The sequence below is a fragment of the Acomys russatus genome, chromosome 17 (assembly GCF_903995435.1).
Source record: "Acomys russatus chromosome 17, mAcoRus1.1, whole genome shotgun sequence".
NCBI classification, from domain to species: domain Eukaryota; kingdom Metazoa; phylum Chordata; class Mammalia; order Rodentia; family Muridae; genus Acomys; species Acomys russatus.
The window spans coordinates 3,578,547-3,721,333 of record NC_067153.1 but is presented as its reverse complement, the minus strand read 5'-3'; the positions used below and the strand labels follow the sequence as shown (position 1 = coordinate 3,721,333).

At 47.2% G+C, this 142,787-nt stretch overlaps 2 protein-coding genes across 2 annotated transcripts; both read left to right on the top strand.

Moving 5' to 3' along the window:
• The first annotated feature begins 18,131 nt into the window (after window positions 1–18,131).
• On the top strand, window positions 18,132–31,295 carry Pabpc1 (poly(A) binding protein cytoplasmic 1). The gene is made up of 15 exons (XM_051159478.1): window positions 18,132–18,792; window positions 21,083–21,276; window positions 21,412–21,527; window positions 23,164–23,303; window positions 25,389–25,483; window positions 25,764–25,901; window positions 26,074–26,169; window positions 27,506–27,778; window positions 27,908–27,998; window positions 28,608–28,718; window positions 28,975–29,129; window positions 29,690–29,774; window positions 30,074–30,204; window positions 30,435–30,527; window positions 30,854–31,295. Exons 1-11 carry the CDS (start codon window positions 18,600–18,602, stop codon window positions 29,064–29,066), a joined length of 1,539 nt encoding a protein of 512 aa, XP_051015435.1. The 5' UTR covers window positions 18,132–18,599; the 3' UTR covers window positions 29,067–29,129; window positions 29,690–29,774; window positions 30,074–30,204; window positions 30,435–30,527; window positions 30,854–31,295.
• Window positions 31,296–59,515: 28,220 nt separating this feature from the next.
• On the top strand, window positions 59,516–116,721 carry Snx31 (sorting nexin 31). Its single transcript, XM_051160508.1, has 14 exons — window positions 59,516–59,523; window positions 66,179–66,308; window positions 74,861–74,975; window positions 77,958–78,022; window positions 84,980–85,090; window positions 86,813–86,903; window positions 89,299–89,386; window positions 92,272–92,341; window positions 95,448–95,540; window positions 97,591–97,794; window positions 101,858–101,971; window positions 107,366–107,443; window positions 114,081–114,137; window positions 116,582–116,721. The coding sequence occupies exons 1-14, from the start codon at window positions 59,516–59,518 to the stop codon at window positions 116,672–116,674; spliced, it is 1,317 nt and encodes a 438-aa protein (XP_051016465.1). The 3' UTR covers window positions 116,675–116,721.
• The last annotated feature ends 26,066 nt before the right edge of the window (window positions 116,722–142,787 follow it).

Sequence of the window (142,787 nt, the reverse complement as noted above, 5' to 3'; positions counted from 1 at the left end):
CCTTATTTCTTGGAACAGGATCTCTCACCAAACCTGGGTTCAGCTAGACTGGTCAGCCACTAAGTTCCTGTCTGGAATTACAGATATGCATGACTGTAAATGGCTTTATGTAGGTTTATGTAGGTGTTGGGGATCCAAATTTAGGCCATGTTTGCACAGCAAGCACGTTATAAACTGAGCTATCTCCCCAGGCTGTGTAATAGTCTTGATGTTTCTCTAGCTGTACGTCATCAGACTTTGTTTCTATGTTTTTTTGTTTTTTTTGGGGGGGGGGCCGGGTCTTACTGTGTAGCTCAGACTAGAGTTGAACTCACATGATCCTCCTCCCTCATTCCTCCAAGTGCAGGGATTATAGGTGTGTGTGTGTCATCCTGATATATATATATATGTGTGTGTGTGTGTGTGTGTGTGTGTGTGTGTGTGTGTGTATTAGTTTTTTGACACAGGGTTTCTCTGTGTAGCCTTGGCTGCCCTAGATTTTCTTTGTAGACTAGGCTGGCGTTGAACTCACGGAGATCTGACTGCCTCTGCCTCCCAAGTGCCGGGCTTAAAGGCGTGCGCTACCACGCCTGGCTCAGCTTCTAATATTCCTATGATCTCTGGCATTTTATTTGCCTCCTACTGTAGGTTTTTGTGCCTTCTACTGTAGGTCAAACAAAACTTAAGCTCTTGGCACTACCTAGGAGCACACCTCCTTCAGGGTCCGCTCCTCTCTTTCCCTCCCAGTGCTGCCCTCTCTTGCTGTCCAGCTAATTTAGTGCCCACAGTCTCCATCCACACAGTGCTGGGCCACGGCATGTGTCTCTTCGTGGCCCATTTCCCTCTATCTAAAAAGACTCTGACCCCTTTTTGCCTTTGACCCCTCAAATCTGGATTCTTAACCCCCCCCCCCCAAATCTTGGGAAACACTGACCTCTTTCTGGACTTTGCCAGAGACTTCTTTGGCCATCTGCACGTCGCAGCCACAGCCTCTTCCGGCGTCCGTACACACTTGTGTAATTAACTCTGCCTTGTTGACATTACCCACTCAATAACAGTGTCTTCGCTCTTGTGTGTATCTCTTCTTAAAGAGAAGGCATAAATATTTTTAGGAAAGGATTTTTCCTGCCTTGCCAACCGCAGGATTGTTAAAAGGATCAAAGGAGATGGTGTGTATGAAAGTGCCCTTGTAAGCTGTAAAGTTTTAATCAACTACAGTGTAAGAGGGGTCATGACGCGCCTGGAAATGTTGAGGACTAGGACATGGGAGAGTGAGCTCATTACTAGCTCTCTCCTCCTCCTCCTCCTTTTTTTTTTTTTTTTTTTTTTTTTTCTCTTGAGACATAGACTTACATAGCCAGGCTAGCCTCCAACTCCTTATGTAGCTAAAGCCGGCCTTGAACTTCCAACCTTTCTGTTGTTTCCCAAGTGCTGAAGAGCAGATGTGCGCCAGCAGGCTGGCTACTAATCCTCTCTTATCCATAAGCCTCCCCGGTGGAATGGCCATCAGAGGCTTCACAGAGCAGAGGGGTGGGGGAAGATCAAGTAAGTGAACACCAATAAAAAACCTTTAACAAACATCAGGGCTCTCATAAATGGGGGTATTTCAGGAAGGATGAGGCAAGCAGTCGACTAATAAGCGCTGGGTGCAAATACCAGCACTCGTTGGCTTCCTGACTCAGAGGAAAAGCACATTCCACGATGGCATAAGCCGCAGCCCTTCCTGAAAGGCAAGTCACAGCCAAAATAGGAGCACGGGTGACACTCCTCACGTTTCTCACCTACCAAAGGCATGAGCCTGTCCAGAGTGGAATAGAAGGAATCGTTCGGTTATAAGGGACTCTTCAGTGCATTTTTGTTTATTGGGTTTGTGTCCGTGTGCGTATGCTTGTGGAGGTCCGAGAACAATTTGCAGAAGTCAGTTCTCCCCCATCGTGTTGGTCTCTGGGGTAGTCGGTCCCACGTCAGATTGTCAGAGCCGTGAGGGACTCTGTCTGCAAGGCACGGCAGTTCCTCACTTCATTGCATCGAGTTCTAGGTCCTATGTTGGACCTAGAATATTTATTTACTCACAAGCAGTTTTTGTTGCAGCAAATGTTAATCATGTACACACTATTTGCCAAAAACACAAGTCTTAGGCCCTGGAGACACCCCAGTCACAGTGACTCAAGCTGCAGTTCTTAGCCCTCTCATATTCCAACAGCACAGACATCTCGTGTAAATAAGCATGAAGCACCAGAAAGAAAGTGGCAGCACGCAGGTGGAATGTGGCGTGGGTAGGAGGCACCTGGGGAACACACGAAGGAGGGGGTGACATTTAGATTTAGATGGTAGGGTGCAGACGAGAGCCACGGGAAAGCTGCAGGGGGGGAGCAGGACCAACTGAGGGAAAGGACGAATACAGTCCTGTGGCTGAGATGCCTACCTGGGTGACGCCTGATGACTAAGCCCACAGCCACCCAGTCCCAATGGATACTTCTACAAAACAGCCCCACACCCAAGGCTCGGGGAACTGAACCCAAATGTGAGCTCAATGAGGAAGACACCAACAGACATGCCAAACTGGATGTGGAAAAGCCGGAGAGGCCTCAACCCTACACAAGGAGCTGCAGGCCCCGGAGGAAGGCTGGGAGTGGGGAGGTGGTCCTCCTCACGGAAAAGCACAATAATTGGTTGTCCAAGGCCAAATGGTCAGCCCTGAAAACCCCACCAAACAAACAAACAGAAAAAGTCCACAGGAAGATCATGAAAAGCCTGGCAGGCCGAGGTGAGGAGTCTGGGTTTTATTTTGTATACAACATAAAAATCTATCAAGGAGGATCACATATTACTGAAATTAAAATTGTGTCCTTTTCCTAAGGAAAAAAAAAAAAAAGATTATGCCGGGAGTGGTGGTGCACGCCTTTAATCCCAGCACTCGGGAGGCAGAGGCAGGCGGATCGCTGTGAGTTCGAGGCTAGCCTGGTCTACAAAGTGAGTCCAGGACAGCCAAGGCTACACAGAAAAACCCTGTCTCGAAAAAACCAAAAAAAAAAAAAAAAAAAGATTATATGCAGCTGGAGGGGGTAGGCGAGGATGCAGCTGGGGGGGTGGGCGAGGTGGCTTACCGATGAGAGCTCTTTCTCTTTGGTGTGAGATGTGTTCAGATACCAGCTCCCACATAAAAAAAAACTGGGTGTGGTTCAGGGCTGTAGGGAGCAGAGACTGGAGAATCACCAAGGCTTGCGAGCCACCAGCCTGGCTTCAGGTCCAGTGAAGGGAGTAAGGCAGAGAGCAATAGAGCAGGAACACTGACGTCCTCCTATGGCACACTGGCACACCCCACACACACCCCACAGGCACACACACACACACACACCACACATATACCACACACACCAAAGGCACACACACACACCAAAGGCACACACACACATATACCACATACACACCACACACATACACACCACACACACATTTTCAATGTTATAACAGCTTTTGTCACTTCACAAAAAGTAGCCAGATTTTATTCAGATATGTTTTAAAGAAAGGACTAAGCCTAAAATTTCTGGTTACAGGCTGCCGTGGGTTGAACCTGCTGTTGTCATTACTGGCTTATGAAAATAGGATTCCTAACATTACAAATGCAAGCCATCTCATTAATTGCCCAGATGGCAGAAATGCCACCTTTCAGCACACCTGTAATCTCAGCACTTAGGGAGGCAGAAACAGGTGGATCTTTGTGAGTTCAAGGCCAGCCTGGTCCACAAAGCGAGTCCAGGACAGCCAAGGCTACACAGAGAAACTTTGTCTCAAAAACAAACAAACAAACAAACAAACAAAATAATAATAATAAATTCTTAGGCCTGGTCTACAATGAGGGTTACTGTTGTTTTTAAAAAAAAAAAAATGAAAATCCCAGTCGTTTGATTTTATCAATAAAGACTCAGGAGCCAGACACTGGTGTGAAGACCTGCTAGCTCAGAGAGGCAGAGAAAGCACCCAGCTAACCTTCCTAATCAGCTCACGTCTCAGGAGGAAAAGCCCAAAAAACTCACTAACTCAGCTGACCAACCAGGAGGAAAAGGCCCAAAACTCCATGGCCAAAGGCTTGCTAGCTCAAAACTCATAAATCCCCTTTCTCTTATCCACAATGTCTTAAATACCCTTCGACTCAAAGTCTCTCCTACTCTTTAATCCCCGTCCAATGGTTTCTTGCTCCGCCTCTTGACCTAGGGTTAACTTTATTAAATCCTGTGTACAGAAAGCTCTCGGATTAAAGGCGTGTTTAGGGCTCAACTCTGCCAAACAAGAAACAGATTTTTATAGTTCACAATCTTGGGGTTTACAATGGGATCAAATATCCTGGAACAAGTTCCAGGATAGCCAGGGCTGTTACACAGAGAAACCCTGTCTCAAAAATAAAAAATAAAAAATAAAAATGACACAAACAAACAAACAAACAAAAATCAGAAACCCCAAACTAAAAGCTATGAAAAGACGTGGACTGGTGAACTGATATGGCAACTCCTCAAAGAATGTCAACAGAAAAAAAAAAAAAGCATCATGTCCAACAATGTTGGCTCGTATCTATGGTGAAGACTCCTGGGTAGCTGGCAAGTAGGACAAAGCAGAATTCTTTTTTGTTTTTTGTTTTTTGTTTTTTGTTTTTTTGAGACAGGGTTTCGCTGTGTAGTCTTGGCTGTCCTAGACTCTCTTTGTAGACCAGGCTGGCCTCGAACTCACAACGATCCACCTCCCTATGCCTCCCGAGTGCTGGGATTAAAGGTGTGGGCCACCAAGCCTGGCTACAGAGCAGGATTCTTGTGTTTATCTTCTTGTCATTTTAATGTGTATTCTTATTGCTTTGTTTTAAATGTTCACTGTTTGGGGTTTGCTTTGGAGGACAAGTAGCCACACTCAGTTCTCAAGGTCCACCTAATGATACGGGCTCTAACTAGGGTTGGCCTTGAACCTGCAGTGATCCTCCTCCTGCAGTTTCTGAGTGCATGACTATAGGTGTGAGTTACCGCACCTGGCTCTCCTTCTTACTGTAGACATGAATGTGATGAAAGTGCAGGTCCAGCACTCGGGAGGCAGAGGCAGGTGGAGATCTCTTTGTAGGTTAGCCTGGTCTACAAAGCAAGTCCTGGACAGCCAAAGCTACACAGAGAAACCCTGTCTTAAAAAACCAAAAAAAAAAAAAAAATAAATAAATAATAATAATAATAAAAATTTAAAAGTCCAGGTCCACAGCCAGGCTTGGTGGTGCACACCTTTAATTCCAGCACTCAGGAGGCAGAGGCAGACAGATCGCTGTGAGTTCAAGGCCAGCCTGGTCTACAACACAGTGAAACCTTGCCTCAGGAAAAAAAAAAAAAAAGTCCAGATCCATTGTTACAGTGCCACATTTCCAGGTCCATCCAGCCCTGGGTTCACATGACTAATGGCTACGTTTTAGCACAGGCTTAGGACATGGCCAACGTCATATGAGCTTATTAGATAGCCTGTTGTCAAGTTAGCTAATTAGTGCCTAGGAACTCAGGAGTCAAACAATTTAAATATGTTCTAGTACTAATTTTCCTAAGGTGACTCACTAGGACATTGTGAGAGGCAATACAAACACGCAGGATTCTGAGCAGACGCCTACACAAACACTTTTCCCTGATCAGTTTGCTCCACAGCAGTCATGGCAGCTATGGCTTAAGAGCTAGGGATTTTTTTTTCCTAAATGTAAACTTCCGAGTAAATACAACTAACACACTTGGTGTGCAGAGAACTATGTATTCTGTGCTGAAACATAATGTGGCCAGCAGCATTAACAGAATGGCAGAGTGCGAGATGGATCCAATGGCCCTCAGTTCTCCACAAGTTAATGCTTTTTGATTAACCATAGTCACCATCTTCCTATCGGCATTCAGACTGACAGAATTCAGTCATGCCATTGTAATTTAAGGCATTCTTGACTGGGCCCCAGCGAAAGTTCCAAGTTCATCCATATGTCCTCAAATCCAAATATAACTATCTTCCCAAGGCATATTAGTGTAGTTAAGTGCAAAGTGACATAAAACCCCCAAATTTGAGTAGCCGGGTGTGGTGGCACACGCCTTTAATCCCAGCACTCGGGAGGCAGAGGCAGGAGGATCGCTGTGAGTTCAAGGCCATCCTGGTGTACAAGGCGTGTCCAGGACAGCCAAGGCTAACACAGAGAGGCTCTGTCTCGAAAAACAAAAACAAAAAACAAAACCCCCAAATTTGAACAGTACCAGTCCATAGACTCAGGCCCATGACCATTGTACTGAACAGAATTAGAATAGACATAGTTTACCGACTACTAGTTTATATCAATTATAAAATATTAGTTTATTATATATAAAATAAATAAGTACATATTTACATATAAAATATTAACTATTTGTTTATATTAATTTTCCCAATTGTGTCTCACAGCATAGCACAACTACCTCAATTTTTTTTTTGTTTTTTTTTTGTTTTTGTTTTTCAAGACAGGGTCTCTCTGTGTTAGCCTTGGCTGTCCTGGACTCGCTTTGTAGACCAGGCTGTCCTTGAACTCACAGCGATCCGCCTGCCTTTACCTCTCGAGTGCTGGGATTAAAGGCGTACATCACCACGCCCAGCTCAATTATTATTCTTCTAAATTATGTTATTTCCTTTCTTTATAATTGAGTGAAAACACTCACTTGTCACTCTAAGAAAAAAGATTCCTAAATTAACATGAGTAATGTTTCTTTTGTCTGAAAATATATTTTAAAAAAAGCATCAAATATTAGGACAAATATTAAACTGCTGGAGAATATTCGATGTTTTCTCTGCTATTCTTTTGGCTTGACGCTCACTGGGCATCACCAGACCAACCATGGTCCATTTATAACAAGTCACTCTTCTTTCTGTGCATCTTCTACTTACAGGTGTGTGGTCCAGGCTTCTGAGCTTAGCTTATATTGGAGCCCATTGACACTGAGGGGTGACTGTAGAAGTGACCTTCACTCACATTGTATTAAGGTATGTCCCTGTATATTTGGTTGTTAACTGTTGAATTGGCAGAGAACTGAGTGCTAACTGATTCTGGTATTGCTGTTGCTATTTAGGAATCTTCGCTCCTAGGAAGCGAGAAAAGAGGAAGAAGGAGAAGAAGAAGAGGAGGAGGAGGAGGAGCTGGAGGAGGAGAAGGTTGCTGGCCCATGAGGATGGGCTATGAGAAAAAGGTTGCTGGGCCATGAGGATGGGATCTCCATGGAGACAAGGATGGAGCAGAAGCAACCAAAGTGAGACTAGAGGACACGTAACAGGGCATGTGGCTGGGAAGTAGGCTAGGATAGCACAAATGGGTTAGAATAGATCACTATCTGCCCAGTTTTGGTGCTTGAAGCTTATTAATAAATGTCATAGGTCTCTGACTCATTATTTGGGACCTAGAGCAGATATAGAAAAAAAAACGTTGATACCACAGGTGACAGCTTCTAGCTTCTCAGATTTGCCTCTTGAAAAACTAATTGTTTTCAAATGTGAAATGTCTTATTGAAGCCAGGTGTGATGACACACATCTTCGATCCCAGTACTTGGGAAGCAGAGGCAGGTGGATTGCTGTGAGTTCAAGGCTAGCCTGGTCTACAAAGTGAGTCCAGGACTGCCAAGGCTACACCGAGAAACCTTGCTTCAAAAAAACAAAAAACAAATCTATTGAAAGATTGTAGCTAAGCTGTCTTTGCATTATCTTTTTTAAAGAAGGATATATATATATATATATATTTGAGACAGGGTTTCCCTATGTGGCCTTGGCTGTCCTCAGGAGGCTATGGAGGTTTCAAAAGCCCCAAAACAGGGCCAGAGCCTCTCTGTCTCTGTCTCTGACTCTGTCTCTCTCTCTTTCTCTCTCTCTCTGTCTTCCTCCCTCCCTCCGTCCCTCTCTCCCTCCTTCCCTGTGGACCATGTGCTGTTGCTCCTAGCATGATGACAATGGACTAAGTTCTAAAACTGTAAGCAAGTTCCCAATTAAATGCTCCCTTTTATAAGAATTCCTTGGCCATGGTGCCTCTTCACAGCAACAGAACAGTGACTAATTCAGAGGCAAAGCAAGAGGAAAATTACAGTAAGTTCCTGGTTAGCCAGGGCTATGTAGTGAGACTCTGCCTCAAAACAAGCAAACAAACAAACAAAACAAAAACAAACAAATAAAGCAAAAACCCAAAAAACTTTTTTTTTCCGAGACAGGTTTCTCTGTGACAGCCCTAACTGTCCCAGTCTCATTTTGTAGACTAGGCTGGCCTTGAACTCACAGCATCTGCCTGCCTTTTCCTCTCAAGTGCTGCAGACATGTGCCACCTCGGCTCAAAAAAAATTTTTTTATATAAAAAAATCAATGAATACTATTTCTTTGTGTGTGTGTGTCACCTGGAAATAGTATCACCAAGTTACTAAAATTGTTAAAATAATTTTGGGGGCTGGTCAGTGGCTATGGAAAGTTTGGGAAGTTGCTGATCAGCTAGCACAGTTATCATTTTTGAGGGGGGCCCCTTTTAGCTTCTTAAAGAGCCTTTGACCACCTGTTATCAGACCTGACCGGAATAAACGACTGAAAACCTTAGAATGTATTAACTTAAAGAAACCCCATTCTCTTCTGGTGGAAAAGCTAAGGACGCCATAAGATAGCATCTGAGGCCTGTGGTAGAGACCTATGAGCGATGGACCTCTGAAGTTTCCAGCGACGTTTTTTAATTGCCTTGATTTATAACTGTCTTTGTTCTGCTACTATAAAAAGTCCTTGAAACATTAGCTTTGAGGAGATTGAAATATATATCCCCAGGTCATGGTCACTCACATTTTGCTTTAGTATAAATGACGTCCTTTATTCCTTTGAAGTGTGCACTGTTTCTTGGCATGGGAGTTCCATTTACTGCATTTGTGGCAATCGTGTCTGTCGGCCCATCAGACCATGACAGCCTCATGTAATACTGCGCCGTCATAAGCATCTCTCAAGTCCACACTTCAGTGAGGAGTCATAGATCCTTGTTACATCACACTTGATGCTAGACACAAGCACCTCACAAAATTCAGATTGCTCGCACCTGAGAGCGCTGTCATTCTAGGTTTGTCCTGGAGAGCTACAGACAGAAACTATGTCTCTAAGGAAGTTTAGGTCATTACATTTTCTAAAGAATTTTGGAATGTGTTATTAAAGTGTTTAAAATTCCACTCAGATGAGGGCTTATACCGAAGTAGAGGAATTTTAATTCGGCAGCATGGATACCCTGGCTGGAACACTGACACACCCTTAACCTTTGATCCCAAGCAATAAACAGAAAGTTAGTTTGTAGAAAGAAGGACCTAGAACGCTGGGCGTGGTGGCTAGAAAGAAGCGCCAATAATGCTGGGCGTGGTGGTGCACACCTGTAATCCCAGCACTCGGGAGGCAGAGGCAGGTGGATTGCTGTGAGTTTGAGGCTAGCCTGGTCTACAAAGTGAGTCTAGGACAGCCAAGGCTACACAGAGAGACCCTGTCTCGGGGAGAAAAAAAAAAAAGAAGAAGAAGAAGCACCTATGTTTCAAAGTGATCTCTAGTTGAGAGGCAGACAAAGTGACGAATCAGAGAAAGATTTGACAGGACAGAATATACCCAACTCTGACGAGAATACAGAGGAAGGCGATACTATTTGAGAGAGTGGTGTGGAGGAAGAGAAGCAGTTTTACCTGGACAGTTGTACAGAGCCGGGCTGCTGAGAGAGAACAAACTAGACACAGGTGAAGATAGAGTGAGCCAGAGAGTGAGGGGGCAGAGATTAGAACAGATTGCCCAAGTTAGTTTGAGGCAAAGTAGAGCATTTCAGTCAGAGGCCAAGAGAGAAGTCAGATTGAATCAGTCAGCTAGGAGAGGAGTTTGAGCCAGAACAGCTGGCTTGAACCAGCCAGCCAGAAATCAGAAAGAGCTAGAAAGGGTGAGCTTATTCATCAGTAAGTCTCAGAGGCTGAAAACATTCTAGGTCTAGGTTAGATTGTATGAAGGCTAGAAGCTTCTAGAACTAGGCTTAGGTTAGCAGACAGAGGCAACAAGCCTCTAAGAAGGTTTCATCAGGTGAATAAAAATTACTTTACATACTTACGATCCCAGACTTAAGGAGACTGAGGCAGGAAGATCGCTGTCAGATAAAGGCTAGCCTGGGCTATATAGTGAGTTTCAGGACAGCCTGGGCTACACAGTAAGACCTTGTCTCAAACTACAAAAGACAAGGGGGCAGGGAAGGATCAAACCAGAAGACCTAGCTTGTTTGTCAAGTTCCAGGCCAGTGAAAGACTGAAAACAAAAGGCAGATGGTGCCTAAGGAACTACACACACCCGAGGCTTCCACACACATGTGCATACACCCTTGCACATTCACACACACACACACACACACACACATAATTCATACGGTTAAAGAAAAAGACAGGTCAATTCTATAATGCTGATATCATGTCACTATTTTACTTTTTTGTTGTTTGCTTTGTTTTGTTTTTGTTTTTGTCTTCCTGAGACAGGGTTTCTCTGTGTGATCCCTTTGGCTGCCCTGTACTCACTTTGTAGACTAAGTTGGCTTTGAACTCACACCAATCCTTCCGAGTGCTGGGATTGAAGGCCTGTGCCACCACGCCTGGCTCAGTTAACGTAGGGATTAGTTAACGTAGTTAACTAACATTAGTTAACAGGGATTATCTTGCTTCGGATATGTTTGAAGGCTTTAGTCACCCTACCTGAGCTTCAATTTCAAAGTGGCTTTAATCCAGCTCAGGGGAAGCCACTACCAACTGAGTCACAGAGCCTCAAGGCCTCCCCACTCTGTGTCCAGGGATCTGGGGCCCCAGCTCTCCGTCACACAGAGCATGCCTTTACCGAAGTCTCACCAGCAGTGACTGAGAGCTAACTTAAGGACAGACATACCCAGGAAAGTGACTCTTTCATTTGAACACAGCAACAACAAAAATCACCACTTAAAACCACTGCTCAAATTGGCACGCCGCGGTAGTACTTGCCTATAACCCAGCATTTGACAGGCTGAGGCAGGAGGATTACACTGCATCCGAGGCCAGTGTGGGCTACATGTGAAACTTTGTCTCAGAAGAATGAAACAAAAACACAAAAAGCAGTAGGAAAGGCACTCTTGCCTGGTTCTTCTTTTGTTTTGGTTTGTTCTGGTTTGGTTTGGTTTTCCAGACAGGGTTTCTCTATGTTAGCCTTGGCTGTCCTGGACACATTTTGTAGACCAGGCTGGCCTCGAACTCAAGCCATCTGCCTGCCTCTGCCTCCACAGTGCTGAGATTAAAGATGTGCGCCACCACCGCCTGGCTCTTGCCTGATTCTTTACAAAATAAGCTTTCAGGAGACAGAGAGGCTGTGGGTTTTTTCACTGTATAGGTGGTGCTGTAACAGCCCACAATTCTTTTCTTTTTTTCTTTTTTTTAAAATTAATTTATTCTTGTTACATCTCAATGGTTATCCCATCCCTTGTATCCTCCCATTCTTCCCTCCCTCCCATTTTCCCATTATTCCCCTCCCCTATGACTGTTCCTGAGGGGGATTTCCTCCCCCTGTATATGCTCATAGGGTATCAAGTCTCTTCTTGGCAACCTGCTGTCCTTCCTCTGAGTGCCACCAGGTCTCCCCCTCCAGGGGACATGGTCAAATGTGAGGCACCAGAGTACGTGAGAAAGTCATATCCCACTCTCCACTCAACTGTGGAGAATGTTCTGTCCATTGGCTAGATCTGGGTAGGGGTTTAAAGTTTACCGCCTGTATTGTCCTTGGCTGGCAACACACAATTCTTAGGTGTAATGACCGCAAGGGTCACAGTGTTAGTATTGTTTTGTTTGTTTTTTGTTTGTTGTTGTTTTTTGGTTTTGTTTTTGTTTTTGTAGCTCTGGCTGTCCTGCAACTCACTATGTAGAGCAGGCTGGCCTTGAACTCACAGAGATCCACCTTCCTTTGTCTCTTGAGTGCTGGGTCAAAATCTTCTTTTTCTTCTCCTCCTCCTCCTTCTTCTCCTTCCTTTTGGTGTGGGTTTTTGGTTTTTCAAGACACTGTTTCTCTGTGTAGCCATGCCTGTCCTAGCTTCGTAGAATGGGCTGGCCCTGAACTCACAGAGATCTGTGTGCCTCTGCCTACAGAGTGCTGGGATTACAGACGTGCGCCACAATGCCCAGCCCAAAATCTTCTTAATAAAGAGCTATACACATCAGTGTTTCTAGTTTTAAACCAGGAAAAAGAAGTTGTCTTTCTGAATTAAACCTAGAATGGCCCACTCCATCCCCACCCCTCCCCCAGCCCCAGGAAGATCTTGTGGGCTGTTTTTTTTTTTTTTTCCCTTCACTACCAGGAACAGGGAAGTAACACCTTTCCAGGAATGTTTTAATTGGTCTTCTTTTGTCTCTCATTTCTCAAATCCAGCACTTTAACATTTCTACCAGAATAACCTATGGAAAAAAACCACCAGGACAGAATCTTACACCGTGGGCTTCCTCTTGTCCAAGCTGCAGTGCGTTCCTTCCATTTCCAAGCCTTGCCTTCTTCGCTGCCGATCCCCGTTCACCCAGTCTTGGGGCACCATGCTTCCCCGTGCCCTCCCTCAGCAACCCAAGGCTTGCTTCCGCCTTCAGGACATTCCGGGGAGTCCTCCTCCTCCTCCTCCTCCTCCTCCTCCTCCTCCTCCTCCTCCTCCTCCTCCTCCTCCTCCTCCAGGCCCCTTCTTCTCATTATTCCCAACACAGTCTCTTTTCAGTTCCCACATCAAAGACTTCATCCTTTGAAACTTGGGCATCAAAGTGTTTCTACTTGTTAAGCCTCAGTTTATTTACTGGCAATTTCGGGTCGTTTCCTGTCTGATAAAGAGCTGTAAAGAGGCAATAAAACTGCCCAAGTTCAATCCATTGCCCTGCTCAGTAAATGCTAATACTAATAACATTTCCTCAGTGGGCCGGCATGGAGTTCTGTAGCTCTTCCCATCTACCCCATGCCTTTGTAGGGGTAGGAGCAGTGAGTGACCCCATCATCACCCAGGGGGCATTCCCACACTGCTTGTGGCATGCAGCTGCTATTGGAGCCTGTCTCCAGGAGGCCATGGCACCCCTTTCTGCTGGCCACACTGCACCCACTAAGGCCTGCAGGCGGTTCTGGGGCCCAACAGGTGTTGACTGCTTCTGTCTCATGGCTCTGACACACGTTTGAATTTGGAAGCTGTCAACTCAGCCGGTGTGCTAATATTTGAAGAGATGGGAGGCACACAATAAGGGGCCGCATTATACACGGCTCTGTCATACAGCGACTCTGCCAAGGAGACAGTAGTAACCCAGTCATGTTAAGCAGTAGAGCAGAACACTGATCCAACATTGAAAGCTACGCCCTAGGAAGAGTGTTACAGGTGTGCTCCATTGCCCTGACTTCTTGCAAGTTTCTTCGTCTCCTCTACTGCAAGCCACGGTCACCTCTCTCGGCAGTATTGTTACTGTGTTTCTGAGTCCGTATGGAAGAGTCTCCCTTGGTCTGTTTCAGGGTCTAGGTCTTCTTGCTTGACAGCCACTTTGTAAGAACTAAGGTCAGGTTATATCATTTGATGCCCATTCCAGGGAAACACGCGCATGTGTATGTGTGTACCTATACGTATTTGCACTTTCCTTTCTGCATTCTAATTTGTGCCATATATATTGTATGTGAAAAGAAAATCTGAATTGAATCAATAGGAAATACTGATCGCGGACACGACAGTTTATAAATTGGGAGTAAATGCAATTTTCTGAAACATTATGTAACATTTTTCTATTTAATATACTGTTTTTATATTTCAAGAATCAACAAAAAGTATAGCCCTTAAGTAGAGAGAGGGCTACTATCTTCATTTATTGTCCGTTTCCCATTTGTTACTCAGTGTTATCTAAAGGTGTTGTAAGTCCAGCCAACTTCTACTTTTGTTGCGTGACACAAGACACTGGGCATTAGTGTGCATGTTCTCTGGGTAAGCCTGGAAATCATGTCCATGGTTCTAGCGAATTGGTTCTCTCGAGAGCCTTAGCATTTATTCATGACATAAAACAGGTTAATTGAATGGCGCTGATGTCCTTAGACATCCTCAGGCACCCATAGTGAGATCTTACACATATAAAGATATTACTCCATTCCGCAGCATTAGGTATCACAGGGAAGCCAGATAACACAGGCAGCATGGGGGGGGGGGGGGCGGATTAGAGAAGTACATTAAGAAGGCAGCAGAAGGAATTAGCAAACATTCTGTCTACTGTCTTCTACATATAGCCTTAATTTCCTGTCCGATCGCCCCTGAAGTGAGTCAGATCACAGTAGGATCACTATTGTACAGTGTCCTCAGTTGTTAAGGTCCAGAAACTCTTTTTTTTTTTTTTTTTCTTTTCTTTATTGGGGGTGGGGTGGGGTCCAGACAGGGTTCCTCTGTGTAGCCTTGGCTGTTCTGGACTCACTTTGTAGACCAGGCTGGCCTTGAACTCACCACCTGCCTCTGCCTCCTGAGCGCTAGGATTAAAGGTGTGCCCCACCACGCCCTGCTCAGAAAATCTTTTCCTTCAGGAGTCCTTACTTGCCTCTGCTTGCTTGGCTATGTATTAAAAGTGGTGGTGCACGCCTTTAACCTCAGCACTTGGGAGGCAGAGGCAGGTGGATCCCTGTGAGTTGAGGCCAGCCTGGTCTACCAAGTCAGTTCAGGATAGCCAGTGCTACACAGAGAAACCCTGTCCCAGAAAACAAAAATAAATAAATAAAAGAAAAAAAGAAAAGAAAAGAAAGAAAGAAAGGAAAAGTCTATTTATGCTGGGCAGTGGTGGGGCACACCTTTCCTAGAGCCAGAACCAATAGCCAAGCCAGCGTGTTAGGTTGTGCCTCTTATAACAGCTAGTGGCTAATAGAATTGGGATGGGCAGGCAGGCCAGGGGCTCTGGTGTGCACACAGCCCTAGGGTAACAAGTTGAGGAGACCTCCCTACTAATGTATTTTGCATGATTAAATAATGCCTGGCTGGTCTTCTTGAGGTTAGGTAAATTAAAACAAAACACCAAATCCATAACTTTGGATTTGCCAGCTTCATGTTGGGATGTAGAGAGACAGACATGTGGCATACACTCCCTCGGAGCATATTAGAATTTTATTTCAAGAGGCAACCAGGGAGCAAAACAATTTAATGTAACCTAGGAAATGTAATGTCAGGGGCCACGAGAATAAATCACAAAGGAAGGGCAGCAGGCCAAGCTGGTGGTCAGAGGGAGCTGCGAGAGGGCAGCTGCGCTGTGGGGCGTCTAGGACCAGGATGTGCGACAGAGGCCAAGAAAATGTTTACGAAGGGAGAAGAGAGCAGACAGCTTCAGCGAGCGCAACTCAAACGGACCTGAAAACACAAACACAAACAAAACCGAAAACAGCACAGTAGTGGATTTGTCAGCCCACAGTGGGCCCATTACCAACTGTTGACAGGGCACTTTGAGTGGTGGTGAAGAAAGCCAGACCGGTCAAAGGGAGATCTGCAAAGTTTATGGCTTAGCCTGGAAAGGTGCTTACCGCTAAGCCTCTCAGGGCCCACATGGTGGAAGGAGAGAAGTGACACATACAAGGTTGTCCTCTGATTTCCACATACTAGCGCGCGCGCGCACACACACACACACACACACACACACACACACACACAAAGTGATTTTAAAATCTGAGGAGGTCAGCAATGAGCAGAAAGTGAATGGACCATGAAGGGCATTAAAGGAAAGAAGACACTAAACTGTGTCATATCAGCTGGTTGGAGGTGAGAAGTAAGTGGTCGATGGATCAAAGGCCTCAGCCTACCAAACACAGGGATAAGCAGCATTTGTCAACATCTCTGGCTCAAAAGAATGTTCTTGATTGTGGTCCAAATCCTTCCCATTTTCCACGGGGTGGAATCCACTTCGCCCTCCCCCCACCCTGTCCTCCGACTCTCCCTTTTTCAGTGCAGTCTCCGTTTCTAGATTCCTTTGCACAGTCTTTTTTTTTTTTTTTTTTTTTTTTCTGTGACAGGGATCCTCTATGCAGCCCTGGCTGTCCTGGACTTGCTTTGTAGACCAGGCTGGCCTCGAACTCACAGCGATCTGCCTGCCTCTGCCTCCTGAGTGCTGGGATTAAAGGCGTGCGCCACCACGCCTGGCTAGTCTTTATATTTATGATGACCAGAAAACCCATTATTATTTTTTTTATTAATTTATTCTTGTTACATCTCAATGTTTATCCCATCCCTTGTATCCTCCCATTCCTCCCCCCCCCCATTTTCCCATTATTCCCCTCCCCTATGACTGTTCCTGAGGGGGATTATATCCCCCTGTATATTCTCATAGGGTATCACGTCTCTTCTTGGCAAGAAAACCCATTATTAACCTCCTAAGAACTTGGCTTTGCCATCTTTACTTTAGGGTACCCAGCATGTGATCAGCATTCAGTGACTGTACTAATGGATTGATTTTAACTATAATCTTAGTAGACTGACTGGTGGTGTTTTGTTTTGTTTAAATGAACTATTTTAACTAGAACCTTAATACAGAGATTTATTTAGTTAGTTTTTGTTTGTTTGTTTGTTTGTTTGTTTGTTTTCTGAGACAGGGTTTCTCTGTGTAGCACTGGTTGTCCTAGACTCCGCACTCCGGAGGCAGAGGCAGGCGGATCTCGGAGTTCGATGCCAGTTGGTCTTACAAAGCGAATCCAGGATAGCCAAGGCCACAGAGAAACCCTGTCTCAAAACAAAACTATTATCTTCTACCAATATGGGGGGGGGGGCGGAAATAGCACCTGTGTAGGACTCTGCGGACTTAAATTCTATCAATAAGAACAGCTATAACTAATCTTCACTAGGCAATATGCTAAGTAGGAACTAATGAGCACTGAATTAAAGAGCCAAGCGGCCATTTAACATTTTAGACCGTTAACGGTAAAATTAGTGCCATTTGCTTCACTCCCCACACATCAGTCAAAGGATGTTTAGGTAGGAATTAAAAAACTGTAAAAACTTACTAAAGTGGAATTTGTTGTGTTGATGTAATGCCATTTCTACGAGTCGATATATTTGTGGCTATCAATCATTTTATCGCGTTGCCCTAGCTGGCCTGAACCCGCTGTGTAGACTAGGGTGGCCCTGAACGCGAGATCTGCCTGCCCCTGGCCCCACGAGCGGGGGTTAAAGGCGTGGCCACGGCGCAGGCTTAAGCAGGCTACTCCGGACACTCCCGAGTCTATCAGGTTTATTTGGTCAGGAGTGACAGATACAGAGTAATTGTGAGCAACGCACACTTTAAAGGAAAAATCGTTTTTCTCGAGTCCTGTTTCCACCGCAAAGTCTCGTAGGAAGCGGCTCAGCGACCCTAACCGAACGTCTCCGGCGCCACACTGCCAACAGCCGCCTCCCCCTCCCCCACCCCGTGGGCGCCGCGGACGCGTGCCGGGTCACGCCCGGGACGGTTGGGGTCCGGTTGAGGTCAGCGAGTCCGCGGCCGTTGACAAGAACTCCAGCTCCCGGCAGGCACCGCTTCCGCGGCCCACGAGCGTGGCGGCGCTGCCCGCTGGGACTCGTAGTGCGGTCCGGGTAGGAGACCGGGGCAGCTACCCTGCCTCCCTCCGCGTACAACTCGGAAACACGGTCTGCGGAGGCTCACGCTCGCCCACCCGTGTCCGGCGCCGTTCGGGGCGGGGAGGGAGCGGGGGGCGGGTGTACTAGCGATACGGAACCCGGGACGCGGCGGCGGCGGCGGCGGGAAAAGCCGCGACCGGCGCACGTGGGGGGCGGTTGGCGCCGAGAAACCCGGAAGCCCCGCGCACCGCCCACCCGCGGCGCGGACGGGTAAACGCTCCTCCGGGCGGGGACGGGGCGTGCGCACGAGGGGGCGTGGCCGGCGGCCACTCCGGGACCGCCCACCGCTCGCCCCGCCCGCCCCCGGCCCTGCGCAGCAAGAACCCGGCTCGCGGCGCGTGCGCAGAAGCCCCGCCCCGCCCCCCACCCCCACGCCCGCAGCCGCCGCGGCCGCCGCCACCTTTCCCTTCCTCTGCTCTTTCCTCCGCCTCCTCCGGCGCCGACGCTCGCGTAGGGCCCTGGCGTCAGACGCGCGTGGGCGGGGCGAGTGCGGCGGGGGGTATAAGTAGAAGGTGCAGGAGGCGGTGCTTCCCCTTCTCCCCGGCGGTTAGTGCTGAGAGTGCGGAGTGTGTGCTCCGGGCTCGGAACACACATTTATTATTAAAAAATCCAAAAAAAATCTAAAAAATCCTTTGAAAAAACCCAAAAAAAATTTACAAAAAATCCGCGTCTCCCCCGCCGGAGACTTTATTTTTTTTTCTTCCTCTTTTATAAAATAACCCGGTGAAGCAGCCGAGACCGACCCGCCCGCCCGCGGCCCCGCAGCTCCAAGCAGGAACCCAGAGACCGAGGCCTTCCTGCCGCCCGGACCCAGCACCGCCAGCCTCGCTCCCCCGGTTCCACGGCCGTTGAGTACGCGTCGATTCCGGTTGAATTTTGTCCCTCTGCGCTCGCCCCCGCTCCCCTCCCCCCGGCTCCGTACCCCGGCCCCGCACTCGCTCTCCTCCTCTCACGGGAAAGGTCGCGGCCTGCGGCCCCGCGGGCAGCTGTGCCGAGATGAACCCCAGCGCCCCCAGCTACCCCATGGCCTCTCTGTACGTGGGGGACCTGCACCCCGACGTGACCGAGGCGATGCTCTACGAGAAGTTCAGCCCGGCCGGGCCCATCCTCTCCATCCGGGTCTGCAGGGACATGATCACCCGCCGCTCCTTGGGCTATGCGTACGTGAACTTCCAGCAGCCGGCGGACGGTGAGCGGCAGGCCGGAGGGGGGCGGGCGGGCGAGCGGCCATGCGGCCGGGGCGGCGGGCCTAGCGGGCCGGGCGGGAGGGCACGGCGCGGCAGCCCCTGGCGGGCCGGCACTTCCTCCTCTGCGACCATTTTCTCGCCATCTCAAACTTTAGGGCGATGACGCGCCGGGAGGGTGGGTGAGATCGCCTTCCCCTCGCTGCCCGCACAAGCTGCGAGATTCGGGGGTTTCGAGCCCCCTCCTGGCGCCGTGGGTGGAGGCGCCCCTCCGTCTCCTGCCCTGGCCCGGCACTGGGGCCGAGGAGGAAGTACGATTCAGTGTTGGGGAAAATACCACGTGTTGAACCCAGTAACCTCAGGCCCAAGGCCTGTTCCTGCTGGTGGCCCAGTCGCTGGGAGGAGCCCAAAGCTTGAGAAGAAAGTTGATAGGGTGGTGCCTGGTGGTGGTCCTTAGGGTCGTGAGCCCATTCCTAATAGCACATCACTGGCCTGAGGACCCGGATAGGCACCTTGTGCCATGTGCACTTGCCTGGGGTTTTCCCTAGAGGAAGTATTTTCTGTCTTTAGCCGCGCAGTGAGTGGAGGAGGAGGGATGTGGAAGACTGGGCATTAGACGCCTTGGCTCATTTCAACCAAATTTGTTAGGTTATCAGAAGTTATTATTTAATGTGTATATATACCTTTTTCAAAAAAAGCACCGGTGGTTGTGAATTTTAAGAAGCATGTTGAGTAGTTTAGGGTTGTAAATGATCAAAGCATAACCTGGACCAAATGATGTTGAGTTAATAGCATTCAGCTGATGAAAGCGGCTTTGGTTTTTAAAAGTGGTTCAGTATATCCACGAATCTTGGAACAACTGAGCACAAAGTAAAAGGTTGAGTCAGATAAAGGTTTGTGGCCTGATGAGTAGTTAGGTTTTTAAATCTAGACCAGTTGGCGTCCAGAAGTCAGTTTGAGTTGTTTAACTAGGAAGACTGGCGTTAGTGGCTGATTTGGGTAAGCAGCATCTTGAGTGACTGACTGGAGTCGGAAGTTTAGGTTGCGCTGCAGGTCTCCTGCCCTTTTGCTGTGGGGGCCACTTTACCATCACTTGATCACACTCCGGCCCTGGTAGATGTAAGATGAGGGAAGGTAACCTGGGAGCAAGCAGCCAAAGGGACCTTACTATGAAAAGGGAACTTGGCAGATGCAAACCTAGTGATATTTCTTTTTATCAAGAAAAACCTTGTTTTTAACACCTGGGATTTGAAAAGTTGAACTTCAAATTGCCATGGTTATAGTCCGCTTTATAACACTTATGCCAGTGGACCAGCATTACAAGTGCTCAGAATCTTGACTCTTCATTCTTGTATTTAATGTCTTATGTTCAGCTTTACAAGTAGTTTTTCTTTAACCAGCTTTTTCCATTTTATAGTATCTTATGTATTGCCTTAATGGACTAGGGTTTTTTGCAAATGACCAGTATTCAGTTTGATTGGAAGATGTGACTCATTAAAAAAAAACCAACCCTGTCAAGCTCGAGCAAAGTCAGCATGACAGAGGAGCTCAGGAGGTGTGGCCAATTGATAATGAGCTGGCTGCTGGTTATCACTACATTCTAGGAACTGTAGGAACTGGAACTTTCTTGTACAAAAACCGGCTAGAGGGCTGGGGCATGGTGGTTTCTGCAGTTAGTCCCAGCACCGGGGTTGTCTCTTAAGAGTGGGTGGACAGCCTGGGCTACATACTGAGAGGAGACTTTATGAGAGGAGTGGCTGGAAATTTGTACTGTCAGTAACTTTACTACTGTTAAGGAAAAATTAGAAATTTGGTTCAGGGTTTCAAGTGGACTGTTCCCTCTGGTGGTCTGGTGTTTTTACTTAAGGCAATATTTTTTTCATTTAAGACTGTGTAATGGTATACACTTTGGAGGCAGAGGTGGGTGATCTCTTGAGTTCCAGGCCAGCTTGGGCTTCATAAAGAGACCCTGTCTGGAAGAAAGTTTCCAGCATTTTTTTGACAATGCAAATATACATGATTCAATCTTTGTATGGAATTCAGGATAGTTTTTTTTTTTTTTTTTACGTGAAGCATAACTATCTAAAAAAAATAACCTGAATAAATGATTAGTTCATTAAAATAGTTTCGGTCCTATTTTTGCAGTATACAGTGTAGTAATAGGCCTAGGCTTTAGAGGAAGTTCAGCTGGGGCCACATGGTTGTCACTTTACTTACTGTCGCTGGTAACTTTATTTGAAGTGGCTCAAGAAAATGTTAGAAGTGACACTTACCCTGAATATGTCTTCCTTGTAGCGGAGCGTGCTTTGGACACCATGAATTTTGATGTTATAAAGGGCAAGCCAGTGCGCATCATGTGGTCTCAGCGTGATCCATCACTTCGTAAAAGTGGAGTAGGCAACATATTCATTAAAAATTTGGACAAATCCATTGATAACAAAGCACTGTATGATACGTTTTCTGCGTTTGGTAACATCCTTTCCTGTAAGGTAAGCAAAGGTGATATAGGTCAGTGTGTGCAGTGTTGGAGGTGCTGTCTGCGTTGTTAGTGCCGGGGACAGGGCGCTGGGGCTTCTTCCAGTATAGAGAAGCAGTAGCAGTAACAAGAGCGCTCTTTTCCCTAGGTGGTTTGTGATGAAAATGGCTCCAAGGGCTATGGATTTGTGCATTTTGAAACACAGGAAGCAGCTGAAAGAGCTATTGAAAAAATGAATGGGATGCTTCTAAATGACCGTAAGGTGTAAGTGTCTCCGTTTTTAACAGAATTTTTTAATCTTCCTGATTCCTAAAACAAACTTGCTTAAACAGTTACAAACTTTTACAAACGAAAACCAAGCTAAAATGCTGTTGGTACAGTTCTCTCACTCCCTACCCCCCCACCCCCACCCCCGCAGACAGAGTTTCTCTGGAAGCCCTGGCTTTCCTGGAACTCGCCGTAGACCAGGATGGTGGATCTCACAGAGATCTGCCTGCTTCCTGAGTGCTGAGATTAAAGGTGTGCACCACAGCCTGGCTTGCCAGTAAATTTCTCTTAATCTGGGGAGCATTCAGCTATTAATAAGCTTATGTAGGGGCTGGGTGTGGTGACACACGCCTTAATCCCAGCACTTGGGAAACAGGCAGTTAGATCTGCCTGGTCGACAAAATAGACCAGCACAGCCAGGGATCCACAGAGAAACCCTGTCTCAAAAAGCCAAAAAGCATTCATTTTCATGACAAATGGTGGGAATAGATGAACCTGGTGTGGTACCATGTGCTCATAATCCCTGCTCCTTAGAAGCTGAGGCAGAAAGATGTGGGTTGAAGACCAGAAGAGACACCCTCCCCTCGTTCCAGAGTTTTTCTGTAGCCCTGACTGTCCCTAGAACTCACTCTGTAGAGTCTGGCTTGAATTCAGATCACCTCCTAAGTGCTGGGATCAAAGGTACAGGCCATCACCGTGACGCTGTAATACACATTTATAAAGTGAAGGCAATGGCTGATCCCAAATGTAGACCTCTCAAGTCCAGGGCGTTCTTTGCAGTCTGCTCATTTTGAAGTATCAGCATGACAAGTCAGACTTTGGCATGGACTTTGGGGTAGAGGTGCTCAGTAAAGCCTACAGAGTCCTCTGAAGCCCAGGGCCCAAGAGGCTACTCCGCTTGTGGTCACTCACAGTGGAAAGCTTGGTGGGCTGCAGTGCTTTAGTAAGAGTTAAAACAGCATCCGTGCCCTACGGGCACAACTGTTGGTGCTGGTGGTTTAAGTGTGTAGTGAGGCGCCATTCCAGAAAGCGGGCTGATTGTGCATGTAAATTGTTTCTCTTCCTTTGAGCAAAGATTTTAGCGACTATCCTAAGACATAGTGAAAGCATCACTTAGGGGAGTAGAAAGTTGTATCTACAATGAAATACTCACCCAGTGAGGCTCTTTCCCACCCATGTGGAGAAAGCCCATGGTTTTGAGGATAAAAGTAAATCTCTCGTGTTTTCAGGTGTTGAACAGAGAGAAAGCTTGAAGTCATTTGTGTACAGTTTTTAATATTAGGCAACAGTTCTTGTCTATGTTCATAATAATGCAGTTAGGCCAGGTTGTAGTGTTAGAGAATTGAGAATGTCTGGTTAAGGAGATGGCACAATGTTAGAACCGCTCTGAAATAATGAAAGCATTTGTACAGGTCTCTCGGCTGACACCGAGAACTGTTTATTTTGTTTACAGGTTTGTTGACGGGGTGAGCCCTTTAACTATGGACTAATAGTTGCTTTCCTAAAAATACATTGTTGTGTTTTAAATTATTTTCAAGTGAAGACGTTTCCATTTTGTTGTACGCTTTGTAAACTAACAGCCTTAATCTGAGTTATGAAATGACCTAATGTTAAAGTACTGACATTTTACTAGGTTTGTTGGACGATTTAAGTCTCGGAAGGAGCGGGAAGCAGAACTTGGCGCAAGGGCAAAGGAGTTCACCAACGTCTACATCAAGAACTTTGGAGAAGACATGGATGACGAGCGCCTTAAGGATCTCTTCGGCAAGTTTGGTAATGTGTCCAAGTTCAGTCTTTACACCTAAAGTTGCTTGAGGTTCAGTGACCGAGAGTTGACTGGAAAGTATTTGAAATGCTTGGTTGGAGTTAAGCTATGGACTACACACCACAGTAATATGCAGGTGGACTGACACAAGGTGTGGCTGGCTAAGTAGAGTTTCTTAAGGTTTAGTCGCATTGGACATTAGTGTTAAGAGGCAGGTGGACAGATCTCTGAGTTCCAGGCCAGACTGACGGATGTCTCTAGTTCTAGGAGACATGGTAAGACTATCTAGAGTAAGGTGTAATCTCTAGCGGGTCGGTGGTGGCACTGCACGCCTTTAATCCCAGCACTCAGGGAGTTCAAGGCCATCTGGTCTATAAAGTGAGTCCAGGGCAGCCAAAACTACACAGAGAAACCCTGTCTTGAAAACAAAACAAACAAAAATCTCTAATCCACAATGGGATTAGCCCCCTTTAGGTTTAATGGTTAGTGTCTGTAACATGTTCGAGCAACTTGAAAGTTTTTCGAAGACTAGATTCTCCAATCACAACATATCAAAATCATTTCAGAGTAAATTTGTCCAGACGAGGATGGTATGCACCTTTAATACCAACTTAAGGGAGATGGGGAGTTCAAGGTGTGTTGTCATCTAGAGTTTCATGAAACTCTGAAATTTCGAGTAAGAACGATGAAACTTAGTGAAGGTGCCTCACATTTCAGGATTGGTGTAAAAGATCAGGAACAACAAGACTTGTTGGATGGTTGCCGCTTCCTTTGTGTTAAGCTTATTTTAGGAGGAATGGGCTTTCATTTTGTTTTTAGTCAGTTCTTTAATAAATCATAAGGTTAGGCTAGCATTGCCATACTGATGCCTTTTTGATTTTTTTAAAGACAGGGTCTCACATTTCTAGCTCTGCCTGGTCTGCAGCTCACAGGAGATCCACCTACTTGAGTGATGGGATTAAAGGTGTTAGACGTGCACCAGCACACTGAATTCTCTCTCTCTCTTTTTTTTTTTTTTTTTTTTTTTGAGCAAAAACTTGTCATTTTCCACATAGATTAGTCATGTGAGATGAGGATATAACTGACAGTCTTGTTTTGCACCATAATAAGTTTCTCCATTCCAGAAGTATTACATCTACCTTGTATCTGAAAGATTGGTTGGTTTTTGGTTTTGGTTTTGGTCCCCCCCCCCCCCCCCCCCCCCTTTTGAGACAGGGTTTCTCTTTGTAGCCAGGCTGGCCTCGAACTCACATTGATCCACCTGCTTCTGCCTCTGAGTGCCACATCTGAAAGCTATTTTCTTTTTTCTGGTTTTTTGCTTGCTTGCTTTGTTTCCCCCTCTTCCTAAGGGTCTCTGTAGCCCTAGCACTCACTTTGTCGATCAGGTTGGCCTTTAACTTGCAGGTATCCACCAGCTTCTGCCTCACAAGTGTTGAAATTAGGCTATTTCTTTTTCTTTTTTTTTAAATCAGTTTATTTTCAAGACAAGGTTCTCTGTATCCTTTGGATTCACTCTGTAGATCACAGGGATCTTCTACCTTTGCCTCTGAGATGTGTGTTAACACGCCCGGCTACTTATTTTTGGATTGCATCACTCCTACAGCCGGAGCAGACCGTTGTCTTAGTTGCTATTCTAGAGTGTGCTAAGACACGAGAACCAAGGGTTTCATCTTTAAAAAAGAATTGAACTGGAAAGGTATGGGCCTTTTGAAACCTCAGCCCATCCCCAGCAACACACCTTTGAAACAGTTCTGTCAACTAGGTGACCAAGTATTCAAATATGAGCCTGTGAGAACTCTCAGCTCAAGCTGCCACTCCCAGGTCTTTGTGTACTTGGGAAGTTTCATACCTGAGGGTCAGCACCTGCTTATGGTGTCCTCCACATAATGAGTGGCAAGGGAAGCCTGTCTTCAGACAGTCCTCTTCCAGGTCAATCAAGTTGTTTTCTGTCTTAGAAGCTACCCGTATATTTCCTCTACTTACTGTTCAGAAGCAGGTGGACTGGAGAAGGCGGCCTGGGGCTTTGTTTTTATGTTAAGATACAAAATATGTATATTGTGTACTGGTTTTGAGTTATTTAAAAACTTTTTTAGGGCCTGCCTTAAGTGTGAAAGTAATGACTGATGAAAGTGGAAAATCCAAAGGATTTGGATTTGTAAGCTTTGAGAGGCATGAAGATGCACAAAAAGTAAGTTTGCATAACTGTTATATCAGTACTCTGGTACTGAAGTTGGTGTGTGTGTTTATATGCCAACATTAATGGAAGCTTTACATACTGAAGCATAGTATTTGCATTTTATGGTTAGGGAGTTGGGAGCTTGTACTGCCCTTAATTAAACCTGAAGATTTGGGGATGGGTCTATCTTTAATATTAGTAACTGGGTAAGGTTTTGTTTTCGTTTTCTTTTTTTGTTTGTTTTGTTAACCAGTAAGTACCCTGACGAGTAACTGAGCTTTTTCTGTTTAAGGCTGTGGATGAGATGAATGGAAAGGAGCTCAATGGAAAGCAGATTTACGTTGGCCGAGCTCAGAAGAAAGTGGAACGGCAGACAGAGCTTAAGCGCAAATTTGAGCAGATGAAGCAAGATCGGATCACCAGATACCAGGTTTCCTTCTGCTTGAGCAAGGGAAAAACACAGGGACGAGGGAGCCTCTTACAGTCACGCAGTTACCCACCGCCAGCTGAAGAGAAGAACACGGGCTGAAGTAGTGGGTGTACTTAGGTGCCACGGCGGGCTTGCTGCCACCCTCTCCTCACATAGCGTCTTGTCTTTTCAGGGTGTTAACCTTTACGTGAAAAATCTTGATGATGGTATTGATGATGAGCGTCTCCGGAAAGAGTTTTCTCCTTTTGGTACAATCACCAGTGCAAAAGTAAGGGTGTACTCTGTACTTACTTGAGATAATGTAGATCAGTTTTTAAGCGGGCTGATCTTAAAAGTAGCTCTGCTACAGGGTGGTGGTGGCGGCGGCGGCGCACGCCTTTAATCCCAGCACTCAGGAGGCAGAGGCAGGTGTATCTTTTGAGTTCCAGCCCAGCCAGGTCTACAAAGTGAGTCCAGCATAGTCAAGGTTACACAGAAACCCTGTCTGTGTAACCAAAAAAAAAAAAAAAAAAAGATTAATAAAATAGCCCTGCCACTGATAGCTGACAGCATTTTACTGAGGCACCATTTTCTGTTACTTACATATTTTATTCTGGGTAGCCACCCTCCCCATAGTAGAAAGGATCCCATTTCCCTTTAATGTGAAATCAGATTACAAAGCAGTAGCATTCTAACCTAAATTCCAAGATTTGGATTAAAAACGTAAGCTGCAAGTACTTGCCTAAGAGTCCGTGATCTGAGACTAGTGGACATGTTTTGCTGAGTTAGGAGGAGTGTACGCAGAAGAACAGCTCTGCTCCCTGAATGACCCCCTCAGCTGGCCTTGATTCCAGTTTTCCAGACACTCCCGTTGACTAAGATTTTTGTTAGAAACATAGTGGGTAAATACAAATAAATGCAGTAGCTGTTGCTTTGTGTTTCAGCATGTATTTATCTAGTATTTTTGTTCTGATAGATGTTTTGAGGGTCTCAGTGTGGTGCCTGAAAGTTGGTTTGAACTGGATTGTGTATATGGCTATGTGGGAGGGACATAAAAAGTAAGGCTGGCAGGTTAAACTACAGGACATCATTTGTTGATTAATATTTACTTAAACATTGCCAAGCAACACAAAGGGATGAATAAAATGGCAAATAAAAGGTCTTTTGTGTTCTGGTCACAAAATGAGCCAGCTATAGACTAGGCATTTTCTGCCTTCGACTGGAATTGCTGGTGGGGATGTATTTTCAGATGGAGACAATTCTGGGTATCTCCTGGTCTTATAATAAGTAGTCTTTTGTCTTTTGGATGCAGTTTATTATTTACTGGCGTGCCTGTGTATTTGTGTAGCATTGTTGTCTTCTGTTTTGGGTTGTCTTTAAGGAACATTTTGTACAAACTTGTTTTATGGTGCAACTCAGTTCTCAGAGTTAGCACAGATAATAATAGATCTAGTTCCACCATGTTTGTGCCTTGGAGGGCTGCTGTTGTGTAGATTGCTCTGCTGGTTCTGTTGCTTGCCTTTGAGTGTAAGGAAGATTTTAGAAGTAGAAGATGGTTCTAGCACTAATAGGATTGACTGAGTCCTTTTCTTTATTCTACCATCTCCTTCGCTTTGTCTTCATAGGTTATGATGGAGGGTGGTCGCAGCAAGGGGTTTGGTTTTGTGTGTTTCTCATCCCCTGAAGAAGCCACGAAAGCAGTTACAGAAATGAATGGGAGAATTGTGGCCACGAAGCCACTGTATGTAGCTTTAGCTCAGCGCAAAGAAGAGCGCCAGGCTCACCTCACTAACCAGTATATGCAGAGGATGGCAAGTGTGCGAGCTGTGCCCAACCCCGTGATCAACCCCTACCAGCCAGCACCTCCTTCAGGTTACTTCATGGCAGCTATCCCACAGGTAAGTAGAAGAGCAGCCTTGTGTCTGTTTCATAGTCATGGCTAATGGTTTTGGGGATTGGGAAAAACAAATTGCAAGTGTGTGTGGTGGAGGGACCCACCCGTGCTGATGTACTTGTTTTCTCTCCAGACTCAGAACCGTGCTGCATACTATCCTCCTAGCCAAATTGCTCAACTAAGACCAAGTCCTCGCTGGACTGCTCAGGGTGCCAGACCTCATCGTAAGCCTCACTCACTCACTGGGTTATGACTGGGAATTGGAAACTTGGGGTATAGCTTAGAGAGACAATACTTCCCCTACCGTGTGCTGGGCTGTGGGTTCAGTTCCCTAGTAGTCCCATAGAGGAGGCAAATTTGTCTATTACAGTGTTAATTGTTCTTGATAATTTATGGTTGGGGTAGAATCTGGCCTTTTCTTTTTTTTAAATGTATATAACCTTGGTATTGTATGGATACATAGCCTAGCTATCAATAAAAAAGAAAGGGAAAGAAAGATAAATACCATTATCTTCAGTTAGTGGTCTGATAGGGGTTTGTTCCCAAGTCTTGATTTGCTTGGTAGCTGTATCTTCAGAGTTCTCATTCTGTAGGACTTTAAAGTTGTAGCATTGTGGTCCTTGCCCATGACATAGTAGGCTGGATTCAGGAGCACTTGGTGTTTTTCTCTTTAATCCTGTTTCTTCTCAGTAAATCAGAAATACTTGTCATGGTATGATTTTAATGTAAGTTTGAAACTCACTTTATATTAGGCTCCCAACCTCAAGCCTAGAAAAGCTTTAGCTTTCACTCAGTGAGGTTCCCCGTTGATGTGTTTTTGTCTTTACATGCAGCATTCCAGAATATGCCCGGTGCTATCCGCCCAGCTGCTCCTAGACCACCATTTAGTACTATGAGACCAGCTTCTTCCCAGGTTCCACGAGTCATGTCAACACAGCGTGTGGGTGAGTCTTCACTTTTTCTGTAAATACTAATCCCCTTGGGCTGGTTAAGAGCACTGGCTGCTCTTCCAGAGATCCCGAGTTCAGTTTCCAGCACCCACATGGTGGTTCATAACGATCTATAATGGGATCTGATGGCCTTCTGGGTGTGTGTGAAGACATTACTTAAATACATTAAAGTAAATGAACATATATATTTTTTTTTAAGAAAAAGATTGATTCCCAATTTAAAATGACAATACAAATATTCTTTCTTTAGCTAACACATCAACACAGACAATGGGCCCACATCCTACAGCTGCTGCTGCTGCAGCTACTCCTGCTGTTTGCACAGTCCCACAGTATAAGTAAGCTGCAGGAGTCCGCAACCCCCTGCAACACCTTACTGTACAGCCACAAGTTACCATGCAGCAGGTATGGCTTGCCCGTTGAGTTGTGGGAATTGATGCTGCATGGTCTGCGGAGCTGAAAGCTGTCTGGGCCGTCTTTATATCATTAGCTGATGATGGAGCAGGTGCCGGGCTGCGGAGGGCAGTTAGTGGTTAAGGTAGTTTATGAAATAGAAGGACCTCGGAGTTTGGAGGCTAGCCTGGTCGACAACCTGCGTCTAGGACAGCCAGGGCTATTAAACAGAGAAACGCTGTCTTCAGAAAAGCAAGCGAAAGACAGGCAACCAGCAGTTTCCCTGTGTGGTGTACTTCGTTTGACATGGGTGTAAGGAAGTTCAGTTAAACTGGCATTAGACTTAACCTTTTTCCTAATCCCGGGACTAAACATGACGTGATTCTAAAGACTAACGTATCTCAGGTGCAGTTGTGTCACATGTGATTATCTGTACTTAGATCTTTAGCCAATGTTCCTCTCAGCTTTGTCAAGTTGAGATAGCACTCTCATCCTTGTGAGTGTCCATTGACAGCTGGCTGGTTTGTGTTTCGTTACTTTGGTACCTAAGAGGTTTCCTGTTCTATGTCTAGCCTGCTGTTCACGTGCAAGGTCAAGAGCCTTTAACTGCTTCCATGTTGGCATCTGCCCCTCCACAAGAGCAAAAGCAAATGTTGGGTAAGGAGTGTTGTTTTCTTGGCCTTTCGGTTAGAGTCTACAAAAACAAGGATCACTTAGCACCTACGAAGTGACAGCAGTAGTGTGAAGGAATTCCAAGTGGAGGCTGGCGGGGGCGAGGGGTGGGGGGGGTGGCACCTCATACCTAGCAATACTAACATTCGAGAAGCAGACACCACAGGAAGTGACTACCTTGTGGCTGACTGCTGTTGCAACAGGTGCTGTGTGTTAAGTAAGGTCCTCAGGGCCAGGGTGGATGACGGCCATTACTACTTGCTCAGAGTGCCCTTTGTTCCTAGGTGAAAGGCTGTTTCCTCTTATTCAAGCCATGCACCCCACTCTTGATGGGAAAATCACTGGCATGCTGTTGGAGATTGATAATTCATAATTACTTTACATGCTTGAGTCTCCAGAGTCTCTCCGCTCAAAGGTACTTTGTCCTTCAGCCTGCCTTGTTCTGGAGGGCTAGAGCGCTTGGCGCGGAGCAGGGTGCCCAGGAGCGGACAGCTGTAGTGCTTGTGCTCTGTTGACAGCTCACGCTGCTCAGCTCCTGCAGTCAGCCCGACACTGCTGCTGCTTGGAACTCTTGACTCTCGGCTGAGTGTTTGTTCCCGTGAAAATTACTTTTCTCTGTCCTGAGCCATCATGCCCGCCTTTCAGGTTGATGAAGCTGTAGCTGTACTGCAAGCCCACCAAGCGAAGGAGGCTGCCCAGAAGGCCGTGAGCAGTGCCGCCGGCGTCCCCGCTGTTTAAGTGAGTGCTCCCAGGCTTCAGGAACCTTTCCATCTGCCAGTAACCAGCTTCTTTAAGCCAGCACTTTGAAGCAGAGTTAGCACAGTAATTTGCATGAAGTGGCCTGTAACAGAGGGTGGTGCTCATAATTAATGCTTTTTTTATTGGTCTTGGTGAGTTCAGTGAGGCCAAGAGTAGGGTTTGCCTGACCCTTTTAAAACTGACTACAATCCCGGTTTTGTATGTGATATTTATAGCTGTGAATCTTAGAGGGAATGGGTATGGCTGTGTGCCAACAAAAACAGGCAGATTGATTGACTTATTATGTCTTTTTCTAACATTTACAGATTGATCAGGGACCACAACAGAAACTCGTGCTTCACCGAAGAAAAATATCTAAACATCGAAAATTTTAAATATTATGAAAAAAAAAACATTGAAAAAATATAAAATAAATAAAAAAAGGAAAGGAAACTTTGAACCTTATGTACCGAGCAAATGCCAGGTCTAGCAAACAGTGCTAGTCCTAGATTACTTGATTTAAAACAACAAAAAATACAAAAAAAAATAGTAAAATATAAAAACAAATTAATGTTTTATAGACCCTGGGAAAAGAATTTTCAGCAAAGTACAAAAATTTAAAGCATTCCTTTCTTTAATTTTGTAATTCTTTACTGTGGAATAGCTTGGGATGTCAGTTCTGTTTTAAGTAACAGAACTGATGACTAAGCAAGGAAACGTAATTTGGATTATAAAATTCTTGCTTTAATAAAAATTCCTTAAACAGTGGATGGCTATGCTTTTGTTCATTTTATTGCTTCTTGGCAGTTGGCCTGTGTAATACCAGGTGCAGCTACCAGTCATGTAACAAGCTGTTGGTGTTGGGTAGGAAGGTTGTATAACTCTGGCCAGCCTTAGCTTCCCAGGTTCTGGGTTTGTAGGTATATGTTACCATTTTGACAATTATTCTAATGCATTTTATTAATTTACTACCGCTTATATCAGTTTATCGCTTTCATATTGTTTTTGTGTTATAAAATGGCTGCTTTAAGCCCTTACTTTGGTAAGGTGTGACAGTAGCCAGAGTAGGAAACGAGGTACTTTGGGCACTGTGACTAACCCAGTGCTGTGCCTAGCCCAGTTCTTGAAAGGACTTGGAATAGTTGAGGGTTTGACCTAGTTTCAGGCCTTGTAAACCCAGGCCACTTGCAAATTAAGGCATGTATGTTGGGTCTTACAGGGATTGGTATGTGACCTTGACATAAAGTTCATGCCCAAGCTATTGTGCTTTTGAAATAAAGCTTCGTTTATTTTTCGAGGGAGGATCTCAGCATGCAATCTTGGCTGCCTTTCAGATTGCCCTGTCTTTACCTCCCAAGTGGTGGGATTAAAAGCCTGTACCTCTACACACGGCCAGAGTTCAACTTTTTAAAAAAATTGTAAGCAGCAGGGCAGTGGTAGCCTTAAATTCCAGCATTCATGAGGCAGAGGCAGGCATATCTCTGAGTTCAAGGCCAGCCTGGACAACAGAGCGAGTTCCAGGACAGCCAGAGCTATTACACAGAGAACCCCTGTCTTGAAAAACACAAGATTGGAGGCGTTGTAGTGACGGACATGTAGCTAGCCTATTGTTATTGAGGGTTATGTTGGATTCAGTTTTGGCAGTTTAGCTGAGTGTCAGGATTATGGGCATATCCTGCCACCACACAGCCAGATTAAGCTTGACAAACTATGTCATTTCATGACCATGCTAGAACTGGGCTCAAATACAACGTGAGTGAACGTAGGACACTGTCTTGTGTGGCATCTGTACCTGGAATGCCTTATTTTAAAGTTTAGAATTCAAATCTTCACCCTCCATCTTTCCTACGTTGCACTCGGGGAGTCCTGACTTGGTTTGTCAGCTCTAGTCTGCAGTTGATTGTAACCAACCTGAAACGTGGCCATCCTGACACAGTGCTGGCATTGCAGAATGCTTGGCTGCTAGAGGTGCTTAGGGAAGGCAGAGAAACAGTGCACGTCTTTCTCAACTCTACTACAGAATGTTCTAGGTTTTGATGTGACACGGTTCCTAGATACGGTTTACATGCACTTTTTGTTGGATAGTTGGGGTTAATTTCTTCATTAAATAAGAATAGATCCCACACCAGCACTTGGGGAGGCAGAGGCAGGTGAATCCCTGTGAGCTCGAGGCCAGCCTGGTCTACAAAGTAAATCTAGTAGAGTCAAAAAAAAAAAATCCCACTCACCTGTTTTTAAAAAAAAATTTTTTTTGATGTATGACTTGGGCCGAAGCAGTAAATCTGCAATACCTATATGTACTACAGAAATTGTTAACAGATGTTTACAGTGTTATTAGCAGATTTGATGTTAGTTTTTGAGACCAGGGTCTCTCTAGTCCTGGCTGTCCTGAACTAAGCTCTGTAAGGCTGGCCTCAAACTCAGATCTGGCTGCCCTGCCTCCTGAGTGTGAGTGCTGCTTTTAAAGGCGTCACCACTGCCTGGTTTAGATTTACCTATTTGAATCCAGACGGGTGCTTAACATTAGCTCGGGGATGTGCTGAACAAGGATTTGAGTAACCCAGCAGTTGAGACCCGTGGTTTCTTAGCGCCATGAGGGTGTTCGGTGAGCTTTTCCTGGGCAGGGGTGACGTCAGTTGCGGTGCTGTCGGTGATGAGTTCTATGTCAATAAATGGTTATGATGCCTTAAACTAACCAGTTACCACATTCGCACTTGGAGCAGTTTTTTTTTTCCCATTCAGAATTGATGGTGACTTGGCAGTAACCATCAAGAGTACTGACTGGTTATATTTGGTAGCTAGCATTTTTATCTATAACTTATGTTTTTGTTTAAAATGTACTTAATTTGAGCTGGACAGCAGAGGAGACAGCTGGTGTTTAGACCACCATGGTGCCGTGCTGATGCATACGTAAAATTGGCACAAACCAGGTAGTTATTGGTGCACTGTACGGGAACTAGAGCAAGAGTTCTTCGTTTCAGCACGTATACGCAGGCATGCACACAGATTGGGTGGAATGTGCTCTGTTCACAGGATGCAACCTGGCTGCACTCCTTTCCCTCCTGCTCGCTAAGCTGTGAAATACTATGGGGAGCACTTTGAAGTTTTCTTAATCTGGAGGTAGGATGAGGGCGCAGGCTATGAACTTTGTGTGAGCTTTAGCTTTGCTCAGGCTCAGTGAGCACATTGGTCCAGTGCTGATGGAGCCTTGCTATTCTGATGCTCATCTGCCAGCCTAGGCCAGTCACACAGACCCTGCAGTAGTGAGCAGGTCTGCACACCTTAGGACAATGGCAGCCGTCACTGGCCCTGACGGTTGACGCCACAGGCTGCAAATAGGACCTGTCCCCATATAAGCAACCTGCGGCTGCTGCGTGTCTCACTCCAGTCACTTGGATACCTTTCAGATGTAGCTGTGACTTTACCTGGTTTCAAGTGCTGTGTGGTGATGCAGCAGAAAGCTGTAGTGGCCTTGTGTGCTGTAGACTCTATTTACATCTGGGCAAGATTGTTTCCTCTACAAGGGTAGAAAAACCACCCAAGTTACTTAGTTACAGATAAATATCCAGGAAAACTAGAGGTAGCATGGAGTATTACCTCATGTTGCCATTCTGTCATCAAGTATGGTTGTATTTTCAGGAAGATTATATAAAAACACAACCATTGATACAGCATATATTAGATGAATGTATGGTTGCTGATAGAATTCTGAGTAAAGCATGGGTTTTTTTTTTTGTTTTGTTGTTCCATTTTGTTTTTTCTGATTTCAAATCTGCCATTAGGTATGTTAAGACTGCTCTTCCAAAAGACCTGGATTCAATGCCCAGCACCTGCATCTCAGCTCATAGCTAACTCCCAAGATTGGACACTCTCATACATACATGCAGGCAAAACACCAATGCACATTAAGTAAAAATAAATTATGACTGACATTCAGAAAGTTCTCAGCATTTAAGTCAACAGGAGATCCTTTAGACTTTTAAGCTAATTTTAATATGCATGGAACTAGTATCACTGTGTAGACCAGGTTGGCCTCAAATTCAGAGACTTGCCTGAGATTAAAGGTATGCACCACTCTGCTCGTTAATTTTTTTTAAACCACCGTTTGAGACTGGTTCTGTGAGTACTGTGTATGGAGGCCCAAAGTGCCTGGAAATGGAGCTGAAGTCGTCACACAAGAAGCACCATTCCAGAAATGCCAGGAACTTGGGCTGCCTTTTCCCTGGAGAAGGCAGACAAAATAGCACGTTTTAAGGTTTATCAAAACCATTCTGGTGAACATTTGGAAATAGGCAAGAGAAGTGAGTCTCCAAATTTGGTTGGCCTCAAACTCACAGTGATCTGCCTGCCTCCGCCTCCCGATTAAAGGTGTGGGCCGCCATGCCTGGCTTTTTTTCTTTTCTTTTCTTTCTTTTTTTTTTATCCTGTGGAGGTGTGGTTAAATGCCAGTTGGCAGAAATTGGCAAACAAATGGAGACTGAGATGACCAACACTTGTAGCTGACTGGTCATTAAGTGCCAAGACCCTCTCCCCACTCTCCCTTGACACACCTCATGTAACCACAGCAAGAAGCCGTGGCACCACACAGACCACACAGCAGAGCCTCGGTCTAGGGAGACCTTAGATCATTGCCAATGTAGGAACACCACCCATTCTTTAGCTTTGCTTTATTTTTGCATAATTTTTAAAATCTGTATTGTATAAAATCAAAGAGTACATTTAGAGTCTATTTGAGACCAGGGTATCGGTAGCTCTGGCTTGCAGCGTAGACCAAGCTGGCCTCGAACTTCCGGGAGCCCTGCTGTTGCAGCTTCCAGAGGGGTAGGACTGTAGGCATGTGCCACCACGTGGGTAGCCATGATTTCTGACCAGTGCGTATACCCACAGTCAGCTGGAAAGAAATAGAAAATATTCCTAGCACCTTGAAAGGTTCCCTTGTGTCCCCCACACATGCCCCAAATGGAAGCACTCCTTTTGTGCATTTGTGTCTGTATGGTAGTTCTTGAACTTTAAGTGAGCTTGTAAGTTTGTGTGCTTGGCTTCTGTGGGCTAGCCTGGTGTCTGTGCTCTACCCACATGTATAACAATGGCTTCTGTGGGCTAGCCTGGTGTCTGTGCATCATGTATAGCAGTAGTTAGTACTTGCTGCTGTGTTGAGACCTACGTGAATAGATCAGTTTCTCCATCAGAGAAACTTGGGATTTTAGTTCTTGGCTGTAAAGAAAAGATAAGCTGTGCTGCAGTGACCACTGCTGTGGCTGCTAGCAAACCACACTGTGATTTATTGCACTCAGGGTCCAGTACTGCTCCTGGGCGATGTACCACTGGGCACTGCAGGACAATTAGTGTTTTCATACTGATTTCCAAAGAAAAAAATGATTTCTGAATGTCTGCAAAGTCAGTCTTAAAATGTAGGCTCTTGCCTTGTGGTGGCACATGCCTTTAATCCTAGCACCTGGGAGGCAAAGACAGGTGGATCTCTGTGAGTTTGAGACCAGCGAGGGCTAAAACAAAAAATCCTGTTTCGAAAAGCCAAAAATAAAATAAAATAAAAAAATCAAAACCAAAAAACCAATAACCCAAAAAACAAACAACAAAAAAACTAGGCTCTTAAAGGATTATAAAGTTAGATGTCATAAAATGTATCTTATTAGTTTGTGAATTTAAAGTAAGCCTGCACTTAACTTTTTCCTTTAAATTTTTTAATTTATTTTTTAACTGTGTGAATGCTTTGTCTACATGCATTCTGCACTGCGTTCATTTCCGTCTGGTACCCCTGGAGGCCAGAGGTATCCGAGCTCCTCTCCAGCCCTAAAAACTTAGTTTTTAAAATAATGTTTTTTGATTCTTTGAAAGTTCCATATAGATGTTATGTGTATCAGTCCATCCCTTCACTACCGCAGTAGCTCCCTTGGCTTTTCATCTCGGTCAGTGGAGGGTACTTGCCACTGAAAGAGGAGGCAAGCCAGGGCTCCGCAGTGCAGTCTGTCCTGAGTGCTGGACACAGGACATCCACCCAGTAGGGACCACGGTAGAGGCTGGAAATAGCAGCCATTTATCGTAGCTACAAGTTTTGCTTAAATGTACAGAAAGTTGCAGGATTGTGTTGGTTTTCCACAAGCTCACAGATGCTTAGGATTTTGCTACATGTGCTGTTTAGTTTCCATCTTTCCCTTTCTGGTTTTGAGGAACTAATATTGATTCTAGGCTGCCGTGCTATTTACTCTGAGACACTGGCTGAGTTAGCCAGGTTGGCCTCACACAGATAATCACCCAGCAGGTCTGAAGCATTGTAAAGCGGCTGGGCTAAGCCACGCCCTTCACCCTCACACCTGTGTTTCCTGATGAGCTCTCTTAAACAGGCAGCGTGGGTCGGGGAGACAGATGCACGTCGGTACTACAGGCAGCAGTTTGGTCAGTCACTCCATGCTCTTTACGCTGCTTTTTCCTTGCCAATCTAGGACTATTTTGTGTTTCTTACTGTTCCTTGGCTTTCTGTGCAATTGACATTGTATAACTTTAATTCAATTTGAGTTCATTGTTAGGTTTTTAAAATTACATTTAGGCAATGTATTCTCAATCTACACAGTGGTTGTGTCCTCACCTGAACAGTAATTTACGAAATTAACTTCTTTCCCCCTAATCAGCAGTTTGTGAAGAAACAAGAAATGTGAAGAATTCCCAAACTCTCCCTATCATTCCAAGCTTCCTCCAGCAAAACAAAAAGCCAGCACTTGATTCTTGCTAGAGTCAGCTGTCTGGGCACAGTGACTTTTTCAGTCTTTACACTGGTTGCTGTAAGGAAAGGTATCTCCACAGTTGCTGATTAATTACACACAATTTCCACTCTTAAACTCAGCTTACAATAACATTGTTTTGATGCCCTCATTTTCTCAGATCTGGTCCATAGATGCCCTGGTGTCCTGTGTGTGCATAGTGATCCCACTAGTGAGTTTGACTTTTAATTTCTTTCTTTTTTTTTTTTTCTTCTCTTCAAGACACGGTTTTTCTGTGTTCTTGACTGTCCTGGACTTGCATTGTAGACCAGACCAGGCTGGCCTCCAACACATAGTGAACCGCCTGCCTCTGCCTCTCAAGTGCTGGGATTAAAGGCGTGTCCCACCATGCCCAGTGACCTTGAAACTCTTAATAAACTAAGAAATGCTGGGCGGTGGTGGATGGAGCACGCCTTTGATCCCAGCACTTGGGAGGCAGAGGCAGGCAGATCACTGAGTTTGAGGCCAGCCACACTCAGAAGGCAGAGGCAGGTACACTAAGTATTCTGTCCGCATGTGTGCCTGCAGGCCAGAAGAGGGAACCAGATCTCATAGATGGTTATGAGCCACCATGTAGTTTCTGGGAACTTAACTCAGGACTTTAGGAAGAGCCGCCAGTGTGCTTAACCTCTGAGCCATCTCTCCAACCCCTTCTGTTGACTTTCAAGTTTTTATTTTTTTAGTGGCCCCATGAGTTTCATTGGGATTCCTTCTAGGAGCATGAATGGGCTTGTTTTCAGGCGTGTGGATGCTGTCTCAGCATGCCAAGGCTCCATGATGCCTCCTGAATTCTGCGGTGGTTACTTATTCTAGTTACTCTTTTTTTTTTTTTTTCTAGTTACTCTTAATTCTAATGTACTTAATCTTCTCGTTCTTGTCCTTCATCTCTTAATGTGTATGTGTGTGTGTGTGTTCTTAACTACCGAGCCACTTCTGTAGCTGCTTCCTCCTTCTTTGAATTTTTATTTTCATTGTTTCTTCCTTTTGATATTTGCAAATACCCAAAAGTTTAGTGAGCTCTATAATTCTTTGGAATTTCTGTTAGCCACTTTCAATACAGTTTTCTTACATCTACACCCCACAACCTACATGTGCCTAGATGATCAGAAAGCAGTTTCAAACCTTGTGTCTCTAACCTCGTATGGTGGTGCACATTTTAATCCCGTCTCTTCAGAGGTAGAAGCAAGTGTGAGTTTGAAGCCAGCCTGGTCTACAGAGTGAGTTCCAGGACAACCAGAAGCTACATAGAAAAACCTTGTCTCAAAAAAAACCAAAGGAAAAAAAATTAGATTCTGGGGGCTGGAGAGATGGCTCAGAGGTTAAGAGCACTGACTGACTGCTCTTCCAGAGGTCCTGAGTTCAATTCCCAGCAACCACATGGTGGCTCACAACCATCTATAGTGAGATCTAGCGCCCTCTTCTGGCCTGCAGGTGTACAGGCAGAGCAATGTGTACATAATAAAAAATAAATCTTTAAAAAAAAAAATTAGATTCTATTTCTTTGTATTTGTTTGTTGTTGTTAGTTTTATACGATGGAGTCTCACCATGTATCCCAGGCTGGCATTGAACTTGTGGAAATCTTCCTACTTCATTCTCCCAAATGTTGAGATAGTACGCGTGTGCCACCATGCCTGACTAGACACATATTTTTTAATACTAAATTATCCAGTCAGCACCCATTCTTTCCAAGTTGTCTATGTGTCTTGTTCTGTGTAGTGTGTTAGGACTTGCCTTTTTTTTTTTTTTCTTTCCCCTAACCTGGGCTTGTGAAGCAAGTGATTTGCTACTGAGTTACCTCTACAGCTCGCTTAACATTTTTACTTTGAGGATGGGGTGATGGCGCACACCTTTAATTGCAGCTCTCAGGGAGCAGGGGCAGATGGATCTCTGATTTTGGGCCTGCAGAGCGAGTTCCAGGGCAGCCAGGCCTAAGCAGAAAAACCCTGTTTCAAAAACCAAACAAAAATGTACTTGGAGAAAGAGTCTTCTTCTGGCAGCCTTCCAAGCAGCTGAGATTTAACATGTATGCCACCATCCCAGGTTCCAACCTCTCAAACTTGGGTTGACTCTTTACTGGTGAGACGGAGACGTTGTGTATGTGTCCAGGATGCAAGCCCAGGTCACATTTGTGCTGTGGGTCTCCTCCTCTGTTCTGTGCTGGGCCTGTCCCCTAAGTCATGGCTTCAGACCCCACATGGGGTGACTATGAAGATTCTGGAAAATCTGGCAATAGTGAAAGGGCTAAAATGCAGCAATCAAAAAATCAGTTTAAAAAAAGCAAATACATGGGTGGAACTGAGGCCTTTCTGTCATGTATACCCAGACTGCACTGCAAGGCTTCACTGGAGCCCTGACACACTTCACACTATGCATGCTGTCACACTCGACCCACAGTTTCTGCCAGAAACAACTCGGCTCAGGTTTGAATAGTATTATAGGTTATGAATAGTAGTATTTTTGCTGTGCAAATAAAGGTTTCTGCACCTGTAGAAACATGATTTAATTATAGAAAACAGAGGCCTTGATTATTTTCCTACTGCCATTCCTATGCTTATCAGATACGTACAGTTTTAAATCATGTTGTATCAGGATGTTAAGTATTAATTTGTTTATTTTTAGTCATTTGAGATAGGGTCTCACTATGTAGCTCTGGCTGTCCTGCAACTCCGTGTAGAACAGGCTGGCCTTGAACTCTCTGTCCTAAGTACTGGGTTTAAAGGCATGCACCGCCATGCCTGGTTTATGTTTAGCTTTTTTTTTTTTTTTTTTTTTTTTTTTTTTGGTTTTTCGAGACAGGATCTCTCTGTGTAGCCTTGGCTGTCCTGGACTTGCTTTGTAGTCCAGGCTGGCCTCGAACTCACAGTGATCTGCCTGCCTCTGCCTCCTGGGTGCTAGGATTAAAGGCGTGCGCCACCACGCCCGGCTTATGTTTAGCTTTTTAAGCTGCCATTTGAAGCCGGGCGAAGTGGCGCACGCCTTTAGTCCCGAGCGCTTGGGAGACAGAGGCAGGTGGATCTCTGTGAGTTCAAGGCCAGCCTGGTCTATAGGGCAAGTTCCAGGACAACAAGGGCTACAAAGAGAAACCCTGTCTCAAAAAAACAAAACAAAAATCACTTCCTTAAGTTTCATTAGAAAAACAAAAACAAAAATTAAGGCGTGATGGTGCACGCCTTTAATCCTAGCACCCAGGAGGCAGAGGCAGGAGGATTGCTGTGAGTTCCAGGCCAGCCTGGTCTACAAAGTGAGTCCAGGACAGCCAAGACTACACAGAGAAACCCTGTCTTGAAAAACCAAAAAACAGCCGAGCGTGGTGGCGCACGCCTTTAATCCCAGCACTTGGGAGGCAGAGGCAGGCGGATCGCTGTGAGTTCGAGGCCAGCCTGGTCTACAAAGTGAGTCCAGGATGGCCAAGGCTACACAGAGAAACCCTGTCTCGAAAAAACCAAAAAAAAAAGAAAAACCAAAAAACAAAACAAAACAAAAAAACAAACAAAAAAAACCAAAAAAAAAGAAAGAAAGAAAGAAAAAGAAAAGAGAGAAAAGAAAAAACAAACCCCTAAAAACTGTCAAGTGAATTTTGGCCCAAGATTAGGATTTCTAACACTTTCTGAAATGGCCTGAAGCACTCTGCGACCTTATACTGCATATTTATATGTAGTGGCTTTCTCAGCTCTGATGACAATAAAACAAAATATGATCCACTTTGTGAACACTGCAGATGTTCTAGAGCCCAAGGTATCAAATATTTAGCCACGCTTTAGCTTGGTCTCACTTTTATTACATATTCTGAACTTACGTCTAGCACGTAAATATTTTAGAATAAGCTTATGATTTACCATAAAGGTATTTACCAGCAAATGTTGGTTTATTTAATTGTTTTATACACCTGTACACCCAGGACCAGGCAGGTATTCTTCAGGTGGAAAAGGTCATGAGTGGAACAGGTTTTTTCCAAGATAGGGTCTCTGTCTCTGTCTGTCTTTGTGTCTCTGTCTCTGTGTCTCTGTCTGTCTGTCTGTCTGTCTGTCTGTCTGTCTGTCTGTCTCTCTCTCTCTCTCTCTCTCTGTTTTTCCAGACAGGGTTTTTCTGTGCAGCTTTGGCTGTCCTGGACTCGCTTTGTAGACCAGGCTGGCCTCGAACTCACAGAGATCCACCTGCCTCTGTCTCCCAAGTGCTCGGGATTAAAGGTGTGCGCCACTGTGCCGGGCCTTGGAACAAGTTTTAAGAAGTTCTGCTCTAAATGGTGTCCTTTAATGAGCAAAAGACTTGCATTTGAAGTGTGTTGATTTTTGTGCACGACTCATGGTTTAGCTGCCAGTACTTAATGAAGTAGACATACGTTATATGTTATATGTTACATGTTACATGTTATGGTGGGTGGCAAGCAGCCCGGCCTGGTGCTAGCCCAGTCACAGGCATAAAGTCTCTTTGCTTTGTCCCTTTCCAACAAGTAAAAGTTCTTCCTAAAAATCAATCCAGTCTAAGTAGGAAGTCTCTCATAACTGGAGTTGGGGGTAAGAACAAGGAGTTAGAAAGTAAAATGTAAACATGTTGAGGCCTGGAGAGATGGCTCAGTGGTTAAGAGCATTGTCTGGTCTTCCAGAGGTCCTGAGTTCAATTCCCAGAAACTACATGGTGGCTCACAACCATCTATATGTTCTAATGCCTTCCTTTGGCCTGCAGCTATACATGTAGATAGAGCACGCATATACATAAATAAAATCTTAAAACAAACATCTCTTGTATCCTGAAGAGTGATTGAAACTTTTTTTTTTTTTTTACCAATTTTTTTGTTTGTTTTGTTTTTCTAGACAGAGTTTTAAAGTATTATGTGTAATAGTGTTTTGCTTGCATATAGTATTATGCACCACATGTGTGCCTGGTACAGATTCCCCTGGGCCTGGAGTTACAGATGGTTGTGAGCCACCATGTAGGGGCTGGGAATTGAACTTAGGACCTCTTGGAAGAGCAGACCATGTTCTTAACCACTGAGTCATCTCTTCAGCCCCCCAGGCCAGTTTTGGCACAGTCAGACCCAAACAACCATGCCCACATCCAAACCTCCTACCCCTGTGACAGAATCAAATGCTCTAGCGCTAAGCAGTGGTTTGGTTTTGTTTTGTGTTTTGTTTTTCTGTGTAGCCCTGGCTGTCCTGGACTCACTCTGCAGACCAGGCTGGCCTCAGACGCAGAGGTCCACCTGCCTCTGCCTCCTGGTGCTGGGATTAAAGGTGTGTGCCACCATGCCCAGCTTGATCAATGACTTTTTAAAAATTGAATTTAACTTTTTATTTGAAACTATCACAGAAGGAGTAAAGGATATTTAGGAATATATTTGAGAGTGGGTCGCCAGCCTGATGCCTCATGGCCGGGACACTGAGCAAGGGCAGACTTCCAGGCAACTGTGGCCACTCTGGGCTCTGACCCCTGAATGTCCCCAGTTGTCCTGGGAATGTCCTGTACAGTGAGAGACCTAATTCAGAACTGAGAGGCACTGGTTGTTATGGCTGTCGGTCTCATTTAGTTTGGGACAATTCTTCAATCTCTCCTGACACTTGAACGTAAAGGGCCGGTCATGCAGTGGGATGGCCCCCACTTCTGGTGGCCCTGGTGTTTTCTTATTGTTACACTGAGTTTATAGATATTTTAGGAGGGACATCACAAGTTTTATGCTGAATTCTCCTTATTGGGTCATCAGTTTCTCTCATGATTTTATTTTATTCCATTGCTGAGGAAATACATTTTGAATAACCAAAGTTGCCATCTGCCAAGGTAACACTGGTTTTTTTCTGTGACCAATGGATGCTTCTAGGAAAGCAATTTTAAACAAGGCAAATATGCAGTTCAAATAACCTTTTTTCCCCCCATTGGCATAGCTGTGAAGAGTCATGGTTCCCTGTTTTAGTTTTTAAATTTTTTTCTCCATGAGTTATCATCTGTTACTGCCATTTAAAAGTGCCAAGACTCCTTCTTTCAGTGCAAAATGTCATTTAGAAGGCCAGGCCTGACTGTCCTGTACTCATGTGCCATCACGGGGCCTATACTAAGCCCTGCCAGGGAGCAGAGTAAGTATGTCTGGTACCTCCTGAATGTGGCCACAGTTTAACCAGTTTCCAGGTGAGTCGCAGGCACTTTAAAGCCTGGGAAGCCAGGCTCCCTACTGAGTGGCCTTCAGCATCCAAACAGCTATGGGAGTCCCAGCCTTTGCAGCTGATTGCAGGTACCAAAGAAAAAATGGGAGCTGGGACCACCTTCCTCAGGGCTTCCTTTTAGCCCTGAAGTCTTAGAACAGGTCTCCTGGTCGCCCGTTGCTGAGAATTTAGTCACATGACTAATGCAGGGAGGGCAGGGAATCTAGGTCTGTCTGCTCTGTAGCCCAGGGTGGCCCGGAACTCACTATATAGCCTAGGCTGGCTTTGAACATCTAGTGAGGCTGCCTCAGCCAGATTCTGGGAGTGCAGGCAGGCCTGAGGGCTTGATGACAATCTGATTTCTTGGCCAGGCTCACTGCCCTGTGGTCTGTCTCTAAGGACAAGGTGGATTCTAGCGGCTGAGTGCTTTACACGGATCTCTGGCCTTATTTGGTGGCAGCCCATAAATCTTCTCAGGAGACTGGCAACCTGCTGGTAGCAGCAGCCAGCTCTGGGCCAGGAGAACATCAGAATTTAGGAGAAAAATCCCTGATCAAAGGCTGCTTCTCAGGAACCACACCTTCTGCCTGGCCCCAACGTGGAGCCAGCACCACAGAATAGACAACTTGGAAGCACAGTAGAGCATCATAGCTGGGTCCCAGCAGCAACCGTGGCTTTGAGCAGGAAGTCCTGTCTCCTCTCCAATGCTCTGTGCCAGGCAACCATCTAGAGTGGCCTCCTAGGTTGTCACCAGGAGTAATAGAAATAACTATGAGTCCCACTGAGCACCAACTCCTCAGTAGAGCAGGGCCCCAGCAGCAGGGGCAGACTCTCCTCCTGGAGCCAACAGGAAGTGTGACCACCACCACCTGAAGCGTCTTTAGTGGAACACTTTTAAGTTCAATGTTTCTTCAGCTTAGCAAAGAGCCGCCTTAGCAAAGAGCCCGGCGACTCTGTTGCCTATTCCCAAGATGGTGGTGGTTCTTCTTCTTCTTCTTCTTCTTCTTCTTCTTCTTCTTCTTCTTCTTCTTCTTCTTCTTCTTCTTCTTCTTCTTCTCCTCCTCCTCCTCCTCCTCCTCCTCCTCCTCTTCCTCCTCCTCCTCCTTCTTCTTCAACCAGGCTGGCCTCAAACTCACATCAATCCGCCTGCCTCTGCCTCCCGAGTGCTGGGATTGAAGGCGTGCACTACCATGCCCGGCTCCCAAGGCTCTTCTGATCCGATGTGGTTTTGTGGCTGCAACTTTCCTTTGCCGCTGCTTCTTGAATGACTGAATTCTTATTTTTATTTTTAGAACAGAGAAAAACCAACAAAAAAACCAAAATCAAAACCACACAAAAAGCAAACTAACCCAACCCCAAAGCCATGAAGCAAACAAACCCAGCACTCACCTTTTGTTCACATCCTTGCTGAGATAAAAACCTGCAGCCAGCACAGCCCATTGACTAGGCACATGACACTGGCCGTGCAAAACCAAACCAAAACAAAGCAAGCACAAAACGCTATGTACAAACATCTGGGTAATTTGGCTGCTTTTACTGGTTTGAACACAACCAGTTTGCCTGAGTGCCCAGGGGATCCTGAAAGACCGGTTCTTGTTATATTCACTTCCTCCCTGGCTTAGCACTTGACTCTAAAATACTAATATGTCTGCCCAAGGTACCATTGGGGGGAAATGTCTAAGGTACATGAAGCTTTCTTTTTCTTCTTAAGATCCAGGACTCTATGACCCCAGGGTGAAACTCCTTAAAGGATGCCGGGAGTGTGTGCATGTTTGTGTCTTTGTGTTTATTCAAAATGGAAACAAAATGCTCCAAACTGCCCCACTTTAGTTCCTTTGCCACTTGCCAGCTTGGCTGATGCTGCTGGCACCAATCCCTCTACCTTTTCAATTCTGTTTTAACTGGAGCCAAGATGTGACATGATACGCTATCTCGGGGACCAGGCTGAGGATCCTGACAGTGCCTGTGTAGCTGTGTACCCACAGCAGCAAACTCGACCACGGAACACCTCACGGAGGGTCTCTGGAAGCAGCAGAATTGTGTCTTGGCATCCTGCCTGATGACACTCAAGCTTGTGGGAAATGGGGTCTTGTTGGTCTCCTTAGGGGCTAAAGACTGGTCCCCTCTGTACTATCTCTGCAGTGGACTGTGGTAACCGCAGCTCCTCTTCTTTTTAGGAAAATCTCCCCAACTTCAAGAGAATCTTCTGACTTTGATAAGTCACAGTGACTGATCATTCTCAGAGGGCGACAATGTGGCCCGTCCAGGTGACTTTAGTCCTCCATCCCTCTGGGAGGCATGAAGCAGGCTGGAGAGTTTGAGATGGTCCCTGATGACAGCTTCTCCCTTACTACCCATCCATTCTAGACTTCTTGCTCTGTCTGCCTCCCCATCACCCTGGGCCCAGGCACTGACTTTTTTTCCCTCCTGAACAGCTGTGTAGTCTCATGTCTGTTCAGTGTCCTCAGCTAGAGTTTAAGGGACAAGTGTAATTGTGTCATCCTATTGTCTCCCATGGCTTAGGAGAAAGACAAGCCCGGTAGACCCCTCTCTCTCCACTTCCACTGCTTTGCTTTGTCCTACCTTTGAATGATTCTTTCCGTTCACCCCCTCCACAGCCCCAGGCTGCCGAACTGCTTTACCCACACGTCTCCCTCCTCCTATCAGAGAACCTTCCCCAGCGCTTTGCCTGGGGACTTTTTGTGATGTTAGCGCTCATATCCCTGACTCCTAAATCCAGTCTGTCACAGGGCAGTTCTTACTTGCTGGCTAGTTGACTCCATAAGGCTAGACACATGTCGCTGTGACAAAACACCGTGGCCAGGTAAACTTATAAAAGAAAGCATTTCATTGGACTTACAGTTATGGAGGATCAGAGACCATGATGGTGGCCTTGCAGCAGGAACAGCTGAGTGCTCATGTCTCTATCCACACGTAGGAGGCAGAGAGGGCACACTGGGAATGGCTGAGTCTTTTGAAACCTCAGAGCCTGGCCCCAGGACACAACTCCCTCAACAAGGCCATGCCTTCTAATCCTTCCCAAACGATTCCACCACTAGGGACTAAGTATTTAAGCATAAGAACCTATGGGGACTGTTCTCACTCAAACCACCACAATGCGGTATCATTTTTGTCCACAATACACGTTTAAACATGCTGGAGAGATGGTTCAGCTGTTAAGGGCTATAAAATATGTGCTGGATGATGGGCAGTGAGTGACGTGGTCCAGGCAGTGAACACGGACCCAGCTAACTGAATTGTCTCATTTCCTAAATGTAAGGTGGAAGAGAAACCATCTCTTCTTCCGCCTGCCGTGCTTCTGGCGCTTACCCTCTGCACAGTGAAACCTGGACAATGCAAAGAAGTCCGTGGGGTGGGGTCCCTCACTTCATGAGCAGCCGTGGCCCTTCCTTCAGTTCTCAAAGCTCTTATCCCCCCACCCCATGTTTTGTAAGATGCAACATAAAACTCAGCTGAGGCAATTAACCCAGTGACCCTGATCTGGAGACCGGTGATTGGAGAGGCATTAGGTTAGGCCACTAAAACAAGTGCAATTGCTGTCTCTACAGGAAGTCTTTGTGTTGGTTACCTGCTGGTAGGCATAGCAGATATGGGTAAAGACTTTACTAGGATGCTAAGCACACTCCTCACAATCGGTTCCACTTTTAGCCAGCATCCCATGTACCTAACATGCGCCATGCACCTGCTGTGAGCAACACTCCCACTACAGGGGCTGGGTTGAGTGAGTCAGACCCCTTAGAAAGTCTGCTGGATACTCTGCTGGGAAGTGTGGAGAGGACATAAACAGGACACGGAGTGCTCAGAGCTGCTGGCGCTATAGACAAGGCTCGAGGCAGCAAGAGGACAGGTGCGCTGGCTTGGGACAAAAGACCTGAGCGTGAACTCTGGCCCCGTTGCTCACTCCACTCAGCCCTACTTAGTGTTCTCCACTGCAAAATAAGGATACTAATACCCTTGTGGGTTGTTGGGAAGACTTGTGGAGATAAAATATATAAACTGCCCCGTAGAGAGGTATTCAACAAATTGAACTTAAATGTTGTTACATGCCCAGGCGGTACCATGAGGGCTGCCTGGGAGATCTTTTGCCTGAAACCACAGTCTCTCACCTCCTTGGAAGCCACTGTACTTGAATGACCAAATCTAGGAACTGGTTTTAGGATTTATGTTTTGACCCACGTTAAAGGGCAATTGCAGCACTCGAAAGTGCAGCGATTATAGAGATCTATTAAAAACTAACCCAATCAAAGTGCCCCGGTGGCGCAAGGCTGCGTCCCAGACACTTAGGACCCAGGGGCAAATCACAAGTCAAAGGCCTGCTTGAGCAACCTGTCGAACCCCGTCTCAAAGAAGTAAGTTTTTAAAGGGAGTGGGGCTCGAGTGGCTGGGGAGGTGGCTCAGATGTAGTGTTTCTTGTGCATGCATGGGGACCTGAGCTTGGGTCCCAGCACCAATGTGGTGTGCTGGTGTGTGTTCTTTAATCCTATTCGTGGGCAAGCTGAGATAGTAGGACCCCTGGGGGCTTCTGGCACAGCTGTTCTAGCCATTCAGTGCCCCCCCCGGACCCAGTAGAAGACCCCCTTCTCTGTAGAGGAAGGTGCCTGGTGATAAACTTTGTCCTACGCATGTGCACATGTGCGTGCACATGCACACGCCACACCAGACATACACACACAAACACATACACATGGAAACACACACACACACACACACACACACGGATACACACACACACACACACCCTGGCGATTTGCTCACTGGTACAGCATTTGCCTTGGTCCTGGGTTTAATCCTCAATACTGGAAGAAAAAAAAAAAATTAGTCTAATTGATCCGCAAAGACTGGGCTTGGAGAAAAAGGCAAATGATAGTGTGGCCAGCTACTGCTGCACCTGTGACATGTGCCTTTTATAGTCACTTGACCATGGCCAGCTGACCGAAGCCCTTGGTGGCTCAGAGTCCCCTCCCCATAAAGTCTTTCCCTTGGAAGTGTTTGGGCAGTTAGCAAAGGCAGCACACGCAGAGGACAATGACCTAGGCAAGCTGGGGTCAGGGCTGAGGCTTGTCTGGCTGCTGGCTAGGGCCCAAAGCAGAGGGAGAGGGCCCTCAGGTGTGCCTTCCAATGGAGCAGGTGAGCTGCTCTAAGCCACTTTCAGCTGGGTGCCCTGCAGTGGCATGTAAGGGAAGAGGTCGGTTCCAGACCTCACTCAATCTGAAGAAGCCTGCTCAGAATGTCCCCCAGTTATGCGAAAGCCCCCACCCCCCTTAAGATATGTTCTCTCCTGTGTTTCCCAAGGCCTCTGATGTGCTGAAATTAAAGCACAGGCTGCAAAGCCTGAAAGCAGTGTCAACACTGAGCCTTCAGCAGTAGTCCACAAGGGGGCATTGTGTGCCAGTCTGTTCTCAGAAGGCAGAAGTGCACAGGCAACCGCTGCCTCTGCTTGCTGCAGTAGGGAGCCAGGCCAGCTTTTTCTTTCTTTCTTTCTTTCTTTTTGCGGGGGGGGGGGGGATATTAAATTTATTATTATTATTGTTATTTATTTATTTTGGTTTTTCGAGACAGGGTTTCTCTGTGTATCCTTGGCTGTCCTGGACTCACTTTGTAGACCAAGCTGGCCTCGAACTCACAGCTATCCACTTGCCTCTGCCTCCCTAGTGCTTGGATTAAAGGTGTGCACCACCACCGCCTGGCTTATTTTTTTTTCTTTTTAATATTTTATTTATTGTAATTTACTCACGTTTGCTATGCCTTCCCACCTCCTTCCCTCTTCTGTCCTATTCCCCTCTCTTAGACCTCTGATGAGGGGGGCCCTTCTCTGCTTCTCTCTGGCCACAGCCTGTCAGGGCTCACCAGGATGCCTGTATCTCCTTCCTCTGTGTGCATGCAAGGCCGTCCTGCCAAGGGGTAGTGATCAAAACCTGGGCACCAGAGTGCAGTCAGAGGTTCAGGGGCAGTGCCCCTCCTACACCCCAGCCCCCCTGCCCCCCCCGCTTACATGGGGAATGAGCTGTCTATCAGCTACCTCTAAGCAGGGGGGCTAGGTGCTCTGCATGCATTCTCCCTGGCCGGTACATCAGTTTGTGCAGCCCCCTGTGTCCAGATCCACCGGCCTTGATGGTTTCCCTGTGGGGCTCCTAACCTTTCCCAGTCCTTCCATCCCCCACTCTTCCATACAGCTCTCAGCACTCCACCCAGAGTCTGGCTTCCAGTCCCAGTATGGGGCTCCCTGCTGGGTGGAGTCTCTCAGAGGACATCTATGTTGGGCTAATATCTGCTTATGAGTGAATATATACCATGTGTGTCTTTTTGGGTCTGGGTTACCTCACTCAGGATGATCATTTCTAGTTCCATCTGTCCACCTGCAAATTTCAAGATTTCCTTGTTTTTTTAATAGCTGAGCAGTATTCCATCATGTAAAGGTACCCCAGTTTCTTTATCTATTCTTTGGTTGAGGGACATCTAGGTTGTCTCCAGGTTCTGGCTATTACGAATAAGGCTGCTATGAACATAGTTGAGCAAATGTCCTTGTTGTGTGGTGGAGCATCTTTCGGGTATATGCCCAGTAGCAGTAGCATAGCTGGGACTTGAGGTAGAACTATTCCCAACGTTGTAAGAAAGCACCAGATTGATTTCCAAAGTGACTATAGTTTGCATTCCCACCAGCAATGGAGGAGTATTTTCCTTTCTCCACATCCTTGCCAGCATGTGCTGTCATTTGAGTTTTTGATCTTAGCCATTTGGGTAGGTGTAAGATGAAATCTCAGAGTGATTTTTGATTTGCATTTCCCTGATGACTAAGGATGTTGAGCATTTCTTTAAGTGTTTCATGGCCATTCAATATTCCTCTATTGAGAATTCTCTGTTTAGCTCTGTGCCCCATTTTTAATTGGGTTATTTGTTTGGTGGTGTTTAATTTCTTGAGTTCTTTATATATTTTGGATAATAGCCCTTTTGTCGGATGTAGGGTTGGTGAGATCTTTTCTCAGTCTGTAGGCTGTCCTTTGCCTTACAGAAGCATTTTAGCTCGTAAGGTCCCATTTATTAATTGGTATCTTAGAGCCTGAGCTGTTGGTGTTCTGTTCAGGAAGTTGTCTCCTGTGCCAATGAGTTCAAGGCCCTTCTCCACTTTTTCTTCTAACAGATTTAGTGTGTATGATTTTATGCTGAGGTCTTTGATCCACATGGACTTGAGTTTTGTGCAGGGTGATAAATATGGATCTATTTGCATTTTCCTACATGTAGACATCCAGTTAGACCAGCATTATTTTTTGAAGACATTGTCTTTTTTTTCCCATTGTATGGTTTTGGCTTCTTTGTTAAAAATCAAGTGTCCATAGGTGTGTGGATTTGTTTCTGGTTCTTCAATTTGATTCCATTGATCAACCAGCCTATTTCTATGGCAGTGCCATGCCCTTTTTATTACTGCTGCTCAGCTTGAGATCAGGGATGGAGATTCCTCCAGAAGATCTTTTATTGTACAGGATTGTTTTAGCTAATCTGGTTTTTTTGTTTTTCCATATGGAGTTGAGAATTGATCTCTCTAGGTCTGTTAAAAATTGTGCAGGTATTTTGGTAGGGATTGCATTGACTATCTAGATTGCTTTTGGTAAGATGGGCATTTTTACTATGTTGATTCTCCTGATCCATGAGCATAGGCAATCTTTCTATCTTCTGATATCTTCTTCGATTTCCTTTTTCAGAGACTTGAAATTTTTTCATATGTCTTTCACTTGCTTGGTTAGAGTTACACGAAGATACTTTATATTGTTTGTGGCTATTGTGAAGAGTGTAATTTCCATAATTTCTTTCTTAGCCCGTTTGTCATTTGTATACAACAGGACTACTGGCTTTTTTGAGTTGATTTTGTATCCAGACACTTTTCTGAAGGTTTTTATCAGCTGTAGGAGTTCCTTGGTAGAATTTTTGGTGTCACTTATGTATACAATCTTCTCTGTGAATAGTGATACTTTGACTTCTTCCTTTCCAATTTGTATCCTCTTGGTCTCCTATAGTTGTCTTATTGTTCTAGTTGGGACTTCAAGTACTATATTGAGCAGAGCGAGTGGACAGCCTTGTCTTGTCCCCGGTTTCAGTGGAATTGACTTAAGTTTCTCTCCATCTAGTTTGATGTTGGCTACAGGATTGCTTTATATTGCCTTTACTATGTTTAGGTATGTGCCTTGTATCCCAATCTCTCCAACATACCCAAACCTATGGGACACAATAAAAGCAGTGCTAAGGGGAAAGTTCATAGCACTAAGTATCTTCATAAAGAAATTGGAAACATCTCATACAAGCAACGTAACCCTAGGAAAAAAAAAGAAGCAGACCCATCCAAGAAGAGTAGATGGCTGGAACAATCAAACTCAGGGCTGAAATAAATAAGTTAATAAGAAAGAAAACAATCCGAAGAATCAACGAAACCTAGAGCTGGTTCTTCGAGAAAATCAACAAGATAGACAAACCTTTAGTCAAAATAACAAAAAAGCAAATGGATAGTATCCAAATCAACAAAAGCAGAAATGAAAAGGGAGACAGATACCGAGGAAATCCAAAGAATCATTAGGTCTTACTTCAAAAGCCTATATGCCACAAATTTGAAAATCTAAATGATATGGACAATATTCTAGATAAATTCCACTTACCAAAGTTGAATCAAGATCAGGCAAACAAAGCCGGGTGTGGTGGCACACATCTTTAATCCCAGCACTCGGGAGGCAGAGGCAGGAGGATCTCTGTGAGTTCGAGGCCAGCCTGGTCTACAAAGTGAGTCCAGGACAACCAAGGCTACACAGAGAAACCGTGTCTTGAAAAACAAAAACAAAACAAAACAAAACAAAAAATTCTCCCACCCAAAAAAGCCCAGGGCCAGAGGGATTCAGCACAGAATTCTACCAGACCTTCAAAGAAGAAGTAATACCAACACTCCTCAAAGTATTCCACAAAATAGAAACAGAGGAATCACTACCAAACTCATTCTATGAAGCCACACTCACCTTAATCCCTAGGCCACACGAAGACCAAACAAAGGGAATTTCAGACCAATTTCCCTTATGAACATTGATGCAAAAATATTCAATAAAATACTCACAAGCCAAATCCAAGAACACATCAAAAATATCATTCACCATGACCAAGTAGGCTTCATCCCAGACATGCAGGGATGGTTCAACATACTAAAATCCATCAATGTAATCTACCATATAAATAGACCAAAAGGAAAAAAAAAAAAAAAGAAAGAAAAACAAAAAGTCACATGATCATCTACTTAGATGCAGAAAAAGCATTTGACAAAATCCAACACCTATTCACATTAAAACCCTTGGAGAGATCAGGCTGGCTTTCTGACCCCTGCTCTCTCCTGGTCGGAAAGTGAGGTTCAGTCTTTTAGTCTGAGCTGTGTCCACCGAAGCTTCGACACCTGCCCAGTGCTCAGGGCCTGCCCCTTGGAGGACCTGGCTCAGAGGCCTGGAGTAGGGGCAGGGTCATTGCCCCTGACTGATTCCTTCCTCTTTGATGACAGTTTGATTGGGCTGCTGTTTACAGATGCTATAAGTCACCCATGGGAAGGGGACAGACAGCTCAATGGGGTCTGCGGCACATATGCACAGCTGTGTAACCACCACCCCAAGCATGTTCTGAACATTCCAGCATGCCTCAAAAAAACCTCTGGGGCTGCGACTTCACCTCCCAAAACCCACCTCAGGCCACAGGGTTCTTATTTCTGAGTCTACAGAGTCACCTACTCTGGAGATTTATGTAAATAAGGTAGTGAATTTTTGTGCCTTCGTTTCTTGCTTGTCACCCCGTCTGCAAGCTTTATTCCAATAGCATATGTTAGCAATACTTACTCCAGTTTTTTAAATGGGAGGATACTATTTCACTATTGGTCACCAACGTTTTGTTTATTGGCTCATTATTTGATGGGTCTTGGGTTTTTTTGTTTTTTGGCTTTTTTGAGGGGGGTCTTGGGTTTTTCTGTGTTCTAACCTATTATGAAGGATGCTGGTTTGACTATTCTTTTGAGAAATGACTTTATTTATTCTTCTATGTAGGTGTGGCGGTCACCCAGAATTGAACTCAGGTCACCAAACTTGTACAAGTCCTGTTACTCACTGACTGATCACTTTTTATATACATGTTCTTGTAGAAACAATATTTAATTATTGCACATGTGTATATGGTGTGCTTGGGTGTGCATGTGTGTGTGCACAAGTGTGCGTGGTGTATGAGCTTGTTAGTGTGGATATGTGCCAATGGGTGTGCAAGTATGTGTGTGTATAAACCAAAGATGACTGCCCAGTATCTTTCCTTGATCACTTTTAGCTTTTGAGCCAGTCTCTTGGTGAACCTGAAGCTCACGGCTTCCTCCACACTGGCTGGCGTGAGCTTTCGATGCTGCCTGTCTCTGCACCCACAGTGCTGGGGTCACAGGAATGTGTCTTGCCATGCTTTTCCTATGGAATCTGGCGATCATAACTTAGAACCTTGTATTTGCAAGGCAGGTGCATTACTGACACAGTGACTGCCCCAGCACAGCAAGATTTATTTATTTGTTTATTTATTTATTTATTTATTTTGGTTTTTCAAGACAGGGTTTCTCTATGTAGTTTTGTCTGTTCTAGACTCAGTTTGTAGACCAGGCTGGCTTCAAACTCACAGTGATCTGCCTGCTTCCTGAGTGCTGGGATTAAAGGCATGCATATCTATTATTATTACTTTTTGACACAGGTTTCCTCTGTGTAGCCTTGGCTGTCCTGGACTTGCTTTGTAGACCAGGCTGGCTTCAAATTCACAGTGATTCACCTGCCTCTGCCTCCCAAGTGCTGGGATTAAAGGTGTTCACCACCATGCCCAGCTGCAAGATTTATTTTTCTTTTCTTTTCTTTTCTTTTCTTTTTTTTTTTTTTTTTTGAGACAGGGTTTCTCTGTGTAGCCTTGGCTGTCCTAGATTCACTTTGTAGACCAGGCTGGCCTCGAACTCACAGCGATCCTCCTGCCTCTGCCTCCCAAGTGCTGGGATTAAAGGTGTGCGCCACCACCGCCCGGCTAAAGAACTCTTTTTTTTTTTTTAATTATTATTATTATTATTATTTCTTTCTTTTTTTTTTTTTTTTTTTTTGGTTTTTCGAGACAGGGTTTCTCTGTGTAGCCTTGGCCATCCTGGACTCATTTTGTAGACCAGGCTGGTCTCGAACTCACAGCAACCTGCCTGCCTCTGCCTCCTGAGTGCTGGGATTAAAGGCGTGCGCATTATTATTATTATGTATACAGTGCTCTGCCTGCATACACATCTGCAGGCCAGAAGAGGGCATCAAATCACATTATAGGTGGTTGTGAGTCACCATGTGGTTGCTGGGAATTGAACTCAGGACCTCTGGAAAAGCAGGCAGTACTCTTAACCTCTGAGCCATCTCTCCAGCCCAAGATTTATTTTTCAAGTGTTCTCCTAAGTGAGTGGCTGTCACCAAGGGTGTTGTCGTTGTTTTGCCTCTAATAAACATTTGGGAGACTTTCTGGTTCTCAGTTCCGGAGGACAGAAGCTTCTGGTAGCATCAGGTCCAGTCTGGGGAAGCTGCTAAATGTCAGAAAGTGTGTGAGGAAAGCCAGCCCTCTCCTGTGCACATAGCTAACATGCCAAGAATAAATAAAAATTGTTTAAAGTTCAGCCGGGCAGTGGTGGTGCACGCCTTTAATCCCAGCATTCGGAGGCATAGGCAGGCAGATCAAGGTGAGCCTGGTTTACAAAATGAGTCCAGGACAGCCAAGGCTACACAGAGAAACCCTGTCTGGAAAAACAGAACAAAACAAAACAAAAGCAAAAACAAGAAAGAAAGAAAGGAGGGAAGGAAGGAAGGAAGGAAGGAAGGAAGGAAGGAAAGAAGAAAATTGTTTAAAGTTAAACTACATAGAAAGTCCAAGGCCAGCTTGAACAACTTAGGGACACTTCCTCAAAACCAAGAGCTGGAGAGATGGCTCAGTGGTCCAGAGCACTGGCTGCTCTCCCAGAGGACCTGGGGTTAGGTGGAGCACCCACAAGGCAGCTCACAACCTCCTTTTCCTCGCCCCGGTGGTTACCAGCCACACAAACGGTGCACAGACTGGGAGGCAGACAAAACACCCATGCACACAAAATATGAAATAAGTATAATATTTTATTTTAAAAAGCAAACAAAATCTTAAAGGGCTGGGTTTATAGCTCAGTGATAAAATGTTTGCTGGGCATGGGCAAGTCCTGAGTTCAAGCCCCACTACCACAGGAAGAAAACAGAAGTCAGCCAGCTTGGTGGAGAGAGTGGAGGTTGTACATGCCTACAGCTGACCATCAGCCTGTGGTCACAACGCTTTTGTTACTTGTTACTTATTCTTCATTTCTCAGCACAGAAATAATGTTAAAAAAAAAAAAAAGCCTCAACACTGAGGTCATTCTAAATGGAGGGTCGTTCTTAGTGGCATGTCAGTGTGACATGTTTTGGTACCTTTGGAGGCAGTTTTGTGCGGACTATTTGGAAAACAGATCAACCCACTATTGATTCTGTAATCTGGTGTGGGGGTGAATAGGGCAGGAGCCTAGGGTAGGAGGAAGGCATGAAGGGCTGCACCGCAGACATCTTTAAGAAGGTGGCATTTGTTTAGATGTGGGCTGCAGGTATAGCCGGTTGGTGGAATGTTGTCCTCGAGTGCACGGAGCCCTGGGTTTGCATCCCAGAACCATACAGACTGAAATAGTGGCACCCGCCTACAGTCCCAGCATTTGGGAGACAGACGTAGGAGAATCAGAAGTGCAAGGACATCCTTGGCTACGTAGTGCATTTGAGGAGAGCTTCAGCTATGCGAGACCCTGTTTTAAAAGAAATTAGGTAAGGAGTGGGTCATGTGACCATCACAGGAAAGATTATTCTGGGGAGGAGAAGGCAGGAGCATAGGCAGGTGGTACTTGGGTCAGCTGTGGGTCCAGAGCGGGCTCGAGAGAAAGTGAGGTCAGAAAAGCAAGTATGAGGCCTGGGAGCGGGAACAGGAGCATGGCCTGCTTTAAGGGGAAGATGAGGCTAAGAGCAGAGAGCCAGTCTAGAGGGTGCTGATGCAGGGACAGGGCAGCGGTGGGCAGGTCGGTGTGGAGGGAGGTGGGGAAGGCTTGCTCTCTGGGCACACAAAGGAAGGGCCAGTCGGCTGTGTTGGTGGGTTAGACCCAGGAAGGGAGAGCAACAGAGTCCAAGCTATCCCCAAAGTAAATGCCACAATTTTCACAACTCAGTCAAGACTTATCAACACCTTAAGCTGTGTTTATAATCAAGTGTGCTTGATTTTAAGCACCTCTAATGCTAAAGTAATGAATACAGCCTTCCCCTGACACTTAAACACCCAACAAATCAAGAAATGACAGTGGCTTGCCAGTTACCCGGATGTTACATCTTCACTAATAACCTATAATATGTCCTGTTTTATCTTTCAGCCTATGTCTGATGTCCACAAGTGACTACTGCATTACACACCTGACACTGGAACCACAAATGTAGTATGTTATGCACTAGCTTTACCATGTCCTTTTTTGTGTCATCATAGATATCAATTGATAACTATTTCATAGACCAATTCTAAATTTAACACTACATATTAACACAGTGGGCAGAGCTCTGGACTCTGAGACCGGGAAGTTTCCTAGGTAGAGTCGTATCCTTCGGGCGTGTGGTGTCACGACCTGGGCCAATGGAGCGGGGGCATTGGTGTGTGAAAGGTGCCTTATATTGCATGAGTTGATGCTGGACCAATCAGACAGTCTTGTTGGGGAAGGGCTGAGGCTGGAGAGATGGCCCAATAGCTAAGAGCACACACTGCATTTTCAGAGGACCCAGGTTCAATTCCAGCACCTATGTGGTGGCTCACAGCTCTGTGTAACACCAGTTCCAGGGACATCTGATGTCCTTTTCTGGCCTTCTGAGACACCAGCACGGATACAGTGCACTTAAATGCATGGCACACATGAAAATAAATAAATACAATTATTTAAAGACACGAGAATTCTGGAAGAATGACTTTCTCTTTTTAGAGTGCTGGACATATAGACTGGACAGTTTTTAGCACAACGAGAAACATTTTTAAGTCTAAGAAAACAACCAAAGGAAATTTAAAATCTTGACTTTGTGACTATGATAACAGTAGCCAGCGGTTCCCAGGGCTAGATTAACAGCTTATCAGAACTCTATTGATTAGTGTTAAAACTCTGAACTTTTTTGTTATTTTTGTTTTTTGAGACAGGGCTTCTCTGTATAGCCTTGGCTGTCCTGGACTTACTTTGAAGACCTGGCTGGCCTCGAACTCACAGTGACCCACCTGCCTCTACCTCCCGAGTGCTGGGATTAAAGGCGTGTGGCACCACCACCCAGCTAAAAAACTCTGAACTTTTGAAGTTGGTTTTGTTTTTGTTTTTTTCGAGACAGGGTTTCTCTGTGTAGCTTTGACTGTCCTGGATTTGCTTTGTAAACCAGGCTGTCCTCGGAACTCACAGAGATCTTCTTGCCTCTGCCTCCCAGAGTGCTGGGATTACAGGCATGCGCCACCGTGCCTGGCTTGAAGTCTTAGCATAACAATAGCAGAGTCAGGAAACCATTTTTTCATTTTTTATATACCTTAAAACACTTTCTTAGACATTTATCACTTGCATTTACTCCCCCCTCCGCGCCCCCCCCCCCCCGCCCAACCCTTTTTCAAGAAAGGGTTTCTCTGTATAACAGAGCTCTGGTTGTCCTGGACTTGCTTTGTAGATGAGGCTGGCCTCGAACTCACAAAGATACGCCTGCCTCTGTCCCCCTGAGTGCTGGGATTAAAGGCAGGAGCCAGCACGCCTGGTGTGCATTTGTATATCTTTAAACCCCTTTTAAGGCCCTTACATCTTACTTAAGCTTTCATATCCTCAGACTTTACGTAGCAAACTTTACCCTTTTTTTCTACTTATTTACCATGAGACACCATGGTTGATTACTGACAGCAGCCATTGTAAAGCAGGTTGCTGTAGCCAGCACTTGCTACTTTGTGGGTTCCTTACTCTCTTCCACCCTTCCAACCCCCCAACACCAGGTAGGAGAGAAAGAAGGCTCGAGGGGAAAGGGGCGTCATTACGGTTAGACTACTTCCTGATGCTTAGGGGCGTCGAGCTCCTTGGGACAAGTTTTATCTTTGCTGGGAGGATATTCAGTCTCTTCTTGTCTCTTTGCACATTAACACTTGACAAAACACAACAACCCACAGCAGCAGCAGCAGCCACAGCCACAGCCACTCAAGGCTCTCGTGGGGAATCTCACATTTATAGACCCTCTCAAGAGTCCCCCCACTGAATTCCAAATGCTATACATTTGTAGAAACTGTCTGCAGCTGGCAGAATGACACCCCTGCTGGAGTACCAGGGAAATCAGCCAGCTCCTGTGGACAGTCTGAAGCAGCCCCATAGCCCACACCTGGGATTGAAATGGAAACATGTTCCCATAACGATTTTGTGTTTTTAAAGAAACCAAAAATGCTCACTACAAGTTCCTTTAAATAAAGGAATAGTTAAAAAAAAAAAAGTTGCTTTGAGACCTGCTTTGTGAGTTTATGTCTTTTCAGATACTAGTAGCAAGGTAAGTGGTACATTTCTCCTGGAGACCCAAGAGCAGCTCTCCAGTGAGGCCTGAGGCCTGAGCTTTACAGATGTACAGAACTGAGGACTGAGAAGGTGGCTAAAGCCTTGCTTGCTGCTGTTAAACTGGCAAAGGGATCACTAGCCTAGTTGTCAACGCATCAGAGATCTGAGAAGGATACATTTCACTAGAGTAAGCAGGAAGCACAGGCCAAGTAGTTCCTGAATCTACCATAAATAACAGAGGCTTAGCAGCTACCTGGACCCTATGTTCCTCCATGATCGCTGTAGGCAGAGGTCTCAGGGAGGTATCAGTCCTTGGCTGCCAGGCCCAGAAGACCCAGCAGACTTTTCTGGGCACAGGAACTTGGGGGACAGGCCTACCTTGTCTACGCAAAGCAGGGCAACACGTCCCCAGTGTCCGGCTTGTGTACAGTTTGGTCAGCGCCATGGCGGCGTAAGACAGTTTTTGGCCCAGTGGCCAACTTTGCCACATGTAAATCAAGCTCCAGGTGGGAGTTCTCGTGTGCCCACCATCTTCTTTAGGGGAGACCTTAGGGCTGCTGCCAGGAGCTGGCACTTCTCCCTATTATGGGATGCATTTTCTGTCTTTTCCTCCCTCTCCCTTCTAGTTTCAGGATTTAAGGCCATCCTGGTCTACAGATCAAGTTCTGGGCCAGCCTGAGCTACATAAATGAAAGTGTCTCTCTCTCACACACACACACACACACACACACAAATAATTACTGTATAAAATCTTCTGAACAATTTCAGCAAACTAGAAAATACTTAGAAGCTATAGGCATCTTTGCTTCAACTCCAGTCAAAGAGAAACTTCTCTGCTTCTCTGGCTCCCTGGATATGACATCTTGAAGGAAAATGAGTCGGGTTAGGAGACTGGAGAGGTGGAAATGAAAGAGGATGATGAGATGAAGGACAGAAGGACCCATCAAATGTCAGGAGTCAGAAACCATGGAAACAAGGCCCTGAGGTATGCAGTCCACACCCAAGACAAGGGAGGCAGGAGGGCACTGGGCAGGAGCCACAGCAGAGGGCCCACTGTGTCCTCAGCTCCTGAGTGCAGATGCCAGTCTCCCACCAGACCACCTCAAGCTTTGTAGCGCCAGGTCCTGGGGCCAGGTCAGGAAATATTCTCTCCAATGCTTCCTGAATAAAGGGAAACTGATTACTAACTATGTCCACAGCCCAGGAGGAGGAGGACCATCCAGACGGTCCACTGACTGAGAAAAACAAAGCGAGGCCTGTGCTTGGTTGTTTTAAGGGAGTGGGCACTGTTCCCTCTGGCAATGTTCTGACAAGCAACCAGAGCTACCGAAAGAATGCTTGCTGGTGGTTCCAAGGGAGGAGTCAATGCTCGGTCCAGGAGCCTGCTGCCAGTTCTGCTCCCTGGAGTCTGCCCTGAGCATGCTCACCAAGCTGGCATTCCCACCATTCTTTAACAGGAAGCCCTGTGGCTGTGGCTGTGGCAGTGGCCGTGGTTGTGGCTGCAGCTTCCCCGCTGTTCTCTTCTGTGGGCTGTGAGTTTCCTGTGCACTTTTGCATTTTGGCTGTGCATGTATACATGTTTGTGTTTGTACACGTGCATGTTTGAGTATATGTGTCTCTATGCTTGTGTGTGATGACTTGCATGTATGAGACCATGTACATGTACATGTACCTGAATGCATGCACGGATGCGTGCTTTTTGTAGGTGTGCATGTGCATGCTCATGTTCCTGTTTGTGTGAACATGTGCTTGAGTCAGCATGTGTGTGCTTGTATGCACACTCATGAATACTGGTGTGTGTGTGTGTGTGTGCATTTGTGTGCCTGTATATGTGTGTGCACATCTCTCTCTCTCTCTCACTTTACAGAAATAAGCAGCTCAGTTGTTGCATGGTGCAGTGGAACCACAGTGTGAGTGACTAGATGTTAGTTTTGCCACTCGGGCCCAGCAGAAGGGCTCAGTGTAGAGGCCTCCTATGAATCTTATCTGACAACTATTAGCATTGATTTATTTTTAAACTCGGTAATGTAGGAATAGGGAGAAACGGATGCTTAGGTGCTCTGTTCAGTAGGTCCGAGTCTGCACACACTTCAGCAGGCATGTTCGTATGGCATGGCCACATTTTCTGGGTGCTGTTGATAGGACCAGGAATGGACCAGATTCTTCTGCCCAAAAATTTCAGACCAGAAGATAAGGAGCTAGGAGAAGCCAAATTGCAGACATACTAAAAAGAAGAAAGGTTTCAGAACTCTCCTTTCATGGCGGAGCCCTTCTTAAATGCCTGCCCCCAAGCTCAGGGCTGGAAGACCCCACCACTGAGCACGTGTCTCCTCCTGCTTCTGTCTCCAACTGATACCTCATTCCTTTGGTATTCTGAAGACTCTCTTCTCCTCGAATTATGTCACATCAGATCAGATTCGACAAGGCAGCCACTCAGCATGACAGGGTCATCCCTGAAGTCGCCTTCACTAGACTGGGATGTGGGAGTTGACTGGAGGCAGTGTGTAGCTCTTGGCTTTCACTAAAGGTCAACACACAAAGCAAATACTGTCTCATATTTGAACCTGGGCTCTGACCCTCATGATTTGTGTATCTTTGGGTACATTATTTAACTCCCTTGCTCTTTACATATGAGACAGTAGAAATGCACCACGTAGAGTGGGCTCAAGCTTAGCACAGAGTCTGTCAGTTACCTTCCCCCTGGATCCCCTAGGTTCCCCCTTTCTTCTGCCACCTTGTGAGATTTGGAGTGACTGCTGGGGTACTCCCAAGGGGATTAGCACTCTTACCTTTATAATCAGAATTTCTTATATGCACAAAAGTATAGAATTGTGGGGGAAGGGCATTTGAGAGATGATCCAGTACAGGGCTGAATTTTCTCCTTCCATGATCCCCTTTTGACTGAAGGCTTTAGGAACCATACACACACACACACACACACACACACACACACACACACACACAAACCAGACCTTTGCTGATAATAAATCATAAGAAACATGTTTTAAGGGGCTGGAGAGATGGCTCAGCGGTTCAGGACACCACTGTCTGCTCTTCCAGAGGTCCTGAGTTCAATTCCCAGCAACCACATGATGGCTCACAACCATCTATGATGTGATCTGATGCCCCTTTCTGGCCCACAGGTGTACATGCAGACAGAGCATTGTATACATAATAAATAAATCTTAAAAAAAAAAAGACAGAAACATATTTTAAAATAATTATTTAATATGCATACAGTTTTTCATTATTGAAGATGAAAGTGAATTTGTATACTAAGGTGGATGTACTTATTTTTCATAAGGAATTAAACCTTAGTTGAATATTTCACACTGCAGGGTGTAGATCATTAGCATGTTTTGAATTTTGATTGTCCACAGTGAGAACACTAATTAACATAAACATATGGAGGAAGTATGTTTTGGGCTGCTACAGAAATTGTTGGAAATTCTGCTTTAATCCCGAGCCAAATTTATTGAACAACCCTTCGGTTTTGTTTTGAGATAGGATCTCCTGCAATCCAGGCTGGCCTTGAACTTGAGGAATATCCGAGGATGACCTTGACTCTTGGTCTTCCTGTAGTTAGCAACTTACACACAGTATTTCCGTTTTCTTATTCAGTTTTGAGATAGGGTTTTACTGTCTGGCCAGTCTGGCCAGGACCTGGAGTTAAGGAGCCTGCCCCAGCCTCCTAGGCGCTGGAATTACAGGCAGGCTCCATCAGGCCGGGCTCGGCTTAACCTCAAGCCTTGTCTCTGCTTCTCCAAGAGGCTCTTTCACCACCAGCTCTGGTCAGCTAACCTGGCTCCCATTTCAGTACTGAGTTAAGCGTCCTTGCTTTGATGAACTTTCCTGTCCCTGCTCTGTCTGGCTTCCTTGTGAGTCTGTAGTCGTTCAGGGCAGTATCTGGCAGGTGTACCGTGGGGCCCACAGCCCAGGCCAGATTCCAGACACACTGTAGATATTGGCTACATAGATCACCTCTCCCCTCTTGGCTGAAGGCCAGGCCACCTTCCGGGTCCCTCGACAAGGAGCCATCCTTCATCTTACCCTACCATTCCCTGCCGGAAGATGCAGAAAGGCCGGTTGTACCCAGTTCATGTGGACTTAACCCAAATAAAAAATGCCACAGCTGAATGGTAGTACGGGCTCAGCCAGTGGGTTGTGCCAGACAGAAAGACAGTGGGTGGAGTGTGGGGCTGCGGACCTACCGGGCATGGTCCCCCACCTCCACCCTGTCCTAACCCATCCCTGTGCACCTTGCCTGAGGGTTGCAGGTCCTTGTTAGGCCCCTGACCTCCACAATACCTCCGCTCCCCAGCAGAAGAGAACCCGCCTGCAATCATGGGTTTGGCTGGGTGGCACATGACCTAATGTGAAGACTTTTGAAATAGTTCGACCTAACTTTTATTTATTTATTTTTAATTTACAGTGGTGCAAAAGCAATATGCACTCAGTAGAAACACACTGTAATTAAAAAAAAATTTTGATCATTTTTTTGGTGTTTTAGTCCCCCTGCCTTTCCCAACCCCCAATTTACTTCAAGGAAAGCAACTTTAAGGAGACAAGTCAGTGGTCATGGTGGGAAAGTCAAGACAGCAGGATTGTAAAGCAGCTCATCTGGTGGCATCCATTGTTGGGGAAACAGAGATGGCGCACGCGCATGCTGTGCGGCCTGCTCCCAGCATCTTCACAGCCCCATATGTCAGCTAGGGCAGGCAGGTCTTCCCAACGCACCCACAGGCATGCTCAGAGGCCCGTCTCTGCCAGCTTGGCAATGAACACGGACCGTCACAACTGGCTGCCAAGGCATGGTCCAGCCCTCCCATGAGACCGTGGGCGGCAGACACTTGTAGCTAGCTGCTGGATCACGGCCCTCTACTGCACACCATCTAAGTTAGGAGTACACTTTGAATGCATTAACCACTTGCTGTGTAATTTAATTACTGCCCAGCTTACCACCGACTTATGAGGAGTTAATCTCATCATGAATTGAATAGTATACTTCCATAAAGCTGTAAGAAGTTTTTAGCCTAAAATATTTGTAAAATATTATTCATAAGCCCCAAATTGTGTGCAATCCAAGTAAGCATATCAAAGATCTAGATAAAAATTGTGTGGCATAGCTACACAGAGGAATACTACTCAGCAGTGAAAAAGGAGGCGAACTATGAAATGCAACATCACTAAAACAAAAATAAATAAATGAAAATAAAAAGAACTATAAACTCTGCATATAATCTAGAGGAACCTCTACCTAACCATGCTGTGCAGAGGGAGCTGGGCCATACAGTCCATACTGAATGATTTCTCTTATATTCAAAAAGGCAAACTGACCCATAGTGATCAAGCAGATGAGCAGTTGCTTGTGCTGGGGGAGGCAGGAGGGACTTGGCGACCTGAGTCTGGCACTGACTCACAGAGTCTAAGGAAAGAACAGACTTCTGCAAGTCGTTCTGTGACCCCTATACACCCTAATGAGTGCACATACAAATAAGTAAATGTAACTTTAAAAGAATCAAAAGCACCAAAGGCGTGCCTATAAAAGTTACAGTATGAATTTGATTATTTTTAAAAATGATTTTATTATTGCACCTATATGGGCGTCTCGCCTGCATGTACTGTCTGCGCCAGGGTATCAGAGCCCCTGGAACTGGAGTCACAGACAGATGTGAGGTGCCATGTGGGTGCTGGGCATCGAACCCAAGCTCTCTAGCAGCTAGTGCTCTTACACTGAGCCATCTCTCCAGCTTTCCAGCTGTGATCCATGAAGAGGACATCTCGGGGCATTGGCTGGAGCACCGACTGCTTGCTTCTTCTCCTTATGCGAGTCCTGCAGTCAGGGGACAGAGCGCCGCCGCCAAGAACCGCTGGTGCCGAGTTGACTCTTAACGCCCATTCAGAGCAAGGTGCCGCCCGGTCTGTTAACTGACAACCTGGAGGTTTAGCTCTTAGGTGATTTTAGATCCCATCAAGGTGACAATCAATTTTAACTATATTCACAGTTAATATTAAGCAGGATCAACAGTGAAAAAACCAAGGAGTGGTTGAAAGATCCTAGGAACAAAAATTCATATGAGCCAGCTACAGGGAGGGGTATTTAGTCGAGGTCAGGGTCTCCCCAGGTACGACTCAGGCTAACGTCCATGTTTTTGATTTCCTATTAAGGGGGATAAAAGCCTTAAAAACAAAACAAAACAAAAAAACAACCCACCAAAGCAGTGTTACATTTGAGAGGCATACATACCATGATACATTTTAACAAGGTTAAGACAAAAACAAAACCCTGAGCCTAATATAGCAGTGATGGTCACAGGCTACCCTCAAGATGTACCCCTCCCCCCCTTTCTCTTTTCTAATCTTAATCCACAGTACACTGTAGCCAAAGCTGGAGTGATGGGAAACTCCCAAATCATCAAAACTTCCTCTGTAGAAAATGCCAGAAGTTCCCGTGTGAGGCAGGCCTGAATGCTACCTCATGCACCCCTCTCTGCAAGTGGACAAGGATGACTTGGGGCAGGGTAGGGTGGGTCATCTGCTTTCTGGCAACTGTACACAACGTTCATGTGGCTAAAGCTAGGGTTCTTTTGTGGGTTCAAAAGCCCTTTGAAAAAGAATTAGGCACTCTCACTCCCCACTCCACAGAGGCACACTTTCTTCCTAAAAAAGCCTTTAAAATTCTAGCCTCTGCCCTCCAGGGTAACCCTGGTCGGAGAGGCTCTGATGCTCCTCAGGGTCCCTCTCTACCCTGAATGTGTCTCTCTAGTCCAGCCTGGCACCTGGGAACCAGGCTGAAGTCCTTGGAGGAGGCTGCGGAGGGGGTGGGGACAAGTGCCAGAAGGGGGTGGGGCCAAGCACCAGACCCCCGCCCACCGTCAGCCCCAGTGCAGGAACTGGAGCTCAGGACCTAGCACAGACTCTAGACGGCAAGTCCAGCTCTCCACGCTGCACCTGATCATCGCCAGAGCCATGAAGATGCACTTCTGCATTCCGGTGTCCCGGCAGCAGCCAGACGCGCTAGGGGGCCGCTACGTGGTGGGTTGGGGCCGGGGTGGGGGTGGGGGGCAGGCAGAGGGCGGGGACGCTCGGTGACCCTGCACATCCAGGCCCCCATCCTCATCCTCGCCTTGGATAACGGCGGGCGGGTGTCTGTCCTTTCAGCTGTACTCCGTGTACCTGGACGGGTTCTTCTTCTGCAAGGTACGCTATAGCCAGCTGCACCGCTGGAACGAACAGGTGAGCCTGCTCGGGAAAATGTGCCCAAGGGCTTGGTTGTGCTGTGTGACTCGGAAAGACATTATACTGTGTGTGTGTGTGTGTGAGTGTGTGTGTGTGTGTGTGAGTGTGTGTGTGAGTGTGTGTGTGAGTGTGTGTGTGTGAGTGTGTGTGTGAGTGCGTGTGCGTGTGCGTGTGCGTGTGCGTGTGTGTGTGTGTGTGTGTGTGTGTGTGTGTGATGGTGGCGGTAGAGGGCTGGCTACAGGCGGATCTGTGAACTTTTAGGCGCTCTCATTCTTTAAATCCCAGAGCAATCTCCTATACCAACATCTCCAACACCAGGAAGGCCTTGTGATGTGAACAGGACCATCCTGGTCACACACCTTTGGCTTCTTGCACTCACAGCCCTTAAGACCTCCTCAAGGCCTATCTCAGGGCAGTCAAGTGGGACAAGCAGAACTGTAAAGGGTGTCTTTTGTGGGTGTCTATCTCTAAGCTGACCCATCTGGCCCGCCTCTCCAAGTCCCTTTGTCAGCAAACCTAACACTGGGGAGCTAACGGACCACACTTAAAGGAGACTGGGTTGTGGCACCTAAGCAGAAAATGCAAGACTCAAAAGCATCTATGCAATCTACGGGGAGTGAGGGGGTGGGGGTGGAGGATTTCCGGAAGAAGTGGGGCTTGAGAAGGGACCTGTCCAGGGGCAGTCTTTCAAGCAGAGGATGTGACAGTGGCAGAGAGCAGAAAGTGTGAGTAGGGAGAGAGGAAGATAAAAAGCCAGGCAGGGTGGCACATCCCTGTAGTTCTAGTCCATGGGAGACTGAGGCAGGGGGATAGAGAATTCAGAACCAGCCTGGGCTACACACACTTGTTCTAGACCAAAATGAGAAGGGGTGAGCGGTGGGAAAATAAGAGTAGCTCTGAGGACGGGACCAGCTAGGCTGGCACAATTCAGCATCCCCTCCTGCCGATGCACTCTGTGCAGCCCTGGGCTCCCACAAGCTGATCCCACAGTCTTCTTCAGAGCTGGGGACAGCAGCACAGCAAGGGGACAGAGGTGTCCTCAAACTGGGTGTATTTATCTAAAGGCACAAAAAGCCGATCTGGCCAGAGCATTCACAGCAGGCACTACCAGGGCTCAGCGGCAGAGGGTAAGCAAACACCAGCCCTGAGGAAGGTTCGCTGGGGGACAGGACTGCTGCGGACGTGTGTCAGAGGGCACAGGTCACACCTCACAGAGACACCGCCTTCCCTTTCCCAGACCTGGTCTTTTATGAATAACCCTGTCTGACAAGAGCTCAGGTCTTATCACCTGGACAGGAACCCCTTCTTAGTCTTACAGGTCTCCAATATGTGGGATAAAAATTCAGTTCAATTCCTCTTTCTTTCTTTCTTTCTTTCTTTCTTTCTTTCTTTCTTTTCTTTCTTTCTTTCTTTCTTTCTTTTTTTCTTTCCTTTTGAGACAGGGTCTTACTATGTAGCTCTGGCTGTCCTGGAACTCATTGTGAGAGATCCACCTTAAGTGCTGGGATCAAAGGTTTGAGTCATTATGCCTGGCTAAATTCAATTCTTACAGACAAAACCCATTGCTGCTAAAGTTATAGTCTTTATTTGACATAATACACATATAATAAAAGGTTCATGCAGAGCTCTTTTTAAAAAAGATTTATTTATTATGTATACAATGTTTGATCTGCATGTACACCTGCAGGCCAGAAGAGGGCACCAGATCTAATTACAGATGGTTGTGAGCCACCATGTGATTGCAGGGAATTGAACTCAGGACCTTTGGAAGAGCAGGCAGTGCTCTTAACCACTGAGCCATCTCTCCAGCCCCTTGTAGAACTCTTAAGAAAATAAACCGGCAAGGAACTTGTACTCCCCACTTACATGCACACAGCCGTTCTTTTTTTAATGGTGCCGTGTGTCTGGTCAGACTAAGAATTTGGGGCCGGCAAGATGGCTCAGCAGCACCTGCTGCAAAGCATGTTGACCTGAGTTCTGTTCCAGGAACTCACATGGTAGAAGATCACCAGCTCCTGCGAGTTGTCCTCTGACCTCACACACAGGTCCCTTTCCCATGATCAAATAAATGAAAAAACATTAAAAAAAATTTTTTTGAAGCCATTCACATCCAGCACGCCTTTTATCCCAGCACTTGGGAGGCAGAGGCAGGAGGATCACTGTGAGTTTGAGGCCAGCCTGGTCTACAAAATGAGCCCAGGATAGCCAAGGCTACACAGAGAAACCCTGTCTCGAAAAAAAAATTTAAAAAGGAGGAAGCAGGGCTGTGGAAGCACATCTTTAATCTTAACTTTCAGGAGGCAGAGGCAGGCAGGTCTCTGAGTCTAGCCTGGCCTACAGAATGAGTCCCAGGGTGGCCACAGAGAAACCCTCTCTCAAACAAAACAAAACAAAACAAACAAACCCAACAAAGTAAAAAAGAAAAGAAAAATAAAGGAGGAAAAATAAAAAATGGGTAGAGAAGGATCAACTTTTTCCAGACTTGGAGAGGACACACACATGGACGGGGACACACATACACACACACACACACACACACACACACACACACACACACACACACACTCTTACACATTCACCACACCCACACACTCACCATACACACTCACACACTCACACACTCACCACACACAGTCACACACCCACACACTCAGCATATACACACTCACACACCCACACATTCACCATATACACACTTACACACTTACACTCGCAAACACACACCCACATACTCACATACACACTCACCACAACACACTTGCACACTCACATACACACTCAACACACACACACACACACTCACTCACTCACATATTCGGACCTGAGGCTGAGGATGAGGCTCAGTTGGTAGAACGCTTGCCTAGCACATTTGAAGGCCTTGGTTTGGTCCTAGTGTTTTGTAAAACAGGCAGAGTTCAAGACCATCCTCGGTTACATATTGAGTTCAAGGCCTCAAGGCCAGTCTAGGAAACAAAGAAAGAAAGAAAGAAACAGCAAGACCAAAAGGAAAAACCTCAAACTGCAATGCACTGCCTAACAGCCGCAGGAGAGCTGTGTCCCCTTCTGGTGTCTCTCATGGAGGTTTTGACAGAGACTGAGTTGAACTCAGTCTTGTGATGCTGGTGGCTGCAGCAGCCAAACCCTGCTGAAAGCGGTGAGAGGCCTGTGTTGGCAGAATTGGACCGCAGTGGTGATGGTTGACTTTTAGCAGCATTTACTCAGCTCACTGAACAGTTCTTGCCCCCTCCCCCACTCAAAACTGCATTCAACAAAAAATGCCAAAGATTTGTTGAGGAACCTGTCCTTGCGGTAAAACCTGCTGGGAGGTATTTTGCCCTGTGACTGGCCCTAGATTCCTTACCATGTTAAGTTTTCCATCTCCCAGCCCGAGGGCAGGGGCTCCCCTAGATTCAGTCCAGCAGAGGGGTGGTCTGGGCAGTCCTGTTGTCTCAGGGTTGCCCTGACTAGAGCCAATTAGGGAATGTCTGTGACATTTAAGGAGATGTGTCAAAGGGAACCGTTCCCTTTTTTGTCATCACCTAATTAGCTATCAGCTAACCAGGAAGTGATTGCAGGTAAAGAAGGCAAATGTCTGCTTCACTGAGTGAACTGGGCAGAGGCGGAGGGGTCAGAGCGTCCTGGCTGGGGGAGCGGCCCTGGCTGGGGGAGCAGCCCTGGCTGAGGGAGCGGCCCTGGCTGAGGGAGTGGCCCTGGCTGGGGGAGCTGCAGCAGGAACAGTTCCTAGGGCTTAAAGGGAACATAAGTGCCATGAGGACAGATGAGAGCTGTGCCTGCAGGGGTTAGGCAGGGGGCATGATGGGGACTATCAGATCTTCTGATTTCCCAAAAAGAACTCAGAGCATTGGGTTTTCTGGTTTTGTTTTTTAAATAAGCTTAATTTTTGTAGTAACAGTATGTGTGTGTGTGTGTGTGTGTGTGTGTGTGTGTGTGTGTGTGTGTGTATATATGTCAAAAGTTCCCACACACCAGTTTCCTCTATTCTTTTTTTTTTCTTTTCAAAATATTTTAAAGATTTATTTTAAAAAATGTTTTAAGTGCATATGAGTGTTTTTCTTGATGCATGTGTACCATGTGAGTGCCAAACCCTCAGAGTTCAGAAGAGGCTATCAGATCCTCTGGGTATGGAGTTACAGACTGTTGTAAGCTACCGTGTGGGTGTTTGCAATCAAACTCAGGGCCTCTGGACCAACAGCCGGTGCTCCTAACTGCTGAGCCATCTCTGTTAACACCACTTTTAGTGTTCACAGTTGTGACAGCGACCCAGTCAGCAAGGACGTATTTTTGTTAACTGCACCCATAATTTATCAGATTTGGTTAGTTTTTGTCAAATATCCAGCTTTTGTTCAGGACCCCGCAGCATTCTGTTCCACAGCCACGTTTCCTATAGCTCTCTGGTGGTGACAGTTCTCTCAGACTTTTCATGTTTTTAATGTCCCCACACAATGAAGCTATAGGTTTTGAGGGTGGAGGTCCCAGTGGTAAAACACGTTCTACACATGTTGTCTCAGACGCCTGCTGTGAGCATGGCCCCTCACCGACGATGTTGCCCTTCTCTTGGGTGAGGGGGTGTCCGTCTGGTTTTCCCACAGCAAGGCGCCCCCACCACCAGCTCCCCATAGAGATCTCTTGGAAGGACATCTCTGTGCACCTCTCATTCTTAAGGAATGGGGACTTATGTTTCCTGTTCTTATAAAGTACCTGCAATTCTTCTACACAAGAGCCCCAGCCTGTTTTCCCCTATTCACTTATTCAGTGATTTAGTCAGATCATCATGGAAGGATGGGTATTTATGCTTTTTTAAAAAAAAAGATGTATTTATTTATTATTATGTATACAGTGTTCTGCCCGCCTGTACACCTGCAGGCCAGAAGAGGGCATCAGATCACATTACACATGGTACACATGGTGGCTGCTGGGAATTGAACTCAGGACCTCTGGAAGAAGAGTCAGTGCTCTTAACCTCTGAGCCATTTCTCCAGCCCCGGGTATTTATGCTTTGGACTATGTATCAAAGCCGCTTTGTTTTATCAGTCCGGTTGTCTGGGCTTTGGCCACAGGAGCGCTTCATTTGGCTCCCTTGTCTCTTTTACATTCAGCCATTGAACACTTCCATAGTTTCTGGGGCTCCGAGCTGCTCCAGACTCTGTCTTCAAATGGGCAGTTTCTCCGTGGATCCGTGGTGGCTTTCACTGAGGGAGGACACCAAGATCTGAGTGTAGGGGTGTACTCACTGCTCCTACAGCGTCTAGGCCTCCACCTGTAGGGCTAGGACGTGTACGCCATGCACAGTAGCCCAGGCTTACCTACACAGACCTCCAGGCGTGTCCGTTGGTATTCGTTACTTTTCTTATCTTCGTGATGAAAGTTCTGACAGAAACATCTTAAGTGAGGAAGGGCTTATTTTGGCTCACAGTTTCAGAGGGCACAATCAATGGCATGGCAGGATTCATGCAGCAGAAGTCGGTTACAGGAGAGATGACAGACCTGAGCCACAGTGCATCTAACCTTAAGTGTCTGTTCCTAGTGACCTATTGCTGCCAGCTAGACCCTATATCCCAAGTGGCCTCATAAAAATTACCTCCAGCTGGGGACCAAGTTCTCAAACGCAGGTGCCAGCGGGGGACATTGCACATCCAATCACGTACTGTCTGTGTCCTTATTCCACTAAACAGGAATTCATAGTGGATCCTATGGATAAATTCACTATGGCAGATCCAAACTGCCTGCCACTAACCTATGCTTGTTGCGTCTGTACATAGCACAGTAGTGAGAGATTCAGCTCACACGCCTACGAAAACAACGTCGCCAACAGTGCATGGTTGAATGTTGTGCATTCCTCTTGTGGAGGTCACACATTCCTGTCCTTTCTCAGGCCACTGCTTTCCCCTCACTCCTGAGGTGGCACAGTGTATTTGTAAGGCAAGTGTTCTGTCACATGCTGCAAACCACCCAGACATTCTCCACACTACTTAATGACTTTTCAGATGTCTGCATATGTTAAGCATGCGCTGTAAAGCTTAGCGTGCGGGGACAAGTGTGCATTCTGGCCCAGGAAGCCTTGTGCCCTAAAATGTCCATGTGCTTTACCGATTCAGTACTCTCCTGTCCCGGAGGCCTGGTGACAAATGATCCTTTTATTATATTTATATTTTTAACCTTTTCAGATGGTCATATAATTGAAATCATACGGTAGCTTTTTCAGACTGGCTTATTTCACTTAGCAACATGCACTGAAGGTTTGTCTGTATCTTTTTTTGGCTAGATAGTTGATTTCTTTTAATGGGTGAACAATAATAGGTCACTGTTTATTCATTCATTTTTTGAAGGGCTTCCTTGCAGGATTACCGATAAAGCTGCCATAAACTAACAGATTTTGGGGGCATAGACAAAGCAGATTCAGGGGGGTTGTTCACTTTGATTCAGAATTTCTCTATGTAGCCTTGGCTGTCTGTAGACCAGGCTGGCCTTAAACTCAGAGATCTGCCTGCCTCTGCCTTCTGAGTCCTGGGATTAAAGTTACAAGCAGATTTTTAAAAGACTTATTTTTATTTGTGTGTTTGTATGTGTGTGTGTGTGTGTGTGTGTGTGTGTGTGTGTGTGTGTGTGTGTGTGTGTGTATGTACAGGTGTCCTTGGAGGCCAGAGGAGGCTGTCAGAGCCCCAGCTACTAGAGTTACAGGAAGTTGTGAACTGCCTGATATAACAGGAAGTGGACTGAGTACTCTGGAAGAGCAGCAAGCTCTCTGAACAGCTGAGCACATGCCGTTTTGTGTGGACAAAGTCTTGAAAGAAGTTCAGTAATTGTCACAAGTGTAACTGATAAATTCTATATGCTTAACACTGTAGGAAATTACCAAACTCTCTTCTGAGATGGCTATAATATTTTGTATTCCCTGCAGGTTATGCTTTTTAAGAATCACAAAAGCAAATGCTGGCATCAAATGCGGGTTCTCTAAGAATTGAACAACAGCCAAGCAATAGCAGCAGGAAGCCGTAATTTGTTCATAGTAGAACACAGGAGACAGTTAATAACCTTTCTATATTCAGACCAACATTTGGTCAGTAGAAATTTCTGTGACAACAGAGATTCTGTATACATGCTTTGTCCAAAAGTAACTTGCCACTTGTCACTGTCTGTCATACATTTGGAATATGGCTGGCATGACTTAGAAATTGATTTAAAATTTAAAAAAAAAATCTCATGTCAGTAATTTGAGTGTAAATTTACTTACAAGTGGTGAATTGCATTCACACAGGTGTCAAGGTTCTAGATGGTTGAGACTTGGGTGGGTGAGACACCACGAGGATTTTTGAAGTATTACTCAGGACACCGTGTTAGAAACAGATAGGAGGTCAGAGGCAGAAACAGAGGGACAGCCTAGAAGGCAGCTCTTATAACCCGGGAGACAGAAGGCAGTGGGGCACCCACCAGTGGTGTAGGGGAGAGAAAGGGTCAGGCTCCTGTGGGTTTTGAACTTGGGGACCATGTGAACTGCCAGGTGCACACTGCAAATGCAACTAAAAGGAAGTGAAAATGTAAGGCCTCGTCCTCTTGCAGCTGGCTTCACGGTCTCTCAGGCTCTGGCGACAGCCAGCTTTCAGCCCCTCTGCCTCCCAGGTGCATGCTAACACCTGACTAGGGTTCTAACTGGTTCCCTTTACTAAAATAATAGTAGTTATTAATATGTGTGTGTGTGTGTGTGTGTGTGGGCACGCATGCATGAGCAAGCCCGCATGCGTGTAGGTGCCCTCGAGGCCAGTGGCATTGCATTCTCCTGGAGAGGGAGTTCCAGACAGTTGTGAGCTGCTTGGCATGGTGTTGGGAATGCAATCTGAGTTTTCTGTAAGCAGCAGTTGACTATTCCTAAGGTGTGTGCCATCTCTCTAGCCTCTAAAAGTTATTTGTATGTATCTTCCATAAAAATGGCTGCCACCGTAGTCTCGGGGTCTGTATGGTGGGTCGGAGGGAGGATCCTGCTTGGGATTTTGTTGGACTTTATGTCAGCCTTACAGGAGTTCTGTAATTAGCACCATCACATAGAAATGACACAAAGGGGACATATTACATTAATTTAGAGTAAAAAGAGCCAATAATGGTGGTGCACACCTTGAATCGGACTTAGAAGGCAGACTGAGGATCTCTGTGAGTTTGAGGCCTGGTCTACACAGTAAGTTCTAGAACAGCCCGGGGTACAAAGTGAGACCAATCAAAAATGAAAAAAATCTGACTATAATCTCTGATCTTTCAGATATGAAAAGAATTTAAGGAAATGCCTGCTATGGGTGGCAGTCTTTAAAAAAAAAAATGTAAAAACGTACCTCAGCTTCACCAGAGCAAGATGCGAGTGAGTCTGTGGAGTGCAAACTGAAAGACACCCTTCCTAAAGACAGCGGGACCCTCTTTCCCTCCCTGTGGCCACCAACAAGGGCTCATCCTGTCTTTCCTTTTAAATAAAGTGCTCTAAGACAGGGCTTGTGTCTCATCGGGCTTGAGTTGGTGTCTCACTTTGACTGTGTCTTGGCTTTCAGCTGAGGCGGGTGTTCGGAAACTGCCTGCCCCCTTTCCCACCGAAGTACTACCTGGCGATGACTACTGCCATGGCGGAAGAGAGGAGGGCGCAGTTGGAACGCTACCTGCAGCATGGTATGCAGCTCACCCCTGGCTTACAGCCTTATTGCAGCCAAAGTTCCTCGTCACAAAAGCCGTCTGTTTGAAAGTCCTTCTTTGGTGGCTTTTTAACATAGTTACGTAATTGTGCGACCCATCACCGTAGTCCAGTTTTAGGGTCTTAGCCCCCTCCCATGGGGCCCAGGAAACCACTTACTTATTCTGAACATTTCCTGTATATGTGGTTTTACAATGATATTTTTTTTATATTGAGTATTTCAAGCAGTTTAAGATTTAGATTTACCCTGGAGTGTCGTATGCTGGTTTAGCTGTAGAATTAAGACAGAGTGATGGGGTAAGCCGAACCCTGCATGCATGCAGCATCTCGTGCTGGCCTGGCACCTCAATCCCGGTCCTTACTAGAGCCATTCAGTGACACCACCATGCTTGGAGATGCTCTGACCCTCATGGGGCTGACGCGGTCAAGCAGGGACACAGTGCGGCTCGGTGTCAGAACTCTAGAGTTCAGACTTTCAAGTTAGACCTAGACACAAATTCCAGTTTTGCGGTGTGACTTTAGACAAGTTACTTACGTCCCCTGAGTCTCGGTGTCTACCTGTGAGCTGGAGGCCGCAGTAGCTCCATGGTGTGTCTTGGAGATTAAATGAGAGAATACACAAACTGGCCAGCCCAGGTGCCAAATGGTCATGTAGTGAGGGCTGGGTGGCACATTCGCTTTTCTTTTTTCTTTTCTTTTATTAACTTTTTCAGATTACAGCCCAAATGTCACCTCCTCACTTTTATCCTCCCGTTCCTCCCTCCCTCTTTCACCCTTTTCCCCTCCTCTAGATCTGTGACAGAAGGGGACCTCCTCCCCCACCATATGGTCACAGCCTATCAAGTCTCATCCTGGTAGCCTGCTTATCCTTTCTCTGAGTGCCACCAGACCTCCCCACCAAGGGGAAGTGGTCAAATATGGGCACCAGAGTTCATGTCAGAGTCAGTCCCCGCTCTCCACACAACTGTGGAGAATATCCTGTCCACTGGCTAGATCTGAATAGAGGTTCAATGTTTACTGCATGTATTGTCCTTGGTTGGTGCAGTAGTTTGAACAGAACCCCTCCCTTGGTTCAGATCCCCCCCCCCCCCCCCCCCCCCCCCCCCCCCCCCCCCCCCCCCCCCCCGTCATGATGTTTTTCTCTCTCTCTCCAAGAATTTGTGCTAAGGAATATAAAATTAGTTTGTCTCTATGCCATAGCCAGCCCTGCCCCTTATTTGATCACTCAGGATTTGGTTTTCTGTTTTTTGTTATTTGGGTTTTTGTTTGTTTGTTTGTTTTGTTTTGTTTTTTTGGTGAGATCAGGTCTGGCTACGTAGCCCAGGCTGTCCTGATCTATGATCCACCAGCCTCTGCCTCCCAAACATGAGGATTGCCAGCACATACCACTGCCCCAGGATAGTAATGCCTTCTATAAGCAGTTTCTTGAGGCTGGACAAACAGACAGACAGACAGACACACACACACACACACACACACACACACACACACACACACACATACGTGCATTTTTTTCTTGTTATTTACTCTGCCTCTTTTAGCTTGCCTAGAACACATGGCCTTATAGGGGCAGTTCAGCTCTGTGCTGATTTCAAACTCTACTGAAAGCTATTTGGTAAAATGAACAGCAAAAAGAAAAAAAAAGAAGAAGAAGAAGAAGAAGAAGAAGAAGAAGAAGAAGAAGAAAAGAAGAAAGTTTAGGGCAATGTAGAAGTATGTAAATTTAGCTCAGGTAGGTTCAGGAGACGGCCTGATGGAAGCAGGCTGGTCCCTTGGGGAGTTGGGGACTTGGGGACTCAGCCTGCATCAGCTCTGCTTTGGCCCCATGTGTCTGTTGCTTTCTAGACCTTTAAACCCAAGAGGAGGAAGGGACATTTTGTGTAAGTCAAGAATGAGACATTTCAAATCTCTCTGGCTGCTAGCTGGGTGTGGTAGTGCGTGCCTTTAATCCCAGTACTCATAGAGGCAGAGGCAGGTGGATCTCTGTGAGTTCCAGGCCAGCCATGTCTACAAATGGAGTTCCAGGCCAGCCAGGGCTATTTCCAAAAAAAAAAAAAAAAAAAAAAAAAAAAAAAAATCTCTGGCTATTTATAGCTTAATGTATTTTTCAGAATTATTTGTATTCTCTGTGTGCGCATGTTTTGCCTGTTTATGTATATGCGCACCATGCGTATGCCCAGTGCCCTTGGAGGGGGGATGGGGAAAAGGTGGGGGGTGTCGGCTCTCCTGTAACTAATGCTGTGCATGGTGTGAGACACCATGTGGTGCTAGGAACTGAACTTAGGAACGCTACAAGAGCAGCAAGTGTTCTTATCCTCAGTCATCTCTCCACCCCCTGAGCCGTGCACACTCTAAGTAAGCACTCTACCACCCAGCCACATCCCAGGCCACGTGTCACTCTGGACTGGCCTCTTGATGAAACTCTCAGTTGATGCTTTGGCCAGACTCAAAAATTTCAGATTACCTGGCCAGGTGGCGGTGGCTCACACCTCTAATCCCAGCACTCGGGAGGCAGAGACAGTGGGTCTCTGTGAGTTCGAGGCCAGCCTGGTCTACAAAGAGACTCCAGGACAGCCAAGGTTACACAGAGAAACCCTGTCTTGAAAACCAACCAACCAATCAGCCAAACAAACAAACAAAAACCCAAACCCAAACAAACCTCTAAACTCAAACTAAAGCAAAAATTCAGATTACTAGGTATCTTACGGAACTGGCTGCTGAGACCCAACTTGTGATATAGTTTTACGTCTTGTGATAGTTTCGTCATCATCCTAGAGGGTAAGTCACGTGGCTCCTGAGCAGCGTGGACGGCTCAAGTGAAGTGGCCTGATGGGCTCCTGCTGACAAGGCCAGCTCAAGGGGGCACACTGCCAATTGTCCTGCGCTGAGAGCGGCCCCCTTACCTTCAGACAGACCCCGGCCTAGCCGCGCTCACTAGATTTGCTTTCCGTGTTTTTCAGTAACTGCAGACCCCCATGTGGTGCGGAGTGACGTCTTCCTTGAGTTTTTGACATGGTTGCAGCTGGTGAGTCCCTCTTGCTTACTGATGCCGTCATCCCTCTGCAGAGCTTGTCTGTGTCCCAAGCGCACAGGTGTTCCTTCCGGTCTTGGGTGAAGTAGATTCTAGTAGGCTGGAGACTGTTGCTGCTGTTTTTTCCTCATCCCTTCTCTCCACAGGGGACGCATGCTTTCACTTTTTATTTCTAAATCTCCTTCTCTAGGCTCTATGGCGCCTGATGGATATAGGCCAAGCCACTAGCTGTTTCCTGAGAGAACACATCTGGTTTTAGAGACAAGCCGGTTGCCCTGAGCAAAAGAAAAGGTGTTATTTAAGCCATAAATAAACTTTATATAAACTCCCGTTTTATTTTAGAGTTTATGCATACTGTAGGCATCTTGTACCTGGCTTTTTACATTTGTTGTGGGTGTTTTTGCCTTATTCTTTCTCTCCACAAGGAATGGATGCTTTCACCTTTTAGTTCTAAAAATGCTGCCTGTTCGGGGCCTACAGGGGAGAGAAAGGTTGTCTCAGACTTTGGCTTACAGTTTAAGCAGGTGCCTTGTTCTGTGTAGCCTCTGTACAACACGTCCCAGTGCTGGTCCCGAGAAAGGCAGAGAAAGAGCCGGAGTTGAGATGAGCCCCTGGGGCTGTAGCTGAGGTCTCCAGGAGCACCATAGCGAAGGCAACAGGGCAGCAGGCCCTGCCGGATGCTGCCCCGCCTGTCTTCCTAACTTTATTGTCTGTGGACAAGACCCAGCTTGAACAGAGTGGCTAAGGCAGCCCCCTTCCCAGAACTCTCTAAGGAACCACTGGTCCCTCAACACCTAGGCTGAAACTTTGGCAAACCACTTGGTTAGCGCGCCTTTCATTCCTGCTGCCATGTGGAAGTATTTGTGTGCCTGTACTTGGGACCTTGACTAAACACAAAGTTAATAAAAGTGCACAGTAATTTATTATCCAATCAGATTGCTGTATTAATTACTTTCACACAACTATGACCAGAACACCTGACAGAAACAGGATGAAGTGTTTATTTTGGCTCCTGATTTAGAGGGTTTCAGCCCGTCAAGGTGGGCAAGGGCTGCTCATATCACTGCAGATAGAACGCAGAGGGCACACTGGAACCACGGACTGCACTGTAAACTCCAAAGGCCCACCTCGAGTGGTAGGCCACACTTCCTAAAGTGCCCACAGCCTCCTGAAGCAGGCCCCCCCCCCCCAAACGGGAAGCAAAATTACGGAGACTCCTGTCAGATCCAGACCACAATATTAATCTCTAGCAGGGGGAGGAGTCACAAAGCCTCGAGGACGCTTTTCAAACACGGGGCCTCAGATGTGCATGTGTGAACAGACCCACTTGAGCAGAGAACTGGCTCTAGAGCATTCCATGGTATAGTGGCTTTATTCTGTAAGCATTCTTTTTTCTTTTCTTTTCTTTTTTTAATGATGCTGGGGATCTGAGCAATTATGCTTGCACACTCTAGGTAAGCACTGTGCGGTCTGTCTGCAGCCCCTGTACGTACTCCCAGTGGCTTGCACATGCGCACACACACTGTTCCTACTGTTGATGTGACAGTAGGAAAATTCATAAGAGTGTGCACAGTGCAAAGGTCTTTCCACACAGCCTCCCTTCCCAGGAAACCTCTTATTTTCATTTTAGTGTGTGTAGTCTTTCTATATAGTCTGTGCATACACAAGAATGTGAATATACATTTATTTTATGAATAAGAACAGAGCGGGCACCCTTTCTTTTTTGAGACATTGTCTCACTGTGGATTTCATGTTGTCCTCTCAACTCCTTGTGCAATCCATGATGTTCTAAAACTTGTGCTTCAGCCGCCTGCACTCTGGGATCCCAGGCATGCGCCAATGTGCCGGGCTTGGCTGCCTGCACTCTGGCATCGTAAGCATGCGCCAATATGGCGGGCTTAGGCGCCTGCACTCTGGGATCATAGGCATGCGCCAATATGGCGGGCTTAGGCGCCTGCACTCTGGCATCGTAAGCATGCGCCAATGTGCCGGGCTTAGCCGCCTGCACTCTGGGATCCCAGGCATGCGCCAATGTGGTGGGCTTGCTCGTCTTAGAACTTGCTTTTCAAAACTTGAAATCTGGGGTTGGAGAGACGACTCAGTGGTTAAGATTGGTTGCTCCTCTAACAGAGAGAGAATTAAAAACAAAACAATTTGTTTTTAAAGCCAGAAATCATGTGGCTCGTTGTAGTCAGCACATATAAAGGTAAGTTTGGCCAGTCCGTTTGGGGCGCGTACAGCGTTTGCGTTCCCCCTTTAAGAAAATATCTCTTGTGGGCTCTCAGTGTTGTGGGGTTTGGCTTTGTGTTAATTCTTCTAATAATTTTAAAGAGTTTTTGCCTCCTTCTAGGTCTTCAGTATTTTGATTTTCCAGTTTTATCTAAACGTGTTTCTCACCAGCTGTTCTTTTGGCGTCTCGTTTCCGGGCTCACTTTGTTAATGACTTTATTTCTCTCTTCCATGGTTTCCCATGAATTCTGCCAACTCTAACATTCATTTTCACCACCTCTTAGCTAGAGCCTCTCCCTGTTCTCTGTCTTCATGTGGAGACATGTTGTTTCCACTGCCATCCTTATCTGCTTGGAGTGTGTGTGCGCGCGTGCGTGTGTGTGTGTGTATACTTCCTCTGCACGTGTGTGCCACATGTGGGTCATGGCGTCTCCTTTGTATTTCTTTTGATTGCTCACAATCCAGTTCTTGTCAGCGCCTTGGCCCTGTCTCCTTGAGCTAGCTGCTAGCCGGTGCACACACTAGAGTGAGCTGGCTGCTGGCTGGGGCACACCGCTGGAGTGAGCTGGCTGCTGGCCGGGGCACACCGCTGGAGAGGGGCTGTCATTGATTCACTGGAGTGTGAGTTCTTTCTGCGTTTTGCATCTTGTTTCTGAGCCTTTTCTCACTAATGCTCTGTCCTAAGACCCGCACAGTCTGGTCTGCCTAGCAGTGATGCAGAAGCCACAGCATCTCCTGCAGCGGCATCTCAGTATTTCAAATGCTTCTGTGCACTTGGACCAACAGCCCCAGACCCACCCGGTGAGTGCGCACCTGGCTCAGGAGTGCGGCTGGGTGGTCAGGTTTTGATTTCCGTGACTTGGCCTGATGCGGTCAATCTCCTCCTTCCCTTCCCTTCCTCCCCTTTCTCCTCTCCCTCCCCTTCTCCTCCTCCTGCGTCCTCCATCCTTCCTCCTCCCTTCCCTATTCCATAGTCTTCATTCTTTTCCCCTCTTTGATATAGGTAGGGCTCACTGTGTACCCCAGGTTGGCCTTGAACTTGCAATCTTCTTCCTTCTGCCTCCCAAATGCTGGGATTATGCGTGGCAACAACACTGGGTTTATTTAGCCTCTTTATATATCAGTTTCTTCAGTTGAAAAAATGGGGAGTAGAGCTCCTGCCTCTTCGGGGTTGCTTTGAGGATAAAACCAAGACACTCTGGCACTCATGGGGGGAGGTGCAGTGCTCATGTAGGTTGGCATTCTTGTGGCTGATGCCAGGCCTGTTTCCTCTTCCTGGTCCTGCTGGAAGGTCATCTTTAGTGATTGCAGAGTGACCACATGGCTCTCGTGACGGTCCCTGAGTTGCGCACTTGGCTAGGCTGAACCCAGAGACAACTTAGGCAGAGTGGATTCCATCCCCGTGACTGCTCCCATTTCATCATGCTGCACAGAATCTCAGGGTGCTTTGGGCTCATGCCTGGCACTATTTTCCAGTTCTCAAAGGTGGCTTTTCATTTCACTGTTTTATTTAACTTAACTCCAAAAGGAGATCAGGGCAGAGGTAGCACCAAAGAACCCAGGGCCTTGCGCTTGCTGGGCAAGTACTCTACCACTGAGCTAAATCTCCCACTCCCTGAAGGATGTCTTTAAAGGGGATTTATATTAAAAAGTTGAAAAGAAAACCATTTGAACTGCGAAGGTTGTCATCTTATGCTCCACGTCTTGTTTTATCTCATTATATGTTCTACATTCAAAATATATGTATTAAGGGGTTGTTGTCAATCGGCCCTTCTCTGGAGATATGGACGCACCAGGAAAGGATGCTCAGGCTGGTGCATGGACTCTGCTCACTTGGGGTGACAGAAAAAAATCTCTCGGCACACAAATAAATGTGTCAGGACCGGCACTGTAGTGTCCTCTGAATCCAGACCTAGATCCAGCACTCTGGCCCATGGCCACAGTCCTGGATGGAGAGACGGCAACCTCCGGGCGCAGCACTGCTGGGCTCTGCTGTCTCCAGGCACCTTTTGCTTGTTTACATGAATGAAGTCCACACGGTTTTGTTGTTTCTATGAGGTTATGTGAGACCGAGTGAGGAGGGACCATGGTTGAGAAGATGGTCCTTGAAGGTGATGTCTAAGCTGGTCGTGAAGGTTTCCAGAGTGAGCATGACAGAGCGTAGACTCTCCAGCTCCCTTTCTCATTGGGGATAAAAACAACAAACTGAATCTGGAAGTGTGTTTGCAGGTGAAGGGGCGGGGGGGCAGCGAGGGCTCTGGGCTGGTTCTTGTAAAAGAAAAGCAGTAGTTGGTTCCCGTGGAGGGTGGGTCTGCTTCTCGCTGTACCCCAGCTAACGGGTGGACCTCCCACTGAAGCTGGGTGATGGGTTAGCAGCACACACTTGCCGCCAGTGCAGAGAAGAACGTAAGGCTGAGCTCGTGCAGGGAGATTGCTCCTGCAGGGCTGCTGCAGGCTGGAGCCATGATAAGCAGGAGTGTGTGGGTCTGCCAGATCGTGGAGGTGCCCACAGAGCGGGCACCCACCTGGATGTCTGCACTGCATTGGATAAGTGTGGTGCTTGCAGCCTCTTAGTGCTTAGTACCAAATAATCATGTGGTCCCTTAGTGGCTCAGGAGCTGGGAGTGGGAAATGTCCCATAGAGGACAGCGAAAGCCCAGCCACAAAGGCCAAAGGGGGTTGGACCCTAAAGAGATGTTCGGTGTGCTGGGCTCCGTGTTCCCTCTTATTTCTCATGACATGTAGAGAAAGGAGCTATTTTGGGTTGGCATGTTCTAGTAAGCAGAAGATGTGGAACCAAAACACACAGCATGGATTTGAAGCTCCTAGTCCTTCATACTGCCAGGCATTTCTGCTGGACACAGCTCCCTGTACCCTCCATATATTCTTCCCTGCCTTGTGTATCCAGATTTCCCTCCCCAACTAATGATGCTCTGGAATTTTGTTCCATGTACATTTTAGAGACAAGGAGGCAGTAAGAGGGGCTCCTGCGGCCCGGGAGCTTAGGATGACTTCACTTATTTAGATGGCTCCCTATTGCGTTATTGTTGGGGACACCGGGAAGCCGTGGGTTCAAACCCAGAGCAGGTGCCTTCTAAGTGAAACACTGCCAACAGAGTGGGTAGGGATATCGTGACTCCTTTACTTAATATCTGTTGCCACCGAGTGAAATCAAAGCTGTGTAACTTTTCCTTCGCTCCTAATTCTAACAAGAGGAAAGCAATAAAGGTGGTGCCTCCGTGTCTATGAGGAGTCTACTCTGTGTTCCTCCTGCGTCCCCTCCTGAGCCCTCACCACAGTCCTCTGAGGTGTATGCTATTATACCCCTTATTGTAGAGCTGAAGGAGAGGTACAGAGAGGGTGAGCGATCAGTCCAGGTTTACACAAGGTCACATGCAGGATAGCTGAACCTCCACAAGACACCCCGCCTCCCCAAACAGTGGAGTTGAGAGAACATCCATCATACTGAGGCACGGAGGTATTAGCATGATACAAAAGCCCTATATACCTTGCCCTACGTGTCCCCTCCATTTAGCTCTTTCTCAGCCATCTTTTTTATAATATGCTGGCAATAGTAAGGAAACTGTTTCCTAGATTTTTTTTTTTCAAGTCCTTCTAGCAAATTATGGAGAACGAATGTGAGCCGTGAGGCCCTCCAGAAGTTGTGATAAGCGGAAAGAAAGATGGGCAGCCTGGCCTTCCCGGGTGTCAGCCATGGGCAATCCTGCTGCATTGAAACTTTAGCTCCCGGTGTCTCACACTAATGCCAGGCAAATCAAGCCAGAACTGAGCTGAATTTCTGGGTGGCCATCTGGTTGGTGTTCGGGCACTGGGAAATTGAGCTGGCTGTGGTGGCGTACGCCTTTAATGGCAGCATTCGGAGGCAGAGGCAGGCAAATCTTTGTGAGTTCCAGGCCAGCCTGGTTTACATAATTAGTTCCAGGACAGCCAGAGCTAAACAGCGAGACCTTATTTTGAGAAAGTGGGTGTGAGGGTGGAACTGGCTGCTGTGGGGGAAAGCCCCACGCATCCGGTGTGCCACAAAGCCAGCTTTAAGGTGCTGAGAAGCATCTAAGGTGAGTTAATTCTGAGATTACCCAGCAAGATGTGGGTGATTTTTGTTTGTTTGTTTTTTTCTTTTTTCTTTTTTTTTTCCCCCTGAGACAGGGTTCCTCTTGTAGTCCTGGCTGTTGCAGACTCTGTAGACCAGGCTAGCCTTGAACTCACAGAGATCCTCCTGCCTCTGCTTCCCCAGTTCTGGGATTAAAGGCATGGATGATTTTTATCAAAAGATGTTTCCCCCTCCAAAATGGATGCTCTGTTGTTTATTTGCAAAGAAGGCTGACCTCACACTATTGTTCTGCCTTGAGTCCTCCCAGACTCCTCTTCCCCTCAGCTTTGTCCACCAAAGGACCTGCATTCAGTCTCTGCACAGGCTATTTCCTCACTCCAGGCACCGTCCCCTGCACAGAGTGGGAGCAGGCAGGGCCCGCTGGCCCTCACGGTGATGGGTGTGGAAACTGACAGCTGTCCTTTTGTTTTTTGTTTGTTTGTTTGTTTTTGGTTTTTGTTTTTTCGAGACAGGGTTTCTCTGTGTAGCCTTGGCCATCCTTTGTAGACCAGGCTGGCCTCGAACTCACAGCAATCCGCCTGCCTCTGCCTCCCGAGTGCTGGGATTAAAGGCGTGCGCCACCACGCCCGGCTCTGTCCTTTCGTTTATAGCACACACTGAACACCCCCACCACGAAAGCTGTTCTGGATGTATTCCTGCCCAATGGAAGGAGCATTAAGGTGGACGTTCTAACATCGGCTACGGCTGAAAGGGTCCTTGAGGTAAGTTTTGCTTAGCTCCAGTTCTGGGAGATGCAGAAATGGGTCTCGGGGGGCAGAGACATCAATGTGATGACCTGCCCAGAAGTCCCTTGACAATCCGTTTGCTCTGTGGATAATTCATCTGCAGAGGTGCTGCATATAAATCACCCCCAAGAGAGAAAGTGACAGTGGAAGCCAAGGTATAGCCCATCTGGGAAGCCTCCTGGGCTTCACCCTTCTTGAGGCCTCTGAGGGCTGTGCCACTTCCCTGGCATTCGACAGTCTGGGCCCTGGCAATGGGCAGAAGGCTCAGGATGCGGCATGGACGGGAGCAGGAAGGAGGGTGGTGCCCTGCGGAGTCTGAGGCAGGCCGTATCCAAGTAGGTAGTGACGGGTCCTGCCTGGCAGAGAGTGGCAGGGGAGTTTTTGAGGACTTCTCGCACACACAGGACTCCCTGTAAGCCGCATCCCACAAGGTCTGATGCTGACCGCCAAGGGTCTGCCCTGAATTTGAGCCATTTTGAGGATGACCAAGCATGCTCCCTGCTTCAGATGTGGTTATCAGCAGCTCTGCCTTCTGGGCTTATCCCTCTGCCCACCTGCACTGCAGGGAGAATGCCACCTTTTCAAGCCAAAGTGGACTAGGTGGAGGAGAGAGCAGTGGCCTGTGGTCTCTGCTAAGGAAAAGTGAGTGGAGGTATGTTTTCTGTGAGGCCCCATCTTGTGGTAAGCATGAAACCACAGACGTTGATGTCAAGAAGGAGCATCCTGGACCTGGAGTTGGTGGTTTCCATGGTGCTAAGATTCTAGTACGTTACCCTGAAGGGTATCTGAAGATTACACTGAACTGAAGTCACAACGAGTTACACCTGACCATGGCATCATCAGAGAGAAGCAGGCCTGGGTCTGACACCCAGGGGGACACCAGCACGTGCACTTTTATACTGCTGAGCAGTGGGAAATACTGTTTACTTGGTGCACAGAGAGTGCAAGCCTCAGGGCCAGATACCCTAGAAAACAGATGTTTGTGGAGAATACTGCCACCACCCATCAGACAATAAACACTAGAACAGTCCAGGACATATGCCCAAACCCAAGGCAGGACAACCAGCCCGGTGGAGCCCAGTGTGCCCACTGAGCTGACACTGATGTCGATTTTATTCACTCGAATTTTCTATCTCCCTAAGATTTCTGGAATCAGTGTTTTATTAGCTGTTTTTCTCAATGCCCTCAACAGAAACCGTTTTAGGGAGGAAGACTTAAGTTTGGTTTGGGAGGGTGCAGTCTGCCATGGTGATGCTCACGATGACCAGAATATACAGCTGCAACTCCCCACATCCCAGTGCACCCGGAAGCAGAGAATCTTGAGCCAGAAGCGAAACAGGCCTCTAACCTTCACATCCCAGCCCCATATGGGTTACAATGGCATCATGTGCAAAAGTTCTCATAACCTCCGAATGCAGCACCACCAGCCAGGCACCAACCTCCAAATGAAGCGCCACCAGCCGGGTACCAATCTCCAAATGCATGAGCTGCAGACACTGTGGGGTACCAAGAGGGCACGAGCTGCAGAAACCATTTCAGATTCAAACTGTAGCAAGTACAAGACATTTTTTTTATTCCAAAGCATTTCCTTGGGTGTCTGTTAGCCTGAAAAAAACCCTTGCTGTCAGCATCCTGCCACCACAGCCTGGAAGTACGGCTGTTAGCCTAACCTTCCCCCTGTGCTTGTTTCTGGCCTAGGTGGTGGCACACAAACTCGGACTGCATCCAGAGCTCTTGGGCTACTTCGGCCTTTTTCTCATCCGGTGTTTCCCGGAGGGCAAGCTCTCTGGTAAGACGGAAGAGGGGAACCCAGGAAATGGGCAGATGTGAGCAGGGGCTTGGCCCTGAGGGGTGGGAGCCATGCACAGAGAGACTGGCCACCCTTGAGGTTGTGGTCTCTACTGCTGTTCTCAAAGATTCAGAAAATGTAGCCAGACATGGTGGTACTCACTGTTAATCCCAGCATCCGGAGGCAGAGGCAAGCAGGTCTTCATGAGTTCAAGTACAGCCTGGTCTACATAATGAATTCCAGGATAGTCAGAGCTACACAGCGAGGTCCTGTGTTAAACAAATGAACAAATGATTTTGAGAATAAATGACTGTCGTTCAGAGAGTGGGGACAGCTATCCCCAGAGAGGTAGCGTGTCATTTCAACTTCCTGTTATGGTGACATAATGCCTGACAGAAACTGCATAAGGAAGGATTATTCATTTTTTTCCATGACAAGGAAAGTATGGAGAAGTAGAAGCATTCAACTCCCCACAACAGGGGGCAGCACAGAGCAGAGCAGTTCACGGCATGACAGACAGGGGGCAGCACAGAGCAGAGCAGTTCACGGCATGGCCAACAGGGGGCAGTGCAGAGCAGAGCAGTTCATGGCGTGGCAGACAGGGGGCAGCACAGAGCAAAGCAGTTCATGGCATGGTAGATAGGGAGTAGACTGCAGGAAACAGAGGAAAAGATGGGGTAGGGTGGGAAGGATGAGGAGGAAGAAGGAGAAGAAGAGAAGAAGAAAACAAAACAAAGACACGTGCCCAGGGCTCCACTTCCTCCACCTTTCAATGATGCCTTTGTATTATGAATCCATCAAAGAATGAAGCAATGTGCTAGGCTGTGGAGGTCCTGGCATGGCGCTAGGCACCTATCTCTCATCTGAACCCCAGGGTAAGATATCCTACCCAATGGGCTGGGATTTAATGAGAATAAAATATTATTGACTTTTTTGAGGGATGAGTTTCAGGAAGTTAAAAACACAGACACATACAAGAGAATATTTTTTTCCTTCCTACCTTTGGTAGTATTGCCTTACTTTCTCTTTGAAAGCTGTTTGTAAACTGTGTGCTTTTTAACTAGGTAAGACTGCCTGCCATGGGCGCACTACTCCAGAAATATAGACGGATAGGCACGTCTGTGCCTTCCACAATGTCAGAGTTTATGGAATGACACTAAGTTCACAAGGGGCAGCAGTTTCTGTGGTAGCAATTTGCGGGATTATCCTGCCTACCTGGGTAGCCCGGCCTAGGCAGAGGTAGCTTCTGTTATTCCTTCGCTTAATTGCTAATATTAACTCTTATATCATAAGTCATATAGATGTATTTTAATGCTTTACTTATTATATATATAGTGTTTTGCCTGCATGTTCAGGAGAGGGCACCAGATCTCATTATAGTGAGCCACCATGTGGTTGCTGGGAATTGAACTCAGGACCTTTGGAAGAGCAGCCTGTGCTCTTAACCTCTGAGCCATCTCTCCAGCCCCCTCTATGTATTTTTCTATATGTGGTTTCCATGATGAATACAAGGCAAAGGGATTTCAGAGGTTGCAGAAGTGGGTAATAGAAACGGTAAGATGAGAAACGCAAACCAGCGGCGGGGTGGAAACTGTTGCTGTAGCGATCAGGTCTCAGGAGAGACACGCTTGAGAGTAGAGATGCAGTCGGCTGCAGATAAGGAAAGGCAGAACGGAAGGTCCTGGTCCAGGGTGAACAGGACAGGAAGCCAGCAGCTGCGTGGACTCCGTCAGCATGGGGGAGCCAAGGCACGCAAGGCTTAGGGACAGTTAGCCATCAGTTCTCTGGGAGTCCCTTGCTACACACACAGGGCATCATCAGGTGACAGGTTGGTGTGGGGCCATGCGATCACAGTGCAGGAGGCGTTAATCACTTGATGGACCCAGGTGAGGGAGTCTGGTGTGTCCAGTAATTTTTGGAGCCTTGTTTCCCTAAAATTATTTTAATCTACCCATATGCCCCTTCAGTCTCAATTCATCCTACCATAAAGAATAAGTCTGAGCCGGGCGTGATGGCACACGCCTTTAATCCCAGCACTTGGGAGGCAGAGGCAGGCGGATCGCTGTAAGTTCGAGGCCAGCCTGGTCTACAAAGTGAGTCCAGGATGGCCAAGGCTACACAGAGAAACCCTGTCTCGAAACCAAAAAAAAAAAAAAAAAAAAAAAAAAAGAATACGTCTGTCCTGGATGGCTGATGTAAGACAGATGGTGGGGTGTGTGGGTCCACACTGACTTTCAGTCATTGTCTACCCTCAAAATAAAGTAAAAACAAAAACAAAAACTACAAAATGGAGTTTCTAAGGCCAATACACAGCCTGGAAAGAACGGTTTTATACAATGTGGGCTATCTCAGAGCACAGCTAGCCTGATCTCCATGCTGCCTTTCCCCTCCCTAGTTGTGAAGAAGCTGGCAGATTTTGAGCTGCCTTACACTAGTCTTCAGAGTTCTGAAGTGGAAAATTGTAAGATTGGACTCAGAAAGTGGTAAGTACTTGTGTTGTCAGAACCCACTGTGGAGCAGAACGTGGTTGCCAGCCTTGCCACTGAGGCACAGAACATGGCTGCCAGCCTCGCCACTGAGGGGCAGAACGTGGCTGCCAGCCTCGCCACTGAGGGGCAGAACGTGGCTGCCAGCCTTGCCACTCAGGGGCAGAACATGGCTGCCAGCCTTGCCACTGAGGGGCAGAACGTGGCTGCCAGCCTCGCCACTGAGGGGCAGAACGTGGCTGCCAGCCTCGCCACTGAGGGGCAGAACGTGGCTGCCAGCCTCGCCACTGTGGGGCAGGACGTGGCTGCCAGCCTCGCCACTGAGGGGCAGAACGTGGCTGCCAGCCTCGCCACTGAGGGGCAGAACGTGGCTGCCAGCCTCGCCACTGAGGGGCAGAACGTGGCTGCCAGCCTCGCCACTGAGGGGCAGAACGTGGCTGCCAGCCTCGCCACTGAGAGGCAGGACGTGGCTGCCAGCCTCGCCACAGCTTGAGAGGCAGGTGGGGTGGCGTCAGCTGAGCTGTAGTATTCCTGGAAGGCAGAGGGGGTGACCCAGGCAGTTTGCACTGAATTTGATCCCGTAAGCATTCAGCTCACACTCCTGAAGGATACGAGCCTGGGCCACCCACAGGCCTAGACTAAAAGGACACGAAGGTCTCTCTAGAAAATGCTGTTGTTTTCCTGGAAAGAGAAGAAAGAGAAGCCCTACCAAGAACAAATGAACAGGAAGTCACAATGAAGGGCTTCCTGCTTTCCCAGCCGCATGCTGTAATATGAGCTCCCAGCTGTTATTCCCGTGACTATGTTGGGCAGTTACTCAAGGTGCCCCTGCCAGTTATTCTTTTTTATCAGAGGACACTAAATAAATAAATAAATAAATAAATAAATTAATTAATTAATAAACCAAACCAAAACCTAAAACCAAAAAAGCCATGACATCTTGAAATCCAGAGATAGTGGTTTATGTGACCCAGGGCTATCTTGCTGGGTCTAGCTTGTAGCTTTGCCTTTTGAAGGGCTAGCCTCAGCTATTGGTAAAAGAGGATAATAATCCTCCTAGGGTTATCATGAAGATTAAAGCAACCCCACACACTAATAGATTTTGGTCGTGTTTGTTACTGTGAAGAAGGACAGTAGCAGCGATGACAGAGGGTCCCTGCGCCTGAGACTTTTCGGTCCACACACTTTCCCGAGCTCCTTCCCGCCCCTGGAAGCCCAAGCTAGACATTAGGCAGTGACTGCAGCTTCCTCAAATAGGTACAACCTCGGTGCCTAGATGCAAAGGCCAGGTAAAGTCCATCACAGTCACAAGAGCGCCTCCATCAATAGATCGCTTTGCTCATGGAGAAGAGGCACGCTGATGTAGTCAGAGCTCAGCGTCAAGGAAATTGTGTCTTGCCCTCTCTCCAAAGGAGGCCTTCCCAGCGGCAACAGCTGCGTGATTCCGATGGGCGGGCCTTTCACAAGGGCCTACCTGATGTTTTAAGTGCTTTCCTTCATCCAGGACTTCCGAGTGCATCTCTCTAGTGATGTTAAGGTCCCTTCTAGACCAGAGGGTGCTGGCTCTGGCAGTGCAGAGCCCCAGCCTGGAAGGTGGCTCATGGCTGTCCAACCATGAGGCTATTCTCAGGCACACAGGGGCTTTGGAGGTATGTGGGCATGTAGCTAAAGGCAAAGTTAGTCAGAATGTTTCAGTTGCTCCTCTCCGCCATGATGAGCTTGGCCTTCATACCCCGTTCTCATCCTCTCCTGGGTCTGATTCTCCATGTAGTCTCGCTGTTCCTCTGAGGGGCAGTAGCTGTTTGCCTCTGTCTTCTGCGTTGTACACCCCTCCATCTTTGCCTTTTCTATATCTGCTCTCTCAGAGAACCACTGTGTTACACTCAACGGATCTCTGCTTGTCTGCAGAGAAGAGGGGTGCTGCAGAACAGGCCTTCAGAGAAAGGATAAGTCAGGGAAGGGAGGGTCTTGAGGCGGTGGCCTTGTAGGAAAGAGAGGGAGGAGGAGAAGAGGGGACGGGAAGAGGGGCTGGACTATGGAGTTGGTGTAGGGAAATGAAAGGAGAAGTGTGCCACAAAGGACCAGGATAAATGACCCACTTCCCACAACCCTGAGAGTTGAAGGGGGCTGTTCAGGAAAAGTCTCACCGGGAGGAACAGGAAGCAGGAGGAACGAGCTGAAAGCCCAGTGTGAGGTGCTTCCCGGGCAGCTCCAGAGGTGGAAGAGGGAGGCCAGGTGCAGGGTGGTGAGTGCCGATGGGCTTGTGTGGGGCAGGTGGCAGGGGCAGGTGGCCAGGGCAGGTGTTATGCAATGGGACACAGAATCCAGGACTTTGTAGGCCAGGCTGGCCTCGAACTCACAGATGCCTGCCTCTGCCTCCCGAGTAGAATCCGGGACTTGTTGGCTGAATGTAAATGGAATGCGGCACACCATTCTCCTAGAGCTGTGTGCGTGCGTGCGTGTGTGTGTGTGTGTGTGTGTGTGTGTGTGTGTGTGTGTGTGTGTGTGTGAGAGAGAGAAAGAGAGAGAGAGAGAGAGAGACAGAGACAGAGAGAGAGACAGAGAGAGAGAGACAGAGAGAAAGACAGAGAGACAGAGAGAGACAGAGAGAGAGAAAGAGAACCCACAGGTAAAGCTCACAACATGGAGAGAACAGAGCCCGGAAGGGATAAAGGAAGGAGCCAAAGGCCAGGCAAGCATCGTGCTGTGGTTTTATGAGAGAAGGGGACCCAGTTCCCAGGGTGGAGGACCATCCTTTCCAGAGCATATACCCCCGGGCGTGCCCTTAGGTGTGTCATGTACCCCTGGGCTTGCCCTTAGGTGTGTCATGTACCCCTGGGCTTGCCCTTAGGTGTGTCACATGGGCTCCTGTGCTTGTGCAGGTACCTGGACCCGGCCCTGGACTCTGTGCTGATGGACTGCAGGGCAGCTGGAGACCTGCTGTACATGCAGGTGAGGTTGGCCCTGGCCGCTGCGGTTGGAACTGTGTGCATTTCCCTAGGATTGAGAGTCTATATAGAGTAGACAACTCATGGGGACAATTTAGAGTAGACGTTTCCAGGGACTCGGGGGGGGGGGGGGCGGAAGGACAACTATTGGCTATTGGTTAATGGGTATACAGGGCTTTGTTTTGTTGGGTTTTTTCTTTTGTTGTCATTGTTGTTTTGTTTTGTTCGTATTGCTTGGAGCAGGGCTTCCTTATGGAGCCTAGGGTGGCCTTGAACTCATCTGCCTCAGCCTTCCGTTTGGAGTCTTTGTCAGTAACTATGAAAGGCTTGGGAGTAAGCAGCGCCAGTGGCTGTACAACGTTAAATGTGCACAAAACCGCTCAATTGTACACTTAGGGACGGTTAGCGCAGAGGCTGGGGAGACGCCTCAGGCGTCAAGAGCACTTGCTACTCCTGCAGGGAACCAGGTTGTTCCCAGTGCCCACATGGTGGGGTTTGACACCCTTTTTGGTCTCCATGGACACCAAGGCACACATGACTAACGGAGCAGGTGTGATAGCACAGGCCTGTGATCCCAGCACTGGGGAAATAGAGGCCGGAGAATTAGAAACTCAAAGTCATCTTTGGTTTCATAAGTGACAGTTCAAGGCCAGCCAGGAATACATGAGACATTGTTTTTTGTTTGTTTGTTTGTTTGTTTGGTTTTTTTCTGAAGATTTATTTATTTTACGTATGAATGTTTTATCTGCATGTATGCCGGCAGGCCAGAAGAGGGCACCAGATCTCATTATAGATGGTTGTGAGCCACCATGTGGTTGCTGGGAATTGAATTTAGGACTTCTGGAAGAGCAGCCAGTGCTCTTAACCGTTGAGCCATCTCTCGAGCCCCAAGACTGATTATTTTAATTGGAGTCTGCTACTGTTTGTTTATAACTTAGTATTCTTTTTGTGTATAAATAAATAGCGTGCGGGTTTTCCTCATGTTGTTAATTATCTCAAACAACTTTGAAAGCTGGGATAACCTAATATTTGATTATACACCAACTCTGCTTTCTATTTTGAAATATTTTATAATGCACTACCTCACAGGGTAGCTGTAGGTTTGGAGTTGAAAGCATGAGACTATCACCTGACACATACTCACTACTGTACAGCCCACGGAGCACGACACCATTCCTCCAACAGATTCCAGACTCTAGAAATGCTCAGGGCCCTCCCGTAAAATGGGGTAGCATTCCCACATAAGTCACGCACCTTCTCCTGCGGCCTTCCAACCTCTTGATAACTTACAACACCGAGTACAGGGGAGACGCCATATTAAGTACATGTTACACGGCATCGTTTAGGGAACAATGGGACAGTGATCCGTGCACACCCAGTGCCAGTGTGACCCGTGCAGACCCAGTGCCGGTGTGACCCGTGCACACTCAGTGCCGGTGTGACCCGTGCACACCCAGTGCCGGTGTGATCCGTGCACACTCAGTGCCGGTGTGACCCGTGCACACTCAGTGCCGGTGTGACCTGTGCACACTCTGTGCCGATGTGATCCGTGCACACTCAGTGCCGATGCACCGGTTCCTGAGTCTCTTTCGCTCACAGTTCATTTCACCCGAGAATGTGGAGCCTGCAGACCGAGTGCAGACTTTGTGTGTGTTTGCTACTAGCCAGAAGTCAAATTACCTTAATATTACACGTAGTATCAGTAACAGCTTTGGCTGGCCTGGAAGATGCTCCGTAGACCAGGCTGCTTTGGGTTCACAGAGGCCCACCTGCCTCTGCCTCCTTGTGTCCTTCCTGCCTCTTAGGCTTGTATGTGGTTTGGGACTTGGATTGCCAAGTTTCCTCCTGAACACCGTGTGAGTGAACTCTGCCTCTTCGTTACACAGCACGTCGTTTCTCCAAACCTGTGTTCTAGCCCTGTCAAGTTAGAAGGCAAGCCCCTTGGATTAGGGTGAGGCTGTGTGTGTCTGAGGCCAGCCCCTCGGATTAGTGTGAGGCTGTGTGTGTCTGAGGCCAGCCCCTCGGATTAGTGTGAGGCTGTGTGTGTCTGTGTTCGCCACTTGGATGTCCTTTTGGTCTGTTGTCGACATCAATCTGGGGTCCGTTATTGGTAACTTTGCATTTGTCTTACTGTTTTCTGTAAATGTCAACACCCTTTGCCTGGTTTAACATCTGCTTTCTAGTTTTGTTTCTGGTGTTCTGGGTACAGAAATTTGCATTTACGTATAATTACATGTGATTATTTCTGCATTCTGCCATTGTGCTTTTAAAAAGAGAATCCTTCCATCAAAATAAACATATTCATCTTTAGTTGCATACTTTTTAAAAAGACATCTTTTTTTGTTTTGTTTTGTTTGTTTTTTGAGACAGAGTCTCTCTATGTAGCCTTGGCTGTCCTGCACTTGCTTTGTAGACCAGGCTGGCCTCGAACTCACAGCAATCCACCTGCCTCTGCCTCCCGAGTGCTGGGATTAAAGGCATGCGCCACCATGCCTGGCTAAGACTCACTTCTTAAAGCCATATATGTGTGTCTGTGCCCATGTGTGGGTTTGTGCATGGACGTGCTGGTGCCTGTGGTGGCCAGAGGCATCTGATCCCCTGGAGCTGGCGTCACAGTGGCTGTGAGCCACCTCACATGAGGGTTAAGAACTGAACTCTCATCCTCTAAGGGGCAGCACATGCTCTTAACTGCTAAGCCATCTCTCCCACCCACTTCGCTGCCTTTTAATTTTTTTTTTTTTTTAATACTGTAATCTCTTATCTGACTGGACAATATAGAAGTGACTTTGAGTTTCTTTGCCAAGTATTCTAAGTGTCCCAAACTGTAGAACAAGCCTTTTCTACTCCCTAAGCCCGCTGTGTGACGCTTTCTGGCAATCCAGCACATGGGAGGCTGAGGCAAGAAGACCACAGGTTTGAGGCCAGCCTGATCTACATAAAGAGTGCTCAACTTTAAGACTCTGTGTCCAAACAAAACAACAAAAAAGGCAATCTTTATAATCCGTCAAATCACTATGCGGTTTCACTTGGGTCTAGGCTTTTTTAAGCCCTTTATACAGACGAGTTCATTTCTACTAAGGTTGACAATTATATAATTATGTTGTTTTAAGGCAGTACAGGACATTGAACTAGAATGGGTGAAGCCCACACAGGCTCAGAGGGAGGAATTAAAGGCACTCCAGAAGACGGAGAACCAAGCAAAGGTGAGAGAAGCATTGTGCTAAGAGATGTTCCTTGCATGCGAGCTCGGGACACGCATCGGAAGCGAGCTGCTGCTCTCATTCACAAACCCCGTTTACTGTGTAAGGTTTCTAAAAGCAAACGTGGGATCTTTCGCCAAGGTAACTAGTACCATTTTATCCTACAACCGCAGAGGACTTTCCTTGGTGGTTCTGCTGTCCTTTAGCTGGCCAGTTTTCTTTTATTGGAAGTCAATCTGCTAATGGCTTTTGCTGCTGTGACTCACTTGGCCCGCAAGCACTACAAGGCCCAGAGCTGTGTCTAATTTAAATTTCTTCCTCCTGTGTGAACTTCTGGTTTGGGGATGAACATGCTAGCCAGCGCCATCTTACCTCATGCACGCGAGCAAGGAGACTGAGCTGAAGATGCATGAAATGACTCAAAGCAATTTGATCTAAACCAGAGATGAGCTCACTATGGCTCTTGGGCCACTGTTGTTATAAATAAAGTTTTATTGGCACACAGAGGCACTTAGTTATTTACATGCGTCTAAGGTCATTTTTGTGCTGCAGTGAGAGAGGTGTGAGGTTGCTGTAGATACAGTAGGCTCACTAAAGCCACGCTGGCAAGCACTCACACAAACCACAATCTCAAGAAAAGTTTGTGAATCTCTAAGTGAAAATAGGCAGAGGCTGGAGAGATGGCTCAGAGGTTAAGAGCACTGGCTGCTCTTCCAAAGGTCCTGAGTTCAATTCCCAGCAACCCTGTGGTGGCTCACAACCATCTACAACGAAATCTGATGCCCCCTTCTGGCCTGCAGGTGTACATCCAGGCAGAACACTGTATACATAAATAAATAAATACATCTTTAAAAAAAAGAAAGAAAGAAAAAGAAAACAGGCAAACACGTTATCCATGGCTATATGCATTGATTTGACTTTTTAAGGTAGTTTGTCTTACTTAAAAGATTTGTTCTGTGTGTGTGTGTGTGTGTGTGTGTGTAGTGCTCACAGAGGCCAGAAGAGGGCATCTGATTCTTCAGAGCTGGAGTTTCAGCCAGCTGTGACCAGCCTGATGTGGGTGCTGGGAACTGAATTCCTGTCCTTCCTGCAAGGGCAGCAGGTGTTCTTAACCACTGAGCCATCTCTGCAGCCCCAGGTACAACGTTCTTAAAAGAATGGGGTTTTCAAGTGAATAATCCTCGCAGACTTCTCTCCACTGGTTTCCATGTGTTAGTGCCGCTTTGTTAATGGCAAATGCCAACAAGCATTTTGAGTAAATTGCTTATTCATTAACTGTTTGGCAACATGTAACTTTACTTTTAATTAAATCCTTTCACTTCTTTTAATCCACAACAGTTAAGGGGGTTATTGATTTTTTTTTTTTTTTTAAAGATTTTCCTTCCTTCTTCCTTTTTTTTTTTTTTTTTTTTTTTCTTCTTTCCGTACTGGGGATTGAGTTCAGTTCTCATATACATGGGCAAGTGGTTTGCCTCTGGACTGTCCCAGCCCTTATATGAAATAAAAAAGAGAGATAAGCATTGTGCTGAAAGATGGCTCAGTGGTCAAGAGGACTTGCTGCTCTTCCAGAGGACCCACTCGCATGCTGGTTCACAACCATCCATAGCTTCCCCAGGAGATGGGATGTGCTCTTCTTACCTCCATGGGCACATGCATTGTGCACGCGCGCGCGCGCGCGCACACACACACACACACACACACAGGCAAAACTCTTCTAACTTAGGTAGAATCACGTCTAATCTTTTGTTTTTTCAACTCTACTCTTCATTACTTGAGTATTTTGGCTTCAAGTACTAAACAGGATCAGGGTCGGACTGGCAAAGGAGATAGGACTAGCTTCTGCCCTGGGGGACACAGCGGACTCCCAGGGCTTACTGTCTATACTAGGGGCCTCATTTGTACGTTCTAGAACCAAGCAGGTTTGCTATGAGCGCATCATGTGAGTTTCACCAGCACAGCACAGCAGAAGGCCCCGCCCCACCCCACCCCCCAGCTCTGTATTTGTGAAAAGTGGTCTCTTTGCTTTCTTCTACTCCCGCCCCGCCCGGAGCAGTTTTTGGAGCTGTCCCAGGAGGTCCGGCACTATGGGTACATTCAGCTGGATCCCTGTACCTGCAACCACCCAGAACCTGGCTGTGAGGCTGTGCTTTCCATCGGCAACAGCGAGATCAGCTGCTGTGTAACCCTGCCTGACGGCGGGACGCGGGACATCGCGTTCCAGATGAGCAGAATAAAGTGCTGGCAGGTCACTTTCCTTGTGAGTATCTGGCACCCTGCTTTGTCTGTCATTTAAAGTCTCCTCCTGTGGCAGGTGGTGGTGCACACCTTAGTCCCAGCACTCAGGCAGCAGAAGCAGGCAGATCTCTGAATTTGAGGGCAGCCTGGTCTATAGCGTGAGTTCCAGGACAGCCAGGGCTAGACAGAGAATCCCTGTTTCAGAAGACCAAGTATACATCAAAGTCTTCTCTTGTGATCTGAAAATCCTGTCGCTCTTAGATGTCACAGTTGGGGAGGGGGAGACAGGCTTGCTGGTGAGTCAGTGCCTTGGTGGTCAGGCATGTCACCCTAGGCCTGCGGTCCATGCAGACTCCCTGCCCAGAGCAAGAGAGGCACCCGTCAGTCTTCTCACAGGCCTCCTCGTGGCTTGAAAGGTGATCAGACTCCTAGCATTTATTGAGCACCTACTATGTGCTTAGTGTCACCAAGAAATGGGACGCTGTCCGGCACAGCCCTTCTGCAGGAGCCCTGGTCTGTGCTGGTGTGACTTCTTCCTTTGAAGCACATGTCGTTAGCATCAGCGGCCACTGAGCTGAGTGCTGCGCATGTCAGCTGGATTCTGCCAAGTGCTCGTGCTCGGTGAGCGAACCGTGTCTGTCCTGTGTGCACAGAGCGGTGGGAGAAGACGAAAGCTGCTAAATCGTGGAGGCTACAACAGCATGCCTGGGCCTAATGCTCACCCTCTCTCTGTGGCACTTAATAATGCCAGACTTTTTTTCTTTTAAAAATTGTTTAAAAAAAAACAAAACAACAACAACAACAACAACAAAAAAAATGAAACAAAAAGCCAATCGTGGTGGTGCACACCTTTAATCCCAGCAGAGACAGACAGTGAGTTCGAGGCCAGCCTGGTCTACAAAGCGAGTCCAGAACAGCCAAGGCTACACAGAGAAACCCTGTCTCTCATGAAAAACCAAGAATAAAACAAAACAAAAATTGTTAAGTACTGTGTGTGTGACAGAGACGGGGAGAGAGGGGGGGTGGAAAGGGGCATATATGGGGGTGTCTTGGGTCACATGTCACAGGTCAGAGGACAACTTTGTGGAGCCCACTCTCTCCAGGGTTTGAACTCAGGTCACCAGGCTTGCACTGCAAGCTTTGCCCATTGAGCCATCTCACGGGTCCATTTTTTTTTTCCCTTTTCTCTTTCCTCCCTTAGACATGGGCATTCTGAAACCTGATATGTCCCAATGGTCCATTCTAGCGTCTTTCTACAGTCTCTGAAGTCAAATTCAACTCTTTTCACGGGCCAGCATCTATCCCACCATTGGCCACCTTCCTCTGTGTTTCACGGATACTGCAGACTCATGTCTCCCACGCACCTAACTGCCACACACCAACACAGACAATACCTTAGACTTTCCTCTCTGCTCTTCCTCTGTGTTTCGTTGCTGATGAAGAACCATCTCACCTACCATCTTGCTGTCCCTCATAATGCTCTCTTTCCCTCACACTCACGGCTGCTTCTCCATGTCCCCCACACAACGATGCCTCTCCACCTCCTAACCCCCTCCCTCAGCCTTTCATCCCTTTAGGATCAGAGAAAATACATTGTGTGGTTTTTTTGTTTTTTGTTTTGTTTGTTTGTTTGTTTGGTTTTTTGTTACTTTCCCACTTGTGGAACTTTATTTTGTGGTCCCAAACATGCTGGGCTTTGGCCAGTGCTGCACGTGTGTCTCCTGGGTGAGGGGCTATGCATGGTGTTTGGGAATTCACTTATTTCTCATGGCGTGATTCTTTGGGAATTCAGCCACAGCTCTGTAGGTGTCTACCCCTTGGTGTTTCTGAGTGTAATCTGAGGATGGGCAGACTGGAGTTTTCTATTCATCTCCTGCAAGATACCTCATTTTCAGGTTTTAAACTATGACTGTGGCCTTTGTCGGAGCGCGAGTCCCCAGTTCTTTGAAGAATTTAGGGTATTCTCCATTTAGCTGCCACCATGCCGTCAATGTCAGAATTCCTTTATCATTTCAAAAAGAAGCCACAAAGCTCTTAGTGGTGCTCGTCCACCCTGGGCTCCACCTGCCCTAAGTAACTCTTTGTTTACTTTCTGTGGACTGTGTTGGCCTGTTCTGGAAATTTCCTATTAAAAGCAATGAGTGGCAATAAAATGTAGCCCTTCCGTATCTTTTCCCTCAGCACCTAAGGTCTGAGTCGGCCTGTGTGGAACCAAGTGTCACTAGTGTATTGCTCATGTCTGGCTGAACGCCTCACTGTGTGGATATACTGCACTTGGCTCACTTATCTGTTGGCGGGCACTTGGGGTGTTTCTATCTGTTGGCGGTAATTAACCGTGCTGCTGTGAACATCTGCAGACTGACTCTGGGTAGGCTCTTCCTCCCCCATCCCCCACCCCCACACCCCAAACCTCCAAACCCCCGCCCCCAGTTCTCTATGTTTGACTTTTAGAGTATGTGCCATCCTGTTTGCCAGAGCGGCTGAACTAGTTTATTCTCTATGAACTGTGTCTGAAGGCCCTGCTTTCTCCTCAACCTTGCCAGTTCTTATTCATAATCTGACTTTAAGAATTATAGCAAGCTGGGTGTGGTGGCACACGCCTTTAATCCCAGAACTCAGGAGGCAGAGGCAGGTGGATCTCTGTGAGTTCGAGGCCAGCCTGGACTACAAAGTGAGTCCAGGACAGTCAAGGCTACACAGAGAAACCCTGTCTCGAAAAACCTTTTAAAAAAAAAATATAGCCAACAGGGCCAGATGTGGTGGTGCTTGCCTTTAATCCCAGCACATGGGAGGCAGAGGCAGGCAGATCACTGTGAGTTCGAAGCCAGCCTGGTCTACAAAGCAAGTCCAGGACATCCAAGGCTACACAGAGAGACCCTCTTCCTCCTTCTCCCCCCTCTTCTCTTCTTCTCCTCCTTGCTTTCCTCCTCCTCCTTTTCCTGAGCCCTTCATCTTGGAGACTCAGGACTAGTCTCAGAGTGTCACACCCCATGTGCATGGGTAACTGTTTAGCCAAACACTTTCCAGGAGCCCTCATAGCATTCTGCCCCCAAACTCTTCATCTCATCCTTCTACCTTTCACCTCGGCAGAGTGTCTTCTCTTGGGTCCTCCCAGCCTGGGCTCCTCTAGGAGCGGGGTAATCATGGGGCTTGTCTCACCTGAAAACAGCGACTGCCCAGCTGTTCTTCACACAGATGCTGTGAGACTGACGTTCCTGTGAGACTGCGTTATCATCTAGCTTTCTCGATCCTCTGAGGGCGTGTCCACGGTCCTCAGGATGGCTTCTAGAAGCCTCAGTTTTGTTTATAAAGCCATGAGAGCCAGGCTCATTGTTAGTGAGCACTAGGCACCTACACAGCCACTTATAGTAAACCAACGGCCTGGGGAAGGATGTGTGTTGGTTGTTTTCGTGTCCAAAGGAGAAAGGAGCCACAGAGCTTGGCTTTGCCGGCATCGGGAGCTCTGTGTGGGGACCTCCTACTAGGGCGTCTAAGTTTGGAGTCAAACAAAGGCACAGAACGTTGGCCCAGTTGACCTAAGCTTGACCATGTGCCTTCGTCTGACGTCATTCTCTGAGGGTTCTACCCAGCTCGCCTGTAGTGGAAGAGGTTGCCTTTCCTAGGAGAACTGGAGTCTCCATCACTGGAGGAACCAGAGACAGATGCTGTGTGCGAACCTCAAGGCCTTCAGAACCGTCCTCCATGCCGACTCTCTAGGCCTCCTCCTCACCCACCTTGTTTGGAGCCCAAGCCGCTGACACAGTGTCTCCAACCTGCCAGCCTCCCCCGTGCCTCAAGGGTTTGCCCCCACTCTTCCTTCTGCCATGAGTTACCACACTCCCTTCCCCTCAATGGCAAAACGCCAAGCCGCTTGGAGAGCTTCTGCTTCTGCTCTCACGGCCCTTCTTCCCGGAAGCTGTCCTTTGCCCTCCTGGCCTGGCTGCAGCGCCTGTTCTTCCTCCTTTAACACTTTGGGTATCACAGTGTGCTGACTGGGAGACCGACAGCCTTTGGGGAATGGGTGCTTCGTTGACGTCACGCCCAGTGTGTTCAAATGCACTCTCACGGTACCCTTTCCTCTGCAGGGGACTCTGCTGGATACGAATGGGCCCCAGCGAACTCTCAACCAGAACTTAGAGCTGAGATTTCAGTACAGTGAAGACAGTGGCCACCACTGGTTGGTTATTTACAGCAAGCAGGTGAGTTCTTGGCCTAGAGCAGGCCCTGCTGGCTGCTGTGAACAGAACGCGCTACTGTAGCCCAGCTGGCGGGGCGGGAGCCGGTCCTTTCCTGGCATTGCACTGAAAAACTTTGTTGTTGTTTCGTTTTCTTTGTTTTTGTTTTATTTTGGTTTTTTGCTTTATTTTCCTGGTCACCATGGCCGTGCATTCAAAGGATTTAGTTAATGTGATAGCCAGCTCTGAGTTGAGAGGTTTGTTTTAGTTATCTTTGGGCTGTGTTTACTTGGCCCCATCACCTGTGGCAAAGCAAAGCATCATGGGAGAAACCTGGTGGATCAAACTGTCTCAGGTCACAATGGTAGGAAGGAAAAAAGAGTGAGGAGGGGGCGGGTCCTAATGTTTCCTCGAAGGTCCTGCCTCCAATGATTGACTTCCTCACACCAGGCCCCTCCTAGCTCCCACCAGCTTCTGTCTGAAGCTAGCCTGAGTCCAAACAAAGAAAAGAAAAGAAAAGAAAAGAAAAACAAGTGGTGGGATAGGTTTTCTTTTTCCTGATCCTGTGCTTAAACCATAGGGATTTTTATTAACTTGATAAGAATACTAAAAGTGGGTGACTGGCATTCTCAACGTTTTCTTGGCTTTACTCAAGATGATAAAATTTTGCCTCTCCTCCCTGAGAAGTGAACTCTTCCCAGGAGACTTTGCGCTTGCCTCACTGACCAGAATTGCGTCCACAGCTACTCCTAGCTCAAAGGAGTCTAGGAACCAAGCAGATAGCATGGGAAGAACAGAATTCATGATGGAGTTAGAACAGATGGAAGTCATTGCCGGGGCCAGACACTGAGACCCCACACAAAGCTGGGATCTCTTAGTACAGCAGAGCAAGCAGCAGTGTTTGACAGCTAGCATGCAGCTCGCAAGTGTCTAATCAAACTGAAGAGAGCACCCTCCCCCCCACAAAGCAAAAGACACAATCACCAACAAAATCCTTAGCTTAGCTATTTCAAGGTGGAATCTAAACTCCAGGTGAAAATAAAACTTAATAAAAAATAATAAAGGGTCACTCAGGAGGCAGAGGCAGGTGGATCTCTGAGTTTGAGGCCAGCCTGGTTTACAGAGTGAGTTCCAGGACAACCAGGGCTACACAGAGAAACCTTGTCTTAAAAAAGGCAAAATGATGATGATGATGATGATGATGATGATAGTGGTGGTGATGGTGATAATGATGATAGCGGTGGTGATGGTGATGGTGATGATGATGATAGTGGTGGTGATGGTGATGATGATGATAGTGGTGGTGATGGTGATGATGATGATAGTGGTGGTGATGGTGATAATGATGATAGCGGTGGTGATGGTGATGGTGATGATGATGATAGTGGTGGTGATGGTGATGATGATGATAGTGGTGGTGATGGTGATGATGATGATAGCGGTGGTGATGGTGATGATGATGATGATAGCGGTGATGATGATGATGATGATGATAGCGGTGGTGATGGTGATGATGATGATGATGATAGTGGTGGTGATGATGATGATGATGATGATGGTGGTGGTGATGGTGATGATGATGATGGTGATGATGATGATGATGATAGTGGTGGTGATGGTGATGATGATGATGGTGATGATGATAGCGGTGGTGATGGTGATGATGATGATGGTGATGATGATGATGATGATGATGATGATGATGATGATGATGATAGTGGTGGTGATAGTGGTGGTGATGATGATGATGATGATGATAGCGGTGGTGGTGGTGATGATGATGATGATGATGATAGCGGTGGTGATGGTGATGGTGACGGAGCTGGAGAGATGGCTCAGCGGTTAAGAACACTTACTGCTCTTGCAGAGGACTTGGGTTCCATCCCTAAAATCCACATGGTGGCTTCCAACTACCTGAACTGCATTTCCAAGATAGCCAACGCCCTCTTCTGGCCTTAAAGGGCACCAGCATACAGACGAAAAACCCATATCATAAATCGAAACAATAAATCTTAAAATAGATTAATAAATAATCCAGTGTTCTAAATTCTAATAAAAAACATTGAGGTAAACTTCACTTGTTGTTGTATTCAACTTGAGTCCTGCTTAGTTCCACGGAGAATTTTAGTTTCTGGTCACCAAAGCCCCCTTCGTACCCTCTAATCCAGCTGTGGTTATGTCAGTGTCCTCTGAAACACAAAAAGAACCACAACTCTAAGTGAAAGAACATTCCTTAGGTGCCTTAGTTAGGGACTATTGTTATGACGAGACCATCATGACCGAAAGCAGCTTGGAGATGAAAGGGTTAATCCATCTTACACTTCCACATTGCTGTTCATCACCAAAGGAAATCAGGACAGGAAGTCAAACATCTTACTCATCTTATTATGGAGGCGTTTTCTCAATTGAGGTGCCCCGCCCCCCCGTGATGACTCCAGCGTATGCCCCGCCCCCTTCCCCCCCCCCCCCCCCCATGATGACTCCAGCGTGCGTCAAGTTGACATAAAGCTAGCCAGCACAGCAGGTCTCCTTCAGTATGAAGCATGCTTATGGAGATGGTAGGAAATTGCGCAACTCGCAGGTAGTTGGCAAGGAGAGACTTGAACGCACCCTTCCCACTCTCCTCAGAATGCTGTGCGGTTAAATTGCATTATAGTCTTAATCTAACCAGCGGCAAATGAGGCCAAGCCGCCGCAGAGACACGCGATAAACATTTGTAAAGGGCTGCTAGTGAGATCATATTTCCTTTGGAGGAGGAAAGAGTTGGTGGATCCCCAAAGGGCAGCTTTTTACAGAAGGCAGGAATGGGACTCTGTGCCTTCCAAAAGGAGATGAGGGCTGCGGCGCAAACCTTCTCTGTGCGCCTTTAAACATAAGTTCAGTGGGTTTTTTGTATCTAGCAAGCCTGATCTGGTTGATAGCAACCTTAGCCTACGTGCTTGTCTGCATGGCATAGGAAAATAAGGGAATCAGTCTGTATCTTGAGGAACATGACTTAACATGTAAAGCTAGCTGCTCTGGGTCAGGGTTTTACTGTTTTAAGGTGTAGCTTGATTTTGTAAAAGTTACGTCTATGTGCAGATGCACAGGACTAGTCATTACAAATTAGGCTGTACATACCACAGATGTTACCTTTTCTTTTTGAAAAAGATTTATTTATTTATTTATTATATGTACAATGTTCTGCCTGCATGTAATACACTTGCAAGCCAGAAGAGGGCACCAGATCTCATTATAGATGGTTGTGAGCCACCATGTGGTTGCTGGGAATTGAACTCAGGACCTTTGGAAGAGCAGACAGTGCTCTTAACCACTGAGCCGTCTCTCCAGCTCTGTTTCTCTTTCCCTTAATCACTTTTTCTCTCTTCCCTCTTCCCGCCCCTGGAGGAAATTTCATTCTTCTTATGCAAGGTGTTAGTCACAGGCCACCCTTGTCCCCTCTAATTTTGCTGTCTCTCGGGGACCCTGAGAGCCCTAGGCTATTTTCCTAGCCTAGTTGTCTCTTGCTTTTTTTAAAAATTATTTTTATTTTATGTGTGTTGGTGTTTTGCCTGCAGGTATGTCTGTGGGTGTCAGATCTTGGAGTTACAGACAGTTGTGAGCTGTCATGTGGGTGCTGGGAATGGAACCCCAGTCCTCTGGAAGAGCAGTCAGCACTGAGCCATCTCTCCAGCCCGCTTACAGAAAAATTTAAAAGCCATTGTCAATCCTCACTTTGTTTTCCCAGCATCTTTAACTCTCACCTGCTGCCATACCTTCCTGGGGGTTTAGTCATCAGTGTCAGTGTAAGGTATACAACAATAGATGGTTGTGTGTCTTACAGAAAGCAAGGGGTTCCTTTTCTGTACTGTGTGTACCAAATGTTAGGTCCCTTGTGACTCCCCAGTGCGCTTCTTTCCCTCAAGTCTCTTCTCTTTATGTCTTGAATTTTTAAATATTGGTTTGGCTCTATTAAGTCTAATGCACCAAAGTCAAAGGCTGCAACTCATAGATGTTACTCCTGCCTTGAGTTCAGCACTGGTCATTTTCCTGGAACGGATGATAGAGGGGAAGAGATGGCAGGGGTGGCATGGTGGGATAGAGGGATGGCTCAGTGGTTAAGAGCACTGGCTGTTTTTCCAAAGGTCCTGAGTTCAATTCCCAGCAACCAAATGGTGGCTCACAACCATCTATAGTGTGACATGATGGCCTCTTCTGGCCTGCAGGCACACATGTGGGCAGAATACTGTATAAATAATAAATGAATCAAAACCAAAAAACAACAAACACTTCAGTTAGCCAGGCAGGGGGCATAGTCACGCAGGAGGCAGAGGCAGGTAGATCTTTGAGTTCAAGGCCAGGACAACCAGGGTACACAGAAAGAACCCCCCCCCACACACACACACACACACTCCTCAAGAGCAAAAGGTTTACTATCTTCTTCCAAATAGACAAGCTAGTACCTTTGCCTAATGATGGGCCTCTCAATAATTATTTCACCATTAAATGGAAGATTTGCTTATTTGATGACTATTGTAAGTCGTTTGTCACTAATCGCTTATGAAACACAAGCTGCTCAATGAATAATAAAAACATGGAATAAAAGGAGGAGTTAAGAAGGAAAATGGTTAGGAATGAGATTCTGGTCATTTTATTCATGTGTCTTAAAATGTACTCTCACTACATTGGTGCAATTGAGGAAACTTACACTTGCTTCCTAATTGCATATTAAGCAAATATCTGAAAGCTAAAGATAAAATTCCTTTAATATGTGAGTTTTAGCCTCCATCATGCAGGGAGAGAAAGAGAGAGGGCCTCGAGGTGAGGGAGGGCTTTGTGGCTTTAAAGATTATTTATTTACTTATTTTTATTTTATTAGGGGGAGGTGTTTCGAGACAGGGTTTCTCTGTGTAGCCTTGGCTGTCCTGGACTCACTTTGTAGACCAGGCTGGCCTCAAACTCACAGTGACCCTCCTGCCTCTGCCTTCCTGAATTCTGGGACTAAAAGCGTGAGCCAACACCCCAGCTGATTTATTTATTTATTCTTATTATATTTTATGTGTATGGATGTTTCATCTGCATGTATGTCTGTGTAGCATGTGCATGCAAGGCCCAAGGATGTCAAAAGAGGGCCTCGGGTACCTTGAAATTAGGGTCACAGGTGGTTGTTAGTCTCCATGTGGGTGCTGAAATTCAAACCTAAGTCCTCTGAAGAGTAGTTAGTGCTCTTAACTGCTGAGCCATCTCTCCAGTTCCTGGCGTTTGTTTGTTTGTTTGTTTGTTTGTTTGTGACAGGGTCTCATTATGGAGCCTTGGCTGGCCTGGAACCCAGTGTATAGACCAGGCTGGCCTTGTGGAGATCCTCCTGCCTCTGCCTCCCACATGCTGGGATCAAAGGCGTGCGCCACCACACCTTGCCCCTATTTCTGGATTTTTAAGGCATTTTTCCTGAGTAGCTGCCTGAAGAAGATGATCTCAGAGAAGATGGCGAAGCTCGCGGAGGAGAACCCACAAATGGTGAGAACTCATGTGTGACAACACACATAGACCAGATCCACCCCGAAGCCCCAACATCTGTGGGGCGTGGCCTCTAGGGAGGCAGCCACAGCTCACAGCGGTCACCTCCAGCTTGGTTACCAGAGCTGTTAGGGTGAGAGCCAGGGTCCTGGCAGCTCTGACAAACTGCCTGGGCCACCTGTCTGCAACAGGCCAAGCGAACAGACCAACAGTAGCGAAACACGGGCAAAGGAGATTTATTCCTTCTGGTAGAGCTAGGCCTCAAATCCAACCAGAAAGCAGCTGGTTACCCCCTTAACCTTCATGTCACTATTCTATCAGTGAACACAAGGTCCACCTGGGGCTAAGTGCTCTGATGACATTTCCCTTGGTGGCCTGCATAGCACCTCCTGACGCCAGGAAAGGTAGCCACCCAGGAGGAAGTTTTGAGGTCAATTTCAAGTTTATTTCTTAATGTCCTGCAACCAAAGTGTGTTAAGTCTTTAGCAATAGGGTCTCACCACCTACACATGGTGAGCAGCCAGGGGCAATGGCAGTGCCCTATGCTGTTTTGGAGGACTCTGGGCCTTCCTGCTAAACTCACGGGGAGGTATACCACTCCTCACCCAGAAATTTTCATGCGCTATATTCTCCAGATCTTCTGGGGAAAGCCTGTCCATCCATGCAGGGTACCTCCACTCAAGCTCCTTTTCGTCTTTGAAATATAAATATGTATATCTAGAATTAGCATATATATAATTAGCATAAGACGTTGCGAGCTTCATAAAGCTTTTTCATACTTGGTTTCTTCTTAATCTACCCAGGGTTCTCCCCTGCAAGGCTGCTTATGGCTTGAGCCCTGGTTTTCCTATCTTGTGCTGTACCATGCCCTCCCCGTCAGACCTTTTCCCCTCCCCAGCTCCTGTTGAAGTCAGGGCTTTGAGGGGATCATCAACAAAGCAGGGGGCCTCTTCAACAATCTCTAGAGTTTTCTCTAGAAGGAAGTCATAGCCCCTTGGCACTTCCTGTCTACCAAACAGGAAGCTCCTGAGTGAAAGGAACGCTCAGGACAGTAGTTTGTGTTCTCAAAATTATCTTTATTTTTCTGATCTACATATATCCATTGAAGGCCTGGTAACCTACTGAAAGGCTTGGCACATAAGCTGTAAAACAAAACAAGAACCACTTTGAGATTCTACACTTGATGGGCGCCCAAGTCTGTAATCCCAGTACTTGAGGAGGCAGAGGCAAGCAGATCTCTGTGAGTTCGAGGCCAGCCTGGTCTACAAAGCGAACCCAGGACAGTCAAGGCTACACAGAGAAACCAGAAGCCCTGTCTTGAAAACAAAAACAAAACAAAACAAAAAGAAGAAGAAGAAAAAATAGAAATAATTATTATAGAAGCACATTTCCGCTGTGATAGGACAGGCTGATGGACATTTGTCTTGGTAAATTTACCATTTCTTCAGAATGTTACATCTATCCTTTTAAAAATATTTATTCATTTTATTCTATGTGTGTGAGTGGTTCGCCTGCATGTACGTATGTGCATCGTGTGCCTGCCCGGTGCCCGTGGTGGCCAAGAGAGGGCCTTAAATCACATGGAACTGGAGTTAGAGTTTGTGAGCCACTGTGGGGTGCTGGGAACCAAGCCCCAGTCCTCTTCAAGAACAACAAGGGAATTTAACCACCGAGCCATCTCGGGCCCACACAGTGATCTGTAAAATCACAACAGATGTCATTTGGACACCTCCCCTACTGTTTTTGTTTTGATTTGGTTATTTATAAGTGGTGGGTGCCATCTTTACTTTCATGTTAGTCTTTTACAGCTCTCCCCCCACCCCCTGGCTTTCCCCCCCCTCCCCAATCTCCCCGCACAAAGAACCCAAATGTCCTTTGGACTTCATTTTCATTTCTTTTTCTTCTCAATCTAAAAATATCTTTTCAGGGAAATAAATTCACTGCCTCCTGGTGGTTTAACAATTTAAGTTGTACTAGAGAGCAGTCCGCGCAGGAGACTCTTTTAAAATAGAGTAATAAGATCTACCCTCTTAGGCACGCAAGTCTCCCTTCGGCTTCCATTATTATATGTGTATAAAAGAAGAAAGAAAAGTAATTAACTAAAGGAGGCTTTTTTTAAAAAGAGAGAAGGGCCCTCAGACGCAGAAGCATCAAACAGCAGCCACTCGACACAGGAAGTCCTTTGGCAGTGCCTAGCTAAGGAACTAGCTGGAAAAAAACTGAGCAGGCCACACGCCACTTGAAACTTACCGTTTATTTCAGTGAGCAGCAGAATCGGCAGGTTAGCCAATAAATATTCAACAGGTTTCAATTCCACAATTTCTTCATTTATCTTATTTACTTGTTATGACTTATTCTGATTCTTGGAAAGAAATTGCCTTCGAAGACAAACCACATTCCAGGTTGAATTTCCCCCACAAAACCTTGAGGGAAAGATGCCCCCAGGGGAAGCTGTGCTGGGTGTCTTCAGAGAGGACAGTGGGCTAACGTCACTTTTAAAGTGGCCATCTAATAGTGAGACGGTGACATTTGCTTGCTCTCTCGACAAACACACACTTGGAAGAACAGAGCGCCTCTGTGCACTAAGGCACACAGGTCTCTATTTGGCGAAGTGGTCCAAGGTTTTTTTGCTTTTTGTTTTTTTTTTTTTTTTTTTTTTGAGACAGGGTTTCTCTGTGTAGCCTTGGCCATCCTGGACTCACTTTGTAGACCAGGCTGGCCTCGAACTCACAGCGATCTGCCTGCCTCTGCCTCCCAAGTGCTGGGATTAAAGGCATGCGCCACCACGCCCGGCTGTGGTCCAAGGTTTTGATCATCCCGAAGCTTCTGGGGCAAAGGGGAAACCCTGAGGAACATTAACCAAGTAAGCCCCACAATTAAATAAATAGCAGTCCCCAGAAATGCTGCATTTTCCCACTTAGAAGGAATGAGAGGGCGAAGACACTTGGTATCAAATCAAAGTTCATTAGTCTGGTTAGTTTATGCAATGATTTCAAACGTGAGGGTAGAGAGAAGACGTTGACTCAGTGAGTTCGGTTCCCCAGGCCCCATGGAGAAGGCTGGTTGGGAGAGGCAACCCTCCTGCCATCCCAGCACAGAAAGTGGAGGCAGGGCTCCTCCGAGCAAGCTGGCTCGCCAGACTAGCTAAAGTGACATGCTCCCGGTCCAGCGAGAGGCCCTGCCTCAGTATGTAAAGAGGACAGCTGTGGATGTCAGCCATGGGTCCCCACAGGCCTGCACACACACGAGCATGTATATGCACACATAAACACATACACAAAACCAAACCAACAAAAGTAAGCTTTGAAATGTTTATAAGAGATTTTCACCCCAGGCTAGACTTGAACTTAGAGCTACCTAACTTCCCCAGTGCTGGGATTATAACAGATCTGCACCACCGCGGACATCATTAAAATCTGAGCCAAACAGCTTTAGTAAAGAGCAGCGTAAAATACACAGCACACGAAGTATTTACATAATTTAAGACTTATTTGCTTTATATAAATATGTGTGTGTGTGTGTGTGTGTGTGTGTGTGTGTGTATGCCTGTATGCATGTGTGTATGTGCACTACATGTGTGCCTGGTGCCTGCAGTGAGTTTCACTAACACTTGCTGCTTTTTATATATAAGTAGGGTGTGAAGGCTTGGGAAGGGGAAGAAGACCCAGAACAGAATTACAAATATGTTTTATAGCTAGGTATGGTGCCGCATGCCTCTAATCCCAGTACTTAGGCAGAGGCAGGTGGATCTTTGTGAGTTCGAAGCCAGCCTGGTCTACAAAGTGAGTCCAGGACAGCCAGGGCTACACAGAGAAACCATGTCTTGGAAGAAACAAACAAACAATAGACACTGATGTTTTGTTTTAGAAGAAATTATATGAATTAGGATAAAGTTTAACAGGAAACAAAGTAAGTGTCTTAGTTATGTTTCTTTTTTAATTTTTGTTTGTTTGTTTGTTTTTGTTTTTGTTTTTTGAGACAGGGTTTCTCTGTGTAGCCCTGGCTGTCCTGGACTCACTCTGTAGACCAGGCTGGCCTCGAACTCACAGAGATCTATCTGCCTCTGCCTCTGGAGTGCTGGTATTAAAGGCGTGCGCCACCACCCCTGGCTTTAATTATATTTTCTTTGTTGTGATGAAAACACTGACCCAAAAACAACTTGAGGAGGAAAAGGTTTATGTCATTGCACAGCTTAGGGTCCATCCATTGTGAGGGACGTCACAGCAGAAATGTGGGGGCTGGAAGACCGTGGGGAAAACAAAACAAAACAAAACAAACAAACAAACAAACCCAACCAGGACATGAGGTGTCCTAAACAAAACAGAATCATGCTTCTCTCACCTAAAGGAAGCTGGGAGACGGCCTAGTCTACGGCTGGACTGTGGTACCACAGTGTAGTTAGAGGCCTTCCTGCTCTTCTGTCTCCAGTATGAACTCTCACCTCTTCCTTAGTGCAGTTGTCGGCGTACTAGCCATGACGTCCACGTTCTTAGACTGCATACCTGGCAAGTGTGACACGTGTCTCGTGTGACTCCTGTCCTTCAGGGCAACTCTCAGAAGTCAGTCACCCAAGAGGCTGTTGGAATCGCCCTCATTATCCTCTCTTTCCGTCTGCTTTATTTGGGGAGACAAGACACCCTGGTAAAGGTTATAGCTACCAAGCGCTGATGGCGGGCACAGGCCTGCAACGCGTGAAGTCTGTGTGAGACTTCTGAGAATCTTCTTGAAGGACAAGAGTCATTCTTCAGATTGTCAATAGAGTAGAGAGCTAGGCCCTGCCTTGCTGGGGAGATGTGCCTGGTCGCTGGCTGTTTAATAGTTGGTTTCTTTCCTAGGAGGGAAGCATCCAGAAGCCTGCCCCCAAGCCCTGATTAGCCAGGTTACACTCGCTGGGCGTACCAGGCACTCCTCCACCCTGCTTTGCTCCCCAGTGGACCTCTGGGCGCTCTATGACTTGGCTTCCCATGAGCCACCACATGGGAAAAGAGATCGGATGTGTCTCTCCAGTTGTGTCCCTGCCTGGTTTCTGTGGCTACAGCTGACACACACACACACCTTTCCTGCAGCAACCCCAACCCCCTTCACTGCAGGAAACCCTATACCCCTTCATTTGCTTCAGCCCTCCCCTCCCCTCCCCTCCCCTCCTCTCCCCTCCTCCAAACGCTCTGCAGATAGATAGTTCCTTTGAAAAGCCCTGCAGTGCCAGTGTGGCATCCCAGGACTCCGTAATTCCAGGCAGGAAGAGGGAGAGCCTCAGGCTGACCTGAACTACACAGAGTACAAGACCAGCCTAAGTTAAATAGCGAGACCCTGACTCAAAAGGTGTAAGGGATTTAGACCAGCGAGAGGGCTCAGTGGGGGAGGAAGGGTGCTTGCTGCCAAGCCTAGTGACTTGAGTTCCATCCCTAGGACTCACATGGTGGAAGAGAGAACCGTTTCCTCAGGGCTGCCCTCTGATGACCATATGTATGGCATGTCACACACACACACAAACACACACACACACACACACTAGCTAAAGGTTCAGGATGAGTCCACTGGTAGAGTATATGCCTTGCCCAAGACCGTGAATGAGATGTACAGATAACAATGCAATAGCTATTCTTTTTTTTTTTAGACAGAGTTTCTTTGTGTAGCCATGGGTGTCCTAGACTTGCTTTGTAGACCAGGCTGGCCTTGAACTCACAGAGATCCACCTGCCTCTTGCGCGCTGGGATAAGAGGGTGTGCACTGTGCCTGGCTGCAGTAATGTTTATTATTATTCTAAACCCTGTCCTCAGTCCAGGTTGCCATCTGCCTCCTCAGACCCCTAACTGCTGTACCTTGTGCACTTGATGACCAGCCCAGAGCTTTAGTCTGGTTCTGATTTGATTAATGGTACCTTTTGACTGCATAAAGCCCCGTCTGGCTTTGTTTCAGCACACGTATCAGAGCTGCATGGATGATCTCAGAATTAAGAAGTGTCTTTTATTGCCTTAAAAATCCTTTTACAGGCTCTGTTAAATTACAGGGTCCACAGCAGCCACCAGTGCCAGGTCTGAGGCTTCCTGTCACTTTGGTGACTTCATTCTTGCCTCAGGAAGGGCAGCAAGCAGATGAGAGACAGGTGTGCAGATGTGAGGTGGATGCACAGATGTGAGGCAGGTGCACAGATGTGAGGCAGGTGTACAGATGTGAGGCAGGTGCACAGATGTGAGGCAGGTGTACAGATGTGAGGCAGGTGTGCAGATGACAGGTGTACAGATGTGAGGCAGGTGTGCAGATGACAGGTGTACAGATGTGAGGCAGGTGTACAGATGTGAGGCAGGTGTACAGATGTGAGGCAGGTGTACAGATGTGTGGCAGGTGTACAGATGTGAAGCAGGTGTACAGATGTGAAGCAGGTGTGCAGATGACAGGTGTACAGATGTGAAGCAGGTGTACAGATGTGAGGCAGGTGCACAGATGGGAGGCAGGCGTACAGATGGGAGGTGGATACACAGATGTGAGGCAGGTGTGCAGATGCCAGGCATGTGTGCCCACTCACCAGCGGCTGAAGGATCATTAGGAGCATGGCTGTGGAGGGGGAAACATGCCAGTTAATGGATTATTGTGCTTGCTTCTCTGGGCTGTGCTGACATTTCACTAACCTGTTTAGCAGATCGAGGTTCCAGAAGAAGGCAGAAGTAAGAAGCACCCGGTCCAAGCAAGCCAGGTCTGTGAGTATAGTGACATCATCGGTGTGTTATAATTTGGATACAGTTACCCTCTCTCCTGTAGGCAGTCACTGGCACTAAAGCATGAGCTAGAGAGCTGGCTGCTTCCCAGAAGCCCCTGTGTAGACGGGGCGGGGCTGGGGGCAGGCCCAGAGCCGCCTGTTTCCGCAGCTGCTTCAGCGGCCTCAGCAAGGGGGACAGAACATACCTTTGTGGTTTTCTTCATCCCGAGCACTGTGGAAAATACTCCTTTCTACCTTCCGCAGTTTGGTTTATCTGCACCTTTCAGTATGCAGCATAAAGCCGCTTTTAAGTTTGTAGGTTCTCTTGCGTGCCTGTTCTGTGGCACAGGAAAGACTCTTGGCAGGTCACCCTGGTGAGCGCTCAGTGTCAGCACAGTCTGTAAGTTACACTCTCATCCTTGAGAACTGCAAACCCACTGAGGGAACGAGGGCACAGAGCAAACGAAAGAAATCAGCGGAGGAGGACCCCAGGACTGTTCTCGTAATTACCCTGCAATGCTTCTATGTCCAAATTCCAGTGCAGGGAAATGAGGTAAAGGCAGGCCTCCTGTACGCAGCGTTCCAATGGGGCCTGGTGTGTGCACAGAGTTGCCTCCCACAGAAACAGACACTTAAAATATGTAAATACTGAAGATACTGTTCTTCAGAAAATGAGCTCAGAAAACAACACAGTGCCAGGGGTGGCATGGTTCCCCGGTTAAAAGTGTCCGCTCCTCCAGCCTCACAGCCTGAGTTCAATCCCTAGGTCCTACAGTTGAAGGAGAGAACTTTGACCTTTGACCTCCACATGCATGCCTGTGTGCACTCACACAATAATAATAATAATAATAATAATAATAATAATAATAATAATAACAGTTACAGTAATAAACAAACAATGTAGCTATGAAAGGCAGGGAGATAGGTGGCTGAGAGAGTAAGACCTTTCAAGCCTACTGATTCTGGTTTGATCCTTGGATGCCAAGTGCAAAGGCTGGCTCTAGTGGCGCACATTTGCAACTGTGAGAAGGGAGAACTGCCCAGAAACCCAAGGGCCAGCTTGCCTGGAGTACACAGTGAGGCAACAAGGTGAAAGCAGAAAGGTGCCTTCCCAGAGTTGTCCCCTGGCCTCACCACGTGCCCCTGCTGGCCTGCGTGCAACATACACTAAAAATAAAAATAATGTTTTTTTAAAAAAGATTTATTTATTATTATGTATACAGCGCTCTCTCGGCATGTACACCTGCAGGCCAGAAGAGGGCACCAGATCTCATTATAGATGGTTGTGAGCCACCATGTGGTTGCTGGGAATTGAACTCAGAACCTCTGGAAGAGCAGTGCTCTTAACCACTGAGCCATCTCTCCAGCACAAATAAAAATAATTTTTAGTGTTATAATGAAAACCTTATACACAAACCTTTCTCTTTCATAACAGCCCTCTAGCTAATTAACCTGTCGTTTTTGCCTTGTGTTCAGACAGACCCAAACCCTAAGTGTCCGCCAGGTGGCCCTGGGGTGTGACCTACAAGGCTGACTCCTGGTCTTTGCCACAAAGATGGGTGTAGCAGAACTGCAGTGAGGACCCTGAAAGTCAGCTTTCTCACAAGTACCCCAGTCTTCAGTTTCTTTATCTGCAAACTGTGGGTGATTATCAGCCCAGCATTTCCACAGCGTGCTGATAGTCAGCCTCTGGGATCTAAGCCTTGGCTGCCCTCCCGAATCAATCTTCTGGAGAATTCTAAGAAACCAGTGCTGTCTGGCTCCACCGCAGAGAGTCTAGCTTAGCTCAGAGAAGTTAGCTCAGTCCATAAGTACTTGCCTGTGTAAGAGCTGGGAGTCGTAGTGTGCACATGCGATCCCAGCACGAGGCAGTCAGACCCTCCAGGGGATTCCAGGGACTTCCTTCGCGTTCAGTGAGAGACTCTGACTCATAAGACAAAGTGGAGAGTGACTGAAGAAAACATCTGATGTTGACCTTAACAGACAAGCACGCACGCACGCACGCACGCACGCACGCACGCCTGCGCACACACGCACGCTTGCTTTGATAGCTCATTAAGTACTGAAGGCAAATAAGTTCTTAAAATGCTTTACACGATATTTTAAAAAGTTTGTGTTTCTGCGCACAAGAAGATGAAGTGGAGAACTGAAATTCACATGACTCTGGAAGCGGGAACAAGGCAGGCAGGAGTGTAAATGTTGGCTGAATGACGCTCCAGCGTCTAGAGAGCTTCCTCAGCAAGCCAGCAGGGGGCGCTGTATCCGTCCCACGAGAAGGGCGCCTCCCCCAGAGCAGGATAAAGTTACCTTCTAAAGTAATCCTTGCTCAAACAGTTGCAAGCATTCGATAACTACTTCAACCTCCTTGAAAGTTTTCTTGTTGACATTATGGAAATTTCTTCTTTCGGTTTATATTTTTCATCTCTCTGTTTATTTTCCAGCAGAAAGACTATTTTAATTTTCTGAGAAAAAGCAGAACGAAGAAAGCTGAAGGTGACAGCGTTTGGGGGAGCCTAACGGAAGGAGGTCTCTGAAGGAGTCTCGTCTTTTTAAACTGTCTTAAGACAGTACCCGTGTGTGTGTGTGGGGGGGGTGTTTGTGGGGATGTGGGAGTGTGGGAGGTGGGATGGGCGTCCCACCGGCAGGATGGGGGCGGGGGATGGACGTCCCACCGGCTGGATGGGGGTGGGGGATGAGTTAGCTAATTATGAAATAAATATAAAATCTGATGAACACAAAGTTTGCTAGTGAAAACTGTGTGCACTTTTTTGAAATGTAGACTCTATGAGCACTCTAATATATTATCTATAAGTCAATGCCCATAGCCATACCTTTCTGGCGTTAAAGATCTGAGTTTGTTTTAGGTTGCAGTGGGAACGCTGCAGAGACAGTCTGCATCGCCCCTAGGGGGCGCATTAGTGTGTTAGGGTCGCCACCAGAGTCCACCGGAATAGTCAGGGCCCATCTCAGACACCACGACACAGAATTTGGATTGAGATGACTGCTTTTGTAGGCTAAAAGAATTATCTGATGTCCATTTTATGTTTCAGTTGAACACATGAGAGTAAGTCATCCCAGCAAATGTGAAGTTGATGCCAAAAAGCATAAGGTGGCCCCTGCGCCGAGGGCAGGTGGAGCTATCGGACAAGCTCCAAGAAGAGAGACCTTGAAGAAGGAGTAGAGAGTTGGGAGGGGAGGGGACCCACTAGGCAAAGGGAAGAGCAGTCAGTGACTGGAAAGAGAAAGGTGCTTAGGAAACGAGCAAAGCTGCTCTTCGCTGGCGGAGCTTCAGGTGAAGGCTGCGTGTGTGGTGTTTGTTACTCCAGCACTTGGGAGACTGAGGTGGGAAGGTTCTAAGTTCAAGGCAAGCCTGGGTACCCAGCAAGTCCTTATCTAAAATAGACCACATAGAGTTATAAGTTAAAGTTAGGGGAGTCCATAGAGGGAAAAGTGCGTGCCACACTAAGGCGGCTTCCCAGCCGTGCAAACAGAGCCTCCTTCTGTGGCTTCTACGCCGAGCGTCTGCGTCATCTGCACGCAGCACTTGCGTCTTATTTGAGGAGGACAAAGCCAGAAGTGTTACAAAACATTCAGATCCCCAGCATCTAGGAGTTTAGAAGGTCGACTTCCTTTGGAATCACACTGCTGCAGGCCCTGGGAGAGCTGTGAATGAGCCCCACCAGGCCCGGAACTGACATCCCACCACAGGGTCACCTCAGCACTGGAGAAGCCTTTATACGGTAGGCTTGCGCTCTCAGCAGCTCTCAAGGGGCGTCCTACGGCGTCGGGCGAGCACGGCCCATGCTCCCGTCCTTTGTGTGGTCTGGGTCCACAGATGCCACCTTCATCCGTGGCGACCGCACGGGTCCTCAACAAGTTCGGACTTTGCTTTTTTCAGCATCGTCCCTAAACACAGTGCAAGGGGCTTTCTGATTGTCTTTGCTTTGTACTGGCTATAATATGCGACCCAGAGGGGGTTAAGGCTGCATGCAATGGCATGTCACTTTCCACAAAAGATGTGACCACCTGTGGATTGGCTTTAGCCCCCATGGATCCTGAAGAACAATTGTACCTGGTAAAAACGGTGCCATCAGCCATTCTTTTTTTTTCTCCTGACATAGCTACATTTTTCAACATCCCTTCTGTTTTTGTTTTTTGAGGGTTTTTTTGTTTTTGAGATAGGATTTCACTGTTGTACTCCTGGCTGTCCTGAAACTCGCTGTAGACCAGGCGGGCCTCGAACTCACAGAGAGCTGCCTGAGCCTGCCTCCTGAGAGCTGCGATTTACAGCATGCACCACTACTGCCCAACAGATAGCATTTCTAAAGCTAGGCTTTTTCTTTTCTTTTCTTTTCTTTTTTTTAACCTTAGACTGAATCCCACTCTGTAGCCCTGACTGACCTGGGACTCACGACACAGAGCAGACTGGCCTGACATTCACAGAGGTCTGCCTGCTTGGCCTCCTAGTGCTGAAATTATAGGTGCATTTTTTTTTTTTTAACTTCGGTTTACATTCCAAAATAACTATGATTAGTAAACTTAAATTTGAAAATTTCACAAAAGTATAATTGGAATAAAAAAAAGGGCGAGGGAACTGGTTTAACTGTGGGCCCCCGTGGAAGGGAGCCCTGTTGTCGGAGCTGCCGGAGTGGGCCCCCGGGCAGGAAACAAGCCTTGCTTTGCCTGCACAGTGGACATTCTCCACTGCTGCATTTGGTCCATGCTAGAGTGCAGTGTGTGCAGTGCCAACCAGGCAAGCAGGAGCGGGGGGTGGGGGTGGGGTGGGGGGGGGAGGGAGGAAGGGAGGGAGAGGGAGAGAGGCTGTGCGGAGACACACACGGTAGAAAGTGCCTCTCCTTGGGGCAACCTCAGTCCTGTCCTCTGTGAGCAAGAAGTGTCAAGAAAAAGGTGAGTATATTGTGTTTTTGCACAATAAACAAATGTGCTGTGTTAACTTAGAAAAAACTATAACCATTTATTCCATACCCATGGCCTTGCAGTCTCATGTTTATTTTTACTATCATTATTATTATTACTACTACTATTACTATTATTATTATTATTTTGGTTTTTCAAGACAGGGTTTCTCTGTGTAGCCCTGGCTGTCCTGGACTTACTTTGTAGACCAGGCTGGCCTCGAATTCGGAGATCTACCTGCCTCTGCCTCCCAAGTGCTGGGATTAAAGGCGTGCGCCACCACTGCTCTCAACAGTGCCCCAGCCTTTATAAGAACTGTAATTATACTTTGCTGACAAGTTTCTCTTTCATATAAGAAAATCCCAGAGGCTGGAAAAAAAATCTATAAAACTCAGGTGCATCTTCTTCACAGCTCTAGAAGCTGGCCTGACACTTCAGCAGCTGCTGTGGGGTGCTCGCTGCTTCTCCCGGGGGCCTTGCTCGCCTCCGAAGAGACTTGCCCCCTCACGCTCTGATCATTTTATTCAGACGGCCTCTGCCATGTGACTTAACCATTCCCTAAACGCCTGACCCTTGATCCTGTCACATTGGGGATGATATAAACCAAACAATATTAGTTTTTGAATGTTTCCTAATCGTTCTTTCTGAGCTGGAAGGTGGGTGTGCAGTGTTCCTTTGGGGGGTTCTTTAAAAAAAAACATCATCCGCAGTCACTGTGGAGGCTCTTCTGACTCTGGATGCCTTACAACAAATACATAAGCTGAGAGTGGATGCTCATTCCTGACCCATCTTGCCCCATAAAACGGTCCGAAGTCCCATTCTCTGTGGCCCGGAACACGGGCTCTGAAGATTTGTCAGTTGGTGTGTGTGCAGAAATAGCGGTAAGAGTCCAGTGTGTCCTGAGTCTCAGGGGAACAGAGCGAGGCTTCTCCCTGGCAGCAAGGTCACAGTTCTGCCTGGATAGAAGTGAAACACAGGGCAGCAGGGCTGAGGCCAGCTCAGACAGGAAAGCGTGTCTGCTTCCGTGTAATAATTACAAGGAGTTTGTTTTGAGGTTAAGGTGAGAGTTGAGATCCCTCTGAGGTAAATTTTCAGTTCCGTTGGAGTCCTCAGGGTGAGCCTAGCTTCACCCCTGAGCTGAATGAAGCAACTTTCTAACAATACAGACAGCTGGACTCTCCTCAGCTGCTTGCTCTGTGGACTGAGCAGACTTGGGGCCGGGGGGGGGGGGGCAGGGGGGGGCCGGGAACTAGCAGGAATCTTTAGCTTTTTCTGTGCCTGGATGTAACAAGCCCTGAACCAACACAACCATAAGAAGGGAGGCGGTTAAAGGGTTAGAGGGAAACTTGGGGTGAGAGGAGCCTCACCAGGAGCTTTTCTGATGATGTTTTCTTGCCTGTTTCTCATAACGTGTAAGCCTAGTGATGTTCGGACTTTCTGGGAAGTAGTCTGTCTTCTTTTGGTGGTTGTTAGTTTATAAAAAAATATTTGAAAATTTCATACAATATATTCTGGTCATATTTACCTTTCAGAGCTACCCTACTTCTATATATGCAAACCCAACTTTGTGTTTCTCTCTCTCTCTCTCTCTCTCTCTCTCTCTCTCTCTCTCTCTCTCTCTCTTGCTCCCTCCCTCCCTCCCTCCCTCCCTCCTTCCCTCTCTCATCTGATTTGTGTTTCTGGACCAGTCTTGGATCTAGGCCTTGCCCTGCAGGGTGGTTGGCTTCCCAGGAGTCACACTGTTACACTATTAAGCAAATGGACACTCTCTCCCAGCCGTTATCCAATGCCAATAGCACCTCAGCTGGGCTGGGACTCTGAGAAGGGGTGGGGTCTCGGGACCTGGCTTAGGTGGGACTCAAGTGTATCACCTTCCTGCTTCTGCTTGCCGAGGCCACTCCTGGCTCTTGGGCACAGCTGGACAATAAAATCAAAGAGAAGTGCTGGGTAGGGGGCTTTACCAGGAATGCTTGCTTCACAAGCATAAGGACCTAACTGTGACCCCAGAATCCATGTGCACACGCGCGTGTGCACACACACAGGCACACACACAGAAACTAGCCATAAGGTCCATGCTTGGTATCCCAGAGCTGTTGAAGTAATACTGTACTTAGAGTTATTAAGGAGGGGAGGACGGAAGGAAGAGAGGAAGGGAGGGAGGGAGGGAGGGAGGGAGGGAGGACAATGTCTTCCATAGTGAGAAAGTTTGTTACCATTTTCAGTGAGGTACACGGCTTCTTCAGGAGAACACTCCTTCAGGGGCTCAGACATCCATGTTTATACACACCTACATTCCCAGCAAGGGTCTACTTCAGATGCCTAGGAGTTCCTGTCTCTGTGTTCTTTCTGGAAGGCCCCTACAGCCAGGCCCTGGGAGCTTCTGAATCGAGCAACACTGGTTTGTGCAGCAGCCGACTCGCAAACTACTTCCAGCCCCTCAGGCCGGGGCAGGGGCTTCATAAGCACTGTGTTCCACCAAAGGTGACAGGGATGGGGAGTAGGGGGAGTGGGGGTGGGGGATAAGGGGGGAGGTGGGGGTAAATGAGTGTGAAGGGGGGTAGGGGGTGGGGGTGTGGGGGTGCATGGGGGATAGGGGTGTGGGGGACAGGGTGTGAGGAAGCAGAGGGTAGGGGGTGGGGGATATGTGGGGGGGGCGGGGTAAGGAGGTGGCAGGACAGGAGGCGACCGCTCTGACCTTCATTGCTTCTTCAGCTGAATGCTGAGCTTGCTTTTGCTTCTGGCTGCTACCTGTGGACTTTAGGCAAATTCTCTGATCCCGATGCTCCCAGTTTTCTTATCTGTAAAATCAGCTGTCAGAACACACGTGTGTTTTTGACAGTTCAGCTATGTTGGTAACTGTGTATTCCAGAATCTCCTCTCCAGAGTGGCTCTAGTTTAGAATTAAACCAAAGAGGCTCTTGTGTGTAAGGTGGGAAAGAGTGATGGATGGGCCATTTCTCCCTAGAGGTCTTTTCACACTTGGATTAAACACCATGCATTGGCAGCGGCATGGCACATTTCCAGCTTGTCCCCTGCCAGGCCACCCCACACCCAGATCTTCTGGATCCAAATCCACAGCCCACATAGTAGCAGGGGCAGGAGCTATGGAGAGAGTCAAGCCGAGCTGGGCTTCCTAGAGTCCTCAGAGGGACCAGTGTGTGACATGAACAAAATGCTTTTTGCATCGCGCGCGCGCGCGCGCGTGTGTGTGTGTGTGTGTGTGTGTGTGTGTGTGTACAGGCATACACATGCATTGCATGAGTGCACCGCCAGTTTTCAGGAACATGTTGGACTCGGTTCTTTCCTTCTGCCATGGTTAAGTCCTGGGGATTGCATTCAGGTCAGCAGGTTTGTGGCCGGTGCATTTTGGGTGGCAGGTAGCTGGTTGTTGATGCTCCTTACCTCCTGAGCAGCTGGTGGTGTTGCAGGAGGCAAGCCCCCAGAACAGATCTTTTATCTCAGCAACACGTACAGTCATTGTACGCCCCCACCGCCCAGCTTCTCCTGAGTCACCTGTGCAGGATTTGCAGAGTGAGGCTGTTGTGAGACTGTGGGAGGGAAGATAATTAGTGCTAGGCGCTGTCTGCGTTCCTGTGGGATGGGCGTTCCCTCTGTGGGCGAAAGCCTGGATGTTCTGGGTGGCAAAGAAAACAATCTCTCCTTCCCAGGCTTCCAGCTGCATGCATCACATCTTTCTTAAAAAAAAAAAAAAAAAAAAAAAAAAAAAGTTCCAAGATGTTTATTTTGTAATTAACAAGGAAAATAGCTCTCATTTTGAAATTTTGACTTGAGACACTTCCTAGTTTGCCCTGGTTCCTGGAGGAAACTACTACTCTCTTGGCTTTGAATTTGTCCTCAGTTTTGCAAAAGGATGCTACCTGGAACATATGTTTTCCTGTGGTTTAAGTGTTTCACAGTGTTGGGGGATGGAGATGAGTCCAGCTCTGGTGCAGACGAGTGGTTATTTATATCCGAGGACCCAAGAACCTTCATGCCTGACACAACCTGATTGATTCACAGCTGGTTAGCGAAGTGAGACCGGTGGGGGCCACGCTTTGCAGGAGCATGTCTCCCCCTCCTGGTCATTCTGTAGTACTGCCAGTAACAAAATGACAGGGTAGCCTTGCAAGTCCTGGAACTCACTGTATAGACCTGCTGACCTCACACTAACAGAGATCCGCCTGCCTCTGCCTCCTGCGAGTTGGCATTAAAGGTGTGCGCCACTGTGCCTGGCTAAGGATGGGTCTGTTCATTTGCAAGTCCTGAGTGTTTTTACAACACCTCCCCCAGTCTGAACACATCTTTTTCTGCACAGAGAACTGGTTCCCACTAGGTTGTGCTCTTCTGGGCAGTGTCCTCCACTAGTATTTTTTAAAGTCTTCTGCTTTTTCTGAGACCACGTAGGAAGGCTTAGTCAGCACAGCCTAGACTGTAATTTTCCTTGAGGAGAAAACCGGAAGTCCCACCCTGAGCAATCCTCTCTACCCATTGCCTTGCTCAGATGTAACACAGCATTCTCCACCCAGCCCTGGTTACACGTTAGAATTCTTGGGGCAGCAAAACCACAGCCGCCTATACTCCGCTGCTGAGCAACTTTGAATCGGTCTTGGTTAGGCCCAGGTGATTTTAAGGATCCTGAGGTGGAAAACCACTAAGCAATACAGCTCGTGGGTCAGCATTCCTATGGAAGAGCTGAGAACTCAAGGGCAAAGATGGCCGGCCACATGGATCAGTTCTTTGCCACCACCACAGAATACACACATGGTCCCCAGCTCCTCAGAATAAATATTGAGTCTCAGAATAAGTATTTATCCAAAGGCATCACTGCTTTTTTTTTTCCCCCCTCTCAGTGGAAAGAGCTCCTCGTTCTCATTATTCCAGTTGCTGCAACTAATTGCAGGTATCCCCCAGAGAGAAAAATTTTCCAGTCAGAATTTGCAACCAAATGTATCGTGGTAATGAAGACAAAGAGGCATGTTTTCCTGACTAGAGTGAAGTTTAAGATTTAAGGCCTCCAAGCCAGGTATGGTGGCACACCCTTTTAATCTGAGCACTCAGAGAGGCAGAGGCAGGTGGATCACCTTGAGTTAAAGGCCAACCTGGTCTACAAAGTGATTCCAGGACAGGCAAGGCTACACAGAGAAGCCCTGTCTTAAAAAAAAAAAAAAAAAAAACCAAAAACAAACAAACAAAAAAGATTCAAGGCCCTCAGCCAGGCTTGGTGGCTCATGCTTTTATTCGCAGCACTCGGGAGGCAGAGACAGATGAATCTCTGTGAGTTCCCGGCCAGCCTACAAAGGGAGTCCAGGACAGCCAAGGCTACACAGAGAAACCCTGTCTTAACAAACAACAAACAAACAAACAAAGAGAGTCAAGCCCCTCAAAATAAACAAGATGCCAGTCTTTGGAAGATGCATGCATGCCCCCAGTCCCCAGGTCCTACACACATGCCACCTTGCATAGTCTTAGCTTCTTCTTCTGTCGCTGTGATAAAATAAGCTAAGGAAGAAAACGTAGGAGAAAAAAGGGTTATTTTTGCTCACGGTACAAGAGTACATGCTATCTTTGCAGGGAAGTTGTGGCAGCAGGAATGTGACAACTGGTCAGGGGGCACCCGTGGTCAGAAAGTGGAGGGCAAATGCCTGCTTCTGCTCAGGGCCCTGTCTCTACACAAGCCAAGGTCACAGGCTGGGAAAGGTGCCACCCACAGTGGGTGGATGGATTTTCCCACTTCAGCTAATGTATCGGGGACAATCCTCTGCAGGCAGACCCAGCGGCCTGCCTCCTGGGTGACTGTAGATGTTATCTAGTGCCCCCACTCAGAGGAAAACGAGCTTTGCAAGCGTGATTGCACAGAGATCTTGAGACGTGGGGATCATTCTGGATCATCTAAGTGTGTTCCACGTAAGCACAGGTGCTATGAGGCATCAGACAAAGTCAGAGAAGATGCAGCCTGTAAAACTAGCTTTTATTCTCCTGGCCCAATTGTTGTCTGGGAGGCTCACTGCCTCTTTCTGCTAACCTAGGCCTAATCCTGGAAGCTTCTAGCCTCTGTACAATCTAACCTAGGCCTAGAATGTTTTCAGCCTCTGAGACTTACTGCTTAATAAGCTCACCCTTATTTGTTCTTTCTGAGCCCTGGGCTGGCTGGTTCAACTCAGCTGTTCTGGCTCAAACTCTTTTCCCAGACGACTTATTTAATCTGGCTTCTCTATTGGTCTGGAATTGCTCTGCTTGGTCTCAAACTAATTCAGCAATCTGCTCTAATCTTCTGCCTTCTTCTCATTTTCTGGCTCGTTCTGTCTTCACTTGAGTTCTCTCTCTCTCTCTCTCTCTGCAATCCATCTCTCAATTACTGTCCTGGTGAAACTACCCCAAAAGTAGCTTCCTTTCCTGTTCTCCTGAGAGTTGGGCGTATCCTATTCTGTCAAATCTTCTCTGATTCGTCACCTTTTCTGCCACTCAGACATCACTTTCAAACATGGGTGCTTCCTTCTACAAACTAACTTTACCTTTGTTTGGAATTAAAGGCATGGACCACCACCCCTGGACCTAAGCTTTTCTTTACCTGATACTTGCTCTATTCCAGGCTGGCCTTGAACTCAGATCTGTTTGCCTTTGTCTCCTGGATTAAAGGTGTGTTTGTATTCCAGCTGGATCACACAGACCTAGATCTTTGGATGTGATCTCTTGCCTGAACAGCCATGTTCTGATTAACATTCCTCTACGGCAGTCATGGCATCAAAATCCCCGAAAGAGAAAAGTCACTGAATGTCTAGCTTTAAGGATAGAAAAAAGGCTGCAAGCTGGGTGAATGTAGGTTGCTTCTAGAAGCTGAATAAGTTAAGGAAACGGAGTCTCTGAGGAGCCTCTGAAAGGAATGTAGCACTTCGATTTTAGCCAGGTAAAAACCCTATAGATTCTGGCCTCCTGACCTGTAAAATGACTAACGCAATTGCTCTAAAGTTGGGTTTGTGGCGGGTTGTTACCATGGCAATAGGAAACCGAGGGGGCAGCCCTCTCTAGAAGTGTGTTCACAGGACCGTGTGTTGTGCGAAGTTACTTCAGCCCCCATTGATTAAGACTGTTACCTCTTTCTCTTCAGTTTTCCTCGGGAACTTTTCCTGGGGAGGAGGCAAGCAAGAAAACAGCAGTGGATTCTTTTGTTTATATTTGGTAGGATACAATCTTGTGATTTATGTGGGGGATGTAAAGTAGCGTCTATGAAGATGTTGTGTCCACTCTGTCAAGTACCCAGATGTAGTGACCTAAAAGAGTCACGAGATACATGCAACTCTCAGTGCATTTCCTGAATCTCATCAGAGGAAGACAAAGTGCTATCTTCACAGTTCCTAATTTTTCCCTATTGAAGAGAAGCCATAGTTCATGAAGAATGGAAGATAAATTAGAAACCAAGCAATCAATACTCTCAAGTTGTTTGATAAACCAACCAGGGAAGAATAAATTATGTGAATAAAATTACCATTTAAATTACCCAATGATTAGACACACAGTGTGGGCATACGTGGAGATATGGACTCAGTCACTGACAGTGATTAGTGTATCACCAGCTTAAAGAATATTTATGGTTAGTCACTATACAAGTAAACGTTAAATATCCAAAAATGATTAGCAGCCCTGAGGGTCGCTGAGCTCAGTCTGCCCTGGTATCTTAGAATCGGTGCATGTACATCGTGCATGTGCATGTATGTGCACGTGTATGAACGAGCATGCACACACACATGCTCCTGCATGCACATGGGTGCTCAAATACTTGGACGAGGCAGCCAGAGGTCAGCCTCAGATGTTGTAAGGGTCTGAGAATCGCTGAAGAAAGACCCCAGTCTCATGTAGTATGCAAGAACAAGGTTTGCTTACTCTACAGAAACTTCCAGCATTCAGGGGTCACCCCCTTGCAAAATGGGTACCCTCAGAGGAGCTTGCAGGCTCCTTTAAAAGCCAGAAAGGGGAATTCCAACAAGAGCTAGGTAACCTTTATGTTGTTTGGAGGGCAGCAAGGCAGTTACAGGGGTCAACCGACCCCTGCTCTGGGTCCAGGTGGCCAGCAGACCGCATTCTTTTGTCATGAATATTTAACCACAAGATAAAATACCAAAGCACATAGGGGTGCCACGCACAGATGGCCAGGCTTGGGGTACGATTCCTCCATGCTTCTGTGGCTATCCTTCTCCTGGCTGTCCTTTTCTCTAATTGGCTGCCCCTCAGGTCTGGGGGGGTGGGGCAGGAGGGGGCGGGGATTGTCTTCCCTGGAACTGATGACTTTTCAGGGTCAGGCCTGGTCCCAGCTGCCCTCAGGTTGGGAGAATTCAACATCATGAGTTGGACAGTACAGATCTGGTCAGGCTTGCTCTGGTCCTTCAATGGCATACCTGAAGAGCTAGCCATCTTGGCTTTTGGGACAGGATTTCTCACTGAGGCCGGAGGCTCCATGAACAGGCTAGGCTGGCTGGGATCCCTGGGATCCCTGGGATCCGGCTATCACCCAATCCCCAGAACTGGGATTACAACAACACATGGCCACCATGTTGGCTTTTGTGAGGATTGACCTTATGCTTGCAATGCAAATTCTTTACCAACTGAGCTGTCTCCCCAGCCTCCTCCTCCTCCTCCTCCTCATCATCATCACGATCATCGTCTTTGTGATGTTGTCATCATCATTGTTGGTTTTGTTTTGTTTTCTGTTGTTTTGGCTTTTTTTGTTGTTGTTGTTGTTGTTTTGTTTTGTTTTGTTTTTTTTTTTTTTTGAGATAAGGTTTCTCTGTGTAGCCTAGACTGTCCTGGACTTTATTTGTAGACCAGGCTGGTCTCGGTTTCTCTGTGTAGCCTAGACTGTCCTGGACTTTATTTGTAGACCAGGCTGGTCTCGAACTCACAGTGATCCGTCTGTCTCTGCCTCCCTCAGTGCTGGGATTATAGGCGTGCGCCACCACACTCAGCCTCCTTATAATTCTTAAGTGAAGGGAGTGTGAGACTTCCTCACGCCAGGCAATAATCCTAAACATAGCTGGCATGGGGTGGTGGTGTGTGTGGCGTGCTTAAACTGGATCTTTGAACAGATGACAGTCTACAGGGTCATCTGGTGGGGTGGATGGCGCTAGAATTCAGAGGAGAGACACTGAGTGTTTAAAAGAAGTCACCTTGGCTGTAGGACCGGAGTTGATAAACCGAAAAAGAGAGAAAAGAAGCTCTGTGAAAGAAGGATCCAAGCCGGGTGGTCATCATTTTATCGTCACTTTTCAGGTTTGGTTGTACATATGTCAAAATAGGTCAAGTGGGGTTTTGAGCATTCAATCCGAATAATAACCCTTTAGGGTCATATCCAAGAGGAGGACTGTCTGCAATTTGCTAACACGTGTATTCGAATTTTAAAAGCCAACCCGCAGCCAGAAACTAATAAATTAATGCGCGTGGCGCTTAATAAATTTGTTTTTGCCTTTGAAATTTCTACTTAGTAGGTGGGGAAGGGACGTATGGAAAGTGCGAGATGCTGGTAAATTCAGGGTGCAAAAACCTCTGAGCCAAGGCCGGGCGTGGTGGCGCACGCCTTTAATCCCAGCATTCGGGAGGCAGAGGCAGGCGGATCGCTGTGAGTTCGAGGCCAGCCTGGTCTACAAAGTGAGTCCAGGACAGCCAAGGCTACACAGAGAAACCCTGTCTCGAAAAAAAAAAAAAAAAAAACAAAAAACAAAAAACAAAAAAAACAAAAAAAACAAACCTCTGAGCCATAGTCTAATGCAGGGGGACGCCGACCCGCCGTGCGAGCCTCCCGCCTGCAGGGGGCGCGCCGCCGCGTGTCGCGAGGCCGCTCTGCCCCGCGCGAGCTCCACCTCTGTGGCTGTCCGCGCCCCGCCCGCCGCCGCTGGAGAGGAGGAGCTGCTGCGGTCGCCGCTTCCTCGGGCGCAGGTACCGGGGCCGGGGCTGTAAGGCAGCAGCTGGGCGGGAGCCGTGACACCTGCCCTGTGGGCCCCGAGGGCCCTGACGGCCGTGGAGCCCCGAGCGGGTCCGAGCGGCTTCCCCTGGGCGATGCTGGCGGGAGGGCCCGGGGCCGGCCTGTGCGGCTGCGCGGAGGATGCCCGCGGTGATGGGGGAGCCCCCGGCAGCCCGCGCCCCACCTGGCCCAGGTGCAGAGCATTGTTAGGAATTGTGAAGTCGTTAGCGGGTCACACGAGGAGTCCGCAGTCTGGCCATACGTGGGAGCTGTGGGGGTGGGTGTGAACTGTCCAGATTGTCACACTGCCCAGGATTTGCACGCTTTCCGCGTAGGCCTCGAGTGATCATGGACATTGACACTTGACACGCGTCGTTAGAAAGCAGATGACGTCTCTCCAGATTTCCCAACAGCTGTCATGGGGGAAAAGACATGTAATCAATCACTTACCATTGGAGAGTAACCCTAAATAGTTTTCAGAGCGAAGAATTGCAATCGAGGCGCTTCCTAAGGAGCCCTCAGTGCTATGATGTTTTTTATGTTCCAGTAACCGCTGGCTGCCTTCGTGTCAGATGTTGTGCCCAGTGATAGACCTTTTTTTAAAAAATCTCTGCCAGGTGCGTTGGCTCATGCCTTTAATCTCAGCACATGGGAGGCAAAGGCTGCTGGATCTCTGTGAGTTTGAGGCCAGGCGGAGTCAAGTACATCCAAGACTACACAGAGAAACCTGTCTCAAAAAAATAAATAAATAAATAATAAAAAATCTTTTCAATAACCCTAACAAGTACCATCTCTGATTTGCAGATAAGGAAACTGAGGCACAGAGTTAAAATGATCTTTTCCGAGCCCAGACAATTGGCAAAGATTATGTGAGATGGAGATGCCCAGATCTCCCCCGAGCAATCCCATTTCCGGTTCCTTCCAACTGTAGTGTTCCTTAAGATTGTGGATTATTGATACAATTTGTAGCCAGAACAGATTTCTCCTAGACTTGTGTTTGTGACGGTATGCAGGAGCTTGTACCACCGTCCTTTTAGTTTAAAGAGAGTTGAATGAGGAAACTAGTTTGTTAAGCCTTGTAGTGATAATAAAGTTAAATGTCCTGGGTCCTCTTTACCTCAGTACAGTTTGATTTGAGGTAGATGTGGGTCTCTGTGTGTGTTTGTTTACACACATTAGTTGTGTGGTCATTAATTTATTTTGACAGCAGTTCTAGTGAACCTTGCACACGCGGCATTCTGCCAAACAGAAAGAGATTTTTTTCCCCCTCTGACAATAAGCTAATGTTTTATAGGGCACTGGAAAAGGCATATGGAAGAGAACTGTCATGTGACGAGGAAAGGAGGATTCAGGTCACATTCTGTAGAGCAAACTGAGTTACTGATTGCAAGATGTAGGATTTTCACTGTGACACAGGGAGTGGTTACCAGTCCCGGAGGCCAGGGCTGGCAGAGTCTGTCTGCGTCCCTTTATTGTTGCTGGGATCAATACCCTGACAAAGCAGCGTAAGAGAGAAAGGCTCATGACTCCCCGGCGCAGTCTGTCGTTGTGGAGAAGAGAAGGTGGCAGGGACTTGAGGCAGCCAGTCACATTACAGCCATGGTCAAGAGCAGAGGGCGGTGAATGAATGTGTGCTGGCGCTCAGCGTCACCTCCTTTCCATGCTAAGGTCCAGCACCTGAAAAGGTGCTGCCCACAGGGTGGGCCTCCCCATCGTAGCTGAGGAAACCCCTCACAGGGATGTGCACAGGCCCCCTTCCAGGTGCCCCCTTCTTTCATCAAGGCGACAGCCATCAATGCTAACCACCACTGAGGCCTGACTCCCTCAGCCGTATCAGGACTCAAGAGTTGCGTTGTCAGACTCCACGCAATAGACGTAGCCTGTCCTTCATGGCGGGGCGAGTCTAAGAACCCGGGACATACAGAGAACCCAAGTCCTTGATCTAACGGAGCTAACAATCCCCTGGAGGAAGAGGAGGATGATAAAGTAATTTGTTTAAAAATGGAAATATATCCAGTTAGATGGTAACGGTTACTAAGAAGACAGATAAAGCAGCGAGGGGGTAGGAGGTACTGGGAAAGAAGCTACAGTTTTACAGTGCATGGAACTGAAATTAAAGGAGTGCAGGACACCCTCCAGCTGTCAAGGGAAAGTATACAGCAAACACAGAAACCCCTAGAACACAGTGTGTTAGAGGATGGCTCTGAGCAGAGCAGGGGGAAAGACATGAAGCCAGAGGCCTCGTGGGTGCTGGTAATGCTGGCTTGTGCCCCTAAAGAAGATGGCCAGAGGAATTTGAGCAGAATGAGACCAAGTATGTTCAGAGCTGAGGTGGAGTCAGAGAGACCACTTAGAGTCCCCCAGAGCCGGTCAGGGCTCCTAGAGGGTACAGTCCAAGACTCCCAGGCATGCCTGAGACCTTGGATAGTCCCAAGCCCTATATACACTGTGCTGTTTTTCCTTTGTATACATGCATATGCTTAACAAAGTAAGCACAGTGAGAGATTACCAACAGTAATAAAATAGGACAGTCAGTAGCGTTATGCTACAGTAAAAGTGACATGGATATGCTCTCTGCCTATTTAAAAATGTTTATGGTGTTCACCCGTTTCCTTGTGGAGTTTGAGGTGACAGGATGTCCACATGATGAAATGAAGCAAGGCAAATGATACCGGCATTGCAACATGAGCCACAAGCATTGCCAATACTGGCAATTGATCTGATAGTCCACATGATGGCTAAATGGCTGTTGTAAACAGAGAGCCTGCTTAACAAAAGAGTGAGTCATGTCTAAGTTGGAACAGCTGGATGGCTTGAGATTTAATCACTATTCAGAATAGTGTGTCCTTTAGAACTTATGAATTCTTTCTGGAATTTTCCACTTATATTTTGCATTATGATTGTTGAAAACAAAAAAGTACAAGCATGGATAAGAGGGCTTTGTGTAGTAGTCACCAGTCATATTCTAGAAAAGGATTTGCTGATAGAAGGAAAGCGGCTGTGAGAATGGGTGGCACATGAAGCAGTCGCAGTCGAGATGCCCGTTCAAATAGACTATAAAAGACTGGCGCTCAGGACAAAGGCCTGACTGGAAACACAAGTTTAGTACTTAGCAGGAAGTGGTGTATTGGCCAATCTTTACTCAATGTAACAAAACCCCTGGTATAAATAAGTTGAAAGAGGAAAGACATTTTATTTCTAATTTAGAGACCTTAGTCCATAGTCCTTGCTCTGTTGCTTCTGGAGCCATCGTGAAGTAGAGCACCAGGGGATGGTGGGGGGTTTAGGGGGAGAAGGGGGTGTGGGGGAGGGCTGGGGAGCAGGGGAGGGGGGGCAGGGCTGCTTCTCTCATGGAGACAAGAAGCAGAGAGAAAGCACGAGTCACGTGGCTGCAGTAACTCGCTTCCTCCAGCTAGACCCGCACGCTGAAAACTTCTCAGTCTCCCCAGCCCCACCAGCTGGGAACCAGGCCTTCAGTTACCTGAGGCTTTGCTGGGAACACTTCATAGCCAAAGCATCACGGGTGTGGTTAAAGCCCCCAGGCTGGCATCTAGACTAAGGGATTGAGAACTGATTGACGCGATTGAGAAGACAAAGGACACCAGGGAGGAGAAACTTCGCAGTATTTGAGGGAAGGGAAGTGTCGAGTACCAGGTAGAAAAGCTGTCAGCTGTATCATCAGCCCGCGGCCTTGACACAAGCCCAGTGGATGGAGTTGGAAACGGCAAAGGACAAACGGTCTTGGGAACATTTGTTGTCAAAAAAAAAAAAAAAAAAAAAATTAAAAGGCCGGGCGTGGTGGTGCACTCCTTTAATCCCAGCACCTCGGGAGGCAGAGGCAGGTGGATCAGGATCACTGTGAGTTCGAGGCCAGCCTGGTCTACAAAGTGAGTTCAGGACAGCCAAGGCTACACAGAGAAACCCTGTCTCGAAAAACCAAAAAAAAAAAAAAAAACAGAACATTTGTTGTTGGGATACGTGCCGTACAGGAGATGCAGACCTGTTATAAACCAGAGGCAGTGTGAGACACTGGCATCGAGACGCGTGCACCCTGTAGACTTGAATGAGAGTGGGAACAGATCCACGCAGCAACATGTTATGCTGCAGCTACATTGCCTGTACCATAGCTGTGACCACATGATCGTTTGAATTTCAGACGTGCTGTACCTGGCTGTAGTGACTGTGTGCTCCAGTTCTCAGCATCCAGATGCTCAGGGACTTACTAGTAATTGTTTAAAATCTCTCCTCTGACTATGACTTTAGTACGGTGGAAGAGCAGTGGGATCTAAAACGTGAGGAGCAGAAAAGAATTGGAACAGAAGCCCGCGGAATTGAAAATGGAACCAGTAGCCAGGGCCCCCGGAGCTGCTGCTTTGGGAAGATCAGTGGGACCAGTGAACATCTAGGCAGCTGAAGAAAAGGGGGCACAGGCTGGTAATGTTATAAGTGGGTAGGCCTGGTGTCCAGGCTTGAACTCCCAGCCCTTAGAGGGCGGAAGCAGGAGGACTGTGAATTTGAGGCCAGGTTAACCTGGGAAACATAGGGAGACGCTGTCATATATGTGTGTATGACAGTGTCTTTTTCATACACACACACACACAGACACACACACACACAGACACATATTGATTGATTGATTGATTGATTGAAGGGACATCATTACAGATCCCATGGACATTAAATGAAAAAGAACACTGTACTGTGCCCCCAGAGCCAACCTTGTAAGCCAGCGCTAGGCCAGATGGATGCAGGGGTGAATTCTCGCAGACATTTAAGAAGTTACACCACTTCTCGCAGCCTCTTTCCCCATTCTGTGAGGCCAGTGTTACCACAACCTCACAGCACTGAGAAAACTACAGGTGTGTAGCTCAGGATTGGGGGGTAAAAAGCCTCCACAAAGTATTAGCAAAAAGTTTCCCTGCTTCTAAAGAGAATTACACAGCAGCCCCAGCATTAGGCTAGAGAAGGGAAGCCAGTGATCATGTCAGGTGCTTAGCAGTGCAGCCTTCAGTAACGCTCCTCAGAAAACAGTCCCCAGGACCTCTTGGCTTGGTAAGCCCTGCCTCCGGGGCTGGACTTAGGGAGCTTTCCCACAGGATGAGACATGCAGCTGATGCTTTTCAGTGTATTGGAAGTCCACCTAGCTATAGAATATAAAGTTGGGGAAGAAAGAAAGAAAGAAAGAAAGAAAAAAGACCATTTTTGTGGGGCCCCTCTGAGCTGAGGCACCCATTGCCCCAAGCTACCCCACCGCGGCAGAGGTAGCCTATTTCCCCAAGCCTCGGTGGCCTGTTTCCCCAAGATGTGCAGCCACCCCACTTCCCCTGCCACAGTATTGGAGGGGCCCAGTGCACACCCGCCCCCAGCTCTGTCTAGCCCCGAGCAGAGGGCTATTGAGACTTTAATGTTGCCTGCTCCCTCCTCCTTGCCTCGGCACTGCCTCCTGCCTACCTCAGGGCTGTCAGCCCCTTCCTTCCAGCCCTGGGGTTGTTGAGACAGGAGCAGACAAAATGGTGGCTCCTGTCAGCGCCTCAGCAGGAGCTGTCCATGGTGACCTTCCTGCATCAGCCTATTGCCAACATGGGAACAGACACTTTTTCTGCCTCAGAATGCCTGGGGCCGCCATGGGAGCTGTCCACAAAGATGACAATCTTTCCTGCTTCAGCCTGTTGCCTCCACGGGAGCTGCCCACAATGGCAGCACCTCCTTCTCTCCAGTCTCTGTCCATATTCATGCTGCTGGGAAAGGCTTCCCTACGTGGACACTTCATACCCCTCAAGGAGAAAAGTGGCCAGACCCCTGCCTGAGAAAGCTCAGCAGCCCAGCTCCTCCCCCTGTAACTGTCATCTCCAGCCCCTCAGGAGGACTCATCCCAGATTATGCTAATTGAAAAGACTTGCTGCCTGGTATGAAGCAATGAAGAAAGAAAGGAGGAGAGAAGAAGGAGCAAAGCCTCAGCCCCTCAGCGCCTCAGCTCCTCAGCTCCTCAGCCCCTCAGCCCCTCAGCCCCTCAGCCCCTCAGCGCCTCAGCCCCTCAGCCCCTCAGCCCCTCAGCCCCTCAGCGCCTCAGCCCCTCAGCGCCTCAGCCCCTCAGCGCCTCAGCCCCTCAGCGCCTCAGCCCCTCAGCCCCTCAGCGCCTCAGCCCCTCAGCGCCTCAGCGCCTCAGCCCCTCAGCGCCTCAGCCCCTCAGCTCCTCAGCGCCTCAGCCCCTCAGCCCCTCAGCGCCTCAGCCCCTCAACCCCTCAGCCCCTCAGCGCCTCAGCCCCTCAGCCCCTCAGCTCCTCAGCCCCTCAGCGCCTCAGCTCAGCTAGGGTTGGGGAACCCTCCCCTGGGAGCGCAGTGTTCCTGCTGAGGAGGCCTCCTCCCAAAGCTGTGTGGTTTCTGGGCTTCCAGGTCTTAGGATACCCTTCTGTCCGAGTACCAGTAAGGCCAATCTTGAAAGGTTCTGTGATCATCTCTGCAGAAGCTCCTAGCAGTAGTGAGCAGTTGGCAGTGAGGCTGCATGCAGGCCACACCAACAGCACAGTGGGCAAGAAAGGCTTAAGAGGCTGGCTTTTACAGTTAGGTATTTTTCTGCCCTGGGAAAGGACAGACTGGAAGAACGTATTTGTTTTGTTTCTTTTTTTCACCTCTTTTTTATTATTTAATTAATTCAGATTACAACTCAGTTGTTATCCCAACAGTTGTATCCTCCTGTTCCCCCCTCCCTCCCTCCCACTTTCACCCTATTCCCCTCCCCTAGGTCTATGACCAAGGGGGGCCTCCTCCCCCACTATATGGTCATAGGCTATCAAGTCTCATCTTGGTAGCCTGTAAAGAACGTATTTGTAAAAGACATGTGATAAAGGGCTGTTACCTAAAATGTACAAAATTCTGAAATCCAAATAATCAGAATTTTACCCAATTTAAAAGTGGGCTAGAAGCTGTGATGGTTGGGTTTGGCTGTTGACCTTTTATTTTCTGCACTGTTTATTTCATGTGTATTTGCATGTGGCATGACACACATGGCGAGCAGGACAGCTTGTGGCAGCCAGTCCTCATTCTGCCAGGTGCCTTCTGCTGTGTAAGCTCAGACTGACAGGTGACGGTGGCTGCTTTTACCCACTGACTAATGAGTGCTTTTGTGGTGGTTGTTGTTTCTAGTGAGACAGAGTCTTATGTAGCCCTGGCTGTTCTGGAACTGCTATGTAAACAGAGCTGGCCCTAACTCACAGAGATCCTCCTGCCTCTGCCTCCTGAGTGAAGGGATTAAAGGCGTGACGGTTAGTGGGGTGTTTTTTAACTTTCATTTTGGATTATAGTATAGTCTGTCATTTCCCCCTTTGCACACTCCAAGCCCTCCCATATGCCCCTCCTTGCTTTCTTTCAAATCCATAGCCTCTTTCCCCATTGTTGTTATATATATGTGTGTATATAAACGTATACAGTCTGCTCAGTCTGAATAATGTTAATTGTATGTATGTGTTCAGGGCCGGGCATTTGGCATTGGGGAACCAATTGCTGTGCTCCTCCCCCGGAAAAGCCTCCCACTCCACGGTCTTTAGTTACCTGTGGTTCTTTGTGTAGGGCTGACGGTTAGCTTTGTCAGTCTAACACAATCTGGAATCACCTGCGATGAGCGTGTCCTGAGTAAACAGGAGCGCAGCATGGAGGACTGTGTCACAGGCCAGCCCTGAAGCTGCCTCAAGAGCCTTAGCAACAGCTGTGCAGGCAGATTTCTTGTCTGGCCCCCAGAGGAGGCTAAAACAGAGACTGAGGATGTAAAGTGAGGGGGTGGGAACACGGGAAGACCAGAGGTGCTGGTGGGTTAGAGTCTGTGTAGTGGGAGGTAAGGTCCAGGGAAGGCATCTCCTCAGCCCAGGCTGGCGATGGAGCTTCTGTTTCTGAAGTGTTACACACCTAAAGTTACCTGACAAACCATAACTAAAATCTAGAGTCAGCCCAGTGCGGATAGAAGAAAGATGGCCTAGGAGGACCTGTTTGGAGGAGTGTTGCTGGGAGAGACGGCTGAAGGCTCGCTGTCCTGAGCCTGAAAGCATGGCTTTAATTTGTCTTTGTCTTTTATGCAAAGATACAAAACATTTCTGATTTCAGATTGTTTTCCAAAATCCAGAACTGTGTATTCTGAGATAGAATTTGTCCCATGTACTCAAAAATAAGAAGCTTGTTATAGTATTTGGAGCTGCTGAGGGCATCATCTTTGAAAGCATTTTAAAGAACAGTTTTCATGTCATAGTGATCTTTTCTGAACAGTGTGGTTCTCTTGAGTGCCAGAACAAAAGTTCAAAGTAACAGTTATTCGGACTTTAAATAAAAAATTGTTAAGTGTTGTAGTTTGTCATGTCCCTGATGACAGGTCATATAGAACATTTTAAAAGATGAGGACATTTACCATGTTATTGTCAGGCTCCTCAGTGTTAGTCATAGTGTAAATTACAAAGTTCTGGGTTTAAGACAGCGTGAGTAAGAGCTGGGAGAAAACTGAGCCATGTGTGTAAAGTAGCAAGGCGCTTCGCTTGGTGGTGCCTGCGTCTCTGCTGGAGGGTCATCCAGGCGGGGTGTGGTGTTCAGCACTGAGGACGCTTCCTGGCAGACGGCAGGTCTGAGGGTAGCTACTGCAGCACAACGTGAGATGCACAGAAGGTGAGCCTTCTCCCTGGTGCTGTCACAGGGGCCCTTTGAGCTGTCTGAGCAGTCTGTAAGGATAGTTCATTCCTAGGGTTGGAGGCTGGAGCCATGGCTCAGTGGTGAGGAGAGCAGTCCGCTCTTCCATAGGACCTAGCTCTGCTCTCAGCACCCTTCAGGTGGCTCAGAGCCTCCTATCACTCCGGGTCAGGGCATGCAGTGCCTTTGACCTCTGCACACACATGCACAACACAACCCACCATGTATACATAATCCCTGGGACTAATCAGGGACTGCCAGCCTCTGTTCCCATCTCTGAACGGTTCCCCAGAGCTCTCTGGGAGACTGAGTCACTGCCTGTTTGCCACCTTGCTAGGAGAGGCTGTGCAGGTCAGCTCTCCGTCAGAGGGAAACTGGCTGTGATTCGATGCTCTTCCACGTGAAGTTATTACTCAGCTGAGGCAGCTCTGGGATCTGCTCTGTCTGCTCTGCATCGGGTGTTGGCATGTCCCACTTCCTCTGACCATCACGTAGTTTCCTAAATGGCAGCATGTAGAAGCTTTCGCTAAAAACTCATTTCTGCCTGAGCTTGGGACTATAGGAATAAGAAAGGAAAAAAATCACTTTTCCTATTGAAAATCCACATCTTGCACTGATCCTGCCTTCACTATCTTAGTATCCAAAGATGACCGACCCCTGCCCTTCCCCTCAGCTCCAAGAGAAAAGAGCCGGAGGGCCCTGTGAAGCCTGAGAGACTCCTTGGCCATCTTAGAGGCGACAGCTTTAAAATATCCAAAACCCGTATCCTCCTAATTCGGGGCTCATTTAGCAATATGCTGTTGGGTGAAGCTGGCTCCCCAGCCCTCTGCAGTTGGGTTTGGTGTGCGACAAACCGACCAAGGCCTCTGTGGTAGCGTAGGATTTGTAAGTTACTGGGGTTTAAGGGTCAGTGAAGGTCCCTTGATGGTGTAGCCTCACGACAGTCAGACAGCCCTGAGGCTACTACACCCTCTCCAAGGTTGTGTGACGGGAGCTGTTGCCCTCCCCGTGTTGTTTGGATGGTGGCTTTGCATGAAGGATGTGGTACCTGCCAGACAAGATTGGCTCCAAAACTAAGCTACGCTGCAGACTAGATGGCCCACAAGGTGGCGCTATTGGGCCGTATGAACAAAGCTTTGGCTCCGCTGAAGCAGGACACGGAAGGGTCCAGCCTGACCTCCCAGAGCCTTAATGTCTATGTATAGTAGGTATAGATCATAAACTGAAAAGAAGCCCCTTCCAGTAAGAATTTCAAACACTGTATAATCACACACTAAAGATTTTAGAAAACAAAGCATTAAAGTGTCCAAACTAGCATTTATTATTTCTATGAAAACTTTATTCAGATTTATTTAAATCTATTATCTTTTCTAAAAGTTGAGTTGTGATTAAATTTTAGTCATTAAAGCAATAAACACTCTAAATAGTGCCAGAATAGAACAGACATCCCTGTTTTAGTGTTTTTAGTTTCTTTGGGGGGGGGGAGAAAAAAAATTGGGTGAGGCTTCTCCTGTTATCCCACACCGTGAGAAGTACATAGGAACAGCAAGTCCAGGAATCCAGTCACTTCCTGTAAACTAGAGGACAGTCTCAAAGGTTCTGTTGTTTTTCCACAAAAACTGACTTGCAGACCTTAATTGTTCTCGGGATGAGGCGAGCCCGTTTGCAGTGTGAACACTAGACTCAGACTCCTTGCGCGGACGCCATGAGGGGGAGGTTTGCCAGGGCAGCGTGTGAAGAAGGGATCCCATGATAAGGCGTGTGACTCGACACGACGCGTACAGTGGGGGAGGCCAGTGCTCAGCGGTTCTGCTGAGCGCAGTGCCGTGCATGAGGATGAATGCGAGGCCAATGGTACAGTTCGTGTCTCAGGTGCAGGCGTTTGTTTATGTAAGACAGGGGTGCGAGACTTCTACTGGGTTTTGTTTTCTTTTGACTCGTTTTTTCCTTTTCATTAAGCTTAGTCCCCTAAGGGGATCTACTAAGTAATTCCTGATTAACCTAGTTTAAATTACTTTATGAATGTCAATATAACGAATTGGCCCTTTAAAAAGTATTATTTAGAAATTCATACATCTCAAATTAATCTTTCCTTTGCTATGTTAATTGTTTTAATTATGAAAATAATAGATAGGATGGCACTGAGAACATGACAGAATTAAGACTTTCAAGGCTAGGATGTAGTGCAGTTGGTACAGTCTTGCTCCACATTTGGGAAGCCCTGGGTTCCCAAAGTACTGGGTGTGACGGCTCATACCAGCTACAGCTACGTGTGAGGCCAGCCTGGCCTGGGTAAGGCCATGCCTCCGAAGCTGGGGACGCCTAAAATGTCTGAAGTGCCACAGAATGTGGGTTCTATACAAGTTTAGCTGTAGAGTGAAAATGTGTCTATTGGCCTCAGATCCATGTTCATCTAAACATTCTTGTTTTGAATGTCTGCTTTTTGGTTTTTTTGTTTGTTTGTTTGTTTTGTTTTGTTTTTTGTTTTCTAATTTTTGTTTTGTTTTGAGACAGGGTTTCTCTGTTTTAGCTCTGGCTGTCCTAGACTCGCTTTGTAGACCAGGCTGGCCTCGAACTCACAGCAATCCACCTGCCTCTGCCTCCTGAGTGCTGGGATTACAGGATGTCCATTGATTTTAACCTCAGAAGACCGCTCTAAATGCCTCCCAGTGTGCTAGGCTGTCCTCAAGGTGTGTGCGCCCTTTCTTTGTCAGCTCACTCTGAGTAGCACCTGTAGAGTGTGGGCAGTCCTTAAGACCCACAATAGGTCTGGACAGGCGGCTCAGTGGCTAAGAGCCCTTGCTGCTCTTGCAGAGGACCCAAGTTTGATTCTGGCACAGGAGACTCACATCTGTTGTAACTCCAGGTCCAGGGCATCCAACGCCTTCTTTTGACCTTTAAGGGCACCAAACATGCCAGGTGGTGGTGGCACACGCCTTTAATCCCAGCACTTGGGAGGCAGAGGCAGGCGGATCGCTGTGAGTTTGAGGCCCGCCAGGACAGCCAAGGCTATACAGAGAAACCCTGTTTCAAAAAACCAACAAACAAAAAACAAAAAAGGGGCACCAAACACATGCACATAAATAAAAATAAATATTTTTAAAGGAAAAAAAAGAACCCCAAATAAGTATTTATCTTTTTTTTTTTTTTTTTTTTTTTTTTTTTTGAGACAGGGTTTCTCTGTGTATCCCTGGCTGTCCTGGACTCGCTTTGTAGACTAGGCTGGCCTTGAACTCACAGTGGTCCGCCTGCCTCTGCCTCCTGAGTGCTGGGATTAAAGGCGTGCGCCACCACGCCCAGCCTGCACAATTTATCTTTACTTAGAACACATAACTCAAATCTTAGAAGGTCAAAGTTTAACCATAGGATTGATCAATAGAAATTTAATTCCCAGGCCCTTCTGATATAAGAGTCCTGAAAATAAACAGGCTTTAAATCCAGCTTAGTTTAAGATGAGCCGCATACCATTCTTGGAGCTTTCACAGGCCAGTAGCAATTGAGTCATCAGGAGAGGAGCCAAGTTCTGTAGCCACAGGCACAGCCAGCCTCATCCGGCCAGAACTGTCACCCACCTGGGAAACCAGTGAGAATAGTCTGATCTCAGTCAAAAAATGGTTATTTTTAACTTTCTTAGGCATGATTTAAAATGTCAGTAGAGCCGGGTGTGGTGGTGCACGCCTGTAACTCCAAGATCTGACACCCTCACACACATACATGCAGGCAAAACACCAATGTACATAAAAATAAATAAATAAAAACTGTTTGAAAAGAAAGAAAATACAGGTGGAGATCTGACAGCCCCTCCCTGCCGTGCCAGTTTTTAGTCACACTTGGCTCCAGTGTCTTGGCTTTAATACCTCTTTCCAATTGCTCATAGGCATGATGTCAGCAGTGCATTTGAAGCGGGAGTGTAGCACTTAGTCATGCCTTTCCCAGTGACTTTCAAAAAGAAAAACAAATCGATAGTGTGTACGGTTGTTGATACTGGATATAGAAAGAAACGTAAGGTTATCAGCACAGTCTGTACTAAAACAGAACAGCTTCCCGTCACTTCCTGACCACCAAGAATTGATTGCAGAACTTGTGTACTTTGACCCAATACTATGGATCCAGAATTTGGGATATAAATGGAAAAGCATCTTCAATAGAACTTTCCATCCTGTCGGCGGCTCTCAAGCTTCCTCCCAAACCTCCTCGCTGGCTCAATGTTTGGTTAGCATCGGGGAGACTTAGGTGACTTCTTTGTCCCAGGGGTGAGTGGCTGTATCGGTGAGGCACATAGCACAAGGCTGTGAGGCTGTAGCACAGCTCTCAGGCCTGACCCTTGCTTCTGTGACAGTGCCCATCCGTGGACTGGCCTCATTCACCTTGCCCTTTGCAAACTGTGGCCCTCATGACCGGCAGTGTGCTTTCTGGGCTTGGCTGCCCCCACCACAGGCTGTTCGCGGCCATTGTGCTTTTACTTTGCCAGAAGCCAGTTCTTTTCCTGGAGGTCTTGCTCCCCACTAGGTGTCACTCCATGCTGGAAGCCACCCCGTTACCAAGGGATGGATGTGCCTTGCAAGTGTGCCTCAGCACAGCAGGGTACCGCACAGCCTGGGATGGCAGCAGCCTGTGGCCTGGGCGCCAAGCTGCACAGCTGTAAGGATCTGAGCTGGATTACTGCCAGGCAGCGCAGCGCCACGCAAGTTCTGGATGGAGTGGCTAAGCTTTGCTGGCTTCTAGCAACAAGGCCACCAGCTCTGTGGTCCTAAGCATTGCTCCTCACACCCTCTTGTTTCTCCATCTTGAATTCAGCCCTCATGTGCACTTAGCTTTCAGACCCATGTGCAGCGGGTCTGACTCAGCCCTTGTGCAGCCCTTGGAAGACATTTGAAAGCTGCCGGTCAACTGTTCTCTCTCGTGTTAGTGTCCCCAACTCTGCCTTTGGGGAGTACAGGCCTTGGTGAGTTCCAGGGCTTCTAGTTGTCCTTCCAAATGCTTGTTCCCACAGAGACTTCTGCAAATAGCTTGACCCTCAGAAAATGACTCCAAAGATGGCTTTGTTGTGTTCTTTTTTGTATGGGAAACATGACACCATTGGGCCCGCAGTTACGTTCCTAACTTTTTATCCCAGA

Excerpts from the sequence above, each read along its gene's own strand:
- Snx31 (XM_051160508.1), top strand. Across the intron at positions 97,795-101,857 it reads GCTGGCAGGTCACTTTCCTT|GGGACTCTGCTGGATACGAA; the intron begins GTGAGTATCTGG and ends TTTCCTCTGCAG. Across the intron at positions 107,444-114,080 it reads CGGAGGAGAACCCACAAATG|CAGATCGAGGTTCCAGAAGA; the intron begins GTGAGAACTCAT and ends TAACCTGTTTAG.
- Pabpc1 (XM_051159478.1), top strand. The coding sequence starts at position 18,600 with ATGAACCCCAGCGCCCCCAGCTACCCCATGGCCTCTCTGTACGTGGGG. Across the intron at positions 18,793-21,082 it reads CTTCCAGCAGCCGGCGGACG|CGGAGCGTGCTTTGGACACC; the intron begins GTGAGCGGCAGG and ends TCTTCCTTGTAG. Across the intron at positions 27,779-27,907 it reads TCATGGCAGCTATCCCACAG|ACTCAGAACCGTGCTGCATA; the intron begins GTAAGTAGAAGA and ends TTTTCTCTCCAG.